The following is a 136,368-nucleotide window of genomic DNA, read 5'->3' on the forward strand; positions in this document are numbered from 1 at the left end:
AGGGCTAAAACCACACGTAACACGTGTCCTGTAGCAAAATTTGCCTATAAGATAGTGTTTGGTTTCAAGTCTTATTAAAGCTCTTCTTTTTAGAAACACAAATACAGAAGCAGACGTTCATAATGTGCGCACACGTATCCCTATGAGCACTTCTGAAAGACGAAGTTTATGAACGTACACACACATTCTACCCCTACGAGGCTATGAATACCTCCGAAAGACGAAGTCTATGAACGTACAGACCCATACCCACGGGCGCCTCACTTAGCACTAGAAGAATAATTAGTCGTAAATACGAGCACATGTGTCAAATCTAGAATTTGAACCCAATGAGTTGGTTCCACCACAATGAACATAACCAATTAAGTTACACTCACTTCGCAAGTCTTATTAAATTTTGGTATAGTTTTGAGATTAAGAGTTTTGGTAAGTTAGAGGTATAAGGTAGTGTTTGGCTTTAAGCCTTATCAAATTTTGGTATGTAAAAAATTTACAAAGTTGCTAACATTTGGTAAGGAAAAGGATGGTTGGTTTATTGTCTTGATTCATGAATTGAGTATGGCAAAACAAAGTGAATCGGCTCTGCAGATGTCCCCGCATATTTTATTTTATATATGCCAATGTTTGGCAACGTTTTGTAGAAATAATAGCTAGATAAATTTGGTTCATGGCTTTTTACTTTTAAGAAAGATGATTCGTAGCTCGTTTGCAGCCCTATCATTTCGCCTATGCTGGTTGTGAGCTTACATTTGAATTTCAAAACATAATTTTAAAGTTAATTTTATGGCTTTCTCATCATAGTTTATTTTACATCATTTATACCTTTTTTAATTGCTAAAATACGTATAAAAACTTTACCATAAATTATTTTTTGTTACTAATAAATCATACGGATCATAAGCATAAGCAAAAACAATGAGGTTGTTGGAATGTAAGAATTTCATATTAATTAGCGCAATTCCCAATAAATTCCGATAAAATTCTTCCATTGCAACAACGCTTCTCTATGTCTTCTATAGGAAAGATAGATAGTAAAGATTTCTCGTTTTTCACACGTATGGTTCCTAAGCTGCTAAATTGTGTACTTTTTAAAAAAATAGGAAAGTTGTTTTAAGAAATCATATTAATCCATTTTTAGTTTCAAATAATTAATACTCAATTAATGATGTATTGATTGCAAATCTCATTTTGTATATCTTTTCAATCTTTTTTTCCCTTTCTCTCAAACTCAATTAGTGCATGAGCAATGAGGCGTGCCTTCAACTAGCACCCCCAAGCTTTACCCACACAAAAGTTGATGAAGGCACATATCTAGCTACTAGTCTTCCAATGTATCTTAAGATGGGGCCGGAAAAATATATAGCAGCCCTTCTTTTTTTTTCAATTCAGCCTATAAAACATTATGATATTGTGGATTTTGCAATAAAGCCATTCGAAGAGATAAATTATTTACAACTTAAGCCGTGACCCACCTATCAACCACCCATCTTATTTTCCAACTCTCTCCCTATCTCTATCCCCAATTTCTCTTCTTTCCCAAAGCCCCATGCCACTGCATGTCCTCTCTTCGCCTATGATGCACTGCCGCTCCCCACAGAGCTCTCATTCCTCTAACCGCCACACCTCCCTTCCTCCTCCTCCAGTCGCTGCATCTTCAACTTCAGCCATTGTGCCTCCCTTCCTCCTCGAATGATGTCTCTTCTCCTCCTTCATCGGCAACCGCAGATTAAGGAGCAGCGGGCCGGTGCAGATCCAAGCGGCGCGACCAGCGAGCTCTAAGGCCGACACAGATAGAGGCAGTGACACTAGATCTGCGTAATAACAGAGATGATGCACCTCTTGTACGCACTCCACCTCCTCTTCACCTGATGCACTGCCGCTCCCGCTGAGCTCTCCTTTCTCTAACCGCCACACCTCCCTTCCTCCTCCTCCTCTGATCGCCGCATCTTTAATCCTCATCGGCCATTGTGCCTCCCTTCCTCCTCCAACGACGCCTCTTCTCCTCCTTCATTGGCAAGCGCACATTAAGGAGCAGCGGTCGGATGTAGATCAAGGCGGCAAGACTGGTAAGTTCTACGGCCGGCGCGGATCGAGGCGGCAATGCAAGATCTGAATTTAGCCACGAGCTCACCGAATCTATGGCGATAGGGAGTAGTTTGTGGTGATGACAACCTCAACTTCAGCCCATCCCTCTCTCGATTTGGCTAGATTTCTCGTTCTGACCAATCACCATCATCGACCTACTTCGTCCACTACCTCTCCAAGCTCGACTTCTTCATCAACAACAGGTAAGACAACCACCAGGCGCAACCCTTGCCCAATGTGATTCCAAAGCCATGCCTCCATCATGCTAAAGCGTGTCTCCTGCAATGCACGTGTGCCTTCTATAGGATACAAACGTCTTAATAGAAAATACTTGCTTGGCAGAACTAGCGGAAATATTCTGATGTGATACAACAAGGGGACTCGTCGTGTCCTGTAACGCCCCGATTTTCGGTCGGGATTAAAAATCATTTAATAATGCATTGTCTAGAAATTAAATAAAAGAAAAATCAATTTAATCAAGTGAAATTATGGAGGAAATTAAAATTTCCTTTAAAAATCATTGGCCGAGAATATTTTGTAATATTCTTTATGCCCTAATATACTCTCCGGAATTTTCCGTGAATTTTCGGAGCTCAAGAAATAATTTTAATGGCACAAAGTTCATTGAATCAATTAAATAAAATGAAAAAAAAATTAAAACCTCCTCTCTCCCTTTTGGGCCGCTCCCGGCCCAATCCCCCTTTCCCTCCCGCGGCCCGCGCCCCTCTCTCCCTTCCTCGGCCGGCCTCCCCTCTCCTCTCTTGGGCCATCGGCCCGTTTTCCCTTCCCCTCGCACAAAGTCTAAATAACCCCCTGGGCTCTCCTCCCTCTCTCCCTCGCCGACAGGTGGGCCCGGTGACCCCACCCGTCAGGCCCTCCTCCTACCTTCGGCTTCCTAGGCCGAAGCCGCCATGGCCGGCGGTTGCCGCCCACGTCCCGCCAAATCCGGCCCTCCCGCTCGCACCCTCGCGCCCAAACCGCATAAAATCGGTCGCCCTCCACGTCCTCCACCTTTTCCCCCACTCTCCCCATGGAAATCGGCGCCGGTTTGCCCCCATCACGTGCCCACGTCGCCACTCCATCTCGCCGGCCGTTGCCGCCCCGTTGCCGCCCATCCGGGCCACGATCTTCCTCCCCCGCGCCCATTTAAATGACCCCGTGCTCCCCTCGTCCATTTCCCCATTTTCAGAAGTGTAGTGCTTCTGAGCTGAAGACGAAGTTAGAGGACCAAGGCTCAGACCCCAGTTGAGTTTTGCCTGTGGAGTGGAGCTGAAGCCCCGCTAGGATCGCCTTTTCCGCTGCCGCCGCTTTTGTTTCGGTGTGAGGACTAAGTGCCTCTCCTGTAAGTATTTTACGCTTTATTTACGTTTGGAACTGTTTATTACTTGTCATTTTGTGTACCCTGGCTGGTCCTGGATAGGGATTTAATACACAAAATAGTCTGGAAATTTGGGCTAAATTTCTGGGCGTGACAAAGTGGTATCAGAGCCAACTCGACTATAGGTTGAGCCCAATGGTCAAACCCTAAGGACAAGTTTTCAAAAAAATCCTATTTGCAAAATGTCTCCTCTCGCCCTTCGGCATTTCTTTGTGAAACAGTTTTTCAAAATTCTCCTCCCAGTCCCTCCAATTCTCATAGTTGTTAAACCTGGAGGACAAACCGCCAGTGTCATGTCTGCTCGGAAGTCAAGTCAAGTCGAGCCTCAAGCTTCGTGCAGCAAAGAGCAAGAAGGTCAGTTCAGAGTCGTCGTTCTGTGAAGATCAAGAAGAGTTTTCCCGGAGATGACCTAAACCCAATCTGTCCCAGAAGAGTAGTTTCGTTAGCTTCTAGATCGTGTGTTGTTTGCTTGTGTGTAGGGGTATGGTTTGTATCATTGGTGGGGATGCGACCATACTAGGTTGTTTGCTTAAGCAACTTGAACCATAAAAATCTACTCACACTAGATCAGTAGGCAAGTGGTTTAGTACCTTACCTTTAGCAACCCCTCTCTTCCACCTCTCTTCCGTTCTGGCAGCGGATGGTCAGTATCAGAGAGAAGAGCAACAACAATGACGGTGTGTTAAAGTCATAGATCAACAGTTCAGTTGAAAGTTACAATGTACTCCCGATGCCAGAAGAACCCCTGCTCGTGATCAACATTTGGTGTCCAGGATCAGAAGATGGGTGTATTGATGCAGGAGATGCAAAACTCGATGCAAGGTCGAATGTAGCGGAAGCAACTCCAGCAGTAGTGTGTTGCAGTCAAAGTCAGTGGATCAGTTCAAGACAACAAGCTACCAGCTGAGTCGGAGCACCTCGCTCTGGTCAGATCCTGGCTAGCCAAGATCTAATGATGGATGTGTCAGATGTTGATACCGCAACCGCAGAGTCCAAAGCAGCAGATGCAACGACAATGTCTCCAACAACAAGTACAAGCTCAGATGCAAGCCGGAATCATGATCAGAGTGAAAGTCAGTTTGTTTTCCAAGAGCAAGCACCTTTGTCACACCCCGATCCGGCACTGCCGTACAATGGCACCTGACAGGAGCGTGTCGTAGGAAAAACGGCGCGAACCGCTTCCTACGAAACCGCGATCTCAGTACCAGTCCCAGGACATAGCGCTGGTACCCACGGTGATAAATATGAATCATTGCAATCCTTAAAATAAATAAAGGACTTATTTACCTTAACTTAGGTTGCAGCTCAGACAGCCCGAGAATGCAACCGACGACACGGACGAGGCAAACACCAACAATAGCAGCAGCAGCGGAACCAACGGTCTAACACCCAACACCACAGGCGACGGCTGGGAATTAGGACAAAACCCTAATCTTCACTTCACTTCATCTTCACTTCACGATGGAGGAACTATATATACATATATAGAGCAAGGGTGAGTACTTTCGTACTCAGCAAGTCACGGGAATTTACGTGTTTAATGCAAGCTTGGAAAAGAGACAAGGTTGTTTTGCAAATCTTTTATTTGAAATCCATTTTGAAACCACTAAGTGATTTATTTCTTTTCAGGTTTGGGTCGAAAAGAGACTTGCGTCTTGATTCAACTTTAAGAGATGCTTTTCAACAACTCAATTGATAATGTACCGACCTCCCGGGTCAGATCATTACTTCTCAGCTCCCAGAGCCATTTCACTTGATTAATCGACTCCCATAGCCTTTTTCATTTTCTCGGACTCCCAGAGTCTAGCTGCCCAACAGCAAAGCAATCCGCTTCCTCTCGGGAAGCTTAGTATATGATGCCCGCAGACATCCCGAATCACACAGATTCGTTTCTGACCACTCAGGTCATCCATCTACCACATAGGCTGATCTGGTTACGATTCCCATCCTACAACAACTTTTCACAAAGCACAGGCAAACAAATCTACGCAACGGGAACCACCTCACATCCGCCCATGACCGTAGGCACGGCTGTTCGAACAGTTAGTTAACCTCTGCAGACGGGTACACTTTACCCACAAGATACGAACTTATTCCGAACACCCGTCGGTATCAGAGGTTCGCAACAAAGCCTTTCCCAAGCCGACCCAGGGTTACCTCATGCCACATAGAAGGATCAAATCCTCACATAAATATAGGCCATTTTAGTTTTCACAAATCAAACTCCAACCACCTCGATCGGTAATCTGGCAAGCTTCGCATTCTTGCCTTACCAGGAACCCGGGTTGGCTCCAATCGACCCCGCCCCGGCGTTCCCCAACTATTGGCATGCGAGGTTTCCCTGAACCGACTAGTTACTTAGCTAGGGTGTCCCATTCCACCTTGTGGTTGCACTTTGTTATGCTTGATGAATTTCCAACAGGAATCGGTCCTTATATGCGAATACGGGACAGTGCCACGCAGGCACAACCCCCGCATCGCGAGTTTTCACAATTCATTTTATTTTTAAACACACCGACACCACATGTCGGGTTTTCAAGGCTTCTCAAACCCATTTCCCAATTTTTCGACAATCAACAGTGTATGTGGGATATTTGGTATATGCGCTCAAAGAGCACGGATACCGAAGTACCAAAAGGGTGGAGCGACAAGGAATCAGGGTAGTACAACCTATAGGAATTAGTGCGACTACTGGGTAGGTCCGTCGGTTTGGCATGCAAATCGAGGCCAAGCAAGTTAAGTGTGTGACTCTAATAATGCAAGTTGCAAACAAAATAATAATGATTTTCCAATTATAGGAGCAACTGGTCAAAGGGTGACTTGCCTTGCTCAAGGTCTTCACGGAGCTTCACGAATCTTCGAGAAAACCCGCGATCGGCGAAAATCCGGTAACCGCAACTATACGCAAACAAACAAAAACCTAAACAAAAGACCAAGAAAAAGACCCTATTTAGACTAAATAATAGTGCCATTAAATAGATCTCAATTTTACGAAATTACTGGAAGTTGAACGGAGTCAATCGGAAGAGCGGTTGGGAAGATATGAATTTTGGAAGTTTAATTGGAATTTCTGGAAGACGAGAAATGGTTTATGGAATTTATAGAAATAATATTCTCAAGAATATTATTGACAGTCACTGACGTGCGGGACCAAAGGAAAATGATTCATGGAATTTTGGAATAAAGAATTTTATTTATGGAACAAAGGAAAAAGATTTGTTAAATCCCTTGGAAAATTAAAGGGATGAGGGATGTGATTTGGACTTATCTCGGGTGGCATTGGTGCGGCCCAAAGGGTTGAAGGAGGCTCGGCCGAGCCATTGGGCCGGGCGCGGCCACGGGGAGGCGGCCCAACAGAGGGGGCGCGGGGGAGAGAGAGACGGCCCGGTGGACCGATTCCACCGTGCGGGGTCCCGGGTGGGGCCCGCTTGTTGGTGATACGGCCCACGGTGGGATGGGTGCATGCGAGAGCGGCGCTAGGGTTCGGGGGGGAAGCGGTCCACGCGCGGCGCGCGGGTGGACGCGGTGTGCGGCGGGCCCACGCGCAGCCTGTCGGCTCTCCGTGGACTGCGTGCGAGGGTGGGGGACGGAGGGAGGCGGCTGACCGAGGTCAGCTTTGACCTGGTCGCGTCGAGGTGGCGCCGACGTGGCGCCTACGTGGCAGCCACGCGGGCCGGGCGAGAGGAGGAAGAAGAACAGGAGCTCCAACCAACAGTGGCCGATGGCGGGGTTTCACCGAAGCACGACGCGGCGATTCGATTGAGAGGGAGTTCACCGGTACAAAGGGGAGCACGAGAGGGGTTGAGCCAACGGCTCGGATCCTTCGAAGAGGGGCCGACGACGACGAATCGCGGCGGCGCACGCCGGCGGCGAGAAAAGGGGGAAACGGCGGAGGGGTGACGAGGATTCAATTCAAGGTGGTGGGAGCGTGTCCGGGGTTAAGAAATCCGTTTCCGGCATCGGATGGGGCGGAGGAGCACCGAGGAGGGCTAGCGACGGCGGCGGCCTCCGGAAGCGGGCGGCAATGGTGGCGAGGCCATGCCGAGCGGCGGCGGAGCTCGGGGCGGCGTCTTCGCGCGTTCGAGGGGCTAGTAGAGCTACCACGCAAGCTAGAGAGGGCGAGGAAGAACGAGGAAGGAGAACGGAGGGAGTCACTACCGAGTCGGGACGGCACGGTGACGAGTGGCCGACGGCGCGGGAGTGAGTTCTCCATTCTCAGGCCGGGGAAGGGGAAGAAGGGGGGTGCTCGGAGTCCCGCGTCACGCGTCCTCGCACGCACCGGCCTCCCCGGTGCTTGGCGACGAACGGCGACGGCGAGAGCGGAGCGAGCAACAACAATAGCGCGGCGGTGATGGAAGTGAAACGAGAGGAGGATTCGATGGGAGGGGCTCGGGTTTTATAGGTGGCCAGGTGAGGAGCTTCGAGGAGAAGGAACCGACTCCCGGGAGAGGCGATCAAGGAGAGGAGCTGGCGGTCACGCCCGTGGTCCAGGCGGCGGCAGGCGGTCACGTGCGGTGTCGGGCAAAATGGAAAAAGGAGGGGGAAAAGGGAGCTCTGTTCTTGCCGAGACGGGGAATGGGAGAGGGAGAGGAGAGCGCGTGAGGCAGAGAGTCGCGCTGCCTCCACGTCTTGGACGCACGCGCGCACAGGGTGGGGGCGAGCGGCAGGGCGGCATGGGCGGCTGCGCGCGCGCAGGCGGCCAGGGCTGACGCGGCGGCGACCGGGCAGTCTGCCACGCGCGGGCGAGCACGTGCGCGACGCGAGGACGCGGCGGAATTCAGAGGCGGCGGCGGGAATCGGCGCCGGGAGGGGAGAGAGCAGAGAGAGAGCAAAGACGGGACAGAGAAAGAACGAGAGAGCGAGAGAGCTCTCTCTCGGCTCGGCTCGGCGCGTGCAACGCACGTGCGAGGCTGAGGGAGGAGAAACGGCTGAGAGAGGGAGGTGGGCTAAGGGGGGAAAACGGCCCACAACACCCGAGGGAGGTAAAATAGACTTTTGCAGGGAAAGCTGATTTGGAGAGAATTGGAGTTTGTATTTGGATTCAAATTCGATATTCGAACTCGAGGGTTCAGGGAGGAATCAAGGAAGACTCAAGGTAGGGTTTGATATTTTTCGGAATTGGGAGCGAGTATTTGCCGAGGATTCAAAGGATGCGATTGAATTTCGGAATTTGATTTGGAGATTTGAATCGAAAGAGGAATTTCGAGGTGGAGAATTTTGATTTCGATGAGAAGGAACAACGGGATTGAATTGAGATCTTGGCACGACTTAGACTCTGACACAAAGAACGAAAATTTTCGCAATTAGGATTTTGCCGAATTAGTTTTTAACGTCTCACGAAAAGCGGAGCGTTACAACCTGCAACCTCAGATAGTACGCCACCAAGTCTTCAGCAGACCAGCACAGCCAAGCCACCACTAATCCCAGGAGCAACAAGTGATACCTACAGAAGGTATGGGTTTCAAGGGTAGTTTCTTGCCAAGTGTTCAATCACCCGTTGGACTTATTTGTCAAAACAACCAACAATATGGCACCGTGCCCAGGAGAGAAGAAAGGTCCAGGCCCGCTTGCTTACAAAAACTATGGTACACCTCAGTCCAGTCTTTGGCAGAGAAAGGACGCACGATTCTTGTGAGAGGGAATATACCATGTGCTCAAGGATAATCAACTGAGTTTGGTACTAGCTAAGGCAATGAGAGACCAAAGGACAACTTTGCAACATGTTCGTCAACTTATGGCAGTTAGTAACAACAGAAGCAATACTTCCGCCCTTCCACCAGCTCCATCTGTCGCGGCAACCCACAATGATAGTAATAACATTGTCACCAAGGTTATGAGTTCTTTGCTCTGGTTTCAGTTGGGAGCATGCACAGCGGGAAGAGTGCACATCAAAGATCCATCAAGTGAGAAGTGTCTCAATCGCCTCGAGCCGGGACACCACCTCAGTAAGGGTCTACTCTCGAGACCAAGAAAGATAGTCCACCATTGTTTCCATCTTGCTGAATTGTCATTAAGGGCACCGATAAAGATTCTATTGTTTCGCTAGCAACCGCTTCAAGACTACAGAATCAGCATTAGAAGGGCAATCAATGTCAGGGAATCGGTGATCTACTTTTACTGCAGAGAGACAGCTCATTTCTTCAGCATCGACTGCAGTCAATGTCTCAAGCATAGACTTCAATGTGGTTATCAACATCAGCCATGCATCTCATGCTACTCCAACTCAGATGTCTGGCAAGTAATTAACAGAAGAGTTGCACCGACAGTGAGAAGGTCTCGTTCCTTTCAGCTACCAAGAGGATTGATGTTTGCCTTAGGAACGTCATCCGTCAAAGTTTTGTTCTTGTGGGAGCTTCAGCTAGTAACCAACAAAAGGACAAGTCAACCATGTCAGAATTACAATGGGTAAATGTGCTACTGATCAGCAGTTCTGTCAGCAAGAGTCAACAATTGTGCACAGGCCTTTGGTGTTGAAATACCTTCCTTGTGCATAGAAGTTCCAATCCAGTGATATAGTTGAAAAGGGAATATTGAATAGAGTAGGAGTCAAGCGGTTCTCTTCTTTTCACCTTTGAGTATGCAAAAGGAAGTTAACATGTGTATCTGCAAGTTACAAGAAACCCAAGAGTTTCCCTTCTAACTCATCGCACTTTTGTTCTGCTCCAAAACCTGTTTGTGAGCCAGTAAAGAAAGGATTAACCAATGAAGTGACAATGGTTGGATCCATGGCGCTCGACACTATGAAATCTCTCCAAAGGCAGTATCAAGGGTATTCAAGTGTAAGGAGTAACGAAAAAAATATTCGGAAGTAACATCATACAAGGAATCTCTACCCTTGGAAACCGTTAGAGAATGGTAAGCGGCAATTACACCCTAGTGGTGTGATTACGAAACAAGAATGGTTTCCATAGTTCAAGGCAACCGCTATAAATTGTAGAAAATCCTCATGAGGTTTCCCAGAAGTTGAAAAAAACAAATTGTTCTAATACATGGGTCAGAAGTATATAGAGTCAAGTTCAAAAATGTGTAGTCAAGCAGGGTATATGGCAGAGAATCCCCTTTCAACGGATCATCTTTACCGAAAATATGAAAGCGAAGTTGTTGTGACCAGAGAACAGAAACTCTCGGCAGCATCAAAGTCAGCTTCTGGCAGTCGCGCAGATTACAATATTTTTGGGAAAGCAGTTGCAGGGTTTACAGTTCATCAATCCAGGAAGAGTCAGCAAAAAAATAATAATAATCGACGTGTGGGGTTATGTCATGAGAAGGACTCTTGAGTTTGATCCATTAAGTGGTCAGTGTGTGCTTCAAAGAATGTCGACTATGCAATCTGTCCAGGCATACGGCACCGAGGTCAGGCTAGAAGCAGGACGGTTATGCCAGCAGTAGAACTGATTGGGAATGTTAGTCATGAGTCAGTATGTTTATGAGCTAAATGAGAGTTCCTCTGTATGGAATTTCCTATCATCAACGAAGTTAAGTTTCAAATCTTGTCAGGAGGAAAGTGCACCGTCATTGTTTCATGTTGATTGATCGACGAAGTTTTCAGTCTTCAAAGCCAGGACTCTTTTTAAAATCAGAGAAGTGTTGGTTTTTTTTCCAAGGCCAGCAGTTCAATTGTTCCTAGTTAGGCGAAAAGTATGACTACTCCTGTAAGGGGGGTAGGTCGTAGAGATGAGCTTTGGCTCACCTCATCGCTGTTTCAGTTGCAGGTTCAACCTAGTGCAACAATTCGGGTAGTACTTGAATAAGTCAGTTGCAAGGTGTCAGCAGAGTTACACCGATCTCAGGGCATCCGATTGAATTCTAAGGTACACCCGTGAGGCCAGTTCAACAACTCCGCTTAGAGAAGCAACATCAGGGACAGTTGCAGTTCAGACGAAAGATTGATCAAGCAGCTTCTTAGAATACTTACCGTTCATGTCAAGAGCAGCCCAAGCGAATTAAGGGTCAATGATTTACGAATGCCAGAGATAAGTTTTAGGAACAACTCCATCCTTCTCTAGCCAGCTTGGTGAACTGTCAGGTTATCAAATTGCTAGTATCAACGGTTCAGCCCAAGACAAGAGAGTTTCACGAGCATCCGCAGCCCTAGTTTGTGTCAGTTCAAGCAGAACCAATCAGTTCAGTTTTGGGAAGCAATGGGACAGCAGGGTTGAATCCAGCCAGATCGCTCGTATAGGTTTGATCAGTTAATTGGTCGTGTTGGGTACCAGAACTCCAGGGATCTAATCCAATGAGGCCAGTCAGTTCAGTTGTTTGAAGCAAAAGAACAGAATGGTCGATGCTGATCAGTTCAGTTATGCAGGTTTGGTCCATCGAGCAATCAGTCAATCAGTCAATCCGAAACAGGAAAAAAAAATAGTGCAGTGTGCAGATCAGTCAGATCGGTCAGACCGCCCGCACAACCAGTTTTCTTTCTAGCCATCCCAGAATCTCGGGACGAGATTCCTGTAAGGGGGGTAGATTTGTAATGCCCCGATTTTCAGTCGGGATTAAAAATCATTTAATAATGCATTGTCTAGAAATTAAATAAAAGATAAATCAATTTAATCAAGTGAAATTATGGAGGAAATTAAAATTTCCTTTAAAAATCATTGGCCGAGAATATTTTGTAATATTCTTTATGCCCTAATATACTCTCCGGAATTTTCCGTGAATTTTCGGAGCTCAAGAAATAATTTTAATGGCACAAAGTTCATTGAATCAATTAAATAAAATGAAAAACAAATTAAAACCTCCTCTCTCCCTTTTGGGTCGCTCCCGGCCCAATCCCCCTTTCCCTCCCGCGGCCCGCGCCCCTCTCTCCCTTCCTCGGCCGGCCTCCCCTCTCCTCTCTTGGGCCGTCGGCCCGTTTCCCCTTCCCCTCGCGCAAAGTCTAAATAACCCCCTGGGTTCTCCTCCCTCTCTCCCTCCCCGACAGGTGGGCCCGGCGACCCCACCCGTCAGGCCCTCCTCCTACCTTCGGCTTCCTAGGCCGAAGCCGCCATGGCCAGCGGTTGCCGCCCACGTCCCACCAAATCCGGCCCTCCCGCTCGCGCCCTCGCGCCCAAACCGCATAAAATCGGTCGCCCTCCACGTCCTCCACCTTTTCCCCCACTCTCCCCATGGAAATCGGCGCCGGTTTGCCCCCGTCACGTGCCCACGTCGCCACTCCATCTCGCCGGCCGTTGCCGCCCCGTTGCCGCCCATCCCGGCCACGATCTCCCTCCCCCGCGCCCATTTAAACGACCCCGTGCTCCCCTCGTCCATTTCTCCATTTTCAGAAGTGTAGTGCTTCTGAGCTGAAGACGAAGTTAGAGGACCAAGGCTCAGACCCTAGTTGAGTTTTGCCTGTGGAGTGGAGCTGAAGCTCCGCTAGGATCGCCTTTTCCGCTGCCGCCGCTTTTATTTCGGTGTGAGGACTAAGTGCCTCTCCTGTAAGTATTTTACGCTTTATTTACGTTTGGAACTGTTTATTACTTGTCGTTTTGTGTACCCTGGCTAGTCCTGGATAGGGATTTAATACACAAAATAGTTTGGAAATTTGGGCTAAATTTCTGGGCGTGACATGTCCCCACATTGGACATGGTCTTATGTTGTACTAATACGTATTTGTAGCTAATTATGGATGAATTGTTAAAATAAATGTAAATGATATGACAATGAGATAGTCACTAGTTGGTTTTATAATTAGCCTTTTTTTAATGAAGTAACGAGGCTTCCCTAATTCCATCTTCTTTTCCAACAAACAAATTAATTAGTGTTAATAAATCTTGAGCTTGGAAGTAAAGAGAACACTGTAAAATAATGCTTCCCTACTTTCATTTATAGATGGCCAACTGGGCCGCCCAGCGCGGCACGGCCCAAACCCGGTCGTGCTTGGGCCGAGGCTAGTCGGGCCAACACGGCCCAGGCATGAACCAATACTACTCGTATCGTGTCGGGCCGGCCCGAAGGCACGATAGCCCATCGTGCTGCTCCACAGAAAAAGTCTATTTTTCATCCCTCAACTATGTGGGCTGTGTGAAATGGCTGGAAAATAAGTCTATTTTGTATTCCTCTTCTCTTTGGGCCTTGCCTTATACGGTTATTTAAGTCTATTTTGCATCCCTATAGTTTTTTATTTGATCGGGCCGGGTCGGGCCGGCCCACCGTACCGAGGGTGCAGCCCAGGCACGGCTCGGTTGTCGGGCCAGGCCAGCATAGGCACGACCCCAGTTAGGCCGAGCCATGTTTGGGCCGGACCAAAATGACGTGCTTCGGGCCGGACCGTAGGCCTCGGGCGATAAGGCCATCTATACTTTCATTTTCTTCTACAACAAACAGTTATTTATCGTGTTAAAAAATGCTTAGCTGGGATGCAAGAGAACACACAGTGACAGTGACCAAGCAAGATACTCCTCCACGATACACAGTGACAGCGAGAAGATTTCTGCAATATATAACATCCAGCCTGGAATAGGGGAACTACTCTCTTCTAGTCATCCTTCTTCCCCAGTCCTCACAGACCGGCTATGCCATCACCGGATAAAAGTATAAAACCATGATCAGATTGGTTGTTGGGAGCCCTCCTGATTTGATTACCCCACATCAACCACTCGATTCCATTAGATTATTCACAAACCCATGTGAACCGTGACTGTCAGTCAGGTGAGGAAACAGATATTCCAAAAATCATATTCTTTCCTTTTGTATCAACCAAATTCACACAAAGGTGATATTTAAAACTGACGAAGATCAAAATTAAGTTGACGCACGTAAAATGAAAAAACTATCGGCACATGATTAATTAAATTTAATTATTACAAACTTGATAAATAAATATATTTGATATTTTAAGGCAACTTCTATATAAAACTTTTTTATATGAAGAGGACTGCTACGAAACAGGATCCCGTTGCAACGGGATAAGGCATATTAACTATGCTCTTGCATGAGTATCACATGTATCATGCCTTAGGTATCATAGGTACCAGGTAACATATATCACAGGTATCGGGTACCATACAGCTGGTACCACAACAGATATTAGATACTATCTCATAAAAGGTATCACGTTCCAACAGGATACCGTTGTCTAGGTTTTCTGTTATATGAAACATATTGTAGTTTGAAAAACGTGCCAACGAAAATGGAGATAAAAATCTGAATCTTGATGAGAAAATCATGCCCAAATTTCACCCTAAAACAGTCAATTTCCCGCGAAAAAAAGCAAAAAAAAAAAAACTCCAGACAGTTGTTAAAAGGGGAAAAAAAAGACAGAATGCTCAGCCGTCGAGACACACACAACGGCAACGTCTTACCAGCTCGGAGCTCTCTCACTTGCTGCCTCTTCTCTTCTTCCTCCCGCCACCGACACCACCTCCACCAGCAGCTTCGCCTTCGCCGCGTCGGCATCTGCAGTTGCCACTTCGCTTTCTTCCACTCCCTCCTCCTCCTCGCTTACCTCACACTCCTCCCCCCCCCCCCCCCCCCCCCCCCCCAATTTCATCCCCCACCCACCACCAGATCCCCCACCACCTGCCGCATTCCCCCCCCCCCCCCCCCCCCCCCCAAGATCCAGATCGCCGGTCACCCCCACGAACTCGCTCGAGATCCAGAGAGAGAGAGGCAGTTTCTTGGTTGATTTTCGAGGATGAAGAGGAAGACTCGGAACAAGATAATCCTGACGACGCTGCTGGTGTCGGCGGCGGCGATCCTGATCGGCGGGACGGTGGCGCTGATCCTGACGGCGGGGACATGGAAGGTGAAGATGAAGGAGTCGCGCGAGAAGATCTGCGACAAGGGGTGGGAGTGCTCGGGTAGCAAGTACTGCTGCAACGACACCATCACCGACTTCTTCAAGGTGTACCAGTTCGAGAACCTCTTCTCCAAGCGCAACAGCCCCGTCGCCCACGCCGTCGGCTTCTGGGACTACCAGTCCTTCATAACCGCCGCCGCCCTCTTCGAGCCCCTCGGCTTCTGCACCACCGGCGGCAAGCAGATGCAGATGATGGAGCTCTGCGCCTTCCTCGGCCATGTCGGCTCCAAGACCTCATGTGTGTAGCTTCTTCGTTTTCGCTATGGTTTGATTTGGATTTGAGGTTTTAAGCTCGCCATTGATGGGGATTTGTGTGTGTGTGCAGGTGGATTTGGTGTGGCGACCGGCGGGCCGACGGCGTGGGGGCTCTGCTACAACCACGAGATGAGCCCTAAGGAAGATTACTGCGACAAGACGAACCTGCAGTATCCCTGCGTCGAGGGCGCCGAGTACTACGGCCGCGGCGCCATCCCCGTCTTCTGGTAAGCTTCGCTTCGTCGCCGCCATCTCGATCGCTTGATTTGATGATTGATTCGGATTCGGATTCGGATTAGGAACTACAACTATGGCGCGGCGGGCGACGGGATACACGAGGACCTGCTCCACCACCCGGAGTACCTGGAGCAGAACGCGACGATGGCGTTCATGGCGGCGATGTGGCGGTGGATGACGCCGATGAAGAAGAAGCAGCCGTCGGCGCACGACGTGTTCGTGGGCAACTGGAAGCCCACCAAGAACGACACGCTCGCCAAGCGCCTCCCCGGGTTCGGCGCCACCATGAACGTGCTCTACGGCGACCAGATCTGCGGCAAGGGCTACATCGACGACATGAACGTCATCATCTCGCACTACCAGTACTACCTCGACCTCATGGGCGTCGGCCGCGAGCACTCCGGCGACAACCGCGACTGCGCCGAGCAGGCCGCCTTCAACCCCTCCTACAAGAAGCCCGACGATCAGCAGCAACAAAGCTAGAACAGATCACCCCTAATTCCCCCCAATTCCACGGTAAAGAATTCACCCAATGTGTTGTTGTATACATCTTCTTGCTACTGCAATCGCCATTGCCAATGCAAACCAACCATTGCCATTGCTGTTGCCTCGTGAGCTATACAGATTAACGGATTCTTCATCAGTGTGAGGAGCTGTGGTTTGCATTGGTGTATTTCTGAGTAGCGGATTTTGAGGGAAGTGTCAACTGTGTGTGTGATGCCTATGGGATTTGGGAAATTTGTTGTAGCCCTTGTTGTACCATAGTGTACATTTTCATTCCATTTGATTTTTGTCACATATACATGTTTAAAGAGGAGGATTCAGGATAAACATACCATGATTTTGATGAGCTTGTTGTGTATCTGTTATTGAGGTGTGTGTAGCTGTTTAGCATGCATGCAATAGTTTTCATGCATCAGTGCGTGATAATGCTGTGTGTCATAATTTGGGCTGGGTAAAAATACTCTCAGTCCTCAGTTACTTCTCGCTATTGATCTTTCAGCTTTGATCATTAACAAACAATTAATTTACGATAAATGAAAGTAGTATGATTGTACTTATGGCACAACACCTTGCCAATATGGTATACCTTGAAGTGTACATAAACTTTGTAGAAGGGACAGGCGGTCGAAATTAAATAAAAGTACATAATATCCAGTGACATACTTCAATCCAGAGGGAGTATTTGTCAAGTGAATAAGAGAACATATGCCAACAAAGGAATGACAAATACTTGAATCCAGAGGGAGTATTTGTCAAGTGAATAAGATAACATATTGCCAACAAAGAACTAGTGAAAAAAGACAAGCTGATGTATTGCTGCAGAGCCAGATTGTTCAACATTGCCAACTTTGAACTTCCAAAAGAAGCTCAGCCAAAAATGCCACAGAAATTATATTACTAGCTACAAGGGCATGGATCATGCTCCAATTTGGCCATGCTTGACTGCCTGACGAGCTCAACCAGAAATTTCACCATCAGAAATGGCATGTCTTAGATAATAAAAGGGATCAAACCCACATACAAGAAAAACATGTCCCTACAACATTTCCTTATCTTACAAAGAGAAAACAAGGAGAGGAGCTAATCTTACACGGCAGGTTTCCTACCTAAGCCCATACTAGAAAAAGCACACTCCTGAAAAGAGTTCCAACATGGCTTTTGGATACAACAATTGTAACGTGTCCGAAAACTTGATTTTGAGTCAGATTCAGCCTCCAACCTGGCACCAACGTGGCATGATACATATAAAGGCCAGTAAGGCCTTGCATTACAGGAAAAACTGGCCCCCAAATTATGAAGCGCAAAAGAGAATCAATAAAACCATGGATGGGGAGCTGAAGGTATCACTGTGTTGCAGTCTTCAAGCTGAAGGGCCTCCATTTTGAGTATCCTCTAACTTGGTTTTTGGTTCATCAGAAACATGGTTAGAATGTGCCTCTTCGAACAGAGGGCTTTCCGCTTTCCTTTTTCGTGTTAGCTCCAGTTCTTCTGCTTCAGGTGGCTCATCAGCATGAGAAGCTCGTTCGCCAGCTTCACCCTCCTGATGTACCGATGGTGCTGCCCAGGCTATGGGGCTCACTAAAGCAAAAAAACATCACATGGAATCAGACAAATGGCAAAAATATCATATAGGATCAGACAAATGGTGAATGCAGTTCGTTTGGCATGCTATAGAGCTAACCTTCACCTTCAGCGGACATACATACAGTAACAAATTAAGGGCAGCTCGAGTAGTTTATAGTATAAATATATCTCTCTAAAAGAGTGAAGAGATTGTTGAATAAGTTTCTACGATCAATTCACTAAAACAGGAAGTACCGATCTCTAGCAAGTTAGTCTTGGAAAGAACCAAAATGACTAATACAATACATCCAAGACAGACTTACGTGTCTGTTATAGAACCTGTTGCGTAAGCTAATTTCATAAAACAAAGCTGGATAAAGATAAATCTAGCAAGTAGTATGATTCTATAACATAAACACGAGCTTGTTACATAGTAACTTTTAGTACACGCCACTAGCCAGCACATGTCAGTTATTATGCAACTCAAGTTTAAGGAAACTAATTTGACTTCTTATGTTTACTTTTAATTATTTATTATTAGATAACTGGACTACATGATCAGAAATCCATATAATGACAAAATACTAACCAATCAATCTCCTGGGGGTCTGTGTGTGTAGATATATTTTAAGCCATAGCAGGTCAACGCGAACCCAGTTCAATCGGTTCAAGGGACGGGGTTGACGGCCACAGGATTTTACTTGCCAAAACATGTGGTACAGAAGGGTATCTTTTCAGCACGATAGTTTGCGATGCAGGACATGAATCCGGTAATATTGGGTCGATGGCTCAGGTCAATTACCCAATCTATAGCTGCCAACTAGTTTCGGGCACATATCTCGAACCCCACCTCTATATCTATTATATCCTTCTGTAGCAACCATAGGGGATGGTGATCCGGTTCATGACCCAACCATTGATCAGGATGATGAACCAGATCAACTGCGTATCACGAATCGGGATAATAATCCAGGGTGGTGGGACGTGGCAGTGAACCACGAAGCTGGTGACTTGCCCATTAATTGTTCAGCATGCAAATGGAAAGTTTTTATTGAGAATTAATACTGATTATGTGCTAACTAGTTATGATGAGTTCATTTATACGCCATTACACACCTTCTTCCGGCTTAACGGACTTGGTCGTTACTACACTTGCTTCATCATTTGGATTCACTATCTTAGGGCGCTTTTTGACATAGTCCTGTCGCAGAGGCCTAGGAATCTGGAATGAAAATTGAGTTAATGTTACACCCTGTGCAACATAATCCGGATTCTCCAAGAGGTACCTGCAAAGCATGGATTGAGTAGTTAGAGCATGGGCATACTGAATTACATTCTATTTATTTACAATATCCACTTGTCCAGCCATAAGAGCTGAAGAGGAAAGCAACATAAAATGTGCAGTGAAAGAATTCAAAGGGGAAATTTGACAAATCGAACATAATAATGTACCTATCAATTTCAACCAGTGACCTCAGTTTCCTTCCAGTAGGAGAAGTGTAATACCTGAAAGAAAGTAAAAGAGTGTCATATAAATACAATAACTTCAGTAAATATATCAAGACAAAAGTTTGTATAAATCATATAAAGGCAGTACTACTATCAAATATAAAATAAAGGGCCAGTTTGGTTTGGTGCCATACCAAAATCTTGGTAGTGCCAAAGTTTGGGCAACTTTTGGCACTACCAAATTCGGATGGCCAAAACTTTTACTATCTAAGAGATGTGTTGTTAAAATTTGGCACCAATCCAAACAACTAGAAACTCTATTGAAAATTGCCAATGAATTGGTAGGGCACAATTTGGAACCAAACCAAACTAGCCCAAAATGTTGAAAGAAACCACCATATTAATTCTACGAGACTAGAAATTCCCACATAAATCAAGAGGAAATAAAAATATCTATAATACAGGCTAGATTGCATAGGCAGGGAACCCTACATGAACCAGATGCTCACTGGTTAAACAAAGGCCAGTAGAAATGTTGGAGTTTATACTTCATACTGCTAACAGTGATGTGAAGTCTTAAACGCCGTATCCTCTTCTACATGATTCAGTACCTTCACTGTCTTGATTCCCAATTGTATTATACTTTAAACACTGGATAACTGTTCAACTGATTGATCTCCATTTGGTTTTGTGAGCCAACTAATGTAGCAACTACCAACAGACAGCAAAATGACCGAGATTCCACCCAATGCTTCTCAGCCTCAAGAACTTGATTCTCGTCATGATGCCAAAACTGCCTCTCATTGGTTTAGACTGATGTACTAAGAACAAATTAAGTATGTTCATCCATACAACTTTCACTTCATTACCAATTAGGATGAGGTTATTGCAATGCTAGGGACTAATTAAACATCTGGTCAGCGATAATCACCTTTTACAGCAAGCAATAGGCACAAATACCATCATATAAAGAGATTACAGCTACAAACACATAGTATAACATTTTCCTAGGTAGCCAATAATAGAAAGGACGATACTGCAGCTTATCAATGGGCATGGATCACTTAATTGGTACGGTTCTTTTGTTATACAAAGTCAACTAAGATGCACTTTTTAATGCATATTTGTGTATTTAGTTCATTTGATTGAACTAGAGTGGATAAGCAAGTACCAAGGAGTGACCTGTGCTCACCACTACTGTAGCTACTACCTTCTACCTAAGTTGAACTAGTCAAAGTTTGTACATAACTAAGGCATAGAGAATTGGCTAACAGTCCAAAGGAAGCCAATGATTGGGGGAAAATAACATAAAAATACAAAACAAATTGAAACAATTAATGGGTAAGAGAATAGTAAAGTTTGCCATGTGAACGCATGGGCTACTTGGATAGTTTCTATTATTTTAGAGCATTAGTTACATACAGAAATGTCAGGAAATAAATAATGAAATCAATGTCCTTGCAGAAACATGGACTAAAAAGGTTAGATCAGTGGCAGAAAAGCATTACTCACACATCAGCAAATTTGGTGCCTCCTTCGCCTCTTATTCTGATCTGTCTTTCCCATCCAGGAGGAGGTAGTGCAATATTGGGTCTGTCAATAGCCCAAAGCCTGCTTCCATCCTGAGATATATCTTCTGGATCATTACATGTTACATCAGGTCTCCACTCACGGGCTCGTTCGCACTCAAAAGGTTCCTGTATAATACACTCACGAATTTCTTCATACTTCTCTTTTGTCGGAATAAGTCTCCATTTGAAACACTTGGCACATTGGACAGTGAATGCCCCAATAGATGGCATTCCTCGGTTCGGATTATTGGCTGATTTCTGCAAAGATGGTGAATGGTTCTCTCCAAGTTCATCTTGCCCTTTAGCTACAGTTTCAGGGTTGAACAGAACCATTTGATTTGATGCACTTTCAGATGAAAACTCATCATTGTCCAGTTGGTGGCCATCAGTATCTGACAACATAATTCGGGACTTCTTTGATGGTTGAGGAGTTTTTGAATTTCCCATAGGCTTTTTACAAGATTTGCCTGCAGTTGATAACCATAAGAAAATGTTGACATAGAACATGATATCTTATACAAAACAAATAAGAGACATAAAACATGCCATCTCATACAAAGCAAATAAGAAGCCCAATCCATTTAGTGCTTATGAATAAAAAACTGTCATTCATAATAAACAATAAAACGCACTTCACTTCACTTCACTTCACTGACAGTGATAAAAAGAAGCAACTGGAGATAAATAAAGATAATCTAGACAGAAGTGGCTATAATTGTTATTGACAAGATGAGCTCCATTTGCTTTCCTGGTAAAGCATATTTTAGTTTTGCCCCTGTGTCGCACTTCACCCAATCACACCACAACATATCAGTAATTCAGCCCCCAAAATACAACCGCGAATATCAGAAGCAAAACGTGGGGTGACACCTCCTTGTTATTCAGAAAAAACGTGGGGTGACACCTCCTTGTTATTCAGAAAATGGGTTCGTATGGATTATCTGTCTAGCACGTGAGTAAATTAGAGTTCTCGAGCTCCAGAATCAGCTCATACAGTTTTTGTTCAGACACATCTAAACTACTACGATAGATTCCAATCAGTATAAATGGCAGCAGTTAATCATCACGATGGGAATAAACACAGACAGTAATAACTTAACGATTTCTAAGCTGATTGAATGGAGAAGAGCATAGGGGCGGATCTAACGCGGGACATGGGTGTTCAATTGAAACCCCCAAACATTTTAGTGGGGGAGGCAGTATTAAGGTTAGGGCAAATTAAGACAAAAAGCTTCCAGATCTAGAAGCGAAGCTAGGGTTAACGCAAATTCGAGAAGAGAAAAAAAAAACGTCGGTAGAGACAGATGAGGAAGAGGGTGTGCGTGACGGATGGGTGCTCACCGGGGATGCGGCGGAAGCAGCAGGACAGACGACGACGACGGCGGCGGCGCCCTCCCCCTGCTCAGCTCGCGGGGATGGAGATCGGCGCAGGCGACGGGGCGAGCGAACTCACTCGCGAGGAGTCGACGCCGAGGGAATCCTCGAGGCACCGACGACGAACGAAGAGAGGGAGAGGCTCCGCGGGTGCGGACGAGGTTTGCGGCGGTGGGTGGGGGGGGGTGCGGGCCGCGAGCCTCGGGCCGCCGCCTCCGGCGACGCCGGCTCGCCGGAGATCGCTTGGCGCGGGGTCGCACCACGACGAGGAGGAGGAGGAGGAGCACGGGGGACGACTCTTACGGTGGTGTGCCTGGCAGCATCGGTAAAGAAGAGGGGCAGAGGGGGGACGGAGTTCGCGACGGGATCGGGCAAAAATGTAATTCACTGGTCCTAATCTGGAGAGATGGGTGGCACGGACAGGGGTAGTTTCGTCAATGCGATCTTTGGCGGTGGGCCCATAGGGACGACTGCGCTCAGCTTACATTTGGCACGGCCAAAGCTCCAACTAAACGATTTTAGCTTCACTAGAAAATAAAGTAAAGTTGTTATTACGAAATGAACTACAAAGATGGAGTTGGATTTGGACGTGGAGTTGGGTTCGCAACTTCACTTCAGACCCAACTCCTAAGTTAAATTTAGAGGTTGGAGTTCTACCAAACAAACCCATAGTTATCAGTTTGTCTTCACTTTCTTAGAGTTGTCACTCGCCATCATATAATTAGAACATAGGAGTATGTTTCACAGACCTTAGGTGTCACCTGTCATTACAAGAACGGGGCATATGCTCTTTGTGATGATATAAATTGTCATGAGCCCATGCCTATGCATTAAACGGTGTAACTGCTATTTTCATCTATGAACCACCCGGCATTATACAAACGGGGCATATGCTCCTTGGGATGATATAAATTGCCATGAGCCCATGACTATGTATTAAACAGTGTAACTATTTATTTTTCATCTATGGACCACCGTTCGAGGGTGTTATGTTGTGACTAGATATTATGTCACCGTACACTAATAACAATAAGGTAATATATGACTAGAGCATTACTACACATGTTTTTAAAACATAGTCATTAAAACTAGGCCTCTAAAGCATGAGCATATGTTACTAGTATCACACTAGATCAATTATAGAGTAAGGAATTGTAGAGATCGTGGAAAAAAAATAGTTCTGATTTTGTTCTTAGTTGGATATGTTTATACGAACTTTCTATACTCTCCATAAAGTTATAGATGGCCATAAGGCCCAAGGTTTGATGCCTTGGCCCACGGCACAACTCAAGCATGGCGCGACATGATAGTTAGGCCATGCCTGGGCCGATGCCTTGGCATGGTGGGCCGGCCCCGCACGGTCTAATGAGCGTGAAGAAAAATAGTTGAGGGAACCAAAATGGACATATTGGGCATTTAAGGCACGGCCAAAGAGATTAGGAATATAAAAGTAGACTTATCCCAACCATATAAGACATGGCCTAAAGAGACGAGGGAGGAAAATAGACTTATTCATAGAGAAGCATAATGGGTTATCATGCCTTAGGCCAGTCCGGCACGCCCCGAGTCTTATTGGGTGTGCCTGGGCAGTTGGTGTAGCCCGTGGGTGGGCACGGCCTGACCCGACTGACCTCAGGTTGGGCCCAGTCCTACTTGGGTCGTGCCAGGCCACGCGGCCCATTTAGCCATCTATACACATGGCACTTTAATTGTAGGATTAAATATGGATCAGGTTGCTTATTGTCAACCATATCCATATACTTTTCTAAGCTTATCTAAGCCTATTTTAATTAAATTTATTATAGTCATGTGGATTTTGTAGAGGCACTGATTTTGTAGAGGCAATTTTATCCCCACACATTAATTTGGTCACATTCTATAAACTTATTCACCGTACTAATAAAATTTACCATACTTCGCATTGCTATCAAACCAAAACCTATTCACCGTACTAATAAAATTTACCATACTTCGCATTGGTATCAAACCAAAACCAAATATGGGCTAGCTAACTTTCCAAAAAAAGAAAGAAGTAGAAGATAGTACTAAAAATTGCTTAGATTTTAGATTTTGATAGAATTGGTAGGTCCAAAAGAAGAAGTAGAAGATAGTACTAAAAATTGCTTATGTTTTGGATTTTGATAGAATTGGTAGGGTAGAGAATCAAATAGTATGCCTCAAGTGTGGTAAAATTCCATTTGTTTCAAGATTAAAAAAATCCATTTGTTTCTACCCACATTACTCATCCATTAATTCAGTCAGACCGAGCCACACATCCAAAACCAGTAGATGGGCGCACAGTGTGAATAGCGGAGAAATTCTTAGCAAGAGCATTGTGAAGTCAACATTCATAATCTTACCACCCATACAGTCTATGTACCCGTATATCAGTTTCAACTTTCACGTTACAAGCTCTGGCAGCAAAAATATCAGCACGTACGATTTTTTTTTAAAAAAACCGACCGTCGAGGCGTCAACCGTACCAGTACCACACTGACCATGTACAAGCAGAACAAAACTCCGCGTAATCACCAGTTCACCACCAATTCACCATTCCCCTCTCCACTGATCGATGAACTGATCAAGGACAATACTACTCCTACAGAAAGAGAAGAACACCACGTACGATCTCATCTCGATTCTCACTCCAACTCCTGCTCAGTCTCCACTGCGCTGCCAAAACGAGGAAAAACTACACGAGCAGGAAGCAAATGAAAGCCAAAGACCGCCATGAAAGCCCACCAGTGTGTCTATGGTACTACAAACTACAAACAGCGTGCGTTGCGTGCGTCACGCGCTTCACCATGACCACGTCACCGGGCTCGGCTGGTAGCTCGCCGCCGGGAGCGGCGGCTGCGGCGGCGGCGCCATGCAGTGCTGCGGCCACTGGTAGTAGGGCGCCTCGCCGGCGGCGGCGAGGTGGGATCCTCCCGATCCCCCGTCCTGCTCGACCTCCATGGACGTGTCCTCGGCGTCCATCATCTCCGTCGTCGTCGTCGCCGTCGCGGCGGCCGACGTGGAGGCTTCCTGGGAGTTTGAGGGCACGGGAACCCATGGTACCATGGCCAGGTTGGAGGTCTCGTCCATGGCTAGCTCCTCGAACAGAGCACGGTGCTCGCTCGCCTCTCGCAGCGCGGTGCCTGCAGGATCAAACCACAGTTAATTTGATCTCAGCAGCTTCAGGTTGAAACAAATTCGACTCAAATTAGGCGTGGATTTGGTGGATTACGTACTCTTGAGGCCGTGGATCCAATCGGGGCTGACGCGGAGAGGGAATTCCGGGCGGAGTGGGCCGAGGAGGAGGTTGCGGGCGGCGTCGTCTGGCTTGTACAGCACGATCGCCCTCTCCTCGTTCGGCGCCGGCACGGCGATCACCGGAACCTCCTCGCCGCGCATCTGCACCTCCGCCACCGGCTGCGGCGGCGGCGGCGGCGCGCACAGCTCGGGCACAACGGGCGGCGGCACCTCCGCGTCCTGCACGACCACGACGCGAGTTAGTTGATGGCATACGCCGCTAGTGTGATTTGGGGGGAGATTTGAGTTAGAGTACGCACGAGACGGCGGATTTTGGTGGCGCGGGAGGAGACCGGGAATCCGGAGGCTGCGCCGCCGTCGTCCAGCCACAGCTCCGGCGCGTCCTCGCCTTTCCTCTTCGCCGCCGCCGCGGGCGCCATGCCCACTGGCACCTGATCGCCGAACACCCGCACGTCGCCCGCCCCCAATCCCGCCACCGGCTGCTGCTGCGTCGGCGGCGCCGGCGGCACGCACACGCCGGGCACAACGGGCGGCACCTCCGCGTCCTGCGCGCACCCAAAACCAAATCAAACAGGTCGTCAAACCCGAGCACATCCCGCTAGTGTGATTCGGGAAGGGAGATGAGGTAGAGACTAGAGAGCACATACGAGGCGGCGGATCTTCGTGGCGCGGGAGGAAACCGGGAACCCGGAAGCGGCGGCGGCGGCGCCGCCGCCCATCCACAGCTCCGGCGGGTCCGCGTCTTTCCTCTTCAGCGCCGGCGCCGCGTCCATCGCCATCTCAACTCCTGCTGCTCAAACTCCCCGTCTCCAAGAGACAGACCCCAACTGATCCAGTAGCGATGTGGTGGTTGATGATTTCGTCGAGAGCTCGTGTGGTTCGCGATGATGGCTGATGCGGCAATGGCGAGAGGGGAGGGGAGGGAAGACGAGGCGGCGAAAATTTAGGAGGAGGGAAAAGGAAAGTTGGAGAAGGTTCGTTTCGCGCTCTCGTGGGCTCTAGAATATTTCCGCGCTTCTCGCTTCAGTTCGATGCATCGCTTCTCGAATCCTACGTGGCGCTTGGACCGTGGACGTGTACCGTGTACGTGGCAACGATACGTGTGGCCCACATGGCGGTGCCCGTAATAGTCTTCAGTGTAATCCCAGCCAATCCACGTCTTCTCCGTCCCAATACCTCGTTTCTAGCCCATCATCCACCGCGCAGCCCATCCAGTTCCAGCCCATCTATCGTGTTCGTGGCAGCACCGTTCCTTCCGGCCCATGTATCCTCCCACTCCCACTCGGCCCGAGAGTTTGGAGGCCGAATCGGGCCGAAACCAGGGTGGAACAGATTTCCTTGTGATTTTACACGACACAGGGCTGATCGCTCCGTGGTGCATGGTCAATAATTAGTCATGGATGCACCGACCGGATTTCGAGGTTCTGTGGCACGAAGTTTCGCCACGTTTTACTGCCGGCTACGCGGTCACTCGTTTGACACTTTTGCCGGTGCGTGTTCTCGCCTTGCTGATAGCCAGATAATCTGTGTCTGCCACTAAAGCTGTGTTATTTAGTCTACTTTTCCAATTTCATTTTCATTATCTTTCACGCGTACATTTTCTAAAATATTAAACGGTGTATTTTCTAAAAAGAATTATATATAAAATTATATTAGTCTATTTTAATTTTTTTAATACTTAACTAACCGTACGCTAACGTGCCTTGAAAATAAAATCATGCGCTAATTAATACTTACTTTGTTTTGCGAGTCGAAGAGAAGGAGTTGGGAATACATTCTAAGATATTTCTCTAATCAAGTTTACTCGACTTGTTTTTTATAATAAACACAGTACACGCTTACCTACAAATGCACAACACACGCACAGACACCATACCCTTACATGCATCTTGGAGATATTCGGATCATGCTCCTGACGTATCTTTAAGAACTATGAAGAAAAAAAAACATGTCAACATTCGTCTACCGTTGAAAAAAAGTACTCAATTTCAAATATAACGAATTAAATGCAAAACTTTAAAATTGACAGAAAAAAATTGAAACACGCCCATGTCCTCTCTGGTCCCCTCCTCCCAACCCGAGAAAATATGTAGTGGAAATTATATATCCTAAAAACTACCGTTGGAGTGAAAAATGAATATATGAGATTTATCCACTTGCTCAAAGTGGACGAATCTCGTACGTTCATTTTCGATCCAATGGTAGTTTCACCACAAATTTTCCTCCCAACATATTGCGCACACAGCTATAGCATAGAGGAAGAAGGAAATAGAAGAGGAGATGCAATGAGAAATACTGAAAGCATTACGTCAAGAGAGAATTAAGCAACGAGTTCCTTTCAAAATAGAAAACAAAATAAACAAAACTGACGAGTGGCAAAAAAAAGAGAGAGCAAGAAATAACAATTACCGACGACTACTCTTGGTCAAGAAATATATTTGGAAATCTGCACAGTACCTAGTGGCGTTTGCAACTGCTGAGTGCTGACTCACTAAAAAGGAGCCTTATCTCCAATTGTTTTCTTCTCAACTCTCCCCTAAAAAAGCAGAAGCACTTGGGCGTTGGCATCTCCTACTAGCTGCTTCTCACACCGAATCAAAGCAGTTGCCTCATTGCCTGCCTACTGGACTCTACACTACACCATTAGGTTGTTGGTGAGAGGCGCAATGCGTGTCCCAGGCATATATATGTGGCCTCTGGCCGGATTGTATCAGGACGCCGTCTCGGCCAGGTTCACTCTCAATCTAGCTCTATATACCCCACGCACTTCTATTTTTTTCCATCGATCATTGCCACTTTTCTCCTGGATTTTGACTCCACATGAGGAGTTTTAGTATGGTAGAATACCAGTGCTTACTTTGTGACCTTCGAATGCAATTGGAGGACAAAGCAATGCAGGCTGTAAAGATACTTGTCTAGCTGCTTGCTTTTCATCAGTAATTTCCTTTTGCTAGGAGACAAATGAACATAGCGATATTTTTTCTTAAAAAAAGAACTACGTACATGCATTGCATCATAAGCTAATGCAGAACTAATATATATGTACCCATACGATCGGTATATACTCAGCATATGGCTTCGATCACTATCATGGAAGAAAAAGGCTGGGATTCCTGTAATGTGTCAGATCCTCTCTTTAACTAATCAACATGTATTGGACTCCACTAATGACTAGAGTCAACTTTAAATTTACTAGCTATAGCTACCTAACCTTTTCATGAATACTACAAATTATTATTTATCAGTACTAGTAATAATTTGGTGAAAATTTCCTGCTTTATTCAATAAAATTGACAGCTTGTCAATTCATTTTAAAAAATAATAATTTGGTGAATTTACAACCAAGTGTATTGGCATTTAGGCCTTGTTTAGTTGGGGATAATTTTTGGGTTTGATTGTCACATCGGATATATGCACGCATTTGAAGTATTAAACGTAGTCTAATAACAAAACAAATTATAGATTCTGCCAGAAAACTGTGAGACGAATTTATTAACCCTAATTAATCTGTCATTAGCAAATGTTTACTGTAGCACCATATTGTCAAATCATGTCGTAATTAGGCTTAAAAGATTCGTCTCGCAATTTACACGCAATCTGTGCAACTGATTTTTTTTTCTATATATAATACTTTATATATGTGTTCAAACATTTAATGTGGCAGCGTGAACTTTTTTGTTTTAGGAATAAAACAGAGCCTTAATTTTGAGGCCACAAAACCTGCCACGCTCTAGCACACGTAGTGCTGTCATACGTAGCATGATACGTAGCTTTCGCGCCCCAGAATTGCATGATAGTTAAGCAGCTAGAGCCCACAGTTGCAAACCAACGCAGACATGCACAACTAATCCTATCGATCGAATCGACAACGATCGCTCGATCGATGCCTCCGCAAGCGATCATCAATCTCACTACTCTCTCTCAGCAGAATGCTTGAGAAAATAGCACACACATGAATGTACAAGCCAATATAATGATTAATTATGGCCTTTTGGAGACATGCATGAAGTTGATCGATCGGGGCCGACAACTGTTGAGTGCCAATAAAGTTGGAGAACCTAATTAATTACTGTAGTTAGGACTTAGATACTGTTGAGGTAATTAGGATGATAATAAATGGTAGATAATGTTAATTGATCACATGTGGGGGTTGTGGTATCGATACGGTTAACCAAAGTAGGAAGGTGATATGGATAATGGTGACTGTATAACTTTAGCTTAATCCTGCACTCAAGTTGACAACTTGTGATTGGTTAATGGTGACTGTAATTCTGTACGTCTATGATGCATGTCTAACACTACTAGAAAATACATTTTTTTTCAACATAGGGGTCTGATTTTCGCGGGCGGACATAACCCTTGAAGTCAAATGACCGCTAAAAAATATAAATCGAGGTGAAGTTCTCTATCCGCCTGCGAAATATTATTTCGCAGACGGACCATTTAAGTGACGCCTGCAAAAATGACTTTCGCAGGCGAACCACTCAAACCGCGCCTGCGAAAATGGTACCTACCCCAAATATTTCTAAGTCTTATCTTCTCCTCCACCCCTCCCCACCACTCATTTCCCTCACTCAGCTTTCTCTCTCCCTCAAACACTTTCCCCTCCCCTCAACGCGCGTCTAGGCGCCCCCTCCCCTCCCCTCCCCTCCCTCTACCAGCGGCGGCGGTGTGGGGCGGCGGCGAGGGCGCGCGCGGGGCGGCGACAACGACGGGGCGGCGACGACGACGGCTCGGCGGCGGCGGCTCACCTCCCGCCTCCCTCCCAGATCCGGCCGGAGGAGGGAGGGGGGAGGCCGGCAAGGGCGGCGGCGACGACGGCTCGGCGGCGACAGCTCCCCTCCCCCTCCCTCCTAGATCCGGCCAGAGGAGGGAGGGGGGAGGCCGGCGGGGGCGGCGGCGGCAACGACGACGACGCTCGGCGTGGCTCCGGCTGGGGGAGGGCGGTGGCGGCTCCCCTCCCCCCTCCCTCCAAGATCTGGCCGGCCGGAGGAGGGAAGGGGGAGGCCAGCGGCGGCGGCGACGACGACAGCGCGGGGCGGCGGCGACGGCGTGGCTCTGGCCCTGCGATTTTTTTTTGCTTTTCAACACATTTTCACAGGCGGGCCATTGCCCCGTCTGCGGAAATCATCGTTTTCGCAGTCGTTGGGATGCAGGCAGTCCTCCCCTCCGCCTGAAAAAATCACTTTTGGCCGCTTGCAAAAATACTTTTTCTAGTAGTGTAATTTTCACAAACTAGCCACCGCTAGCTCAACTGTGCCGTAAGCACTGATGATTGGGACGCGTTTACGGAATGTAACCTTTTATACTGTACTAGTGTAATGGTAGAAATCAAATTTAAACCGTGTTAGCCTGGCAATTTCAAATGCTAGTTAACTTGTATTTAACTATAATATATGTAGTTTTTAAAAATCCAATGGTCGTAAAACGGAGGTCGTGGGACCGAATCCCCTCATCTATGCCCATGCTGTGATTTTTTTTTTCCTTCCTAGTTTGCGCGAATCGTGAAGCAAATCTAACGATTCAAATTTACAAGTTACATTATAATTGTATATAAAGTATAATGTGACTACACGATAATTGTATTATATTTACATTTAATATACTTTTAAGAGAAAATTTATCGATAATTAAACATATAGCAAAAACAATTTGAGATGCCATCATATATACTCCCTCCGTTCCAGGTTACAAGACGTTTTGACTTTAGTAAAAGTCAAATTATTTCAAATTTGACTAAGTTTACAGGTAAATATAGTAATATTTATAATACTAAATTAGTTTCATCGAATCAATAATTGAATATATTTTTTCATAATAAATTTATTTTGGCTTAAAAAGTTACTATATTTTTACAAGCTTAAAACAATTTAGCTTTGACCAAAGTCAAAACGTCTTATAACCTACTACTCCGTCTTAAAAAAATAAATCCTAACTATAAATCTGGACACATATGTTCAGGTTTAGATTCTTTTTAGATTCTTTTGGGATGAAGGGGGCATATGCAACTGTGTCATCTCGATCTGTGACATGTACCTACGTCGTCGCATGGTGGCATCCAAACAAGCGCTCCAATCGCGCATGCATGCGGCCATGCACGGCAAGCGCGCGCGCCGATCGGTTACGACGTGTCACATGTCAGTCGGCGCGGCGCGCGCGCACGCTGCAGGCGTGAGGACGCAAGCAAGCAAGTCGCATGCACACGCCTCCCACGCCACGCGAATCCAGGCAACTCCCGGCGAAAACCGGCGAATTCTGCAACACGTACACCCGGCTCGCGCCGCGCACGCCAAGCACCGGCGCCCGTGCATGCATGCCGAGACAAAAAAAGCGCCCACGAAATCTGGCCGGTCTCCCCGATCTTCAGTTACTCTAACCGCAGCTAGCCAACTATCTGCATCAGCTACTACTACTCCCTCTCCGTCCGGGATTTTTGGATGAATGTAACAGTACTACGAATTTGGACACATATTTCTATGTACGAATTTGGACAAACTCTCTGTCTTGATACCTAAAATACTTATCGTTTTTAGTTTTTTTTAACGTTTGACCATTTATCATATTTGAAAGATTATGAAATTATTATTCATTTTTGTTTGTGACTTATTTTATTATCAAAAGTACTTTGAGTATGATTTTTTTTATATTTACACTAATTTTATAAATAAGATGAATGGACAAACATTGTAAAAAAAAGTTAAAAATAACATCTAATTTAGGATGGAGGGAGTACTAGTTTGTGTCACATCCACTTAAAATCTTTTATATTTTGAGAAGGATGGAGTAGTACACTAGTACTACCTCCGTTTCATATTATAAGACTTTCTAGTTTTGCTCATATTAAATATGTATGTCTAACCCTGAAACTGAGGAAGCATTTAGCAGTACTTACCGGCCGGTCTTCATTTATTCCCATATGCATAATAAGAAATCGGTGGATGCAGTTAAGTGGAAAAGCTAAGATATTCAGGGGAATATAAGGGCGTGTAGCTGAATGGGATGCGGCGAATTAATACTACACGTTGTCGATGCTGCTGGATATCACATTCTATTCTATTGCAATCTGCCTTGCTTTTCCTTGTCGAGATTACTCTAGCAATTTAATTTCCCGACTTTAGAGGTTTACATACCTCTTTTGATTGATTGAAGATTGTGGGTTTTGTGTAAGATGCCACTATGGTGTGATCTCTTGCACCTTTTTGCGCGAGGATGAATTCTAATATCTTGGGTGGACGTCCACCCGTTTATTGCATGCCACCTAAATGATTATGAAATTTTTTTTAAAAAAATCACAAGATAGGTTAATATGTAATATATCACTTCACAAACATGCAAGTTCAAATTCGACTTCTACAAATTGTAACGAAAATAACAAATCAAACTCTAACTGGTATACGTATATTCACAGTTAAATTTATTGTTTTTGTTACAACTTATAGAAGTCGAATTTGGACTTGCATGTTTGTGAAGTAATATATTACATATTAACCTATCATGTCAATTTTTTTAAATTTTTTTCATAACCATTTAAATGACATGAAAGAAACGGGTAGACGTCCACCCGAGTGTTTAAAACAGTTTCCCCTTTTTGCATGTATAGTATCCCCTTCTCCCCTATATATCAACTCCACGCCGCACACAGACATCTCCAAGATCGGAAAGCTAACAATTCTCAATCCTAAGCAGGCACAATATATCATCACAAACTTGACAATATTATCACGTACTATATACTATCGAAGCATATATTTGTTCTGCACATATAGTAGCTAGCAATAGTAATTAGTACGTGATCTAAGAAAAGAGTGATCGATCTTCGATTTGATCGATAGTATCGTCAATCGTGTGTCCGATCCGATCCGCCATGGAGTGGAGGGACAGCTTCTTGGACCTGATCTTGATCCCTCTCAGCCTCCTCGTCCCCATGGCGTACCACGTCTGGCTATGGCGCGCCGTCCGCCTCACCCCGCTCCGCACCGCCGCCGGCATCAACTCCGCCACCCGCCGCCTCTGGGCCATCAGCATGACCAAGGTACGTACGTTTCGCCGCCGGTGATCGATCACCGGAGTAAGTACAGAGAGATGGCTGTACACATCTTGATTAATTCTTGGTGCATGGATGGATGGACGAATATGCGCAGGACAACGAGAAGAAGGCGGTGCTGGTGGTGCAGTCGCTGCGGAACGTGATCATGGGGTCGACGCTGGTGGCGACGACGGCGATCCTCTTCTGCACGGGGATCGCGGCGGTGCTGAGCAGCACGTACACCATCAAGAAGCCGCTCAGCGACGCCGTCTTCGGCGCCCACGGCGAGTACATGATGGCGCTCAAGTACGTGGCGCTGCTGCTCCTCTTCCTCGTCGCCTTCCTCTCCCACTCCCTCGCCATCTGCTTCCTCAACGAGGCCAGTTTCCTCATCAACACCTCCCCCACCCTCCTCGCCGGCGGCGATGGCGCCGGTGACGACGGCGGCCGCCGCCTCCTCGGCCTTCCGTCGACGAGGGACTACATGGAGGAGGCGCTGGAGAAGGGGTTCACGCTCAACTTCGTCGGCAACCGCATCTTCTTCGCCGGCGTCCCGCTCCTCCTCTGGATCTTCGGCCCGCTCCTCGCCTTCCTCTCCTCCCTCGTCATGATCCCCATCCTCTACAACCTCGACGTCGTCAACGTCAAATCACATCGCGGCGGCGACTGCGGCTGCGGCTGCGGCAATGGGAAATCATCGGTGGACAAGAACGGCGCCGCAGCCGCCATGGATTGCACGCTTGTCTGACGAAGAAGCAAGCAAAGCAATCTTGGCTCGATCGATGATCGATCTATCTGCAGCGAGATTTGGTCCGGTCCAATAAAAAATACCTCGAGATACCGGTACCTACGGTACCTGCAGCATGCTTGTTCATGTGTGATATAAGTGTAGTGATGGTACAGTAGACTGCCACATTGGTAGTTAATTTGGCTCTATAGCTAGTGCATATGCATGCGTGGACGAAAAAGCTAGTTTCTTGTGGATCAGCAACACGTACGTCAGTGGACGATATAAGTTGCTTCCTAGATGGTACTAGGAAATCCGTTCTTGAGTTCGTTGCATGCATATGACATGGAATCCAACAGCGCGTCTTGCTGTCATTTTTACCAAAGTTGTTGTCCGTTCAAGTTGTTGCTTATTAGGAGTACTATATGTGTTTATGCATGGGCATATTCCTAGTGAGCTTTTTATATCTCGTGTCTCTGTTTGTCCCTTTTGTCATGAGCAAACGACAGATCAATTAACCGATTGGCAGTTTTGCTTAGGTGGCGTGCATATACATGACACGGTTTCGCTGAAGTGCGGTGCGGGCTGATTTGCTTGGTACCATCACAAAGATCTCTGAGTTGAAAAATACCAGTGCATATGTGTCACTTACATGTAAGTCCAGATTTCACATGTCATCGATCCTTACGCAGGGTTTTCAATTTCGAAATTAGATTTTATGCCCAGGGTTTCCGAAATTTCAAGCCGAAATTATTTGAAAATTTGACTGAATTTGAATAAAATTTTACCAAATTCACAAAAAAAAATGCAAAAAACCAAAAATTTCGGGCGAGATTTGAGCATGCCGGTGGGTGGGGGGCGAAATTTCGGAAATTTCGAACCGACATTTCAAACCCTGTCCTTACGTACAATAGTATTTTTTGCACCTCACATATCGTTACGATGGTTTTCTCAAAAATTTTCTCTTTATGGTATTACGGTCGATAGAAAATGGAGAAAAATCGTACCTTGCATTTTTGACCGTTAGATGCACTTTGAGATTCATACATGCTGTAAAGGAGGAAAAGAAATTGATACACGCATGAGGGACTGAACCATCAACGTTTGGCCCAAGCCCACGAAAGTAGCCATCTGCATGTTGAAATATATAGTGCAGTGGTAAGGGATGTGTGATTTCAAACTTGAGGTCCTGTACGTGTTCAATCCTCAAAACGTTCACAATTTCTTCTTTAAAAATGCTTGGAGAGACATCTCTCCCTCTAAATCTCTCTTTTTTTTAACTGCTGTTGCCAGTGGTCACGATCATGCTAGTACTCTCTCCATGCGTTGATCAACACATATTATGTTTGTTTGTTTCTTCTTGCTGAGTTCATTGGTGCTGTCATGTTAAAATTATTGCTGGTGTAAGCGGAAGCAAGATTCCTTAATCGTTGAAGAAATTCTGCTGGTGACTTACTGTTCACTTAGTTTATGTATGCATGTGTCGAGATAAATTTGCACTTCAGTTCTAGCTTATTTACGTTGTACTGAAATTGCGATATAATGTGCATTCACAAATTGTTCTGTTTTTTTGTGGTTGCTATTAGTGGTACTTACTACATTACGACGCTAATGATCTACACTGCTGAATTTAGTGTGTAAGCAATATTTGGTCCTAGATCATGTTTACACGTGGAAGAGGGTGTTTGACAGAGCTCAATATGTAGTATCTTGGCCTTATTCCACTTCATGGTTCCTGAGTTAGATGATATATTGTACTGCTGTTGAGAGAATTTTAGGTTTGCAGCGAAGCCTGGCCTTCTAATTAAACTGGCCTTTATTACTGAACAATCTCTTCATCTCTTGGGCTCTTGGCATTTCTTGTTTTCTTTTGGTGTTACAGCTCGAATATATCTTGGCATTTCTCGCTCTTCTGATGATTGATGTGCTGAACATTGCCTTTGGATTACTACCTCTCTTCCAGCTCCCATAGAATTCAGAGATCATACAACTTGTATGTTTGGCTATGTATATCCGGTTGAATGTAGAGGCTGGATTTATTCTAATTTTCTAAAAATTGAACTTGGTGTGTGCCTGTATTTGTTATCGTGCAGAGGCTGTAGCATATTTGACAGACTTGCTAAACTCGGCTGTTTCTCTGTTAAGATTCTCACCCAGGCAACTTGTCATGCGACAATTAGGGCACCAAAAACCTTGTTCCGATTTCCCAATGTGATGGCGACGATAAAATTGTCGACGAGAGTCCACGGCCTCTGAATGCGATGCGGCAGCTTCTCCTCGTTGTCTCACGGCATGATGTCACTTAGATGAGCTTCGTCCTCCCAGCATGCTGCGACCAGAGTTTGCACTTTCGATTTCGATCAAAATTTACGAAATTTCAGGATTTTCAGCATTTCTAGACTGAAATTATTTGAATATTTAAATAAATTTTGACTGAATTTAAATAAACTTTAACCAAATTCATTAAAAAAGAGAAAAATCTAAAAATTCCGAGCGCGAACATGTGGGGGGGGGGGTTTCCAAAATTACCAAAATCTTGACTCGGAATCTATACTTTCTATAAAGTTATAACCCACTAACTCTAAAGTTTAACATGCAACCATGCCACATCATCACCCACTAACAATAATTACATATTCAATCTCATGCAAGCATGCAAGAGCATCTACAATCTATTTAATTCTACAATTAAATTAGGGGCAATTGCAAATTTACCACTACTTTGAATCGCTATTGTAAAATTGCCACTAGAAAATTGCAAAAATACCACTAGAACTGTCATTCGAGTGGCATCCTTGCAATATTGAAAAAACCGATGGCAAATTTGCAAATGCCCCAAATTAGATTAACATGCAAGTATATTCAATCATTACTTCTCACATTATTTCCACAATAGTTTTACAAATCTCTCTATCATTTTTATAATATTTAATATGTACATATCAATATGTTTTACATTAAAGTGTGGATTTGATAAATATTGATAAGCCCTGAGATTTGATTATTTTTTTCTTTTTACTCCTAGCTGAATTATAAAAAAAATAGCATTAAAAAATTACTTAGTAATTCTCGCAGTAAATCGCAGGAAATCCCCTAGTTATAATAATTGGCTGTGACACGTAGAGCAGCAGAGGTGCTCGGGGGTAAAGATGGGTTCATGCACAAAGACATGGAGGTGCGGCTGCAGGCCTCCAGATCGGCTGTGGCAGCCACAGGCGTGAGGGACCCGGGGAATGGCAACAATGACAAGTGGGGCCTAGGTGGAGCCGCCGAGTCGCGGAACGGTGGTCGGTGGGAGAAAGCAGCTCTCGCCGCTCGAATAGTCAGAGGACAATGAGAAAAGTGGGGAAACAAGGGGCATGTGCATTTCTGTCTTTCTCTCTACGGTTAGTTTAACAACATACTAATGATAGATTGACGGGGATGTCCTCGAGTGAAGAAAAATTATGGTCCAATGGCATATATATAACGGAACACAATTGATAATCTTCACTCAGAAAAAAAGAGGGGAAACTTCTTGTGAATCTCGAACCATTGGATTACATCAAGATTTGTGTGTATGTGAATTTTTGGGGGCTCTTTCTCCTCTAGCTTCGATGAACTCCTCGCCTAACTCCTGGAATAAACCTACATATTTGCCTTTGGAGTTGGGATAAGGGGTAGGAGGATGGGTTGGGGAACGGAAAGAGAGGCCAGATGGTGGGTAGCGGATACAGGTGAACGGTAAGGTATTGCTGGTATAGTTGAAGCTGCAGGGTTGGAGGAGGGCAGGGCCAATGGCAGGCTGCTAGATCCGAATATGTCATGAGGTGGGGGCATCTCGCCGTTGCCATGCTTGGGGAGAAGGAGATGTAGGGAGAGGGGAGAACGGCCAACGGGACCTCGCTAGCGCTGTTGGCACCTTCCAACGCTGGCGAGGCCAAGAGGCAGGGAGGAAGAATGGGAAGAGGAAGGCTAAGGTTACTAGCACGAATCTTGATGTAGTCCTAGCCATTGGACTAAGATTAAGGGGTTTTCTATCAAATGTTTAATAGATAATCCCATAGAGAAATTGCCAATTTCCAGTGGTATATATATAAGGGAACTGGATAATTTGACACTACTACATAATGGATTTTTGCGTGCAACGATTTTCACGTGTGGATCTTTCAACCATCTGTAAAGAAGTGTCTGCAAAAATCACTATTTTTCCGTGCGGGATGATTATGTCGCCCGCATGCAAAAATGGAAAACCAAAAAAAATAAAATCCAAAAAAACAAAACCCTAATCCTAAAGCTGCCGCCGCCGTCCTCCCCGCCGTCACCATCGCGGTCGCCGTCGTCGTCGTCGCCGACACCGTAGCCGGATCCGTAGCCGCCCTACTGTCCGCCCGCCGCCGTATCCGGGCGGGGGGCGGTCGCCCACCGCCGCGCGCACGCCGCTCCCGGTCGCCGAGCCCGCCGCCGAGAGCCCGCCGCCGCCAAGCCCGCCACGGGAGGAGAAGGAGGCGGCACCGGAGGAGGAGGGGAAGGAGGCGCGCGGCGCCACAGAAGGAGAAGGTGAGAGAGAGGAAAGTGAGAAGAGGAGACGAAAGTGAGGAGAAGATATTGGGGAGAGAGAGAGGAGATAAGGGGGCCGAGGGGAGAGAGAAGGAAATTTAAAATGTTTGGAATAGGATGAGAGGGAACAAGTATTTTCCTGTGTGGGTAGATTAGGAGGCCCGCACGCGAAAATCGGCTTAGTTTTGCATGCGGGCGACGGTCCGGCTCCGGTCCACCTATTTTTCTGTGCGGTTTCACTTACGGCCCGCCTGGAAATTAAACGGTCCGGCGTCCAGGAAAATATTTGCTGTAGTAGTGTGAGTAGCATAGAAATTATTTTCTCTACAAATATATAGTTTTAGAAAAGAATGAAACTTTAAAAACTTTCAACATTAGTATCATTTTAAAATTCTAGATTCATTGCATAGAAATCATATTTGTAGATTTTTTTTATATGTTAATTTTTAAGTATTACAGCTTTTTATACTTTAACAATTTTCGCTACATCAATGAGTATATACGAGTATTCGAGAAGAAAACTGTTATAGTACTTTAAACATAATTGACTAAAAAACGCTACTAATTAGCTTTCAATAAAATTAAGCTTGGTGAACTTATTATGCATAAAGAAAACCTTCGGATGGCACTCAAACACATACCTCTAACAAGTTAATCAAGAATAATTATATATATGACTACGAGATCTGCTTTAAGCCAGACAAATCGATTAACCGTTTCTTGATTGAATCATGCAACAAGAATTATTCATCTGGTTAAGAGGATGTCGACTAGTAGCTCGCGTCTGCCCTCCTTGATTTGAAGCAGCTCAAACAATCTAGACAAAAGATATCTTGCGTCTTTCTTTAGGCCATGCACTTCGACGAGTAATGTTAGGAGGTAGAAGAAAAAAACTGGCACCCTGTGTAACACAATTACCACGGCAGAAGTAACTTGTTAGTAACATATACTCACTCCCTACATTTTGTAAGGCATATTTTAGTTTTACATGGTCGTTTAATTGAATTTTGAATGTCAGAAAGTATTTTCTACACCTAGGTGCCATGGTGTATGCATGTAATTTAAACAATTATATAAAAAATACATAAAATTTAATAAGATAGTCCATGATAATATAAGACACTATGCAAATATGTAAGTCTAAATTCGATCGATATATGAAGAAACAAAAATAACAAATTTTATCTGCACTATACGGGTACTATTGACTGTCTGATTTTATTATTTTTGTTTCTCTAGTTGTAGATTAAATTTAGTCATGCATGTTTGTATATAGACTTGTATCATCACAAACGATGTTACTAATTTTTTTCAATTTTTTCTATAACTATTTGAGTTGCATGTAAATGATAGGTGCCGTGGCACCTAGGTGTAGAAAATCCTTGTCCTTTTGAATGTAAATCTATCTTATACTAGTAAATTATCTGTAGTTTTTAAAAAGAAAGTCGCTTTTTATAGCTGTACGCCTGTACATTTAAACAGACTCAAACTATATTATACAACTGTATATTGGTAGAATCCTCATATGCCTGTAGGTTATCTGAATCTGAACAGTTTAGTTTTAAAACGTGCAAAGTTTGAGCCTAGCTTGGAATATATATATGAGCGCTAGCTACTCGTAAATTTGGATGAAGTGAGCATAATATCATTCAAGGAATTAGCAAGCAAAGGGTTCTTACTTGATGTAATCCAAGGGCACGAAGTTCTTATGGAAATCCTTGGCGATAAAAATTAAGGCAATAACTGCAAAAGAAAAAAAAAATCATTACTCTCGTGGATCACTTCAATTATTATTATTCAGGTCCATGCATGTATATACGCAAGGTAAATTCTCTATATATATATGAGATGACGAACTGACTGGTTTTGATCCGGGTGATGTACTCGTTGGGGAATCCCTGCTTCCGGACCTGCGACGACAAGACGCTGAGCTTGTAGAACGCGTACCCCAGCACAGCATCGACGAACAACGAAGGATTCATCTTCAGCAGTTGATAGCATCCAACACACGCGATGAGTGCACCTAATTTCAGACTTTCAGTAATCAAATTAACCACGCAAATTGTACATGTGTTCATCAATAAGTATAGTATGTAGTCACAGATTAATGTCTGACACTGAGTAATTTTAACGATAAATATAGTCAATTATCCGTCGATCGAGCGTCGACGTTTCCGAAGAAATGCTTCTGATTCCAATTGTTTTCACCCCCTTATAGTACGTACTCTAGGTACTTACCGGTGGGCATGCCGATATTGTAATCCTCAATATCGAAGGCGGTCTTGAGCGAGAAGAGACGGTTGAAGTTGTCCACCAGCGGGCGGAGCACGTAGGCGGCGGCGTCCCTCACCGCCTCCCGCGCTGGCCGGTCCAAGTCCACGATGGGGCCGCAGGTGCACAAGCTCGCACCGGCCGCACGAGCGCGGCGCCGTGCCCGCGCCGCGGCGGCGGCGGCGGCTGGCAGTGGCACCACCACCGATGGCGCCGTGCGGGCGGCGGCGGCAGCGGCGAGGCGCACGCGCGTGGGGTAGCGATGCCCGCGGGTGGAGGACGAGGTGGCCGCCGCCGCCGCCGCAGGAGCGCGCCGCGGCGTGACGCCGACGCCGACGCCGACGCGCAGAGCAAGATGCGGACCGAGAAGCATGGGCGGCGCCGACGACGACGCCATGACGTACGGCGTGTGAGCCCACAACGATCGAACCTGTACTGTGACACGGCGGATGGTGTACTCCCTAGTCCATCCTTCCCCTAAAAAGTCAAGCTAGGATAAGATGAGATGTTTCCTAACACAATAAACCCGGACAAAAACTCGTACTCCCAGATTCATCTCATATTATTAACCGGAAGGAGTATATCTATTTTTTTTTCCTTTCACGCGTGATGGCGTCGCAGGTCTTGTCCTCTTTGCCGTACTCCCTCGCCGTCACGCGCTTTGGCACTGCGCCGCCGCCACGGCGAGCCGCCGCGCGGGTCAGCCTCCGCCGCCAGCAAACGTCCCGCGACGGCGCCCTCCTCCTTCGCTCCCTGACGACGACGCGCTCGGTACGTAAAGCTCGTGCCGCCGCTATCGATCTCTCTCTTAAATTCTCCTCTCCTCTGATGATCAGAGATCTCTCTTGATCGGTGGAAAATTGCAGCGGTGCGCTCCGGCGGCAGAAGGCGGCGGCGGCGCCAAGGAGGCGGCGGAGGCAGCTGGCGACCCCGACGACGAGCTGTGGCCGTGGGACGAGTTCCCCGAGGACGCCGTGTTCGTGAAGGACGACTTCGCCACCGTCCAATCCAAGTTCTCGTGCGAGTCGGGGGAGGCCGCGGCCGCGCTCAAGGACGCCGGCGCCGACGTGCTCCGCCCGTTGCTGGACAACTTCAACCATCTCCGCTCCCTCAACACCGTCTTCGACACCGAGGATTACCATGTCGGCATGCCCACCATGTCGGCATGCCCTTTGGTAAGTAATTAACGTGAGTGATGCAATTTCGTACTACCTAGCAATCGCATTACAACTACAACTAGCCCAATTTAATTTTACGAGAAACAATTTTTTTTCCTCATTACATAGATTATAAGATAGACGCACACAATCGCACACACCACACTAAACTCGCTCCTAAATACATGGCTGTGTTAGCATGTAGGGGATGGGAACACATTCCCTCCGCACGGAAAACGGAGCGGTTCATTAGCGCGTGATTAATTAAGTATTAGCTATTTTTTTTAAAAAAATAGATTAATTTGATTTTTTAAGCAACCTTCGAATATAAACTTTTTTTTAAAAAAACACATCGTTTAGCAGTTTGAAAAATGTGCGCGCGGAAGACGAGGGAGAGTTGTTGGGAACATGGGTTTCCAAACACAGCATTCAAAGAAATGGAGTTCTTCACTTAAATCTTTCGCAGCGCGTGGTCTGCCTCTTTAGCATGGCGTCTAAGTGTTGACGAGTAACGTGATGTGATTTGATGAGCACGTAAGTAACTATGTTTTATTTTGCTGTTGAAATATTAGGTATGCTCATTGCATGCATTGGGTGTTATAACCTCTTCAAGATGAATCCAACCACGTTCATAGACGCGGCCCTCGGTTACACGTTCTACAGGCTCTGCATCGTGTCGTCGCAGCTCCGGAGAAGAGGCTTTTCCAACGACCTCATCATCCGGGTTAAATTTGGTCAGTTACTGCATCCGCAATCTGATTCAGCTGTTTCCTATTTCTTAAAAGCAAATTCTTTTGGTATCGCTATGCCTCTCGATGATTTTTCCTTTGCAGTCGTCATGGTGGTTATGGCTATCAATGATATCAACAACCGCATTTATTGGCTTGATGCTATCAGGTATGAATGTATGATCCACACACTCACAATGTGTTATGGTTTTTTTTTTTTAATTTTAACCATATCGATCCAAACTAAAAATTAGACATACCGTCTAATCGAGAGGGGTTGATCGATCCCAAAGACTATTTGGTTGTGTTTTTTGTTTTGAGAGGTTGGGAACCCCTCTCCTTCGCACATAAAACAAAATGATAGATTAACGCATGATCAGACATGTAAAACGTCTCTGATATGTAAAACAAAAAGATCATGGACGTCCCTTTAAGGGGCAAAATGACTAGGCGAGATTAGATAAAATTTGAAGGAAAAAAATAATTAGGTGATTGAAAATAGTAGATCAAACTATTGTTTCATGCATGGTTGCATATTCCTTTACATATTGACTTGCTCCTTTACATTGTATTGACTTGCGTTGACATGCTGTAATTAACTACGTGACATGCATGCATGTACAGGGCACCTGTCTATTTCCTCTAGAGCTTAACGTTTGCTTTTGAGTTGGCTGGTATTAGGGCAGTCCCAACCCATACCACTAGACATGGTTTTCATAAACTCTACATCATCAAGAAACTAGTATTAGACACTATTCTTCCAATGCAAATATCATTATTCCATAGTTCAATTTAATGCTACTTATCTCATATGATGTTTTGGATGTTATGTAGAAACCATGTCTCATGCAATACATGGTTTTCTTCTCTTTTCTCATTTATTCACTTGTCACATCAATTTTTTTTTATCCTAGGTGACAACTTATTTAATACTATGGACACTATTCTAGTCATTGGGTTGGAAATGCCCTTAAGAAGTGTGTGAAGTATCTTTTGGCCTCAGTTGCCCTCTTGGGTAAGTCATGAAAAAGGAAGACGCGAGCTGCGCAAGCTGCTGCCCAAGTTTGAACTTGCACCTGTGTCTGAGAGGCTATCAAAATGGTAATAATTAATACTTCATCCGTTTCATATTATAAGACTTTCTAGCATTGTCCACATTTATTATATGTATGTTAATGAATCTAGACATATATATGTGCATATATTTATTAACATTTATATGAATATAGGTAATGCTAGAAAGTCTTATAATCTGAAATGAAGGTGGTAGATCAATGTGTATTCATGGATGGCCAGGCTATACTACATAATTAGCTGAGGAAATTTTGTTCTGCCCTACTTGGCACACTTTGAGAGATGGTTATTTGGTTAATCAATTACTTTGCGTTTCAGAAGATATGTGATTCAGGCTCCAATGAAGTGCAGTTGCTTCTGTAATTTCGTCCAGTTTATTATGCGTTTGGATCAAACAAGGGGGGTTAACAAGTTAATTCTCACTGTAAATAGACAAAAGCATTGCTGTCTGATTGAGATCGAGACCATGTTTTACAATGGTGCTGCTACGTGTTTGGCCAGTTTTTGAACCTATGACCGATGACAGTCAAATGAACAAAAAAAAATCAGTAAGTTGGTAAAAACAATACTCCATCACGAAATTATACAACTACTGCTTTCTAAAGACACCAGGGGTGGATCTACCCATTAGATAGGGTGGGTCGATCGACTCAGCTACGACTCGTGTCACCCCAAAGTCCAAATTGAAAATTAAAAATATAGCGAAGGGTGATCCAAAGTAAATTCCTTAGCAATAGAAGGTGCTCCAAATTGTAAATTTACTGTATGGAGATATATAGTTAGGACAAAACATTCTTCTGAAATTCACCCTTGGTTTTCAGAAGATTAATTGTGAGGATCAGATAATTCCTTGCATATTTTTTTCACAAAAATATATAAAATAAACAAATGTAGAAAGATACTATAGAGTAAATACTGGCATCCTGCGTCAAGAAACAAATAGTCAGTAACCAAGTCAAATGATGCACAGTGACATATATAAGAACATAAGCAAAAGTATATAAAAACATCAATGATAATATCCCAAATGGGAAAAATAAGGATATCGGTACGAGAACAGAAGTGAGGCACATAAAGAAAAGGATTGCACAATACTGTTTTAATCAAACGACGAATTTAGAAGGCTGCTGTGCCAAACAATGGTCCAAACATTTAACACAGTCGTAAGGAATACGTAATGCTAGAAAGGTCAGCTTGAAAGGTGACATGGAGATATATATAAAACAGACACACAAAACAACCATTTCATTTCTGAAATATACCAAATGTGCAAAATATAAATCTTCATTGGCCAATTACACAAGTATTTCAATCAAAAGACTAGAACGGGGAAAAAAATTACAAAAGTATTACAGCCTACAAACCCCATACCCCCACCCAAAAAGGAAAAAAAAGGAATAAGTTCACTGGAGGTCCCTTAACCACAAAACCAGAAATCTTCACCCCTAAACTATACAAAACCGTCTAATTTAGGTCCCAAGGCAGTATAGTTGTCTGGTTTTGCTGACGTGGCATCCTAGTCAGCAAAATTAATAAAATAAATATGTGAGGTCCTACATGTCAGTGAGAGAAAATGATGTGGGCCCTATATCTATTTTTTCTTTTATTTTTCTCTTCTCTTCTCAACTTCTCACAGGTGGGCGGGCAGATGCGAGTGTGCGGCCGATGGCGGAGCCGGCGCGGTGGCCGACGCAGCAGGGAGAGATGCAGCAGTCGCCGCGGTAGCGAGCGGCTGAAGCGGCGGCGGCGGAGGGCGAAGTCAGTGGAGGGCGAGTGCGGCTGCGAAGCAGGCAGGACGGGCGGCTGTCTCCCGGTCATCGGCGCCGCCCAAGAAGTACAACGCCACCCGCTGCAGCGTGCTGTTCGACGCCGTCGCGCACACCGACCCCGCCGCCAGGCCGTGGTCGATCAGGATGCCCACCGAGCACAGCGCGTATTGCATCGCCGACCGGTTGATGGCGCAGATTGCGTTGTTGGCCGTGCTCCGGGCGCCGTCCAACGACTTGTGGAAGGGGAGCAGGATGAGGTTGGCCTTGCAGCTGTGCGTCAGGAGGCACACGTCGTGGTGCATGCTGCTGTACAGCGACACAACCATGTACGGGCTCAACGTCACCGCGCCCAGCGGCGCTTGCTGCTCGAAGTAGCGGAACGTGTTGACGATGTGGTCGGACGGCGTCGGGTTGCCGTTGCAGGCTCAGCTCTCCGTCGCTCCGCCTGCCTGCTCGCCCACCGTCGCCGCTGGTAGCCGCGCTCCCCAATTGCCGCCTGCCGCCTGCTCCGCTCTCCACCGCTCCGCCTGCCTGCATGCCCACCGCCAGCACTAGCAGCCACGCTCGCCCGCCGCCGCCCGTCCTGCCTGCTTCGCAGCCGCACTATCCCGCCGCCGCCGTGGCGACTGTTGCATCTCTCTCCGCTGCGCGCGACCGCCACGCCCGCTCCGCCGTCGGCCGCACACACGCATATGCCCACCTGCGCGTGAGAAGTTAAGAAGAGAAGAGAAAATAAAAGAAAAAATAGATGTGGGCCCACATCATTTTCTCTCACTGACATATGGGCCCTATATATTTATTTTATTATTTTTGCTGACTAGGATGCTACGTCAGCAAAATCAGGCATCTATACTGTCTTGGGACCTAAATTAGACAGTTTTTGTATAGTTTAGGGGTGAAGATTTCCGGTTTTATGGTTAGGGGACTTTAAAAATTCTCGCTGTTAAGTTGAGGTATCTCCGGTGAACTTATTCCAAAAAAAAGGTGGTGATCACCTTGGGCCAAGTGGGCTTTGCTCATTGGGCCTCCAAGGTGCAAACCAAGCTGTGCCTATTCCCCTCCTCCGGTCGTCGGTGTGTCGCCGCCGCCAACCCATCGCCTCGCCGCAACCGCGACCGCGCCGGCGAGCTGCACCGCCCCCGTCGAAGTTTCCCGCGGAGCTCGTCGTTCTCGAGCCTCCTCCGATGCTTTCTGCACGGCGAGCCGGCGCCGGCGGCGCCGCCGGGAAGACGTCGCCGGCTCGCACCTGCAACCCTGGTTACCCGCGGCGCTCGTCGGTCCCGATGACCGGCTGCGACGCGACTAGACCAGCCGTGGCGAGGGCGCTTCGCCTTCCGGGTAGTGGGGGAGGGGCGGGTTTCCAGCGGCGGGAGCCCCACCGATGGCTCCGTCCCTGCTCCTCCTCCCGGAGTGGAGATGGCGCCGCCGCCGTTCTCGCCTCGCGATCCGGGAGCAGCGACATGGGCCTCGGGGTTTCTTCTTTCTCGCCGTGCTCGCTTCCCCGCCGCGTCGACGCTCCTCGCCGGCGGCCAGTGGTAGGTGAAAGTTTCTCTCGGATTTCTCTCCCGATGCAGAAATGCTGAGTTGCTGCCTCTGCAGTGGTGTTCGCCGGCTGCTCCTCCTCCTCCTCCTCCTCCTCGTGTGGAGGTGCAGAGCGTCCGGAAGAGGCGAATGAGCGAGGAATGGGAGGCGTTGAAGGCAGCCATCGCCGACATGTTCCGGCCCTTGCTGCGAAACCTAGCTGACATTTGCTCTCTCCGCAGCGCCTACGACTTCGAGGACTATCAAATCGGCATGCTCTTTGGTGTGTTTGGGTTGAGTTCTTACCGCAATTAACAATGCCGTCGATTGTATATCCTTCTGATCACCAGACCACTTATGTTATTCGGTGAATGTGTATCAACATTTGCAGGTGCGTTTCTCGGATATGTCGGGTGCTACCAGCTGTGGAAGGCGGCTCCTTCGGTCTTCGTTGATGCTGCCCTTGCCTTTGTGTTTTACAAGCTCAGCGTTGTGTCCTCAGAGCTGCACCGGCAGCGCAAGACAAACAGCTTGATCACGCGGCTTAAATTCGGTATTCATTGTCTTCGTATTTGATCAGCAGTTTAAGTCATATGTAGAATTGCATCTCCAAAAAAAATAGCGACATAACATTAATAACCTCAAGTAAGAAGCTGGCCTTTTTCCAAGGTTTGATCACTCATTTTGAGTATTGATGAATCACTGATGGAATATTTACCCTGTTTGGATGGGAGGATTTCCGTAGCTCAACAGTGCTATAGTATCAAGTTGATACATCATGTAGTTGGCAAAATCAAATAAAAGAAATGGTATAAACTTACAGTCCCTTTTCTTAGTTAGAAGGTGGATATGTTTTGAAGCTTGGGTGCAAGTAGTTCTCAGTTTAGTTTGTTCTATGCCTAGAAATTATAACCTCAGGCTATCTTAGTTATTGACTACTATTCAATGCAGGGACCATACTTATCATGGTTATGAAAGACATCAAGAAGAACTATGTACTCCTGGACATTATTAGGTCAGTATCTATTTTAAAACTTTTTCTTTGTGAGAGAGAGGTAGGAATTCTATCGAACTTATTAACAGATGAAAAGGAGGTTCAAAGTTGCAGGACAAAATCACTGCTACAACTGACAGGTCAAACTAAAATGAAAGCAATTGACAGGCCTACCATCAGGACTGCCAGGAGATGGTTCCTTGTTGCCTGATACTAATGTTGGAAAGCCCTTTGTTCTTGTTATACTACAAGAATACTTGGTGGCAGTCGCTAGTTATAGACTGATAGGAGAATGCTGGCGCTGATAGTAGCGTAGTGCTGTAGTTTCATGGTGGTTTTGATATGCTTCCTGCTTTTGTTGGTTTTTGTTTAGGCAGTGAAGCCAGAGCTGGAGATTGAGAATCTGAGATAATATTATGCCCCTGTGTTTAGAAATGAACTTCTTCTCCTACCATTTGGAGCTCCTTGCCCCTGGGATCTGAATTCCGAGAGCCCTCTTAAACGATACTTTCTAGGACTAAATATTTTTCAAAATTTCCAGATATCCTCTAACTATGAATTTCAAATGTTAATACGAAATTACTTATTCTCTAGTGCACATCAATCTAAATTCCATGTGTGATGCTGTGGATAATAGAGGTTATGTTATGCCATACACACAGTGGTTGCTAGCTCTTTCTGGCATCAGTAAAATCCTTATTTGCGAAGATTATCACCATCCTAGAAGCAATGATGGAAAATTATGTTTGCAAAGAGCAGACCAGAACAACACAATTTTTTATTGAACATTTTGTATAATTCAAAGAGGAACTTACATAAAAGAGCACCATATGCTGTAGAAAGTGTTGCATGTTTCTTAGGGCCAAAAAAGTGTTGCATATTGAGGTCATGTTACTTTTATACTAAGAATATGGGTGACAAAAGAAGTTACTGAGAGGACTTACAGCATACTCCCTCCACCCTGAAAAAAACGAATCTAGGACTGGATGTGACGTATTCTACCTCTATCCAGATTCGTAGTACTAGGATGTGTCATATTCAGTACTAGGTTGGTTTTTTATGGGACGGAGGGAGTATGGTAGTAGGCAAAAAAGAAAAAAAGGGATGGGAAAAAGATTAAAGAATCACAGGGCCATAGGGAAGTAGCTGGAGTGTTAGAATTTTGCCAATTAACTTGTGAATTTCAAAGAGACAATGCTTCTTCTACAGTTCTACTGCAATAATACTGGGGCTGTTTTCTCATAGTTATTTTATTTCTCTTGTTGATATTTCATTCGCTGCTAACTAAACTTTGTTTCATGATACAGAATGCCGGTTTTCTTCCTCTACATTTGTGCGTTCGTATTCGATGTTGCTGGTATGAAGAAGTATGCCAGGCGCTCACTTATTTCATTGTTTAATCTGCTGAAATCTAGAGGTGGCATACAAGAAATATATAGGATTATGTGGTATCCTGGTTATATATCTCCATATGATGATTCTGCTGACTGGTGATGCATTTGTGTGAGTGGTTCCCACTTAGGAGCTTGTTCTAGGAAGGATGGAGCTTGTTCTAGGAAGGATGCCCTCCCCTTCACAAAGTTTTGTAAAGTATAATAACGAATTAATAGCTATGAACGTATGGTGAGTCTCTACAAAAAAAACATTCTTCACTGTTTAAACATCGACCTCTCGTTGATTAGTACTGCATCTGTTTCCCTGTGGAGTTTCCTTCTTGAAAAGCCTTTTTAGCTGAATATGTTGTGCTTAAGCTTGGAATAAAATTAGCTCAGAATTTGTGTGACCATGTGCGTATATATATATGCAATGTTAAAAGGAAAAATAATAACTAGTGAGAATTCTGAATAAATTGTATTGAGTCATTTGAAGATCCTTAAGCTTGATACTCTCTTTTGATAGACCGCGAATTAGATTTTCAAGTAAATTAATTGCACATTACACTATCTATTACTCTATAGCTAGTACCAAGTATCGAAGAACCTTAGGATAGGACAGTTTCACATGACTCCGTCTACACTAGTTTTGGAGCAATTTGGTGCAGAGAACATCTCTCCCAATAGGCGTCGAGGGAAATATCCAGCGAAAACCCCTAAAAGTTCTCTAAATAAATGAAAATATTACAAGATATAGATATAGGCAGGAAATCCATTACCATCAAATCTCCAAATCTTAAGTACAAATTTGATTTGGGAGTAAGAAAAGGATAAATTCAAGGTGAATAAATCAAGATGAATACAAATAGAAAGATATATTAAAAGTAACTCGTGCATCTTCCTTCTCATGTTTCAGTCTTCACTACATATCGATATATATAAGTCAGTTTCAGAAACACGCTGGTAGATCCTCCATCAAAGCTGGAAGAGCATATTTTGCGTATTTCTTCATCCCGGACAAGTCCCACATGAACGAAAGATAATATATGTAAAACATAGGAAGCCTGATTGCACAAAGAAAGCATGGTCAAAGCTTGTATAATACATAGTGCATGCTTAAGCAAATACGGCATAAAAAATGCAAATCCCTCAAGAACCCCCAAATGCCGAGATAGAGTTTGAGTGGATGATTTTTTTAAACACAAACCTGATAAAATCAAGAGGGGATATCATATTGCGGAAGTCCCTGAAGGTTATGAAAAAGAGGATAACTGCATAAAAGAACACATTAGATCACTCGTGCAATTTGAACATCATCTGAGCACTTACGTAGTTTCTTTATATCACAATAACATGAGCAATTGTATGTTGATTGTTGCCTTTGTAATATTTCCCTTTTACATTTTTCACTTCCTCCAGTTATAAATAATATTGACTAAATTATACTTTGCACTAGGTTTAGCGCATATTTCTACTTTACACCAGAGTGTTCCCTCGCATGCTTCCAGGAACCTTTGGCGTAGGGGGCTGTGAATCGATGAATTGGAGGACAGACCGCTTAAAATATATTCCCACGATATATATGCCTTATAGGTACACTTTGATGATATAAAGTGTGATTATTCTAAATATTTTGTGTTTAGGACAAGATTATTTGATCAAACTCCTGAAACTTTAACGAGCAATAATTTCTTAAATGCATGGTTAAAAAATGATATGCATAGATTTGCCTTGAAGGGCACCATTATAATGTTATAAGCATATTAGATTAATATAAAAGCAATTACCAATATCAATTCCAAAATATTCAATATTATGACTAGATGGAAGATCTTGTAACCCAAATAAGCACTACCTCATTTTTTTAATATATGAAGCTGTCTTATTAAAAAATTACAAATCAATAAAATTATAAGTCATATGCTTAAAGAACATTTAGTAACAAATTAAATTATAATAAAATAAGTGATATTTTTTTAGTAAGATGAATGGTGGAACGTATCTTTAAAAAATCAATGGCATCATATATTAAAAAAAGAGAGAGAAGGGGTACCAAATTTAATGCGTATGATCAAATCGGCAGAAAAGCCCCGCCTCCGCACGTCTGCCGCGATGACGCTGAGCTGGTAGAAGGCGAACGCCAGCGCGGCGTCGAGGCACAGCCACGGCGCGGCCTTCCACAGCTGGTACACGGCGATGCACGTCATGAGGGCGCCGAACGGCATGCCCAGGTGGTACTCCTCGGTGTCGTGCGCATACTCGAACCCCCGCATGTCGCCGAAGTTGTCGGCGAGCGGCCGGAACACGCCGGCGGCGGCGCTGAGGGGCGCCGCCGCCGCCTCCCTCGACTCGCGGGCGAACCTCTCGCGGACGGCGGCCTTGCTGAAGTCCGTCGCGTAGAACTCGTCCACCACCTCCTGGCTCGGCCCCCACGGGGGCATGACCTCGTCGGCGGCGGGGCGCCGTGGCACCGCCGCCGTCGCCGTCCGGGCTGCGACGGAGGCGGTGCCCGGGAGACGGAGAGGACGATGCGTCCGGGCGGAGTGCGGCGGATGGATGAGACGCGCGTGCGCCGGCGGCGTGGAGACCCGCGGCCGCGGCGCCGCGCAGAGCAGCGCGGCGGCGGCGGCGGCCACGCCAGGAGACGAGATGCCAACCTGCGACGCCGCCATTGCGCCGGCGAGAGGTATTAGCTAGTTGGTCGCGTCAGCCCGTATCATGTTAGGTCATACAACTATAATTACTCCGTATTATATACAGAGAATACTTAGCAAACGTGAAACAGGCCAAAATGTACGTGTTCGTCGAGGAGTGAAACTCAACCATGCTATAATTAATTAGGTTCAAAGCGATTCGTAGAGAACCATATTTGTTCCGTGTTATCCCGGACGTAGTCAATCATGTTATCATCAGGTTCAATAATAAAACGACTACTATAGTAGCGAATTTTCCTTTTTTCTCCGTATTACATACATGCCTCAAGTAGTCAAGTGCACCATCATATCGTATGTCACTCAAACTTTTCTAAACTGCCGATCGCGCGACAGCGACGACATCAGCGGGCGCAGGCCAATCGAGTTAGCAACAAGTTCGCAGAAAAAAACCAAAGCACATATATTTCAGATATAAAATGGGCCAGCTTAAAATGTGCCAACATGTGTCGATATGACGATATCCCTTCGAGCATCACGGTGCTACCCATCAAAAACAAACTGGATATATGTGTGACATAGGGCAGCAAATCAAATCCTGAATATATCTAGCTAATAAATCCAAACAAACTGGATTATATGTGTGACATAGGGCAGCAAATCAAATCCTGAATATATCTAGCTAATAAATCCACTGAACCTATCTAGGTAAACTTCCTATTGCCTGCATAGTATCAACCTCAACCTCCTATTATCTGCATAATGTCGACTCCTGGGCCAAAGTACTCTTCACATCTTCGATGGCAGTTAGCTACCGTCTGTATAAAGAGAATTCCATTAGAAACTATACAGGAAATAGGGAAGGAAATGTTTAAGTAAATGGAAGCATCCAGAAACTGTGCATGAAACAAATGCAGTGCAGTACTTGTGAAAGGTTAGTGTCAGATATTCACATCTAGTTGTGCTACACAAAACTGTTATAGAACTTGGGCTGTAGTTGCATGTGGTATTCATGTCATGGACTGAACAATCATGGTATTTTCAGAAAGACATTATACATTCACTTCATTTCATCAGAGACTACACATGAGAAGATAAGGCATTTCAGTACTTCACCTCATTCAATCAGAGACTATACATAAAATTCATGTCATTTTTTAATGCTCACAGCAACAAATTATGGTCAGGAATTCATCTGATGCCATGTATTACCTATGTTACAGAATGTAAGACATTTTATCCCTCTGCTACAGAGGCTTACATTGTTTAACAGAGGGAATAGTATTTATCAAATTATTTTAACTTGAGCTCTGTGCCGTCTTCAGACATAGGGAGTAATTACTAGACTTTCGTTTAAGATACTACAGCCTTCTCTTTCATTGAAGAAGATACCCTAAATCCCAGACAGGAAATGGTACTGATCCATTAAACACTAGCAGGATAAAACCAGTCAGAACATCTGAATTCTTTCTTAAAGAAACCTGAATAGTAGTATGTAGTGACACAAGAACAATGCAAGAGTGAACTTCCACTAATGTTCAGAATATAGTTTTCAAAACTACAAAATATTCAAGATACCATTCCTAGAACAGCATTCCGCAGTGCAGATAACATTGCAAACTATCATATACTATAAATTGCAGATAACATTGCATTCAGCAGTGCAGATAACATTCCAAGAATTTACAGAAGCACAAATCACCCTAGGTATTTCACAAATCACAACTATACAAGAGTTGCACTGCTTGCGAAGAACAGATCATGCATACACAAAGGACAAATCAGCCAAGACCAGCATATATTAGTCATAAAGCTTGGAGAGGATGTTGTATATCTTGTTAGCCTTGTCGCACACTTTCACCGCGATAATCGCCTTCTCCTCGTCAGTCACCGCAACGATCACCTTCTCCTCTCCCTTGAAAGCGAGCGCACCCACGAAGAGGCACAGGGCAAGGATCAGTAGATTGAGCGAGTGTTTCTTCAGAAACTCCAGAATCGCCGCCATCTTGCCGCCATGCTCTTGGGGAGGTGGAGGGGCACGCAGCACAGCATCCACCGCCACCACCGCATCCTGGAGAGACGGCGCCGGGTCCGCCTCCGCCTTCTTGCAGGACGGCGGCGCGGCTCTGAGACGGGGGCAGAACCCGATGGTGGTCGCCATCCGCCCTGTGGGAACCCTCGATTGATTTAGCATTTCGCCTACCCACTACCCTCGTCGGCGGTGGACGCGAGGGAGGAGAGGAACTGAGGAAGGATCCACTTACCCGTGCCGTCGCCGGCGAGGTGGACGCGCGGGAGGAGAGGAGTGGGGCGCGCCGCGGCGGCGGCGGCGAGACCGTCCACGCCCGCCACCGATCTGAGGACGCCGGAGCGGATGCCGGCGAACGCCATGGATCGCGCGGTGGGGAGGAGGTGGACGGGGAACCAGAAGTACGGTCGGTCGTTCTGCTCGGGTTCGAGTTGGTCCGGTCGGCTTGGGCTCCTTCTTAAACCCTGAAATCTTTGCATTTTAACCCTTTAAGAAAACTTACTTTACAAATAGATCCTAAAATACTTATTACACAAATCATGGAGCCATCTCGGCATATTTGCAAACGAAAACTAATTTGTGAATAAAATTTTATATACATGTTCTTAGCTATCTAAAAGCAAATGCTGAAAATAAACTTCGATAAAAAACCTCAAAATCAGCTTTAAATTTAAGGTTGAAAATTCAAATTTTGACTGATAAGTATAAGCATAAGTGAAAAGATGAGGCCCTCAATCTTTTCGGGATTGTTCGGCTGTGATTTTTATGGTAGCACCACATCTGCATCCACAAAAATAGCAGCCGACCAAGACCAACTTGGCGCCAAACAATAGCACCGAAACCCCCCCCCCCCCACCCCTCTCTCCCGTGGCATCATCAGCTCGGTGCAACGACATGGTTCTAGGGTCGGCACCAACGAGGTTAGCGCTGGGGTGAGTTATCTCAACGCCTAGGTATGGCCTTGGCATGCTCACACTCATCTTAAATACTTACTATTGTTTAATGGTATGGCTCTAATTTCGCAAGTTGTAATGATAATTTTTAAAACGGATAAATTTATATTGCCATGGATCCAATTGACCCTTATTAATTTGGTAAAAAAAATTTGAGAAATGCATCGAAGGGGTAAGCAGTAGTATATCTCAAATACCCATAAAATTTTAATGACACAACTTGAATATCGCGAATTGTAATGACATATTTTAAGATCGGATAAATTATAGTGCTATAATCCAATTAACCGGCAAGTGCCGGTAAAATTTATAATATAAACATATAAATAGTTTCAATGTAATTAAGGGACTAAATATTAGTTAATGATAATATGTTGTACTAACGAGATAAACGAGCAGCTGTCTCGTTAAGCTCACGAGCTAGAATCCTAGTTTGGTTCAACTCATTGAAACTACGAGTTCGAGTCGAACCAAGCCGATCCAAGCAACTATCTTCAATTCAAGCTCTCTTTTCTTTTCTTTCCACGTATAGATGGCCAAATGGGCCGCCCCGCCCGGCATGGCCCAGGCACGGCCGTGTCTGGGCTGAGGTCAGTTGGGCCGGTACGGCCTGACCTATACGTTGGGCCGTACTGTGCCAGCCCACGGGCTGCACACATGGCCCAGGCATGGCCCAATAAGACTTGGTCGTGCCGAAGACACGACAGCCTATCATGCTTCTCGACATAATAAGTCTAATTTTCCTCCCTCTACTCATTGGACTGTGTCTATATGGCTGAAAAATAAATCTATTTTGTATTCCTTCTCTCTTTGGGTCTTACCCTATATGATTCATTAAGTCTATTTACGGTCCCTCTACTATTTTTCTTCCATCGTGCCGGGTCGTGCTGGCCCACCGTGCCGAGGGAGCAGCCCAGGCACAGCACGACTGTCGGGCCGTGCCGTGCTTAGGCCGGGCCAAATTGCCGTGTCTTGGGCCAGGCTGTCGGGCCTCGGACCATATGGCCATCTATACTTCCAGGTACCCCCGATCGACTCCAGCAACTCTTATTTAGTACTTTTTGGAGGGTCCGAGTCCTGCCTAAATACACACGTTTAGACAAGGAATTCTGAACGCTGCATGCACTATATATATAGGCGAGTCCATCGATCAGAACGAATCCAATCTACGCACGGCCCGGCCGGAACAAATCTCCTCAAGCCGTACGACCACACGCACGTCGTCGTCGATCATCCATGGCGTCGTCGACGGCGGCAGCCGCTGCAGGCTTGTCTCTTGCGCCGGCCGCGCGCGTCTGGTCCTCCTCGCGCGCCACCCCCTCCGGCCGTCCGCCGTGCGGCGCCGGCTGTGTCGCCGTCCTCGCCACCGGCCGCACGGCGGCGCCGCGTCGTCGTCTCCTGCTACCACGATCATCGTCGTCGGCCATGCCAACGCGCGCGCACGCGCGCGCGCCATCCTGCGTCGCTAGCAGCAACGACCACAACCAGCACTCCAGCTCCTCCAGCGTGGAAGCCGACGAGAGGTTGGTGTCGTGGGCGGGGATGAGCGTCGACGAGCTCGCCGAGGTCAGGAAGCTGATGCCGCCGTGGCTCCCGAGCATTGAGGAGGTCATGGAGTTCGACACCACGGACTTCAGCCCCGCCGCGATGCGGGCGAGGTTCCGGCGCGAGTCGGCGGAGGCGGCGGCCGCGCTGAGGGCCGCCGCCGCCGCCGCCGTCCGCCCGCTCCTGGAGCTCGCCCGCGACGTGCGCGGCCTGGCGAGCGTCTTCCACGTCGAGGAGTTCCACGTCGGGATGCCGTTCGGCGCGGCCATGACGTGCCTCGCGCTGTGGCAGCTGTGGCGCGCCGCGCCGTCCGTGTGCCTCGACGCCGCGCTCGCCTACACCTTCTACAAGCTCAGCGTCATGGCGGCCGATCTCCGGCGGCAGGGCTTCTGCCCCGACCTACTCATCCGGCTCAAGTTGGGTAAGTTCCTCGGCCATAGTGCATCCCTCTATTGGTATTTGGAATCTAATGACATATTTCTATAAAATTCTTGAGGTTTTAGATAAGTTTAGAGTTAAACTGATATAACTTTGATTATTATAAAGCTTAAAAGCACTGGAACAATAATTCTCGATGTTTTAGATTAGTTTAAAATTAAACTCTTATAACTTTGATTATTAATAACTTTAGCTTAAAAGCACTAAGAACAAATACTATAATAAAAAATATATCATTTATCATATATATTATAATTAAAAAATATAGTCAAAAGATAAATTTTGAAAATTATGTCATTCTTCGAACGTCAAGAATTATAAAACCGGTAGGAGTAATATCTCAAAGTCAGTGATGTTCATATATTTAACTAGAGTCAAACATTCCGTTGATTACTTTTTCTTAACAACGTATCACTCTTTCTGTCTCAAAATATAACTTTTGGTCTCCAAAATTTACCTCAAAATATAACAATTTCTTCACCTATATTATTTTCTCAACCAATCACAAATTTTCGCTATTCAAATTCTCTATCGAACTTCTTTTCTCAACCAACCATAACCTTTCCTCATTTAATTTCATCAATTTTCTTAATATCCATATGCAATTCTAAAACTTTTTTATATTTTGAGACAGATATAGTAGTATTTGAAATCTTTCTTGTTTATCTTGCAATCAAACATGTCATTTGATGTTTGAATTTATTGTCTAAGATCTCTAACAGTATGTGTGTGTTCCAATTGCAGTTATCATGGTAGTTATGTACTTCAAGGACATCAACAAAAATATTATCCCCCTTGATTATATCAGGTCAGTATAAGTCACCTTTGTTGGCCGAGCAAAGTCAACTATATTATTTTAGATAGACAGGGACTTTAAGACAATTAATGCGCATAGGATTCACACGTCACACTCACACCATTGCGACCATCTGTGTGTGCATTCCAAACCCTACAAACGTTGAAATATACTCCTCCCGTCTCAAAATAAACGAAACTAGGATAAGATGTGATATTTTCTAGTACAATAAATCTTAACAGAGACTTATCCAGATTTATGGTGCTAGAAAATGTTACATCCCATCCTAGCCTGATTTTTTCTTGGGTATCAAATTGCTATCGTTCTCTTCGGTCTGGTTAGAGTTCATAGCACACACCTCATTTTATAATCTATTTTATCATGTGCTAAAATATATATAACCACCAAGTGCCTTATGCATTAATTCTTACTTGTCAAAATTATAAACTTTTTACCATTGTGTGTATACACAATTTATTAGAGTTCTTCTTCCAATTCGATTCATTACAAGAAAATGCTATTGGTATATATCTGTACTTTTTATATAAGTGTAACCTTACAAGCAGGCATCACGTTTAGCCACATCATCAAAATAGTTTCAACCGTTGGATCGGTGAGTCTTGGTAGTATTAGCCATTAGAGATGTTCGTCCATTACACTTACACACCAATTAAATAGCACCATTAATCCCTGCTCCACCCATCTAAAGACTCTATTTAATCTAGCAGTCAATTAGACAACAATGCCATCAAAATTTCATATTATCTTACCATTCTAGCCATCTTCTGATCAATTTTATTTGATATGTTTGGTTTTCCTGACAAAGCATGTATTCAAATTATGCATCACCAACTCTGTCACAGTTTATCACCATTATTATTGCATATTTTACTTCGATTCATACATACATCTTCTAAATCTATCATACCACTCGAATTTCAACCGAAAGTTAGTTTCTATATTCCCGAATCAAAGCGTGGGATATTATCTAGTTATCATCAAAGAAGTACCCAAAAGTGCCCCCCCCCCCCCCCCTTGATTTTTTCAGTAATTTCAAAACACAAATTATTAAGTACATGGTTAGCAAGAGTGGTGGCCAAAAACTTTGTAATATATATCAATTACGCTTCACATACATCCTCCTTCCTTTTTTTTTTTGAATAACATGTACGTTCTTGTTGTCGGACATTTGATCCATGCAGTTGAAGTAACTTACATTAACTGCTTACTTATATTCTCGATGCAGGCTAGCCGTTTTCTTCGTTTATTTTTCTTCAGTCTATTCGGAAATCAAAGGCGCGAAGAAATATATGAAATATTTTATTCCCATGATGTTCAAGGGCATCCCAGAAGAGCTTGATAATCTCCCATGTTTTCGTGGCAAGACCAACTGAATTGGCAGTTTTTGTAACTCTTTCCTCTCCTCTGGTTTTATGGCAAGTTTTGTAAAGTAGTGTAGAAATAATGAAAACATGAGGCATGAAGTGCGTGCAGTATCAAGCTTTTACTAGCTCTACGACTATGTCTGTCAAGGAATTTTCTGTTTTTCAAATATAGGATTTCCAATGAGATGCCCCTACCTGACATCATTGTTCTTAGATTTAGGGTGTCAAAAGAGATGTTGCAACCCTATGTCAGTGAAATATTTTTTTTCTTAAAACGAACAACATCAAACAGTGCACGATGTTTCATATTGATATGGAAAAAAAAAAGACTATAACTTTGAAAGACTATAATCAGAAAAAAAAAAACACACCACTGTCAATGATTGCATTTTCAGTTCGAAACTTTGGAACCCCCCACCCCAAGTTATTATCTCGTCTGAAATTTTCGGTTTTTCTCCATTTTTTGTGAGTTTGGTCAACATTTAGTCAAATTCAATTAAAGTATGTTAATTATTTTTTAAAAAGATGGTCCAAAAAAGCGTCAAAATTTTGGGTCTACCAAAATGGCCAAAATTTTTAGCGAAATCAAAAGTGAAAAAACATACCACCACACACCAAAGGGCTAGAACTGCACTGATTGCCGCTATGTGTCACTAAACGTGACCAAACCAACAATGTTGCCACTCGCCAACGCCTTCAAAAAAGCTGAAAACACCATGGTATTGTGGACACCACCAGCGAGAGGAGGGTTGCATAGCGAGTAGACAAGAGGGATCGAGTGTCAGTGAAATATACTAAGGGTGCGTTGGTTCACAGGCAAGGTTGGATAGGATATGAACATCCATAGTTCTCATGTCTGATGCTGATTTGCCTTCATGATGTATCACCCCTTATTACTGTATATTTTTGGCTAAAAGAATACGACTGCTTATATGCAATTATACATTATGTTGCCCGAAAGACGGCTTAAAATGGCCTGGTAGAAATTCAGACTGTTTTTAGGAAGCTAGATGATAACCTATCAGCGTTTGGAGAACAAAGCCAAAGAAGAGGAGATGGATCCTAATCTCTCGGGTGGATGTACACCCGTTTTCTTGCGCAATATGTATAAGCATTAGGATTTGAACACCCACAACTTCAAAGAAGAGGAGATGGATCCTAATATCTCGGGTGGACGTCCACCCGTTTTCTTGCGCAATATGTATAAGCATTAGGATTTGAACACCCACGACCCCATATGATGTTTCATAAAGTTGTAGTTGCCAAACAACTCTAATAATTATGAAGTTACTTCTGCTCGGGGTCCATTTGATACACGGTTAGATAATGGAATCCTGAACGCTGCATCTTGATATATATATATACGGTGTCAGGTGAATTCATCGGTCAGAACGAATCCGATCCATCGGTCAACCACGCACACGCGTTGATCGATCGATCATGGCAGCGGCGGCGGTGACATCTCTTGCGACAGCCGCCGCACGCCGCGTTCCTCCTCCGGCCGGCCGCCACCGCCGCCGCCGCCGTGCGCCCGTGTCCTCGCCACCCGCACGCCGCCGCCGCCGCGTCCTCATCCTCCCCTACTGCGTTCGTCCCGCGCGCGCGTGGAGCGCAGCTGCTCCGGCGTGGGAGCGGATCAGAGGTCGGCGTCGTGGGCGGGGATGAGCGACGAGGAGACCGCGGAGCTCAGGGGCGAGATGCCGACGTGGTTCCCGAGCCTTGAGGAGCTCCTCGAGTACGAGGCCACGGACTTCAGCCCCGCCGCGCAGCGCGAGAGGTTCCGGCGCGAGTCCGGGGATGCGGCGGCCACGCTGAGGGGCGCCGGCGCCGGCGCCGTCCGCCCGCTCCGGGAGCTCGCCCGCGACGTGCGTGGCCTGGAGAGCGCCCTCCACGTCGAGGAGTTCCACGTCGGGATGCCGTTCCACTATGCCGGCCCATGCTAGCTGTGACGGGTCTAAACCATCACCTCTGACGGATTTGGCCCCTCGTTAGAGATCAGTGGTCAGTGATAACTCTCTTCACCTGAGATCAGTGGTCAGTGATAACTCTCTTCACCTTTGATGGGTGAAAGGCCGTCAGTGGTTACCAGCCCCTATGACGGGCCACGTATAGAACCCTGTCACAGGTAACTATTATCTCAAACGGCCCATTAATTTGTGAGCCGTCAGTGATGTCTACAATCCAGAAAAAAAAAGAAAAATAGATTGCAACCCGTCACAAGTGTGAAAAAACCCTACAATGGTGGTGCTTGCTGTCATCAAACTGACAGCATCACAAAAACTTCAAACTGACCACATCACAAAAACTTCAAACTGACCAACAGTTCATTATCCTCCATCACCGCATCACCATCTCATATAGCAATCATTCACAAAAGGGGATGGCAAGAATTTATCATACAACAATATCATATCATTCACAAAAGGGGCACACTGGCTGACAGTTCGTCGTCCTCCATGATGAACCCTACAGGAGATGCAGGTGGAGGCGCCGCGCTCGCAGCCACCGGGGAGGCAGCGGAGGGTCTCGAAGAGGCACTCCACTGCTGCTGCACCAACAAACAAAAATCAAGAAACAAGAAACCACCATTAGAGCCCACATTCTCAAACCAAACACCTCAAATCAACAACAACAACAACAACAACAACAACAACAACAACAACAACAACAACAACAACAACAACAACAACAAGAAGAAGAAGAAGAAGATTTAAGTTAAAAACCGAGGTGGCCGGTGGGTGGGGATGGAGGAGGCGGTATCTGCGCATCCCTGGCCTCGTGGAGGTCGGATCCGGCGGCTAGCGCGGTCGGTGGTGGAGGTGAGGGAGGCATCGGTGGCGTTGCCGGCCGGGAGGCGGGGGGAGGCGCCGGCGGAGGTAGAGGCATAGGTGGCGGCTGGCTAGCGCGGGCGGAGGCGGAGGCGCGGCTGGAGGCATCGCCGGCAGAGGCGGCGGAGGTGGAGACCGCTACCGCAGTCGGGCCTCGGCCGCCTCCACTCCCACCGTCGGCCGCCACCGCGCTAGGCTCCAGATCCGTCGTCCGCCACCGCGCCTCATCTCGACCCTGCCGAATCTGGCGGCCGGGCCGGCGCCGCCGCCCCCGCCGGCTCGGTGCCGCCGCGCCTCCCCTCCCGCCCCTGCCGGATCTGGTGGCCAGGCCACCACTGCCGCGCCTCCCCTCCCGCCCCTGCTGGATCTGGCGGCCGGGCCGCCGCTGCCGCCCCCTCCAGCCCGGCGCCGCCGCACCTTCCCTCCCGCCCTTGCCGGATCTGGCGGCCGGCCCGGCGCCACCACGCCTCCACTGCTGCCCCTGCACAGAGAAAGAAAGGAGAAGTGGAAGAGATAGAGGAGAAGTGGAGAAGTGGGAGCCGGCTGGCCTTATCTCCTCATGTGGGCCCCGCTGGGAGAGTAGATATATATAGTGGCAGAAGTCATCCCAAACGGGCTAGGACTTAAAGCCGTTTGAGGTGAGTAACCTCACCTCTGACGGGCCGTCCGGCTGCGACCCATCACAGGTAACTAGTCACCTGTGACGGGTTAGGACTTAAACCCGTTTGAGGTAAGGTAACCTCACCTGTGACGGGTTCTATTTTCAACCCGTCACAGGTGACTAGTTACCTGTGACGGGTCGCAGCCGGATGCCTCACCGATGACGGCATCCCGTATGACCCGTCAAAGGTGATGGTCATCAGTGACCATTTCGTTTGCCCGTCACAGGTATCCCGTCAGAGATGTGAGGATCTGGTGTAGTGTTCGGCGCGGCCATGGCGTGCCTCGTGCTGTGGCAGCTGTGGCGTGCCGCGCCGGTCGTGTGCCTCGACGCCGCGATGGCGTACGCGTTCTACAAGCTCAGCGTCATGGCGGCGGATCTCCGGCGATGGGGCTTCTCCCCCGACCTGCTCATCCGGCTCAAGTTCAGTGAGTTCATGATCGCTATTGATTTCGAAGTACTACATGATCCAATGCCTCAATGGACAATGGCGATATTAGAATTTTTTTTTTTACTCGCTCCGCTTCATATTTTATTAATACTATAAATTTAATTAAAGTTTGACAAGTAAAAAAATTAAACTTATAATATGAAACGGGGGAGTAGCTTTGTAATCAAGCCTAGCGGACTACCACATCTCTCTTTCACATTATAAAATGTATGATTTTTTTAATACATTAATAATACATAGATTTATATATGTATTTATATGTATATATGCTTTATGTATGTGTGTTTAAATATATATGAATGTTAGTGAATCTTAGAAGAGTAAAGAGTACGTTAAAACTATAATGTAGAACGGAGTGAACACATGCGTGTCATTTGGTATTTTAACTTTTTTTTTGTTAAGATCTCTGACGGCATGCGCGTGCTCCAATTGCAGTAATCACTATCATTATGCTCATCAAGGACTTCCACAAAAAGATTATTCCCCTTGATTATATCAGGTCAGTACAACTTTATAAGTCAACTCCATTTTTCCGTCAGGAAAAAGAATAACTCATTTTTGTTGGGATTGGGAGAGGGAGTAAGACAATGCATGCATGCATGACACGCAACACTCACACCAATGTAACCACACGTGTGTACGACCCCTACTACATACAGTATATTGCGGTACATAAAAAAAATGTGCACAAATTATATATCCCAAACCAACCAGACAACCATATGATATCTATCTTCGTTATAGTTAAAGTTCGTGATAAAACTCATTTTGTAGTATATTTTCTCGTCAGTTAAACTATAATCCATTTGCCTCATATGCATCCTTATTTTAAGAAAATCAACCTTTCTAACTTTTGGCTAATAATTAAACTATGCATGCCACGTCATATTTTAAAGTGTTTTTATGTTACAGTAAATTGCATTGACGATACACGAACTTGTGAGGTGAGTGCAATCTAGTGCACGGAATTGTAAAAGTCCGTTTTGGTGCACGAACTCATCTAGTGTGTGTGAACTAGGGCCAAAATAACATTAATCGCTAATCTTATTTAGGTGTTGCTTAGGATACTATATAAATATATAGGTTGCAATTTAGATATATATTTGTTCAATAAAAAGATAGGCATTGTGATTACAGAGGAAGATATGAAAACAGAACTATGATACATGGGATAGAAAAATATGAAATTCAGCATTTCAAATGACGAAGGAAAGTAGAGACCAAGTATAAGTATAGCATGTCTTATGCATACTCATTACTAATCAAGATTAACTTGGTAATATTAACCTTGATAAGCTATGTTTGTCCTAGTTCACACGAATTAGATAGGTTTGTGTCTCAAAATGAGCTTTTTACAAGTTCGTATATTAAATTGCACACATCTAATAAGTTTGTATATCACTAATGCAATTACTTTTTATATTGGTGATATATTATGAAAGAAATCAATAATTAAAATTTTAAGTTAGAGACCACGTAAAAAAGCTTATGCGCCTTACATTTTTGGAGGGAGGAAGGTTGTGTTCTTATTGACTTATTGTGATGTTGTTGGACATGTCAAGCATGCAGTTGAAGTGATGGCGCGTTCGCGAAATGCAGTTGAAGTTATTTCATGCCTAATTGCTTACGCAGTTCCTGTTAACCATGCGACGCAGGCTGGCAATTTTCTTCATGTATTTATCTTCAGTCTGGTGGGAAATGAAAGGTTTGAAGAAATATGCAAAATATTGTATCCCTATGCTCTTCAAGGGCTTCGACTTTGAGACCTCAGAAGAATATACGGCGTGAGATGGTGAGATGCTTCGGCTGTGTTTAGTTGCTGAAAAATGTTGGAAGTTTGAAAGAAAAAGTTAGTAGTTTACGTGTGTAGAGAAGTTTTGGATGTGATGTGATGTGATGGAAAATTGGAAGTTAGGGGTAGTTGGGGGTGAACTAAACACGGCCTTCGAAACAACCGAACTGGTCTTTCCCCTCTTATATAAGTTTATGACATTGTAAAGTAGTAGAGAAAAAACAAAGAGACGGAAAGTGCATGACAGTCTCAAGCTTTTTTACTCGTCCTATTATGTCTATCAAGGAATTCTCTATTTTTCAAAATTAGGATGTACAATCAGATACCCCTGTCTGGATCATATTTTCATTCATATTTAGGGTGTACGTACAATGAGGTGTCCCTACGTCAGTGATATACTTAAGCACCAAGTTTCTTCCCAGATATTGGATAATGCACCTGTCTCATGTGCTGACTGCATGCCTGATCATGTCCCACGCAGTTAACCTGATGGCCCATGGGCCGCTTTGGGACTGAGCTGACGGTCTGATGACCCATGGGCCGTTTTGGGACTGAGATGAAGATCGTACCCTGTCTGGGAAAATGTTGACACTGATTATCCTGTGCGTATTCTGTACTGCTTTACCATGTTAAGGAACGCAATCATTTTAAAGTTTGTAAAGTACTACAAGTACTGATGAATTTGGAGTCCAAACAAGAGGAGCTACATTGCATCAAGCTTTCACCCTGGTCGGAAGATGAGCCACGTCCTTTTTTTTTCATTTTGGACATGGACAAGCATGTGTATGGTTCCGTCATGTTCATGCTATATGGGCACTATGTACAGGTAATTTACAGCGCAAAATTGGCTTGCATATCTATAAGCATCATCTCTGAACTAGGCAAAAGACACAAGCAGCATCCAAAAATGACCTTCTATGTTGTCTAAATGGGTTGTTTTGTTTGGTTTTGTCACATCCAGATTGGGCGGTGGTCGGCAGGGAGAAAAGCTCCGAAGAACAATCTATCAATGTCAGAAGAATTCCTGCTCTCTGAAAATCACTTGCTATGTTAGCTTATGAGTCTCAAAATCCAAGTGCCTCCATGGCGTCGGTGGAGAAATCACATTACAGCAACCGCAGAACTCATTAGATGAACTCGTCGGCATGTCAAAAAAGCTACAAGGGTCCATGAGCAGATAAATGATCTGCTGCCACCTGAGTTTGAAGATAAGAGTATTAGCTTCAGATAATTGAATCGATAGCATGTCAAAATATCCAGCACACAGCAATTAAGTGAACCACCAATAGGTGGAACGCAGATGCGTTCCAAAAAAAGTGGAAATTGTATCACAAGCTGAGGTTCCAGGATCACTGATTTACATGTCTAACTGAGCATATAAAGCTTAGTGGATCCAAAGTACAAACGCGTATCCAACTGTATGGGGGCTGGTCAAATTAGTAGGAATAGCTGATTAACAGTTATAGGGTAAGTAGAGCCTCCATACGAGTATTTAGAGGGGGATACATGTAGAAGAAAATAATAGCAAATCCAAATAGATCAGGAACATGATTGGTACTAACTATTACTCCCTCCGTTTCAGGTTATAAGACTTTCTAGCATTGCCCACATTCATTAATAAATCTAGACACACATATATGTCTAGATTTCATTAACATATATGTGAATGTGGATAATGCTAGAAAGTATTATAATATGAAACGGAGGAAGTAGCTCATAACAGACAGGCTACTACCACTACTAGCTAAGCTTCGGTGATTTCTTCCAATTCTATTTTATAGTCCTTAAATGTACTGCAACCACAGGTATGGAATTTTGTGTATAGAGTGCAAGAAACGTTTGCATAAAAGAATATAAACTTCTAAAGTCAACAATACTGACTTCCAAATGGAAGGATTCCCCCTCCGTATCAGGTTAAAAAAAAGAGCAAACACTAACTTCAGAACAGATTAACTTTGTTATAATACAGCAAATTGAAGGTAGCATGAAAAACTTACCTTTGCTGCAGGATCTCATTTTTGTTTCTTGGAAGGACACTTTGAAGAAGGCTTCTTTGATGATATAAGAGCTGATGAAAGTAATGACTCAATATCCTCCCGTTGTCGCTTCCTAGATGCAGTCAGATGATTTTGACGAGTTGCAGTTAAGTTGTTTTCTTTTAGTTCTGGCATTTGGCTACTTTCTTCATCAAAAGACGGAAGTGAATGGTCCACTTTATTTGAGTTCCCAGATCTTGGGTGCTCAGAGAACCTCCTAGCCTTTTTGGCCTTACCGGCCATTTTCTTCATTTCTGAGTTTGTTGGTGTACAAGCACCACCATTCTTATTGGCTGATTCCAGAGTTGCCTCATGTTTAACTGAGGAATCAACTTGACTCGAATTACCAAATCTTGGTTTTTCAGAGAACTTCCTTGCTCCTTTAGCCTTTTGTATTAACTTCTGCATGTCTTGTGCTGGTGGAGAAGCATCAATTTTCATGACTGTTGCTTTTGTATCATGATTTTGTGAGCCCTTCACATTTCCATTATCATATTTTTTGTTGACATCCTTTCTAACCTCAGAATTCTGAAGAGAATCTTGGTTACATAAGGTCTTACCAGCATCTGTATGAATATTCGGTTTGACAGGTTTATTCAGTTCCCTCTGCCTTATAACATTAGCAAGCTCCAGGCTATTATCATTATGGATAGTCAGCCCTTCTCCTTCCTTTTCCTTTCTCACCACATTGTCCTGGTCAGTATCCTGAATTACTGGTTCCTTTTCCTTGCTAGATTTTCTATGGAAGGGTTCATGAGCTTTTGGACTCTTCCGATCCCAGCGTGATGCTCTTTTTGCTTGGTCATTTGGTAAACGTTCATTTGCTGTTTCCACAGTCCTGACAGTATGTCTTGCATGTTCTTTGTGGGGTCGTGCATCAATTTTCTGTGAGTTGGTCATACTGTTTTTTCCACTTTCCTTCTTCTTACAATGACTTGTATAGTAGGTATGCCTAGAACCATGAATATCTTCTGAATGTGAACGAACTTTCTCAAACAACGAACGGTATGGCCTATTAACTGAGATGAACAGATTCCGTTCTTTAGCATTCTGTAATAAAGAAGCCCAATGTGAATTGGTCTGCAATGTCTTTGCATTTCCAACTATCCATAGAGAAAACCTGGCACGAGTTAAGGCAACATTCATACGTCTCACGTCTGCAACAAACCCAATGCTGCGCGCTTCACCAGTGTGATGTCTGCTGTCTGATGAATTAGAGGCTCTAACAGTCGACAACACCAAGATGTCAACTTCACGACCTTGAAATCCATCCACGGTATTTATTTCCATCTCTGCAACAATTTCAGGCCCAAAAAAGGAATTGAACCTTGAACGCAGTAAAGAGAGTTGACTCCTATATGGAGTTATGATCCCTATTTTCCTACAGGAGAACTCTGATGGATATCTGTTCATGAAGCAAGTATAAAGTCTCACTTAGCTACAGAATGAAAATCCTTAAGCATGTAGTTGAAGAAGAAAATATTGTTACCTGTTCTTTAAAAATCCCAGTATTTCAAGTGCAGCTTCTGCTTCGAATTGATTACAGAGCGATTGTGTAGCAGCATTTTTCCCACACTGCTCACGGCCGTCAGCTACGTCAAAGAACATGTATGGACCAAGACAGTCATGACCATGGAATGGAGCTGACTTGTCAGCAGCCTGAGCACCATCCAGCAATTTATTTTCATAGAAATGCAACGATGGGAATCTGCTGATTTCAGGATGCATTCGGTACTGCAGTCAAAAATAATAATTGGCCTAAATCAGCAGATGGTTTACACTGACTGCTCTTCTCACATACAGATGTACGTAGCTGCATACTAAAAGACATTGGAACTCTGTATGAACTATGAAGTATGGATATATTTTTAACATACGAAAAAAAACAAAATCATGTTGGTTCCTTTTAATCATGTTAACAACTGAGTCTGTTTTGTAAAAATGGTATGCTAAGGTTTGCTCATATATAGGAATGAGTCCATGCACAAAATTAGCGCATAGAACTAAATCTCAGGAACCAGTCTAACAAGGGCATGGGACCATGCAATCTGACACAAGTAACCAAGCATCACTGAGCTACGATATAGTATTTTACCAAATCAAAAATAACCTGCAAAATTTCCTGTTTACTTCACTAATCTTTACTTCCACACTGCAAAATTTACAGATAAAAAATCTATACTATAGAAATCACGGAGCATATCACGGAAAATAACCTGTTTGGTGAGCATAATCACTGGATAACCAGCTCGTTGTAGGCGTTCAAACATACTACACTCATAAAGAAATTTACTAGCCAATCCAGACATCACCGTAGCAGGTAGCTGCTTTGGATCTCCAACCTTCAAGCAAGACATCAGTAAGCAAAAGCAAGTGCCATACAATTGCATGAAGGTGTAGGAAAAGAAGTAACAGAAATTACCATTATACATTTAGTTCCTTTCGACTTGAGTAGCTGAAGTGGAATCAAAGTTGCAGGCTCAAGAGCCTACAGAATAAGCCCAAACAAACTTAGTTTTAATTCAATAAAACATAGTGCGATCATCATTTAGAAGAAAAAAGTTAGTATTGCGATAATACCTGTGCAGCTTCATCAATGACAACAACATCAAACAAAGCATGCTCAGAAAAATTCACAAATTTATTAGCTGAAGCGGTTTCCGAGCAAACACTATAAATGTCACCTCCACACCCACTGAGTGTTGTCACAACAATTTCTGCTTCTCCAAGAATTGACTTTCGCACTTTGTGCTTAAGAAATCTGTTTTCATCAGCTATTTTCTTTTCACGTGCATGAGCAGTGGCAAGTTCGGCAGAAACTTTCCTTTTCTGTGCATACAGAAAGTTGAGCTTTGCACCAATTGCATCATCAGAAACTTCATCTGTCTCGTATTCACTGGGAACAAGTGAGTCATTTTCTGTTTTATCAGCCTCCGATAATTTTCGCCTCAACTCATAGTATCTAATTCTGTCTACAATCTTTTCCAAATTAGCCCTAAGTGAGCTAGAGGATTCAGTATCAGATAAACTTTTGCTATCATTATTCTTCTTTAACTCATCTGCCAATCTTTGCTCAACAAGTGTGTCAATAAAGAAAGGAACTGAATTAGAATGAACTGTCTTCGCATTGCCAACCCGTACTATATAAGGCTTGTACAGCTTTCCATCAGTGTCATACAATCCTTCGCTAAGTCTTGACACAAGTTCATCAACTGCAGCATTTGACTGCGCGCATACTAAAACCCTTCCTTTTGAAAGCCGATCTGTTGGGACTTCTCTCTGAGAATCGTTTATAAGTTGTTTTGCAAGGGCTGCATCCTGCCAAGCTCTAGTTACTGCAACAGATTGGCTTAGCCTTGGTCTTGGCTTGTTAAATTCAGCACTAGCGAAGGATTCATTTCTTTGTGAGGAGTTGGCTGCATGTAAAGAAAGCAAGGCACTCACAATTGCAACAATAGTCCTGGTTTTACCAGTACCTGCAGAAAACACAAGTGTAAAGTTTCCTTTGTTTATGCCTGGAATTGTGACAAATTGCTGGTAAACGTAACTAAAGGACAAACCTGGAGGGCCCTGAATAAGAGAGAGATCGAATTTTGCTTTCAAGCTTGTTGATCTGATAGCAATACTAACAGCTTCAAGCTGGCTGTCATTGTATGATGACTTCAAAACTTTTCGCATAGGGTGTGAAAGTTTATCAAGATGCACTTTTCCAGATCCATGGTGGATTGACTTACAAGAAACAGGATTTAAGATTACTGGAAGCACTGGTATATCATTCAATGATGAAAGCGCACTGAATTCTCGAACTTGAGGAGTCATGCTCATAATCCTATTCAGGAACCACTTACTTCTTTCAACGAGAAGACGTTTCACTTTATTTAGACGTGCATTCTCATTAGAGAGAAAGAACTTTATTACAAGAATTAACGCCTTGGTTTTATCACTCTCACGCCGGTCCACCTGAAAATATAGTAAATGTGTTACGCAATAGCAAAAATACTTTGTTGGGGCAACAAATATTCATGGGCAACAAAAATACCTTTCCAAGCACATGAACTTGCTGTCCAGAGCTATTCAGTGGATCCTTGCTGAGCAATATTAAATCATTCTCCATACAGTTTTTGGATTTCAGACAGTCGTTTTTATCTGGGCGGCCACGTACAACAAGAAACTCATCAACCCTTTCAACTGAGAGGATAGATATGGAGCCGCAATTCATGTCTTCAGCAGGGGTTTCTACATAAGCATTCTGCAACTGAGCTTTGAACTCTTCTAGAACGAGTGGCTGGAAAATCTCAACATACTGAGCTTGTGAATCAAAGCATACCGGAATTTCTTTCAAAGCAAGTTTCTTTATTATCTCAGAAGAAGGTAGACCAACAACAGCAAAATAATCCATTTCCAAGATGTTCTTAAACCAGCTGTCCAGTTTAGGAGGTTTCAGTCTTCGAGAATTAGCATCTGGTCTTCCAGAAGTATGTCTCTTTTCAGCAGACAAAGGAAGCTGGACTACTTGTCTTTTAGGAACCAATAAGCATGACTTTGTTAAACGAATTTGTGGCTTTCGGCAGCTATCAAGTGCATGTTCTAAAGGATCATCTTCGTCATCAGATAAATCTCTGAAGATTGATTTAAATTTTTCAGCACCAGATGACAAATTAGAACGCGATGGCTGAGAAATGGTGCTAGCGGGTGGTTTAATCTTCTTTGGTAAAAGGGAAGTATCATTTGTATTCACTGGAACAGTTGGAATTTTTGCTCTACCCAATCCTTCTTTGGCAGCAATTATACTTCTATCTTTTGATACAGGTTTAGAAGATGCTACAATATCACTGGCCGGGCTGCAAATCTGTTGTTTTAGTGACACGTGTCTATCTTCAGTAGGCATCCTTGGTTCAGAATGCTCGACTTCTTTCTGCATATCTGAAGTACCAGATCCATCACTATCTTTAACTGATGACAAAACATCCTCACCAGACACATCAGCTGTCAATGAATTTTCTTCACTATCTGACAGAAGAATTATATGTTCAGTACATGTCGATCGAGAAGACTTCATGGTTTCAACATTGTCCCTGCCAGTATTTCTCTCCTGTGCCGTCTGAGTAGCTGGAGAAGGAATACCAGCAATTGGTTCTGTGAACATTGATACACCAGCTACCACTCTCCTTTCCGATTTTGCAGAAGCCTCCTTGGACAATGCAAGTTTGAGATCTGAAATTTTCTCGCTGAGTTCATCGATATTGACTGCATCTGAAAGAATGGTATATAAGTTGCTACCAAACATTTCTTGAAACATCTAAACAACATACAGAACTGAAAATATTAGAGGTCTAACCATGTGAAATGATACTACCAAGATCTTCAATGTAGTGTTGAACAGTACCACCAAGTGAACCTTTTAATATTTTAATTAGAGATAGCATGCACTGCTTCCAATGTCTAATGATTACAAGGAGTGATGATTTGCCCCAATTAATCAAGTGAAAAAGCCACGTAATATCAGTAGGGTCCAGAACCATTGTTGGCACACCACATGACTTGGCAGAAGAATATGAAGAAACCCTTTCATACACAAGGGGAACCAACTCAAGCAATCGAACACATGATATCTGAAATAAAATTGAGATCATGATGAAACAAAGAAATGAAGATGTGCACAGCAATAATACAGTAAGTCAAAGCAATACAGATGTACCTGACACTGTTTGGTATTGATTAGATCATCTCCCTTTCGCAGGCATGTGAAAATAAAAGGCCAGAGAGCTCCTGAAAGCAAGGTGCTGAACTTCTCCCAAGAAATAATGTCAACTGAATGTTGTGGTAGGTTGACTGATACATTTGAAAAGGACTGGCGCAGGAAACCCCCTTCAAAAGGTTTTGCTTGCAGTGCAACTGAAGGTTGTTGAACAACAACATCCTTTAATAGTTTGCATATGACAAAAAACAAGTGATGAAGACTAGGAAAATCTGCCAAAACTGATTTTGTTTCCACCTGAACATTTCAAATAAGGTAGAACATGATTATTTCCAGTTTAAAGAAAATTCTCAAAAAAAATTCCAGTTTAAAGGAAAAAATGTTTGGACTGAACAGCTACAGAGATTGAAATAATATTTTTTTAGACCCTCTCAGAGAACCATGCTTATATTGGAACCAAAGAGATTGATAATCCTCACTCCTTAAAATGAGCAATGCTATTTTCCTTCAGAAACCCAGGTAAATAAATGAAGCTTTGAATATCAAATAAATGTTTCTGTGTTATTCATGCAAAGGATCAGTTTCCTGGCATAGTGATAACCAGAACAAACTGGATTTCCTGGGCTAGATTTGGAATGCTTACACGGCAGTCTATTTAAAGTTTAAGTCTGAATCTTTTTATTTTAGAATACAAAGTCTGCAGTCCATGTCCACCCACTTCTTCAATTTGTGGAACATATACTTGATATAACAACAATTAGTTCAACCATTAGGAAATGATCGCCAAGTTTTGCCTGCAAATCACGCTTAGCAAATTACTTGAGTGCATGTTTAGCAAATGGATTTTGGAGGCATTAAGTTCCATAATGCACAATATGTATTATAACAGTTGTGACTAGAAATACTTTGCTCAACCCAGACAATTTGGACGTGAGCGTTGGAAACTGTTTCTTGTTTTGAGTTTTGACAGCCATAACAAGGAGGTCTGCAACAAGTTAGTTGCCAATTTGCAATTTTCAGAAAGATTTGTGACTAATATTTGGAAATGCAAGACATAGGCGACGATCACGTGTGTGGAGACATCTGGCAGGCTACTTTACATCTGAAAGTTAAGCACTTCCTTTGGCTGGCCATCAGAGATAGAATTCAGTCCACTTCGCAATTAACTAAGAAAAAATGGGGGGGAGAGGATAGCTGCACCCTGTGCCACAGCTCAGAGGATGCTGATCACATTGTTTTCACTTGCCCTTTGGCCACTTTCCTGTGGTGTATTCTAAGAGATGCACTAGATTGGGAGCCCCTCCCTCTTCTTTTCAACAGTTTTTTGAAGAGTTTGTTGGCTTACCAGGACATAAATCTAATAACCTGTTACTAATGTTGTTGGGGGCGTCAGCCTGGGCACTTTGGCTAACCAGGAATGACATGATTTTCAATAAGATCCCTTCTACGCCTCTCACGCTGATCTTTCGAGTGATTTTCTTTTTGAGACAGTGGCGTAGACTAAGGAAGGTGCCAAGGAACCAGTTGGAGCAGTTGGAAGAGAAGATGATGGCTGCCGTGCAGTTGCTAAGATTGATTGTGGGATGACATGTTATCACGGTTCTTAGGGCTTTGTTTTTTTGTGTTTTGGCCTGCGTGCAATCTTTTTTCTCAGCTATAAAGCTGATGTAAGGATCACTACCCCTCCTGTTTTTGTGTTGCTGTTGAACTGGGTAACCCCCAGCGATGTAAAACCTCTAGCTTTCAATATAAGCTGGGCCGTTGGCCTTCTGTCTAAAAAAAACATGCTAAAAAAATTGGTGCCAAAGCAAACAATATGAGACACTAATATGACATCTATTGCGGAACTATTATTGAATGAACCATTAGAAACTAGCAAAGATGAATCATCAAATGAACTGCAATGTGAAATCTGTTTGCAAATCTCTGTGCTCTGATCTTTCATGGTATTCATTGGTTTGTAGTTGATAACTGGACAGTCTCATCAGGCAATTGTTTCTTATTCAAATTTGAGCCTAAAACTTTTAACTATTATTCCTGGTGGGGTTCCTCCTGCCAGCGCCAGAAACCTGTACCCACCAGCCAGCAACCAGGAAATTCCCAACATCAATAAAAATAAATTTAAAAAAATCAAAATCTTACCGATTGAACTGCATATCTTAGACCCAAAAATGTGGCAGTCAGGGAAGATGCCCTCGAGCACAGAAATTGAAGCCCAGATGTCAAACCCCGTCCTTGTGACGCAAGCTCCAAGACAGCTCGCCCAACTTGCCGCAGATTCTACAGTGGGTATAGCAAGAAGAAGAAATACTAAGTGCTCAGATGCGCAAGGGGTAGAATGGAAGACAAGAGCAATACCCTTACATCATTATGATCAACTAGTGTCAAAATCAAGCTTTCCGCCATCATTGATTCCCAAGCCCATTGCTTTAGAAGCCCACGTTGCTCAATTTGCATGATGACATGAATGGCAAATCTAGAAAGAATTCAAGTGCAATATACTGGAGAAATTCAGGATTTATGGATTACAATAAGTACGAGATATGGCATGGAAAGATTTTAAGATGAATAGGAACTGGTAAAATAGAGTCAACCTTTTAAATATTTTTAATAGCAGGGTACAAGATTGTGACACCTTGAGAGTATTGATACACTCCTTCCCAACTCCACCATCATCTGCACCATTTGGGACTTGCCATGAAAATGTTGGCAATACTTCTCCAGCATGTGATGACAACCAATCATTCACAGGCACTGAAGACTCTGTAGATACTCCAGGCTCCAACACAGAAATATGAGATAGAGCCCAAAACACTGCTTTTGAAAAGGCCATGGGCAGTTCAGAAGGTTCCAACTGAACCATTATGAGGTACCATAACAAAGGGACACATCTCCAATCCTTGCATTCCCGACATGTCAACTTGTACAGAACATTGAAATCATTCCAACAGCCGTAATCCATCTCTTCAGCATCACAGAAGACAGGCAATTCATCGTCATCATCAACAAATATGACAGAATTGATTACATCGCCCTTTGTGAAAGACTCATACTTCATTTTAAAAGAGATCAAAGCAGAAGCATCAGAAATTATGAGGATATTGATGAGATCGAGTGCAGGTTGACGCAAAGAATTATGTAATGATTTGTCCTTTAATGAGCCAATCAAAGATGGTCCCCTGTACAGAATCCAGGTCAGGGGATGATATGCAACAGTAGAGAAATAAATGTAACCTCATAATAGAAATTAAATAGGGAAATCCAGCAGCAAATAAAAACGGAGGTTAGCTAGAAACAAGAATACAAGATATCGAATATGTGGACAATGATATCTAGAAGTGGGCCAACTTCCAACAATGGTTTTCATACATGATAAGTTTTAATAAAATATAGAAGCAGTTTTGACTTCAGCGGTTCAGCCACCATAGTAAAACTTGTTTATTGTCATCCAACGAGTAGGATATTTGCCACGTTGTGAAGAGAAGTATGTTTGGTCCTTACCACATATGGGCACATTCAGATGCTGGGCAAGGAGGGTTCATTGTGTACCCTCTTTGTACAATAAGAAGAGCAATCTGGAAGGAAACACGGAAAAACATCAGGGCATTAAATGGCAAGTGTGCATAATAAATATTCCAGTGAACCAAGACTGCGGGGAGGTTGATGATTGGTACAGTATAAAGTATGTAGAAAAAGGCTATTTTCTTTTGTTGTACATAGCTTGGTCAGAATTTCATATTTAGTTAGTTATAAATAAGTATGAAAATATTAATGTGAAAGGAAATCTGTAGTTTTTATAATATTCCTAGAAACAGTGATAGAATGCATTCTAACACTGTGGACTTACATGATATTTTCAATGTAACCTACCAAAAGGTTGAAAGTTCAAACCACAGGCTTAAAGCACAGCATCAACTTAGGAGAAACAATTATAACTGTCAACTACCATGTCGCACTACAAAACTACTCAAAATGATTTGTTGCATTTTCTCCTTGCAATACAAATGTAGTACTTAGATAATCATGAGCGCAGGGAGGCACTGCAACACTGCCCGGGCATCTAGGCGATTTAGAAGCCATCTTAATCGACACCATGTAAGCATATAAACAGCCTGAATCAGCAACTACAGCAGGAAAAAAATCAGCCTGCAGCAGCAATTACAGAGGGAAATGCAATCTCTCCTTCCCTCCCTCCCCCTTGCGTGTCCTCTGCTGTTGTAACCCATGGAGCTGCCAACGACAACTGTTACCAGTGATTGTGATGGAGAGCAGCAAGCACACCAATCATGGTGAGTGAAAAAATCAACAACAAAGATGACCACAAGTACAACAGTAGTACTGACAGCAATATTTAACTTATGTGGAATAATCCTTTCAGCACTGAAGGAATAACAGACCACAAAACCTAGAAGGCTCTAATGGCTTTCCATGAATACTTCTACTCACCCACCTCATCACCAACTGTAGCAAAGTCGATGACTAATATATGTAATCAACTAATGAAGTGGGTATAGGTCTTGTACTGTTTTATACAGCTAGCATCTTTAAGATTTGAAGTATGATATCAAACAATGTGCGATATTACAAATGGTTAAAAGTCCCAAATATGCTGTACTTAATAGTAAAAATAAGGGAATACAATCAAGTTATTTTTAGTAAGCATTTACATGGGAAGTCAAATAACTAAAGTGAATATCCAGTTAGCAACAAAAGAAGCTAACCTTAGTAGCGGTTTTTCTCATCAGAGAACTGAAGTTACTACTCCGAGTTACTTGATAAAGAAGAAAATACAGTATGTTCCTCCTTTGCTTTTCATGATCACCGTCTTGCAGTGCTTCAAGTGACTGCATACAAGATTGAGCACATCATAATGCACTAATGATCAGTATATGCGAATATCATTGGATTCAAAGGAACAACAAACATGCCTGGAGAAATGGGAGGAAAAGGTCAAAAATTTCTTTGTGGCTTTTCTCATCTCTAGTATGAAAACAATGGCCCAACAATGTGTTCCGCATGACATTAGGTGATAGGGTTGTTCTCAACCAAAGTTTGCAACCTAAAACAAGAAAATGTGTAAGTTTGCAACAGGAAAAGTTCATCATAGCCTCATAGGACAGCAAAAACTCATAGTAGTTACACTTACCAAGCATTTCAAATGATGCTTTCAGGCAACTAACAGCACATGATAAATCAGATCTATCATCACTGACATGGTTAAGTACAATATTCAGGAATATAGGGTATCTCTCCAAGATTCCATCTTCGAAAGCAGGTGCATCAAGAAATCCAAGGCTGCAAAAACAAAGTCAATACATTGACAGGTAAAAAATTGGAAGAAGCAACATGGTAAGTCATATGTAATACATGTGTTAAACTTACATACAGTGATTTAAATCCAAGCCATATATCGGCTCTTTTGAGCTGCACCCTAGGCCTTGGAGATTCTGAAGTAGATGGAAGAACTTCGGCTTCCAAAAAAATAATATATTTTTGCAGTAAGGGTTGCAAAGGGTCCAAGTCAACTGCTTTCCTGCATATTACTGTTAATGTTAATACAGTTATAAGAAATTAAAGCAGACAAATCAGACCAAATGTGTTAAAGCCATACAAGGCTAAACCAATCTCAACATGCCTCCTGGCATGATATTAGAGCACTTGATCGAACACAACTTGTACATTGAGTTGAATTATAGAGGTCAGATCCTACTACAGATTTCAACATACTTAATATTCTTACTAAACAAAAAAAATATAAGTGATACTAATGGAACATTGAAGATTGAATCAAATGTAAAAGGAATGGCAGGGAGAACTTTCCAGTGTTAAATATGGAAAGAGGCATTATATTATCCAATATGAGAACAAAGCATTTGATTCTTCTTGTAGATTAAAAGGGTGCAAAATCTGAAAATCTTATGAGTAATCAGCTAAGGTATTACACATAACACCACCTTGTGGCGTGAAACAGTTTTTGGTCCATAAAATTAATAGTTGCCAACCACTATCTAAGTCAAAGCCAGAAGCAAGTCCATTAATGGTACAAGTTGGATATAATCGTGGTTTCCATCCTGAAGCTTTTTCACGGCATTATGTATTATACCCACAGTTTCAGACTTCCGTTTCTGTTTCCTAAAACCATCATATCTTTCTAAGAAAAAATAACCACAATCTTTCAAACAAATGTCCTTAATTGCAACGTTTTTGCATGTAATCACTGTTTTGGATCTTGCTAAGATATCTTAAATAAGGCTCTAGGCCTGTAGTTAGTAATTAGGGGTGGGCAAGAAATTACCGAAAACCGGACACCGAGCCGAACCGCACCAAAGTGGCGGGTTTTGCGGTCTACGGTTTTTCCATCGGTTTTTATTTTAACGTAGCTCGGTGTTCGGTCATCGCGTCGGTTTCTTCAAAAGAATAAATCGGTCCACCGAGAAAACCGAGGAAGGGACAGCCCAAGGTAATACAACTATACAAGGCCCAACTCATCCCCTTCCATCCAGCCCAAGAGATAGCGCAACTTTATCCAACCCTAGCGCCGCCCAACGAGCTCGTCCTTGGCTCCTCGGCCCTCGCAGACGACCGGCCAGACGGCTCAGCCAACCATAGCGGTGGCAGTCAGATATCGATCAATTCCTCCTTCATAGGCCAGCAGGTGCTAATCTTGGACTCCTGGCTTTTCGATTCTCTGACATCTTGCTGCCATCTTGCTGTTGTTCTGGTTCTATGGCCAATGGTATATACTAATACTCTTAATTTCCCCTAAGATGGATGATGGAACTTCTTTTTTTATATGTTGTTGATTCCTGATTATTGTTGGCAGCGTGATGAACTGATGGAGTGGTCAAAATCAAGTTCGGTATAAACCTAACCCGAAAGAACCGCACCGAATTAATTCAGTTTAAAAAGGTTCGGTTTTAATTTTTCTAGGAGGAATTTCAGCTAGCAATTATGTGAAACCGATCTTCTACTAAACCGAACAAACCGAACCGATAAAACCGGAAAAACCGAACGCCCACCCCTATTAGCAATTCTATCTCTTATCTTACTTATTTTGCTAAGAGCTAAAGAGTTACGTGTCTATGAAACAAGGTGACTGGCTTTCCAAAGCTTAATTTTGCTGTTGCACAAACACTATGTAGGAGTTAAAGCAGAAAAAGAAGAAAAGATTGGCATTTTGATAATTTTGGCATGTTTTCATGACCATATAGGGCATGCATGGTTTAATGCAAATTTTGGCCACGGAAAACATCAGTAGTCAGATTGGCAAGTATTTTTGTTCAAACATTGTAATGATCTGGGGAAAACAAGGGAAATGGGATCCTGCTTAAATATGGTAGCAAATTAAATGTTCGGTGTATAGGTTTAAAAGCTGTAAATGTAATATGCTATTAACAAATATCAGACTATGACAAAGTCAAACAGCATCATCAAACACATGGTTGGAAGCTTCCACCTTCAGGCACAGTTCTATGACATTGCCTAACTATTCCTACATGGTACACTATGTAGATGCATTTCCGTGTATGGATCTAATTGGTAACTTTATTGATTCAAAATGAACAGGAAAGTGGCAAGCACATTACCTCAATTTCCCCATAGACCGGGCTAAGCGAAGCCCAATTGCTCGAGCTTTACAACTTTTGAAGAAAAGTAATGCATAAACACCCTACAATTGTAAGTTCGGAGATACTGTGAGACAGGTGAACTTGATAGATGAGGAGGAAAGAAACTTAATATATACTATTTTGAGCAACAGCCCAAAAACCAAACGGTGAGAAGTAAATAGAGTATCCTGGTTTAATAAAAAATAGTATCCTGGATTACTTGATTATTTAAAAAACTAAGTTTATCTTCAAGGAAAGAAGTGACTTACAGGGTATTGCTGATTAGTAGAAAGGCTCACTTCAAATATTTCATCAATTCTTTCAATGAATGTCTGGAACTGATTAGCCAGTGACAGGTCATCTAACAAAATGGGATACATCAAAACCTGCAAATATAGAAGAGCAATGGTTTATCATGGCTGCATGAAACTTAGGGTTCTGGTTCCTAGGTGATGGTATATATAACAAATGTGACTCATTAAGATATTGAAATTGCTTGATAACAGAAAGTATCAAAGGAAAAAGAAAGAAAGAAAATAAGCTGCACCATTACTGATCAGAAACACAGGGGCAGACTAATTATGTGCTGCTTGTATTCTCAGTATTAGCAAAGTGATTCTGAGAATTCAGAGAACAGGAATGCACATGATTCAATGGATACCAACATCCTGCTAATCAAAATAAGCCCAACTAACTCAACTGGACAAATGCCATTATATTATATTGATAGATAAAAAGAGCACTCTATTCAGTTCACTCTAAGAGCAATTCTGTAAGCCACTACATGTCTACAAAAGCAATTACGGTGAAAAGGGTCAAATAAATACTAGTGCCGAGAGATTTTGTACAACGTTGGTAGCCGTAGTGTGCTGTTATAAATATATATGCATGCAAAAGGAACATAAACAGAAAAGGAAGAAATTAAAATGTTTTAGAAGGAATTTAGTATCTTTATTTGAGGTATATGTGGAAAACTAAAAAGTATCACATAAACGATACATACTTCAAACATTATGCTAACTTCTGCATCATGGCATGAAGGTTTGTACTCCTTTAGTTGTGCTTTTGCATTCATCTGCCTAAGATGTTCTGTAACCCTCTCTTCATCGAGAAGCCGTAACACTTTCAGGAGGGCGTCAACGCCAGACCGATATTCAGAATCAAAATCCTTCTGTGCCTGGTGGTGTTCGCAAACACATTGTGCGCAAACATTCAGCTCTTCAGAAATCCGTTTCCATATTGTCCTAGGAGGTGAGTTTTCCTCTTGGTCATCAAAGTAACCAAGGAAGGTCTCCAGAAATGGTCCCATAATATCAGCATATCCACACCAAATATGCTCTTCTTTTGGCAAACTTCCCAGAAAATTAAAACAATGTGAAAACCTGCAGGTGGTTACACAAACATCAAATCTCATTAGGACTGTCAAGCGAAATTTTAGGGCATGTCTTTGACTCTTGACTCTAGAAACAAGGCATGTTGCAAGAAGAGCAACTGTCCATTTACATAAATTTTGATGTTCCAACACAGCTAAATTCCAAATAAACTAAATGTCTTTTAGACACAAACATATACATTATATCACATTTCATGTGGTGTAAAAACTTCAAGCAAAATAATACTCTGTGACTTTCTATATGCCTTACATTTGAAAACTCACATCATTGTTAACTAAAAGTTACTTCAACCAAATGACTACAAAGTACAATACAGCGTTGGAGGCGTACAGCAACAAGCCAGTAATCTACACTCTTTAAAAAAAAAAACTCTAATGGTGGTGGTGAGCGGTGAATCTACCACCACCCACCGACATGTGGGGACTTGAAATTGGTGAATCTGCCACCACCAACTCCCACTATAAACTGACATGTGGGTTCCATTGAACAGTGAAGCATGTAGATTATTCATTCCCAGGCTATGGAAAGAGAGAAGAAAAAAGAACATATTCAACGTCCTTGCAACACATGGGTACTTCGCTAGTGTAAGAAATAGTGGCAAATGGGATGACCATAAGGGAGTAGTGATATATATTTGGTCCATGATAAGTCGGACTTCACACAGCTATGTACATTTCTAATCAACATTACTCCAAGAAATGCTGTTGACATCCCAATAAGTCTACATTGTAATCAAATGATTGCTCAGTTCTGCATATCGATAGCACATACCCCTAACAAGACGGAGTGACAAAACTACCAATAGCATAAGTGCATAACAGTGCTCACGCTCAAAATGATAATGAGCCCTGCAGAGGTTTCCACCCAATATATCAATCCACTCTGTTGTCTGAAACGAAGGTGAGAGTCTATCGGCCCATAGCAACCTACATTCGCATTATCTAATCAAACAACCACGCAAACAAAACAAGCGTGCTAACATGCAGCTACCCTGCCCGATTCGGCGATTCCCCGTCAGCACAGGCGTTACTCGTCGTCTCGCTCCGATCAGCGGAAAGTCCTAAACCCACACACCAAACACTAACTAAACCCGCGCTAATCCGCGTAGAGTACGTTACGCCCCCCATCGCCGCGAAGTGATGTGTAGCGGAGAGCGATGCGTGGCGTGGCCGTACCATTCCTCCTTGGCCTGGTTGAGGCGGCGCTGCCTGGCCGCGGACGGCTCGCCGCCGCCGCCGTCGTCATCGGCCTCCTCGGCCTCCTGGATCCCGCGCCACCGGTCGGCGAGCTGACCCCGCCGCGCCGCCATCGCCATCGCCGCGCCACCGATCGGGTGGGCCTAGGGTTCCGACGAGGCGGCGGCGCGCGAGTGGGGGAGGGGGGGGGGGGGATTCGAAGCGGGGGAAGGGGAGGGGGAAAGGGAAGCGGCGGCCGCGCGAAGTCATGGGAGGGGGAGAGGGGGTTAGTGGGGGTGGGGTGCGCGTAGCAGATTTCCGGGGATTTTCGGCGCTGCAATTTTTGGGGGGAAATCCGCGAGAGCCCGCGGGCGTTCTCGCGCGCGCCAGGAGCGGGCGGAGGAGACGAATTGGGTATGGCCGTATGCCCGTATGATCGTATCGTACGCCGGGGTTCCGTATATACTTTGGCTGCGTTCGTTCTTTTAGTTGGGATCTAATCTCCTGCGCACAACAAAAAGAACGACTTATTAGCGTATTTTTTAAATGAAAATACGTTTTTTCAACAGCTTTCATATATAAACCTTTTAAAAAACATATCAATTAACTAATTAAAAGGTGTGTATGGAAAAACGAGAGAGATAAGTTAAGAAACTCAGCTGCCAAACAACCTAATATGACCGTATCTCAGCCAGCACCAAGTGGGGAAAAAAAACTTTGGCAAGATAATACTACCTCCGTCCCATAAAAATTGCATTTCTAGCTAATTTAGGATAAAATAGTAGGATTAGAAAATAACCACAATAACCTTATTTAATGAACCCACTGCATGCACACATACAAATGATTAAAAAGAAGTTTGAGAGAATTAACCCATATAATTAGCATACTTAATAAAATTACAAGCATTAGCAGCCCAAATTACGTGGGATGGAAGGAAACTTATATAGATGAATCAATTGGTTGGCCCCACATGGCTAGAAATACAATTTTTGTGGGACAAAGACTTGGAGCTAGAAATACAATTTTTATGGGACGGAGGGAGTATATTTATAGGATGGGTTCAGTTTGATGGCAAAATTGACCCTACCCAAAACTTAGCAAAGTTTGATGATGAAAAAAATTAGTAAGGTTAGAAGGTATGTTGTGCGTGGTGTGATGTTCGGTTTGATGTCTTACCAATTCTTTTGTGGGAGATTTTAGGAAATTATCAAAATTTGGTATGGAATGGTATGATAAGGTATTTGAATATGATTCAATTGTTTCATTATCATTTTTTGGCGTCACGGTAGTGTCGCGTACTAAATGTTGGTTGGGTTGAAAAATAATACTAGTGGCAAACTGAACAAGTCCTTGAACCATGGTATACTTATATGCTCTTGATTGGATTTTTCGATCGTTGTTACTAGTATTTACTACATTACATTACATGACGGCGCAATAATGAAAACTTATTGATTCACAATCTTTATATTTGGAGATATTACAATTAGTTTTTTTTAAGGATAATGATGATTTTGCGGATAATTCGGCAAGAGATTTTGCTAATCCCCAGCTCTATAAATATGTGCTAGAGCATCTCAAAAGATGTCTAAAATTAGGCACCTAAAAGACATGTGTTAGGACTAACCAAAAATATTAGGCTCAAAAATCACCCTCATCTCCAACAGTATCCCATTACTTGATTCCAAGAGAACTTTAAAATCTACCATGTCATCACTGGTGGGTCATCTTAAACTGATTTTTCTCCAGTTGAGAGTGCATGGAGGTGCCCAAAATTAGCTCATATTTGGATAGATTTTGGATGCACCTAACTATTGGACCTCCTTTGGGAGCCTGTTGGAGGGGGTGTGGCTAACGGGCGATCGATCGCTTGGAGCGATCACCCCCTATCCCCTCCTATACGCTCCTCTCCCCCTTTCTCCTCATTTTCTTCTCTTCCTACTACACTATAAATTTTTAAAAAAATAAAAAACAAAGTTGGAAAAAATTATGTATAGAAATACTATATATAAAAAAGTATTTGAATTCAAATTCAAATTTAAAATGGGTATGTAAACTTTTGACTTATAAACTTTGGGTCTATAAACTAATATTTGAATTCAAATTTAAATTTGAATCGGGTATGTAAACTTTTGACTTGTAAACTTTGGGTCTATAAACTTTAGATATATAGAAATACTATATATATAAAATATTTGAATTTAAACTCAAATTTGAATCGAATATATAAACTTTTGACTTATAAACTTTAGGTCTCTAAACTTTAGATGTGTAAACTTGAGGTGTACAAACTTTAGGTGCGTAAAGTAGAAAAGCAATGCGGTGCTAAAAAAGGAAACCACATGGAGGAGGGCTTAGCCTTTTCGCGTTGGAGGGTTGGTTTTACCATTAATTCCCGAAATTTAACTTTTAGAAACAGGATTAGGCCTCTCTTGGAGATGATCTTAGAAAGTACATTCACATATGTGTGAGTATGACACATGTATAGTAGTACAAAGTGCATGCATCTTTCGTGTAATAGAAATAAAATAGAGTTTACGATCCATGTTAGTAAACCACGAGATTTTGTCACATGGCATAACTCCGCTATTATGGTTTTGCATACCACATCGCAAATCAAATTTTAGCACAATAAAACATGCTTACGTTATGGCTAAATTTATTATCCAATAGATTGAAGAAATAAGTCTACACAACTCGCAAAAGATATCAAATGCTGAAGTGGCGCCACTTACGCCCGATGACTACGTGCAGCTCTCCGAGCTCGTTAACGGATAATCCATTAAGTTTCTAGAGAAAAAAATATAACTTTTATAGCAAATACTATTTATAGCCAAGTTCAGTCTCAATTTAAACTAGTTAACCACCAAGATGATTTTGCTACGGTGGCACACTGAGCTGGATTGTTAAAGCGGGCTGACAGATGGGACCGGCCCATAAACAAAAATACATCTGCTAGATACAGTAAGTATATATTTTTTAAAAAAACAACCTATAAAAGGATATGACATCTTCTAATACAATGAATCTGGACATATGGTCTATTCAGAATCAATTTATTCAAATTCATTGCATCAGGAGAGATAATTGATTTTTTTTCAACGGAGGGAGTATATATAGATGTAAAACCGGTAAATACACCGCCCGTCGGCCCCACCCACTGTACTGTACGTATACGCTTTCGTCCAGAGTTCCCGTTCCCACAAAACCGTAGCCCTGGATCCCTTTTACATTCTCACCCCTCCACTCTCTACACTCTCACATGTCACTCCCCCCACCCAGCCTGATCCTTCCGCGACCGTAGGTCGCGGAGCCCGCGCCGCGCGCCGCCGAGCCAAAAAAGTTGAGTCAGCGACAGCGTTTTGCGCCTCGCCCCCTCGGGATCCTCCTATTAATAACCCCGCCCCTCCCTCCCAAATCCAAAGGGCAAGCCCCGCGAGGCAAGCGGATTCACGCACGCGCGCCGCCATCCGCCATGGGTCTCCACGACGCGCCGAGCCGCGGCGGCGCCGGGGGCGGGAAGCTGTCGCTGCTCGCCAGCGTCGGCCTCGCCGGCGCCGGGGGCGGGGGGAGCGGCGGCGTGGGAGGAGGAGGAGGAGGAGGAGGGGGTTACAAGGAGCTGCTCGTGATGCTCCCCAAGGACGACGACCTCGACGCCGGCAAGGTCGCCGACGTCCTCGGCTTCCGGCTGCCCGACGTGGAAGGGGCCGTGAGGGTAAGGAGCCCTCGCCCATCCCTGCCTGCGTTTCTTGGTTGCTCGTGCGGCGAAAGGTGGGAAATCTTGGCAGTTTTGCTCGGTTTGATTATTTTTTTATCTCCAATCCGATTGAGAGGGCGAATGGCGCTGTTCCCCCCCATGCGACGCGTTTGCTTCGTTTTTAGGATTTTTGTTACGACGATTCGAAACATTGCTTGGGATTCACAGGTTTCGTGGCATGAACGAGCTGTTTTGCTGCAGAACATGTGAAAGATTTCGACCGGGATCCGTGGTTGATTATCTGTTCTTACCAGAGATTACTCTCGAACAAGCAAGCATCTCTAATCTCGTCAACGGCAGTGGTCTCATGTTGCGTAGTTCATTTTCTCTCTCTATTATGCTTATATAGGCGTTCATATCAGTCTAGCTTCATAAAGAAAAGCAAGTTCTATCCTGTTCTTTTGGTTGAGAGACCCAACATCATCTGCCGACTTAATGTTGACACGTAAGAGATGCAGATGAGACTTTACTACTTGTTAGGACCATATTGATGTGTACAACCAACACGCATGTGTCATGTACTCCTGTGGCCATATTCCTTCCCAATTCTTTTTGTTAACTTACGTTGCTGGTTAGGTGAAAATCGGATCTGATTTCAGAATTTTAGATAGCGATGTGTCGTCGTAGTGTTTGCTACAAGCGGGAGTGATACTGAACAATTAACGGCAGAGGAATCCCGAATCCCCCCTTTATACCCTGGTTTATGGAGACAGAAAATGTTAGGAAAGATTAAGGGGCTTCAAAGAGTCAAATGGAAAAAAACAAGCTTCAATATTGATTTTGTTTTATTATACTTGATTCAGTCAACTAATTTTATACGCTTAGCCAACATATATAAAGAACTTTGACTATGTTTGGGGTTATTCTCCACGACGACAGGTTTGGACAAAGCTGTTCCTTTCACAGATGGAACAATATTTCTTCTTCGGTGCTAAAGTTCTGTGTCATTTTCATCCAAAGTATCTTGAATGCGTCCAAACATGTGGAAAATCAATTGTCTTTTAGTCCTTTTTACAATTACTTATTCCAACTACAAAATTGAGTTGCATACTTGTGTTATAATATATGTGACTATGAATTTACTAAAGATACCTTTATTGTGATCTAGCTCTTGTTTCAGCATTCCATTTTTTCACTCTTAACCACTGACCAACCAAACCTTTGGTAGAGATTTTGCTGTAATATTGATGATTGATGATGGGCTTAGATAACGTAGTAAATGTTCTTATTCTGAACCCGCCTGTCTATATAAAACAAATTTGACCAAGTACTTAACTGAATGGCTCTGAATCTGTCCTTATCACACAGATATGCATGGTTTAATAATATCCATGGGTGATTTTGATGCCTATACAATATACACTGTTTTTTGAGATGTTCCCTTTCATTTTCATTGCAGGCCTTTTTTAGGAGTCGAGAGGTTAGAGAATTTGCCAGTGGAGCATTAGCTGGTGCTATGTCTAAAGCTGTTCTTGCTCCTCTCGAGACTATCAGGTATCTATCGAACTCTCTCTCTCTCTCTCTAATAAAGCATTTGAGCATGGTCTTACAACTTAGATGTAAATCTTAAAAACCAAAAGATATAACGTGCTACAACCTTTGCAAACACCATCGCAATGATATGCTCCAAAATTCATCATCTGTAAATTAACTCCTTGAGGCATATAGTTTAATGTTGTAACCAACTTTCACCATTTAATAGTTAAACAGGAAATATTTCTAGTCTCAAAGTTCAATAGTCACATTTTCACGTGTAAACATATTCTTTGTTTAGTGCATAACATAACCAGTATTTGTAGGATTGTTTGCTTTCCTATGAGCAGTGGAGATTGTAGTCTCTGTATGCATACATCATTTTAGATATATGATTCCCAACTGTGTTGTTGAAGCATGCAGTTTGTTGCATATCAAAGACTAATTTGTACCTGTGTCGTAATATGTTGGTATGTTATTAATTTCAGGACAAGAATGGTTGTAGGAGTAGGATCTAGGCATATCGGGGGTAGCTTTGTAGAAATCATCGAACAAAATGGATGGCAAGGGCTTTGGGCAGGTAACACAATCAACATGATCCGTATTATTCCAACTCAAGCAATTGAGCTCGGAACATTCGAGTGTGTCAAAAGGACAATGGCGGAAGCGCAAGAGAAATGGAAAGAAGATGGATGCCCAAAGATACAAATTGGTAAAGTGAAAATTGAATTTCCACTTCAATTTTTATCTCCTGTTGCTGTAGCTGGTGCAGCTGCTGGAATAGCTGGCACATTGGTGTGTCATCCTCTTGAAGTCATTAAGGTGATTGCTGAACTGACCTGTTGAAAATAAAAACTATTTGTCATTCCATATATTCATTTTCTTTGGAACAGTATAACTTCGCCTGATATCTTCCATATTTTATGACAGGATCGCTTAACTATTAACCGAGAAGTCTATCCTAGTATTAGCGTCGCCTTCAGCAAGATATACCGAACTGATGGAATTCGTGGTCTCTATGCTGGCCTCTGTCCAACACTAATTGGGATGCTTCCTTATAGCACATGCTATTACTTTATGTACGACACAATCAAGACTTCTTACTGCCGCTTACATAAGAAGACGTCTTTGACTCGGCCTGAGCTTCTAGTTATTGGAGCTCTGTCAGGTAAATGATTCTGCTTCATCTACATCTATATAATTTCACCATCTTCATTAGCCGGTTCAGCACTGTCTTAAAATCTGTGTACCAGGTTATCCCCTGTTTTGACTTGTGCAATTCTCTACTATCTACATACAATGAAGATGCAAAACTACTGCTCCTTCAAACAAAATGTTAGCTTGAAATTTGACCAAACAGCTGGTTGCATTGCTCATATCTGGCTGTTGAATCTGCAGGCCTGACCGCAAGCACAATCAGCTTCCCGCTGGAGGTGGCGCGGAAGCGGCTCATGGTGGGTGCCCTGCAAGGGAAGTGCCCACCCCACATGATCGCGGCCCTGGCAGAAGTGATCCAGGAGGAGGGCCTCCCGGGGCTCTACCGCGGGTGGGGGGCCAGCTGCCTGAAGGTGATGCCCAATTCCGGCATCACCTGGATGTTCTACGAGGCCTGTAAGGACATCCTTTTGGCGGACAAGGACAAGCGCAAAGCTTAAGGGGAATGTGGCATCGAGCAACTGCAACCTGACGCATTGCATATTTGCAACGTAGAAAACAATAATGAGTTACAAGATTCTTGTATCGGTGGGATTCCTGATCTTTTCCCAGTTTTCGAGTCCCACCCTGGATGACGCCGAAAAAGTGGCTAGATAGGGGACGCTGTTCTTTTTTTTGGCTGGTGGATGGGAGAGCATGTGTTGTTTCTCGCTAATTTGGAATGCCTGATTAATTACATGTTGTCTAAGTGTTAACCGTGGGGTTTACACACGAGAATGGCTGAAAATGTTGGCATGTACCTCTACCTGATCTTCAGGTGAATACTATCAAATCCTGTGAAATTTCTCTCAAATCTCCGTTCCAAGCTTGTGGCTGCGTGGGCGCCTGCTGCCTTGGCATCTACTCTCTCTGTTTTATATTATTAGAATGTTCTGAATTTTTTAAAGTCAAACTTCTTTAATTTCAATAAAAATTTATAGAATAATGTAGCAACACTTTCAATACAATATCAAAACACATTTAGTGTTCAAAAAAAACACACATTTAGTGTTAGATTAAATAAAACTAATTTAGTATTATAGATGTTCTATAATATTTTATAAATATGGTCAGATTTAAGAAAATTTGACTTACAAAAGTCAAAGCATTTTGTATTATGAAATGGATCGAGTACTCCCTCTACAAATCTAGATATACATATGTCCAGATTTATTGTACTAGAATATATCACATCCGGTCATAGATTCGTTTTTTTATAGGACGGAGGGAGTAGGAGAGATTGGCTGGCACCTAGTACCGGATGTGACATATATAGTACTAGAATCTGGATATACATATGTCCAGATTCATTGTACTATAATATATTACATCCGGTTCTAGACTCGTTTTTTATAGGACGGAGGGAGTAGGAGAGATCGTCCTGCCGGTCGGGATTGTCTACAGTACCACTGATGCACTAGATATTATGGCGAGGTGGTAGGCGCAATCACGCGCACCAGTGAGCAAGCACGGAAGCACACAGAAGCAAGTGACCAAGCAAGCTGGATGCGGCGATAACTACACATCACCAAGCAGGGGTACAAGACTCAAGACTACGGGATATGTACTGTACGGCAACGCACCACCACACTCAAGACTCTCTTCTGTGAGACGCAGCATCCACAGCCACAGCCCACACAGATGATTATTACCATTCCTATAGTATGACACTATCATTTCCTAGCTTAAATACACGGACAAACCGCTTGGAACGACTATATCTGTATGATGATGATCTATGGTGACAGGTTGACAGTTTTTTTTTTTTTGGGTTGCTTTGTTAGCCACTTTTGCGACTGATAGGCCTTCTACGCTGAACTTGACAGGGTTGGCAGAAAAGAGTCGGCTTTCCTGTGGCGAATTCAGCAGCCCTTGGTTACAGTTTTTTTGGATTCGGACTGCACAGCTCCTGAAAAATGGCATATATGGGAGCAGTAAATTTTGGGGCCAATTGAAGTAGAGGATCAGGAGGAGAAATTTAGCAGGGCTGGAGGAGTGGCACGCGGAGGACTCACCGTCACCGCAGAGGCGCTCGACTAGGCTGACGATGTGCTTGGCATAGGTGTATTTCTTCAATAATGGCAAATGGATTTTCACACGACTGAGAAGGATCTCCTTATGTTGTTCATTGCATGTTGTAAGCATCTTCTGTACCACATAATTAGCATACTGGTCCTTCATTATCACCTGTATAGCAGTGCAGGTAATTCGTAAATCGCTTACTTGAGTAAAGATTTAGACTAATAACACAAATAACGAAACAAAAATAGCTGGAAACACCGTTATTTGTATTGCACCAAGTAGCCTTAGAAACAGTAGCCGCGCCAGAATTTTATGAGGATTACTTCTGTTATCCAAAAAAAATGACGGGCTTCTGTTATATGTTTCAATTTAAGTAAAACTCCTACTCAATTATTTGGATCATGAAGGTACCTACCATATCTTTTAATTGAGTTTAACATTAGTCAAATTTTGAACAAACAAGAGCTTTTAGCTATTTGGCTCAAAAGAGCATGGAATGGCAAAGGAAAAAAACAAAATGTGAGTTACAGTAATAATGTATACCAGCAAATAGTTATTGCCCTCAGTTTGCTTCAGAATCTCCTTGACCAAAAGTTCCCGCTCTGCACTGCCCCCATGTTCAAAACACCTCTCTATGACATTAGACGCAAATTTGTTTTGGCTCATGGGCACCACCTGCCCAGCCAATTTAGTGATGATTTGGCCCCTTTCATGTTCATTCCCTTTCTCCAAAACATGCTACAAAATACACATGGTTATAATAAAGGCAAAGATGCTGCAGGTTGCCAAATTCAACATCAGCTACTTAAGTTACACTTGCTCTAACTCAAAATAGCTATCCGTATTACAGCAACAAGATGCTGATGGTTTATATTAATGAAAATTTAGTCAAATCAGCCACTAAGTTTTGGAGAATAAGAAGAAAATCACCTGCACAACATAGTTCCCATACTGATCTTGTGCGAGGATGCAAGCAGACTGCAAGATTTCATCAATTATGCAAAGGCATTCAGAATTATTGCTGCAACGCTCGAGGATTCTCTGCCAAGCAGAATGTGAATATGATCAACACCACAAGAAAATGACAAGAAATTAACAAAAATACAACATCGTTACCAATTCACCTGAATAACACGACATCCATATGTATGCATTGACAGTTTGGCAACCTGGAACTGAAAAGATGACACCAGAAAACCAATATGTTCCAATGGAATACATTCAATGCACTTTTGTATAACATGATTCCCATTTTGGTCATGAACACATCGCAGCACATGTCCATCGAGTTCACCAACAAGAACAATTTTCTGTTCAAGATCAATTACTTCAAGGGCCTGCAATTGTAGCAGTGAAGTAGGCAGTGAAATTGGCATTTGAGTTCAAATAGCGATAACGTCCAGAAAAGACAGTGTAGCAGTGTCAACAAACAATTCACAAGACTGTCTAAATAGCATAATTGCTAATAAAAACTTACGACGAATGATGAAAATGCGAACACACATAACCTGACATTGACTACTTGTCTTGTCTGGTGTGTGTTCCTCATCTTTTTAGTTGTGGTTCAGTTTAATTACATTAATGTGCAACCACTTAGTCTGTGTGTGGTAGTAAGAGAGCATTTCTATGTATCCATTATATATGAGAATAACACAAAACTCATCTGAAAATGAGTTCTCCAGGAATATAGCAAGTAAAATGTGTGAATAACGGGATATAATGGGATTGCAACTTATAAGTCACATTATTTTTCATTTCCAACACATGCTAATCCATGAATAGCTGGCTACAGTGGGATTGCAACTTATTAAAAGAATGTATGCTGATTACCATGCATAATATGAGAAATGATGTCCAACAGGCTAACCACTTTAAAACTTACCAACTGATGTTCAGAATAAACAATTCTATGGATAGAATAACAGTCTGAAGAAAATTTACTCAGATAATACTTTGCCAACTGATATTGAGAATAAATAAGTCTATGGATAGCATAACAGTCTGAAGAAAATTTTCTCAGACCGCCTCAGACAATACATGCTATAGTGTGCCACTGAAAAGGTTTTCATGATATGGTATCCAAAACATTAAGCAGAAATAAAGTTATACTTCCCATAAAGAAGTCAAGACTACCTTCTGAATTACTCTGCATCCATACATCTGAAGGCTCAAAGAAAACACATGACCGGCAAGCTTATTAGCTATTTCTCTCTTTTGCTGTGGGCTCCCCTTTTCGAAGAACTGCATGTACTACATGTTATTTTCATTTCATACAAATATAAATTATTTTTCATAATTGCTGCTATGATACTGTAATATCTTAAAAGGGGGTACAATTGTTCAAGTTCAATAGGTGTACTATTCATAAAAAAATTACCATAAAATGAATCATATAAGAAAAGGAAATACTATACCTTCTGAATAACATAATTTCCGAATACATCAGTCATCAATTCCAAAGCATGAGGAAGGACCTCGGCAAAAAGTAAATCCTTTTCTTCAATGGTGCAATTCTCCAGTTTCTGCTGAATGAACCGGCTACCATTTTGGTCCGAGCTGAGGACAAGAACATAATAACAATTAATATCTCAAGCTTTTCATTGGGTTATGTGCATCTAGATAGTGAATGAAACAACCAAAATCAAAACTAACCTGTATTTCACTATCTGTCCTTTGATGTCAGACAGCTCAACCCTATGAGTTCTGCTGGATATTAGTTCTTCAACAGAAAAGTGTGCCTTGGGATCATCAAACTTCTCCCTCCCTTTCTGACCTTGTATCTCAGAACTAACAGGCATATTTTTTCGAGGGGGTTGGAATCCCTTGACATCGTTCCTTTTGTCACGAGGAGATGTTCCAGAAGCAGGTTGCCCATGTAATGTTGGACCTGCTGGATAAGGCATCGGTACGCCAAAGTAAGGTGAGGCAGTCTCATAATTCCCAATGGGCTTTCCACCTTTGATGGGAGTAGAGGCATTAGCAGCTACAGTAGTAACCGGTATCTGAAACTTCTGCTCTGATGGGTCAATGATTGGTGAACCAAAAACGCCAGCAGGATTCCCTACAAAATTATTACTTGAAACCATTGTATCATATGGATTTCCAACACCATACGGATGGATAGGGGGCTGTTGAAAATAATGCGTAAGGCTCTGATCAGGAACAGGGGATGGCATAGGTACCCCAAGATGCTCATACATCTTATATGGGTGAAATAAGTCAGTTGCTGCAGCAAGATTTACTGCTGAAGGAAAACCAGGAAGTTGAGGAGTGAAGTTAGTTATAACAGGTGGGACAAATGGACCAGGCAAACCATAGCCGCCGATTCCGAATGGAGGAACCCAAACACTAGGCGACTGCAAATTAGGATAACATGGTATCCCAAAAGAATTTGGTGTACAAAAAGGTGTTGCCATCCCGATCTGGGACATCAGTTGAACATCACCAGGGAACTTCATATGACCAAAACCGGAATTGTCCACAAATGGAACTTGAGGAAGATTAATTCCTGGAGGAATCATTGGCACATGATCGCCATGGACTACATTTGATAGGCCATTCCACACTGGGGCATTTTTCTGCCACTGTTGCATGACATATGAACTACTTAGGATATCCGGACTAATATTCAAATTCTTCAGACTGAAGTCTGAACTAGCAAGCATGGTACCAACTGGTTCACCAGGTTTAACGGCCATGCTTGGATTTCTTTGCTGACAAGCTTCAGTAATAGTACTGTAGTCAGAACAGGATGAAGTGGGAGGAGATGAAGCTGGCAGACTGTCGCTAGTAAGTTTTGTACTGACTGGAGTCCTAATAGGTCTAGGGGAACGTTGATGAACATCTGGTGGAAATCCATTCAAGTCTGATGACTGGACAACATAAAGTGAGGAATTCTTCGATGAACTAATGCCAGAATAAATCGACCCTCCATCACCAGAGTTTGCATTTAAAAGATCGGAAGAATTATCATACAAACCATTGCTCCGATGAAAGTTTTCCTAAACAAAAAGAAATCATTATCAGTAAGTATCTGCAGACTGCAGCAACAAACTCTGTAGCAAAACAGAACATGATTATAAGATATTAGGGAGTTCATCTGCATGCATGAGAGTTGGTAAATAACAATGTTTATGGAGGAGTACAATCAATACTTCTTTTCTTGTCGTACTTGTATTAAGGAATTGCAAGGTTTAGTGCGATTCCCATCACATTTCCTTGAAACAAAAACATGTTTTGATTTTATTTAGCAGATACTACATAATAAAAATCAATTAGTTTAAATCAGAATTTCCAGTTACTATTTCAAATAAGTGAGTTTTTGGAAAACGTCTTAGCCACTGAATATTGGAAATGTTTGTTTGTATATCACAGGGGGCATTAATCATATGTTGTACTGTATTATTTCACCTTACTAAGTCTTAGCTGACTGCCATTCTTGTGGTCTGTGAAGCCGACTGCTACTGTATAGCCGTGCATAAAGATTTCATGACTTTAATATTTGAGGATACAAAAATGAAGTTATGTCACGGATGAAAACATTAGCCTTCTCTGGCTGCCATTTTTTTGGCTGCGGCTGCAGCTGCTACTAGTAGCCACAGCTGTGCACCACAGCCGCAGAAACCAGGTGCAGCTGCTGCAAAACCCACAACCGAACAGCGCCACGAAGTTTGTTTGAGTGCATGTGGAAAAAACAATCAGAGCTAGTTCTTGAATTAATACGGGAATTACCTTAATTGAATCTACAAGATTTGGACTGTGGCCCCCTAAGTTAGATGTGCTTTGGGCAGAATCACATTGAGCATCGTCTGCTGAACTTGAATCCAAACTTGGTGACTTTTCGTCCTCAGGTTCTTCCTTGTGTGTTGGCAGAGTAGGATGACCAAGAAGTAAGGACCTGCTGCTGCTGTCATCAAGGGAGAACGGCTTTCGTTCTTCAGACTTGCCAAACTGGTTCCTTGAAACGAGTGGTGGAGGAAACCTTGGGTTCAAATTCACCTTGGACATATAGTATTTGACGCATGCCGAATCATAATATATATTCTCCTTAGACTCTGAATTGTTAGCTTCAGTGCCCAAGTTTGGCAGTATGGCCCCAAGGTTGCCACTCGGTTGACCTGTGAGGTGACCAAGTGCAACTAAAGAACCTTCCATGGTAGGAGGAGCGCTTCCACTGCGTTCCAGGACAGAACCCCTCCACTTCCCAAAAATGCCGCCACTATTTGGCATGAAGGCCAACTCCGCTAACTCATCTTCTGAAAGGCTAGCTGGAATAGAATCATAGGAACCCGTGTCCTTGCTTGGTGGCCACTTCCCTGCTCCAGTTCCTCCACTCAACGGCCGAGCACTCTCTGTAGCCATTTTTCTGGACAACAAAAGGTGATCGTTTTTAGTGATAATTTCTCAACTGAATTCTGTAAGTTCAGTTCAATTTTAGAACCTATACGAGTACAGACTAACTACACATGTAATGCTACAAAGCAAGCAAATATGCAAGCTCCATTACCCAAAAAGAAAAAAAAAACTCAAGAACTTTAACCATCGAAATCATCATAGCAAAATGCCAAATAAATGCGACTTTTTAGTTTTTACCCATGGTTTTTGTGATCCAGCACAGCAGATAAAATCCACCGCCTAGAGAAATCTGCCCCATGAGGCCATGGAGGACACCACGTGAAGCACACCAAAGGCGGGGACTTGCTGGTGAGATCACGCACACATTCGCCCATCGAAAACAGAAATTACATCTTCCAAAAAAGAAAAGTTTACTGCCCCAAATACTTATTACTGAACAGAAACAAGTCTCCAACTAGCCCAAAAATCACGAAATTGGTTAAAAAGAAAACATCTTGCATACAATCTCATGCCTAAACCAAGCTAGAGGGTGCAGACCGCAGAGCAACATCAAACGAAGCCCGAAAAAGGATAAATTTAAAACATACCGAAGTGAGGAACTCGCCACCTGATCAAGCATTGCACAGAATCACACACACACACACACACACACACACACACACACACACACACACACACACACACACACACACACACACACACACATCCATAACCACAAACCCACCCGTGTGCTCGCAACACATACCACTCCACGAACGCTCAAACCGCAGCGAGTAAAAAAAATAAATTAAATTAAATTAAACTTAAACATCATCTTCTCCTGTACAGCAAAAGCAACCCCCTCAAGAAAAAAAAACTCAAAGCCTCAATAAACACACACACACACACACATAAACAGAGCACAAACGGAGAAGCACTGTTCACACATAATTGAGTTAGGGGTAACCAAAGGCCCTCACCTTCGCTGACCCTTCCCGCGAGCAACGACAGGAACCCTAGGACAACCAACCTTTGCCGCCGGCGTCGGCGCCACCCCGCCTCCTCTCTCCTCTCCCCCCTTCGGCCGCGCGCGTGCCCCGCTCCAACCGCCTCACGCCGCCAATGCTTCTCCTCTCTCTTTCTCGCTCGCTTTCCCTTTTATCTCCGAGTCGAGCTTTTCGCGGCCGCTTCGCTGCCTTTTGTGTTTTTTCTCCTTTCTCTGCTTTGAGTCCGAGGAGAGGTTGGGGGAGAAGGCTTCTTAAACCCTCGAACCGCTTCCTCCTCCCTCCTCGCCTCTCGGCCGCCTCCTCCGCCTTTCCGCCCCGGGAATGGGGCGCGGCAAAATCCCGGGTTTGCCCCCGCTTTGAGATTCGTGCGGGTGGGATGGGATGGGCCTGTGGGGGTGCGAGGGGCCTCGTCGTTAATGTACGGTGTGATCCCTGGCCGTTCCTAGGCCGGCCTGGGCGACGGCAGGGGGAATTCTGCCTGGGTCCCAGGGGAGTTGCTACGCATACCCCAGTGTAGGGTATTGACATTTCTTTCTTTGTTTTTTTTTAGACACACAAGTTTCTCTTGGGTTGTTTTTCTGATCTGAGTGCACCACCACGTAGGTTTTAGCCATTTTGATCATCTCCGTGCTATAACCTTCTTTTTTTTTTTGTCAAGAACATCTTCGTATTACTATGAAATTTTCATGTTATCATTATATATGATGGAATGATATAGAGTGGTATAGGATGCAGAATGCGTGTGTTAATGGTTTGGTACGTGTACTTTTTTTTTGTGTAGCGATCTTGGAGCTTTTTCTTTCCGTTAGGAAAGTTGGCGCACGCTTATTTTTTTTCTCTTTTTATTGCACTTATCTCTTGCTTGCGCGTATTTAGAACTTTCCACGTCAAGCACCTTTTGGAACTGACGATAACACTAACCGCTATTGCTAGCATCTGAGGCTACTAATACTTTGTTCTTTTGTCGGTCTTGCGCCATCTGTTATGTTAGCGGGCGGCAAGGTTAGATGCATGTTTTGTGGGTGGATTGCTACATTCAGTATATATATATTACACGCGATGTGTTATTTAACAATTTGGAAAGCATGCTCGCAGTAAGCGAGGTTTTAGCCCAACCCAAACTCGCATTCGAACCCCATGGTAGGGTAGGCAGTGTAGTGCTATATTTCACTTTTTTTCTAAAAAAAATAATTTCTCTTCGGTTGTTTTCAATCTCAATGCACCAAGTATGTTTTAGCCATTTTTATCCTCTCCATGCTTTCAACTTTTTCAAGAGTATCTCCGTATTACCATAAAAACTCTCGTACTATTATATGCACAATGGAACGACACAAGGCTATTAGAGAATGTACGATGTATATATTGGTAATTTGATATGTATATTGATTTTTCATAGAGAAGAGCTATACCATATAGCATTTGGTTTTCTGTTAGGAAAGTTGGCGCTCTCACATTTCTCTCGTATTGATGTGTTTATCGCTTGCTTGCGTGTACTTAAATCTTTCCAAGTCAGGCACCTTTTGGAACTGACAATAACATTGCTGCTAGCATCTGAGGCTGCTAGTGCTTTGTATTTTTGTCTATCTTGCGCCATCTGTTATGTTGGCGGGCGGCAAGGTTAGTTGCTTGTTTTGTAGGTGGGTGCTATGTATAATTACCTTTTGTCAGGCGTTCCTTGCTTTTAGGTTTTACTCGTCATTCGTATGTGATTATCCGTATTACCATAAAACTCCCATACTATTATTTGCACGATGGAACAACATAAATTTACTAGATAATGTACGATGTATATATCAGTAATTTGGTACACATATTGATTTTTCATCGAGAAGAGCTATACCCTAGAGCATTTGTTTTTATGTTAGGAAAGTTGGCGCTCTCACATTACTCTCGTTTTGATGTTCTTATCTCTTGCTTGCGTGTACTTACATCTTTCCACGACAAGCGCCTCTTGGAACTGACGATAAGACTAACCGTTGCTGGTAGCAACCGAGGCTGCTGGTGATTTGCGTTTTGTCGGTCTCGCGCCATTTGTTTTGTTGCGGGTGGCAATGCTAGCTGCCTATTTTGCAAGTGAACTGCTACATGCATAATTATCTTTTGTTTGATGTTTCTTACCTTTAAGCTTTCATTGTCATTTCTATGTCGGTACCTACATACTTTATCTAGTTCATAGTTGAAGTGATTATCACCGGACTTGCTTTACTTTGATATGGCACTAGAACAAAAACCTCATGTAGAGGCACTTTTATAGAGGCGTTTTGCTAATTGCCTCTAAAACCATGAGTTTTATAGTGTAGAGACACTTTTTAGAGGCACATGAAAAATGTCTAAAAATATTTCACTCTAGAGGCACTTTAGAGACATTTTTTCAGCACATTTTTTTAGAGACATTTTGTAGAGGCATTTTTTTAGTACTTTGAAATGTGTCTAATATGTAAAGGTATTTTCTTGAGATATTTTAAACTCTTTAGAGACACTTCTTAGAATGATAATGTACACTAAGGGACTAAATATAAGTAACACAATGCACAAACATATAAGTAATGATATGGGATTGAGTTGGTTAGCGTATTGAACATAAAATGATTTGCCAATGGTCTTGAGTTCAAGGATTGGTAATAGAAAAGGAAAATATTTTATTATATTTTTCACATTGGTTTGGTATGATTGTGGTATAATTTAATGCCTCCAAAAAATGTCTCTACCATCTTATAGGCATAAAAATGCACCGTTCACATAAAATGGACATAAAAATGCAATGTTCACATAATTGAGTTAAAATGCAGTGTTCACGTAATTGAGTTAGGGAACCAAGGCCTTACCCTCACCTTTGCTGACCCCACCCCTTTCACATTGGTTCGATATGGGTGCAATATAATTTAATGCCTACCTCTACCGTCTTATAGACATAAAAAATGTGTTGTTCACATAATTGAGTTAGAGGAAACAAGGCCTCACCTTCGTTGACCCTTGCGATGACAGGACGGCACACTGCCACCGTAGGACGACCAACCACCAAGCCTTTGCCGCTAGCTCCACCCTTCTCTCTCTCTCCTCTCCCCCCTGCGATGACAGGACGGCGCACTGCCACCCTAGGATGACCAACCACCAAGCCTTCACCGCTAGTTCCATCCTTCTCTCTCTCCCTCCTCTCCCATGTGTTGCGTGCGTGCCCCACTCCAACCACCTCACACCGCCAAGCTCTCCACCCCCCCCCCCCCTCTCTCTCTCTCTCCCCTTTCCCTTTTTATCTCTTAGTCACTAAGCTTTTCTCGGCTCCTTTGTTACCTTTGTTTTTCTCCTCCCTCTACTTTGTCCGTGGTGTGGAGATGAGTGGGGGAGAAGGCGTTGCATGCATCCCCCTTTTTAAACCCCCTAACCGCTTCCTCCCTCCTCCGCCTTTCCGCCCCGAGAATGGTATGGCAAAATCCCGGGTTTGTTTCCCTCGTTTTGAGATATGTGCGGGGAGGGATGGGCGGGTGGAAGGATTGGGGAGGGGGAAATGACCGGAATGGGCTTGTGGTGCGTAGCCTCGTCGTTGGCCTAGGTGACAGCAACTTCTAGGGTCCTAGGAGAATTGCTATGCGTACCCTAGGGTAAGGTAGTTTTTTCCTTTTCTTACAAGTTTCTTTTGGGTTGTTTTTCCTACCTGAATGCACTACATAGGTTTTAGCCATTTTGATCATCTCCATTTTATAAATTTTTTCCAAGAACATCTCCATATTACTATGAAATTTCCATGTTATTATATATATGATGGAATGATGTAGAACAATACAGGATGTAGGATGTACATTGATAGTTTGGTATGTATACTGATATTTGTGTAGCAAAAGGTATATCTTGGAGCATTTTGTTTTCTGATAGGAAAGTTGGTGCGCGCACACATTACTCTTATTGTGTTGTGATTATCTCTTGCTTGCGTGTACTTAAAACTTTACTTTCTACGTCAATCGCCTTTTGGAATTGCTGACAATAACACTAACCGTTGTTGCTAGCATCTGAGGCTACTGGCGCTTTGCATTTTGTCGGTCTCGCACCATCTATTTTGTTGGTGGGTGGCTAGGTTAGTTGCATGTATTGTAGGTGGGATGCTACACATATAGTTACCTTTTTGTTTGGCGTTTATTATTTTTAGGCTTTACTCGTATGTCATTACCTACATAGTTTATCTAGCTCACACTCAAAGTGATTATGCCCAGACTTATTTTATGTTGATATTTAGGTTGCATTTGGGAAAGAAGAATAGGCTGAATACTGGCACGAAAAAGAGGAGAGTCATTAGAGCATGATTAATTATGTATTGATTATTCTAAATTAAAAAGGGTTTATCTGTTTTTAATATAACTGTTATATAATTTTTTTACACGCGACATATTGTTTATAGTTTGGGAAGCGTGCTCACGGTAAGTGCATATTAGCCCAGCCCAAACTCACATTCTAACACACTCTTAGTTAATTGGGAACATATACTGTACACACGAGCTTCCCGTGCACACTAACTATCAAATATCATGACTTTTTTTTCAAAAAGATGGACATGTATTCTAATAGTATTAGGCATATATGCAAAGTCTCGTATTCAAATTCATTATATTTTAGTCGTAACAAAAAAAAGTGAAAAATATAATAGTTTTAAGATAAGATTTCACACATAGGTGTAATATTATTGAAAGTATGTGTCCAACCTTTTATATATTTTTTTAATGACATTTAGTAGTTGGTGCGTACGGAAAACTTGTGTACATAGGATACGTTTCTAAATTAATTATAATTGAATAAAGTAGACCGTATAAATAATTTCTAGCCACTTCCCACTAGCAAAAAGATCAAATGCCATTTACTCTTTAGCTAGAGGTTTCTATGGCTAAAGTGTTCATGCAAACACTTAACTCTATATAGTTCATTCCAAATCATAGTTGACTACATCTACATGTCTAGCATTGCATCTGTCAACAAAATGGGTAGCTAGGCAATGCATTTGTGTGTTGAATTAGCTGTCTCCCTATAGCAATTCAACCATTTAAATGCGTTAACTAACTCAGACAAATTATGTAGTTCCCTTGCAAAGGGGGTAAAAATAAAAAAACTCGCACATGTACTTGACCAGTCAACCTCAGTGTGTAGTAAGTTGCTACGCTAGACAGTACAAAAGACTCGGTATTTTTGGAAAGAAACACGAACCTAATGCCGGATTCTTGCACAGAAATTGCCTACATGGGCTCCATTCTATACTCCAATTATAAACTTCAACTTTCTCGTTAGCACATTTCCAAAAGAGTGTGTGTCTATATATATATATATATATATATATATATATATATATATATATATATATATATATATATATATATATATATATATATATATATATATATATATATATATATAAGTTGTTAAAAAATTAAATAAATCTCTTTTTTAAGTTTACAATAATTAATATTTAATTAATCATGTGTTAATGAGTTTTCTCGTTTCGCAAATATTCTTCTCTGGCATGAAATGAACAAAGCCTTGGTACGGTGAGAGGACTACAGTACTTTATATCGTCACAGATGTCCTCAACTGTTCATCATGCCCATGTCATCACCAACATAAGATACTTGCCACCGTACACGTATGTTCATGCACACGACTATCCGCTTGACTGCTTGTCTAACGATTGCCAAGTACCGAGCTCGAAGAATTCGGCCTCAAAATCCTGTAAATTTCACTTTCTGTGTCATTGTAACTGAAGTCCTAGACAGCAACGGGTTGTTTGAATATCTGGTTTGACCAAAACTCATTTTTTTTTTAAAAAAAAAACAGATAGAAGTCTACCAACCTAGAATTTGTTTTGTTTGTTAGGATCTCGTGACCTAAGAAAGTGGGGATAATCTGGTGAAGAAAAAAAAACTAAAGAAAAAAAATACTAGTGTGCGTATTGCGCAACATGGGCCTCGTTTTTCTTTGAGAAGAATATGGGCCATATTTTGGGCAAAAAGAAAAAAGAAATAAGTTCACCGGAGGTCCCTCAACTTAACAGCAAGATTTTTTAAGGTCCCTTAACCACAAAACTAGAAATGTGTACCCCTAAACTCACTCAAACCATTCACCGAAGGTCCTTTGGTAGTATTTTTGCCCGGTTTTGCTGACGTGCCATCCTAGTCAGCAAAAAAAAAATTAAAAAAACACATGGGGCCCACATGTCAGCTTCACATCTTTTTTCTCCTATTTTCTTCTCCTTCTCTCCTCTTCTCTTTTCTTTACTCTCTCTTCTCTTCTCCTTCAGGCTACAGGCGGAGCAGCCGCGTGCCGTGGCCGCCGTCGTCGTCGCCGTGGGTGAGGCTATGCGGCGCGGCCGTCTAGCGGCGGAGCGGAGGCAGCGGAGTGCGGCGGCGGAGCGGAGCAGCGGGCGGAGCGGCGAGCATGGATGCGGGCGGCGCAGCGGAGGGCGAGCGCGGCAACGGAGCAGCGGAACGCGCGAGCACGGCGGTGGGCCGAGCAGTGGAGCGCGAGCAGGCCGCGGACAGAGTAGCGGAGCGCGAGCGCGGCGGCGGAGCGGCGGCGAGCGAGTTTGGGAGAGAGGGGGAGGCGGCCGGCGACCAAGAAACAATCTCTTCCTCTGCCTCTTCCCCTTCTCCCGCTGGTGGTGCCTCTCCTAGCATCGTCGGCCACCCGCGGGGGCACGACGGTGGTGGCGGCCGATCACGGGGAGCTCCTCGTCCCATCCACTGTCTTCCGCTTCACCTAGCTCGCCTTCCGCTGCTTTGCCCACCGCCGCACTCGTCCCGCCGCCGCTCCTCCACCGCACTCGCCTTCCGCTGCACCCCCCGCATCCGCGCTCCTCCGCTGCACGTAATGGCATATATACATGTGAGTGTGCTTAGCCATATACACATGCTTGGCTAATATATACGTCTGCATGTTACCGGGCGGCAAACCAACAAGAAGCTAGCTAGGCTATAGCTGGTCGTCTCCATGCATGCATATATATGCTCGTATGAAGACGCATGTACTACATGCGGCCGTCTGTACCCGGCGTATATGCGTATGAGCTACGACGTCAAGTGCTACCGCGACGTCAGCGAAGACGACGAGGGTCACCGCGCCTGCGCCGACCACCATCCACGACGCCGATGGCACGCCGAGCGTGGACACGCTCCTGCTGCAGCTGCGCGAGCTGGGCGTTCGGGAGGACCATGGGATCAGGCCGGCGACGCTGCCGCCGCCACCACTACCGCTGCCGCGGCATAGGAGGAGCGCGAGCGACTGGGGTGCATCGTCAGCCAACACTTCGAGCCACCTATGCACGGGCACCGCGACCTGGCCGATGCCGCCGAACAGCCGCGCCGTGTAGCTTTGCCCACGGGGACAACGACGGTGGAGAGCCGACGACGACGGCGGCCACGGCGCGCGGCTGCTCCGCTCGTAGCCTCCGCTCCGCCGCCGCGCTTCGCTGCCTTCGCTCCGCCGCCGGGCTCGCCCGCCGTCCGCTCTGCTGCCGCGCTCGGCCATCGCGGCTGCGCCCGCCGCCAGCCTGAAGGAGAAGAGAGAGAGGAGAGAAGAGAAAAGAGAAGAGAAGGAGAAGAAAAGAGAAGAAAAAATATGTGCAGCTGACATGTGGGCCCTATGTACTTTTTTATTTTTTTTTCTGACTAGGATGCCACGGCAGCAAAACCGGGCAAAAATACTGTCGGGGACCTCCGGTGAATGGTTTGAGTAAGTTTAGGGGTAGACGTTTCTAGTTTTGTGGTTAAGGGACCTCAAAAAAATCTCTCTGTTAAGTTGAGAGACCTCCGGGGAACTTATTCCAAGAAAAAAATCCAACTCGGCCCAACATCCAAACCCAATGGGCCTCCTCCTCCAGCGGAGCCCAAAAGGTGAGAAGAACCCGGCCCGACCCGACCCATTACCCAATAACCAGGCGGGTTGGCTAGGAATATCCTCGCGTCGCGTCCTCTTCCGCATCGGCCCAATCCACCCGCGGCGGCGATCTCTCTCTTCCCCGATCTCCTCTCGCCGTCGGCGTCGCCCGGGTCGCCGCCGCCCTCCGCCGCGCAGTCCGCAGCTAGTAGGTGGGGGGGTTAGCCTTAGCGTGAGAGGCCTTTGCCGCCGGCTGCGATGGCGGAGGAGCTGGTGCTGGACACGGCGATCCGGGACTGGGTCCTCGTCCCGCTCTCCGTGGTGATGGTGCTCATCGGCGTGCTCCGCTACTTCGTCGCCAAGCTGATGCGCTCCCCGTCGGCGTCGCCCTCCCCCGACCCCAAGCTCGTCAAGGAGGGGTTCGTTGCTTTTCCAACTCGCGATCCTGCCGCGATCTGTTTTTGCTCGCCGATTTCGCTCGATCTGACGCCGCGAGACCTAGATCCGGAGGCCTCACCGTTGCTGGATTTTCCTAGAATTTTAGCCTCTACGAGCGTGTCGCGTGCTGTATTGCGTCTCTTTTTTTTCATGTTCAGATGTTGTTCATGTTTGGATGTTGATGCGAGGGTTTTTGCTTGTTCACAGGCAAGTGGTAATTAGGGCGAGGAACCTGAGGATCAATTCGCAGTACATCCCGGCCAAGGCCTTCAAATCACGCAAGGTTTATTACACTAACGAGGTAATTCAACTTGAAGCATCTGAGTGTACTGTCCCAATTAAGTAAGGATTTGTAAAGGCTAGCCTTTTTGTAGTTATTAGAGACTGTACATCATCAGTATATGTTGTAATCTGCATTGAAGAAATCTCAGGATGGACTTCGTGCCTGCTGAATGTTTTGATTTGATACTAACATGCATTACTCCACTAACGAATCGAGTATTATCTTTTGGGTGTTATTTTGACCTTTCTTGAGTACGCTGTAGGAAAACGGATTGCTTCATGTCCCGAAAGAGGAAGCACAGAAAGCTCAGGCTGCCATGTTTTCAGATCCAAACATGGCCATGGACATGATGAAGAAGAACCTCTCTATGATAGTTCCTCAGGTTCAGTAGCTTACATTTCAATTTTCTTCCATCTTAGCTACCATGGCTCTGTTTACTAAACATGTTGCTTCAATATTTTGCAGACACTTACATTTGCATGGGTGAACTTCTTCTTTTCGGGTTTTGTTGCAGGTATGCACTTTATAGTGTATGCTACTGTGGTACCTGTTCTTCTGATATGCCGATTCCATGTTTATATATTTATTTAATGCTGCTCCAAAATCGTCAGTGTTAAGTATTAACTAGTATAAAAATACATCACCATTCAAGCCTTGGCAAACTGATATGATGTGTACTACGTTGTTCTCATGTGAGATCTGTCTTTTTTTATTTGAGGCACAAGTGCATTGAAATGGTTGTCATGTAATGCACTGGTGGATCCCCTGCCTGGTGGCCCCAGGCAGCCGCCCGGGTTCGTCATGATTGCGCAGTGAAATTTTAGTGTTAACTTAGAGATTTAAAATAATATTTTCATAGCAGACACTTAGTTGAGATGTACTTGCCCAGGCTCTAGAATTGCTATTGGGCATTGAAGCTTCAGTCATGCTACTTATGTTAAGAAAAGTATATCCATGACTGCCTGGAAAAAAGTAGATATCATATTTCCACGTCGATGTTTAACCTGTTTACTCATCAAGGATTAATTCTCCATGGAAATTATGAAGTATATTTTTTTTCAGTTAATCAGATTGCCTGGCATGAAATAACCTTATGACAGTATGATCATTTTAGCCTGGATATATACTGAAGTTATCCCATCTCCTATAGCTGCATTTGGAAAATTTTAGTTTAAAATATTGAGGTACATCATCCTTATAACCATTATCTTCCCTGAGACGAGAAGTTTGACAACAACTAAAATTCTACAAGAGTGAAATGTGTTATCCATGATTTTGAATTTTCAGATATGATTGAATGGTTGATGGGTTTGGTATACTGTTTACCGATAATATAGCCATACGTGTCATCCACTTATTTTGTTTTTGTAATCATATGTACAATTCAATGGCATGTACTTGTGTCCCTGGACTCACATATTTCCTGCTCTCTTTTCAGCTAAGATTCCCTTTCCATTGACTCCGCGATTCAGGGGAATGCTGCAAAACGGGATAGACCTGAGTACTGTTGATGTGAGCTATGTTAGCAGCCGTTCATGGTGCGTATATTTATTTTTAATTTTTTTGTCAAAATGCCAGGTAAGGAATGATCTAGGTTATATATGAATCACAACTTCTGAAGTGCTCTAATGGTTTCTTGTTATTATCAGGTACTTTCTCAATTTGTTTGGTTTGAGGGGTCTCTTCAGTCTGATCCTCGGTGAAGAAAATGGTTAGATAACAAAGTCACTCCTATGTGGAACTTTGTCATATTTATGGATTCTCTTGATTGTGCTTTGTTGTCTTGGAGTTTTATGATTTTTTTTTCATGACCTGCAGCTAATGATGATGCACAAAAGATGATGCAGATGGGTGGGGGATTTGGCGGTAATCCCACAATGGTATGGTGCTCCCCATCTTTTAATGGATTCCTGATGCTTATCTTGAACTGATGCATATAAACATGCATCACATAGCACAGGTTCCTGAATACAAAAGAAAAAAAAACTCCAGTTAGCATTTTTATTTTCATAGACCCTGCATGTTGGACCTTCACATAAATTAGATTAAATTACTTTAAGCATAGGATGTATAGCTTGAATGAGTCTGTATGAAAAAAAATACTTTGGGCATTTTGAATTATAATGATGTATCCACTTGATTGGAGCGTTGGCCATTTTTAGTGCTTAAATGCTACTTGAGGGTTTCAGTTGTTCCATTATTTTGTTGCGCAATGCAAATTGTACCTTCTTGCTCCAAAACCAGACATAATAAATACTGCAGGGGAGTGGTGCAGCTCATATCTTGTCATATTATCCCTTTGATAGATATATTCAGCAATATGCATAGCTATTTTAATTCCTCATTGAATAGTTAGGTATTTTGTTGTCCAAAAATTCATCTGAAATCTGCTTGATGTTTTACACTCCTTTGGTTGTCCTTTTCCACTATTGATTTCACTAACTTTCTGTATGCATGCATGTTATAATGGTTCTTTGAACGAACTAGATTAACACAGAATCATCTCACATTTTTGAACTGGCTGTTTCCAGGGTTTGGCCGCAGAGAAAGACAACCTGGATATAATCCAGCATGACTGGGCTTTACCAAAGATGGAGCATCATGCTGAGGAAGTGCTGAGAAAGCTTCTGAAGAAATGATAGGAAATTAGGCTGCTCCAATGCATTACTACATCTTGCAAAATTTTTGTTTTAACCTGTTTATTGACCAGACAGTTAAAACTTTGTATCTGTATAACTTATGGCCAAGAATTTCCTTCAGAAAGTTTATGTATCATTTTTCTGTTATACGGACCACAGCCAGGCTCAATGCAGAATGAACAAAAATCTTTTTTCTTGGCAAAGAGGTACTGACTCAGTAAATTTGATTGCAGGCTTAGCATTAGTAATTCCTATGAGCTCTCGTTAGTTGCACAATACAATATTATGTTGTGGCGATGTAGTTTTACACTGGAGAATGCCCATGCTTCCCGAGCTTATAAATGGTGCAAATTTTATAACAACTCTTCATATGAATTTTTCAAGTACTGTTTTAAATCCACTTTTCAACTTTATTTAATTCATTCATTTGTAGTCTCGAATAATTATCAGAAATCTAAATCATTACGCTATTCATCATAAAATAAAAGCTATTCAGCACAGATGAACGTGGTATAATGCCCATAGGATAGAAATGCACAATCTGAACAAACAAGTTTATCATTTAATGGCAAAATTAGTCAGATAACACCGAAAGTTTTCGTTTTGGTTTTATAGCACCAAAATATTCTTGTTCACTTTAATGAACCGGAAGTAACTTTCAAGTTATTAAAGTGAATCGGAACCTTTCGGTGCTATAAGACCAAAACGAAAACTTTCAATGCTCTGTAACCCATTTAACCTAATTTAATTCGTCAATATATCAGAGATGTTCTGAACAAACAAGTTCATAATTTGTCAGTATATCAGAGTTGTCCTGAACAAACAAGTTCACACTTTAATTCGTCAGTATATCAGAGATGTTCGTGCTTTCTTTATAACTTTATACAGTGACACAATGGTTTTCCGTTTATACATACATACATAATTACATCACTAAGTAGACTATAAACAATCCCAATTCAAGCCACACACACACAACACAAATTCTTCAGTCTTCACACGCACCGTGTGATCGGGCCACGAGGCTCACATGACGGGGTAGCTCGGCAGCAGCGCGATGCCGCACAGCCCGGACGCCAAGCCGGCGACGTCGCGCTGCATGAGGATGTAGCCGGCGTCGCCCCACTCCGCCCCCCACGAGTTCTTCACGATCCAGTACTTCTCGCCGCCTTTCGCCGCGCCGCCGCCGTCCGTCTTCGGCTCGGACTCGCCGTAGCCCACCACGGTGACGCCGTGGTTGACGTCGGCGGTGCACGGCCCCGTGTAGACCCCGCTGCCGTAGAGCTGGAACATGAAGCTGCCGCCGTCGACGGCGACGGACACCGGCTGCGCCGCGGCGGCCCTCGCCAGGTCGGGCTCGCTGCTGGGCGTCACGTTCCGGTAGCCCGCGATGGCGACCGCGCTCTGGTTCAGCTTCGCCGCCTGGCACGCGCCGTTCGCGGCGTGGTACGGGTAGCTCGCCTCCGTGGTCAGGCCGTGGTTGCCGACGACGAACTCGAACGCCCAGCTCATGTACCCGCCGCTGCACCCCACCGCCTCGTCGTCGCAGTCCACGAGCTCCTGCTCCGACAGCGACACCAGCTCACCGTTCTTGATCTGGTTGATCCCCTCTATCGCCGCCACCGCGGAGAACGCCCAGCAAGAACCTGCATCCACGCAGATTTTCCATCGGTTAATCTCCAACATTTTTTACAGGGTTGAATCTTTCTTTACCATTGCTATTGCTCACACACCACAATCTCCTTGGTTCTTCACTTCCACCACTGCCCCTTTCTTCCTCCAATCTACGCTCTTCGGCAGAATATCATCACTGCTCTCTCCAGGCATTGCTATGTCAGCCTGTTAAAACACAAATTTGTTGTTCATAATTCACTGTTATTATGAAAAACAAAGTATAATTTGAGTGAGTGAATATCATACGGAGCAGGTATTTGAAATCTGAGGAATCGTGACATGAGGTCTGAACCCCAGCATCTTGGCTCTGAACTCCTCGTTCGTCAGGTCGGCGAACTTGTTGTCAGCCAGCTTGTAGCCATTGCTCATGGAGTTGAACGTCTCAACGAGCTCGACGTTCCTCCTGTACACCTCGAACCTCCTCTGCTTCTCGCCGGCGTCGGTGTAGGCGCGGCCATGCCTGATCATCCACTGCTCGAACCTGTCCAGCATGAGATCGGCGCGGGCGAGAGCCGCGCCGATGGAGAAGATGAGCAGAGGAAGAAGAAGGAGGAGCAAGGATGGTTTAGCCATTGTTGGAGCTTGGATTGGAGAGGGAGGGTCAGCAATGGTGAACACTGAGTGGTATGAGGCGCAGCAATGATTGCAAGAACATATGGTTTATATAATTTGTAGGAGGGAGTATCAGTGATAAATCCTATGGCCTGTTCATCATGCAGAGAGTGTGCTTGGAGATGATCTGTTGTGCAAGCATATAACATTGCATATGCATGTGAATTGTGCTGGAAAGAGCAATGGTTGCACAAGTTTTCCAAAGTCTCAGCAAATTGGTTAACCTCCAGCACACCGATTTATCATTTTACTAGAGGACTGAATTCTGTATAGAAACTAGCACACATTGTATTCAAGTAAAATTTTTGTACCAACACCCCACATCTGACTTGATATAGGTAAGAGTTCATATAATAAGTTCCATCATAAGCCGAAAATGGAGAAGTCGGGTAATTCTGAATGTTTAGAATTTACAAGAGAATATATTTTTCGATCAGACAACAGTTTGGTGTTTCTGAAGTTGCTAAGACACTAAAAGATATACAAATCATCCATTGGAATGGAAGTACCATCCTTCGGTCCAGTTTTGCATTTCAGAAAGTATAGCTGCTACATCTAAAAGGCAATGTGCAGTGCACAACAAGAGCAGCAACTGCTCGTCAGTGGCCAAGCCATGCAGATGGTACTGGCTGAAACCTAGACTTGGCACCCGCTAGTGCATCATGGTAATCCACTCGGCTGAAGCAGTCACGGAAGTCGGTGAACAGCTTGTCGAACACCCTCCACAAGACTTTATATGATCTGGAGTATGGGAATGGAAGGAAAAACTGCAAGCAGAAAGCGAAATATAACGGTTTTCAGCAAGTTGTTGCACTTTGCACAGTTGCATATCAAATATGACATTCATTTTATTTACTTTTATTCTAGTAACGAAATAACAGCAGAATGCACCATAGTAGCTATAGCTATTTTATGAAGATGTACCTAGCCAGGCCCTAAGAAGTATGAAATGCATCATTTCACGCAAGAGATCTTTTTGATAACTTACGGAAAAGGGAGGGATGACACGTCCATTGTATTGACATGTCAAATGTGAGTACACAGGTCATAAATAAAATTGGGACGCTGAACTTACTTCTCCTTCTTGAGAAAGGTGTTTTAACAGCAAGAAAGTTTGCTGGTTTTCTTCCAAGTTGTCAATAACTGCAAGCCATATCTTTGAAGCAAGTTCATGTGCCTTTTCTCCTGTCCTACCACAAGCAATGAACTGATCTGTACATAGAAGGGTGAGGCAATGTTAAATTCAGTGTGAGCAACCAATAACGTCAGTATAAGCAATACTCAGTGATGAAGCTCTACTCTTGACGCTGAAAATGAGTCTCATTGTACCACAAAATTCAATCCATGGTTATCAGTTTTAGATCGGAAGCAGCTTTAAAGGCCTCTTTGAGACGCGAATCCACTTAGGAAAAATAGGAACTTCATTTGTTTGAGAATCTGCCCAGGTTTCATTTTATTGGAGAACAAAATTTTCTCAAAAAAGTAAGAACATACATAAATCTTGCAGTAACTCAGCATGCCATGCAATTGAATCACGAGTTCATACTATTGTTACCAATCCTACAAGATCAACCATTTCTTCCTGTAATGTCAGACACAAAACATGTGCTATCGAAATTTCCTGTACCTGACATGGTTTAATCGTATCCTTCCCATGTGTTTTATCTTTGAGAAAAGATTTTCATCATGATCACTCAACACAAAAAGCACGCCAACACATGAACTACAATAAACTCTATATTTGGACTAGTTGGAACTTGGAACAGAAAACCTCACCGATGATGGTGCCATGGAGTATGCTGGAAGGAGCAACAACTGGGCGCTCAAGCTGTTCTTTCAAATAGAGATAAGTGTGGCCAACAAGTTCATCAATATCCCCACCAGATGAGACAAGGTTCTGGCTGACGTATAATGCTTGGAATCTCCTATAAATGTCCGAGAGATACTTTTTTTTTATTGAATGTTCAGATGGAAGATCGTATCCAAAGAGAGAAGCTATTCTTAAGATTTTGGGATAGTGAGCATGCATAGCGGAACACAGCTCTTTATGCCGCTTCAAACTCAGCTGCTTAAAGTAGATCTAGGCATCTAGTAAAGCATGTTACTAAAGGAACGTAAGGTAATAAACTTGATGCAAACCATTTGATATCTGAGATTTTTTCATCTTGTTTCAGATTTGTGTATTTGTTTTAAAGTGGATACTCAAATACAGCAGCAAGCAATCATGCGTCAGACAGACTCTGGCAAAACTTTAAAATTTCCAACACCATCAAATGATGGAGAAGATATGCAACATCAGATTACAAAACTAACCTTCTAGCAGAACCTCTGGGAATTGGCCCAGGCCAGCGTTTCCGTAAACCAGCTGATGGCCAGTTCCTTGCAATAGCAGTTTGCCACATACATTCTCCTTGAAATATGCTTGCCCAGTGCTTGCTGACACATGATATTTGAACCCATTCGCATGTTGGTAACCGGATAAATATTTCTACAAGGAGATGTTCAGGGAGCCTACCAAATGGTCCATTCCTGTCTGTCATAAGGCTAACAAACAAAGAATAAAGGTTAGAAATTAGAAATTACATTTTGTTGATCAACAATAAGAAATAGATTGACAAATATTCTTTTAGGAAACTAGATTGCCAAATAATATCAATGACATAAATAGATACAAAAATATGATATAGGCAGAGGTTAACAGATCCTTCACAGTGCCCAACAAGCTGACCACTTCTGTACTCTATGATTCAAGAAATGGTATTTATTGTCAAACATCTTTGCAAAAGCAAGCCTGAATGAAAGGGGTGTTTCATAATTATAGTTGCTAAAACTTTTACTCACATACAGAAAAGCTCTCTACATTCCATCTGAGAGAAAAGATGATCTTAGATTTTTTTTTCCCTAAGAAATCCGACATCCTGAAACCATAGATATTTTTTAAGAAATCCTGAAATCTAGTGACCCAGAACAATTGTCCAATACAAGGTGTGTTAACTGTTTATGCATTACTATGAACACTGTTACACTGACCAACCACACGAACAAATCGGAGCAAGAACAATATATTTCCTTGTTAAACACAGCATAGAATAGGCCGAATCAGGCAGAAATTGGACTTTTGGGCACTTTAGTACTTACACAGAGCAACAATAGAAGACTCACATCATGGACATGTAAGAAAAATCATCTCTGTGACTCTGCCTTAAGATGAAACAACGCACTACGCACTATAAGATGAGAAACGGGGGATTTGCAATTATGACACTGCAAACATTAGCTTGATCAACAATTATCCCCATGACAAACAAACATAATGTAGTGTGGAACCGACTAGGCCGGCCAACCAGGCAACCAATCAACCAACCAACCAAGAACAGTAAACAGAATTCGACACCAAGCAACCACACCAAACGCAACCCGTTCCTACCAAGATTCTCTCCCAGAATCCTCTGCACGGGAACGCAGAGATCACACAGCGATTGAGAAGGGGAAGGGCACACCGCCACACCCAAACCGCACCCGTCTAGACGGATAAAGCAAAGAATCAAAGACGAACAACACGCCCACGCCAAAACCACAAGAAATCTGGGCACGGCGGCACGAAGCAGGTACCTGCGGCCGGCGGCGCGGCTCAGCTCCCTGGACTGTGGAGGACCAGGAACCCCCACCCCACCCCACCCCACCCACCCTCGTCGGGAGAGGAACGAGCGGAGGAGCAGAGGCCGCCGAGTCGGGTGGTGGCGGAGGAAGAAGAAGAAAAAAGAGGAGCAAAGACACTGACGGCCTGACGGCTCCTCCTCCTCCTCTTTCGCCGTGGGCCCGGCCTAAATGGGCCAAATCTCCCTTACCCGTGGGCCCGGCCCACCTAACATAGGCGCGTGGGGTGTATCTTTGATGGGCTTTAAATGGGCCCTCGGCCGAGGTCTCTCCCAGCGCCGGTGCGGTGCCGCGCGTCGCCCACCTAAGACAGGCGAGTGGGGTGTGGCTTTGATGGGCTCTAAATGGGCCGCGGCCGAGGTCTCTCCCAACGCCGGTGCCGCTCGCCGCTGGCCGGGTTGGGTGGGGCCCACCGGGCAGTGACCCCATGCCTCACGCCGGCCACCGCCACTTGCCGCGCCGCACTGCGCCAGTGCCAGTGCCAGCCATGCCCACGTGCTCCCCTCTCCCCTCGTGAGCTCCATATAAAACGAGTCGTTGGATTGGCCACCCGAGAGAGAGAGAGGAAGCGACAGCGAGCGAGGCGAGGCGAAGGCGAGCGCTCCCATCTCCTCTCCACTTTTCCGCGCCGCGTGCGCCGAGGCGGGGAGGGAGGCAGGTTCGCGCGGATCTCGCGATGCGGATCGCGAGGCTGCTGCTGCTGCTGGCGCTCGTCGCCGGGGCGGCGGTGGCGCAGGACGCGGGGCTCGGGGACGTGGCGGCGGAGGAGACGACCGCGGCGAGGGCCAAGGAGGAGGCGGCGCTCGCGGCCGAGCTGGGCCAGCTCAGGGCGAAGATCTCCGCCTTAGGTGCGTGCGTGTAATTCGTGACGCTTATGCGCCCCCCGCTTTTGCTGCTTCATTTGGGGTTCGATGGGTTTTAGTTGACCTGTTAGGGTTTTGGAGGCGTTTAGATGCGGGCGGCTAGGGGGAGCTTACGCGATTGAATGGGCAATGTGGGGAGCGATTCGGTGATTTGGTGATTTGGAATGGGGGCTTAGGTGTTTTCAGTGGTTTAGAGTGAGGGGGTTGATGCTGATTTGGAATTGTTGGAGGAATGCTAGGTTGTTCTGGGAGTATCTCCTTAAATGGTTTCAATTCTGAGCAAAAGCCTTGTGGTCGTTACCTGCATTTGCTGATTTGGCCTGTAACGGGTCATGAATTTCCCGTGAGATGTACCGGAATTTTCAGTCTAGAAAAGGATGCACGTGAAATGAGTGACCCTTGCTTGGAACTAGGTTATAATGCTCGAGGAAGCTTCTGCTATTAGGGAATCCAGTAAGTCTGAAGAAGTTAGCTACCAGCATGTCCCTAGCAGATGCATATTTAGTTACCGAGTCTCGATAAGTTGTGACTTGAGAGTGGATTGTATCAATTTCTGGTAATTCTATATGGACCTCCTTTCGGGCTTTCTTATAAAGCCTGAATCATATGATCTTTCGACTAGGTCATTTAAAGCATGCATGCCGCATGATTCTTCCAAAAGACATCAGTTTAGTGTAGAAGAGCTTGATTATTTTCATCCTGCAGAGTCGAGCATAACAAAACAGACCCAGGAGTTGAAGAGCAAGGATGACGGCATCCAGAAGCTGGAAAAGCTTATTGAGGAGAAGTCAAAGAAAATTGCTACCCTGCAGAGTGAGATAACTTCACTTGAGGTATCTATTGACAAAAGATAATACTTTTGAAGCATTTTTTTTACACTCTTGAAGTGATTATAGTCCTTTTCCATGTCATATACAGACAAAGAGATCTTTAGCTGCAGAGGAGCAGGCAGGCAAGGCCAATGCCCGGGCTATTGAGCTTGAGAAGCAGGTAGCGGAAGCATGATTTGTCCAGATTTCTAGTGTGACAATTAGGATACTGTGTTTTCTGATTCAACCTCTTCCAGATTGAAAAACTGAAGAAGGATATTGAAGCACAAAATAGCAAGAAATCAACTGTGGAGGCTAGGGCTGGTGATGCAGATAAGAAGGTGCAAGAGCTGAATGCTAAGCTGGAGAAAGTAAGTATGCAGCTGCCCTGATTTTTTATTCCTACTGCAATGGTTTTAAATTTCTTTATTTCCGCAAAGAAAATTTGCACACGTGCATTTGCTGAATATCTTGAATCGCAATGCATTCCTGTGAAAACTTAAGGTGATATTTCTCTAGCACGGTATTGCCAAAAGTTGATGGAGTACTTCATGAAGTAACTTCAAATACAGGCTAGATGAGCCTGTATGTTTTCATTTCTTTCGCTCTCCTGTTAAAAAGTTTTGGTGGAAACATGGGTATATCCCTTCATGATCTTTTAATTATCTGTTGAATAACGTTATTATATTTTTATTGTTCTTAATATATTTACAGCACCTCTCTTTTTTGGTTACAGTTCTCCTTATCTTTATATTATACTGTTCTTAATAGCTCCAAAAGACAAGTGATGAGCAAAAGCGTAGGATTCAGAAGACTGAACATGCTCTTAAAGTTGCAGAGGTTTGTATCGATGCGATTACTCTGATATAGTTTCTTGGTGCCATTCTCTTCAGTCTTTGCTTCTCATGTTCTTAGGAGGAGCTTATGAGGGTGCAGTTAGAAACAACAACACAATTAAATCAGCTGAAAGAGGTAAATATTCTTCTTCTGCATCTGCTATCTGTTTTGATTTAGATTTGTTCTATGCCAGTAAGATAACATTACTCAGACTTTAGGCTGCCCTAGCTATTTACTCCGCAAACTTGACATGCCATCCAAACCAATGTTAAACTGGACTTGAGGGGTACCGGTGACTTTTGAACAATATGTTCAAAATGCAGCCTAGTTGGTCATCTCAGCTGTTAAATTCTGACGGAATTGTGCGTCGCAATACTCTTCTAACCACTGAACCTTATTATGAATGTATCATGTATGATTTGGTACCTGAGAATTAGGAACTCCTGACTGTTAGATGATGATTGAGCACATAATGAGTGTAATATTTCTATTGTTTTCCTTAGATTAACAGGGTAGAGCCCCTATTACATCTGTAGAATAAATGAGACAAAAGTAATCTTCCCATTGTTACATGGAAGTCACCTACTACTTTCAGTCTGATCACTGCAATAAGTGTCGTACTGAACTACCAGTTAATACTTATGCAGGTTCATGGAGCTTGGTTGCCACCTTGGTTAGTGACACACACAGCTCGTGCTAAGGTATAACTGATGATAAAGTATAAATATCTCTTCTTAGTTTGCTTGTTCTCATCAGTCATTGACTTGTGCAGGAAATGATGTTAAGTCACTGGAATGAACATGGGAAACCTGCTGTTAACTGTTTATTGCAGAAGGTGCTACCGAGCATATTACTTTAGTTAAACATTGAAAATGTCAATTATGTCATTTATGCAGTCGTTTATATTCTGTGAACTAAATCACTGCAGGCATCAGAGAAATCAGTTCAGGCAAAGAAATGGGCCAAGCCACATGTAGAAGCTGCCAAGACGGTAATATTATTACCTGTTCCTGATACTGCAGTTCAAGAAATTGGTTGCAGAGTAAAACTGAGATATTTTAAAAATTTCATTAATCACACGTATTTATGGACAACTCTTGATGTTATCACGTGATATAGCATCACAAGTCTGTTAAGTTTTTGACTCTTTGATCATCTTTCACTAACAATGGCATTTACCTTTTGAAGAAATGGATACCTGTTATCAAGGAAAAATGGGTTACCATGAAGACAAACGCAGAGCCTTATGTGCAAAAGGTCTCAGCAAAATCTATAGAGCTCTATCAAGCATCTAAGGATGTTGTCTTACCTCATGTTGTGAAAGCACATAAGATTGCTGATCCCTACTTCCAGGTACATCTAAGGTCCTGCCGTTTCAAGAATTCACAGTTGTACATGCCAGGAGGCAGTTTGATTATGATAGGATAGGAGGCAGCTTCTTTTTTAGAGTATATATAATCATTGATTTATAATCAGATGATTGCGTCTTTTTTCAGGAAGCCAAGAAAGTATCCAAACCTTACATTGATCAAGTTGCTAAGGCCACTAAGCCACATGTCGAGAAAATTAGAATTTATTTGAAGCCTTATACAAAAAGAGCAGTCCATATATATGGAAATTTTCTTGAGAAGGCTACAGCTTATCATCAACAGGTGATTGTTATTTCTTTTTTCCCTTCCATTTTTTCCTATGCATTGCAGCTTATTGGTTTACATACTTTATGCTTCTGCCATACTTCCCCCATTGCTTTTGAATTCAGAAACTCTTTGCTTCTTAGGGTAGCTGTGATTGATCTTAATTAGTAGCATGTCAAGTAACTTCCATAGTTCCATATGTTTTTTTTTATCCTACTGGAGAATAAGACTGTATGGAACACACCTTTTGTATTGTTGTAATAATAGTGATTCCGTGCATTTTCCCTAGTGACTGCTGAGGTCTTACCTCTTGAGAGTTCTTCATTTTAATGCTTATAAATGCTCCAAATTCTATTATTTCTGGTGGTTGATGCTTGGTGTTGGCCATGCTATGGATGTAACACAAGTACTTGGATAAAATCACCTCCATAGTGTGATGTTCCTTTGTGCAAGTTCTTCCAAAATTTCCTTAGCTAATTGATTGGACAAAACAGTGTCGTGATACTCAAACCTCATTCTGTCTGTTCTCTTTGCATACAGTATATATCTTAAACTACTGCAATTGTCTTATTGTGTACTGTTTGGTAGATGCATGGAATACCATTTCTTCTGTGTGGTACACTACATATCGGTTTCAAGATATATTCCGGAATCTCAGATATGTTCTTTTTCCAGGCTCAAGCAACTGTCTTGGACTACCTGCACCAACATGAATTGACAAAAGAATTTGCGACTGAAGAGTTGGCCTGGTACCTGGTAGGGCACTAATAGAACTGTGCTTCAAGTGGTTTTAAGTATGAAAGGCCATAATATAATGTCTTAACTACCTTTGCAGGCTTCTGCTTTGCTGATTATGCCCATTTATGTTTTTTACAATGTCCTGGTTGAAACATTCTGGTTGGTATTTCTGTTTTCTATTTGCTTATCAGCTAGTATATCTGTTTTTTATTTGTTATTTAAGCTTAATATTTTCATTTCCTTGTAGCTCCAAGAAGAAGAAGAAAGCTACACGGAATGTTAATGCTAACCATGGCCATCGGAAACACAAACGCCGGCATGCTGACAAATAGACCATATATGTTGGATTTTGGTCATGTCTGGTCTGCCACATTGTAGTTGGAGAAGGTACTGCACCCTTTGTTCCTATTTAAGTGGTAAAATCCGATTCATGTAATGTGCTCTAGCTCGCGATATACTGCTTGTGGCATGGAATCTTGGATCAATCGAACCATATGCTTGCCCGTTTTCTCTGAAGTTACAGAGTCTCTTCTCAATTCATACAGTATAAAAAGAAAGTATGCTTGAACGGATTTTTGTTACAAATGTCAGTATGACTTCGAACTAAAAGCTAGACCAGAGTGAGGTTTATAAAGGCCTAAACAGATTATTATAGGCTTCTGCTATTGGCTTGACATTGATTTGTACTGTGCATTTGTGCAGATCTCGGATGGCATACAGAGTAGGATATCCCGGGCCATCGCTAAGCATTGGTTTGTATTATTAACGAGTTACACTAGATCACACAAGAACTATGTATTTTTGCCCCCCATGTATGGACCTAGTTGTAATTGCGGTTCTGTAACTGTCGATCTGCCCTTCGCTGAGTAGGATTTAGTGGATATGGAGGCTGTATGTGCTTATTCATTTTATTGGTCATGTCTTCTAGTTTTTGTTCATGCGTTTTCCTTAGAGCTTGTGTGTGGTTGTGTAATCCCTGCCTCGTTTTCTGGGCTCTCACTTACTGAAACTGTAGTATTGTACTTCTTCATGTTTAACAGACAGAATTCAGCGTCGAGGCTGTGATTGATTTCTTTCTGATATGCATGGGATGCACGGATGTGGAGCTTGCTAGTTGCTACTACTTTTGTTGGTTCTTCATGCATGTAAGCTCTGGAGACATGATGATTAATCTGGCTGTCAGATCTAATCTACTTCTCACGTCGATCCTCTTTTTTTTTTTTTCTGCCAAAGAGTAATAGTAGGAATAAGTTCACCGGCCGTCCTTCAACTTTACACAGGTTCCTTAACCACAAAACCAGAAATGTGTACCCCTGAACTATGTAAAACCGTGCATAAAAGGTCCCAAGGCAGTATAGAGGCCTGGTTTCGCTGACGTGGCATCTTAGTCAGCAAAAATAATTAAAATTAATATGTGGGGCTCACATCTAAATGAGAAAATGGTGTGGGTATCACATTTCTCTCTTTTTTTTTTCTTTTGTCTTCTCCTCTCCAGGTTCTCTCGAGCAGGCGCGGCAACAGAAGGGGAGAGGTGTCCGGCGGCGGAGCGGGGACGGCAGCGGCGGGAGAGGGAGAGAGGCGGCCAATGTGACAGCAGCAGCGGGAGAGGATAGGTGGCGTCCGGCGCCACGGCAAGCTCAGCGGCGGAGATATTCGAACGCGCCGGGTGCTCGACCTCGGGCCCTGTCGCCGGCAAGTGACACGCTCTTCCCGTGGACCCTCTCTCCCTCCCTCGCCTACTCGTCCTACACTGCCACCCTCTCCACGCTCTCCCGCCACGGCCGCCCCCGGGAGGCCCTCTCCCTCTTCTCCACCTCCGCGGTCGTTCGCCCCGACGCCGAGCTCCTCTCCTGTGTCATTTCCTGCTGCCGCCGCGCATCCGCCTTCCTCCCCGCTCGCGCCGCGCACGCCTACGGGATAAAGACCGCTCCGCTGCTGGCCTTCTACGCCTCGGCCAGTCTGGCGCTCGTGGCGCTGTATGCGATGTGTTGGAAGGTGAGCTCGCCGCCACCGAGCTCGCCGTCGCCGGCTGCCTCCTCTCCCTCCGCCGCTGCTGTATGCACTGACGATTTGTTCACCACTAGGAGCGTCGGTGTTTGCTCGCCGGAGAAGAAGCTGGTGGTGCCGGAGAGCGTGTGCGGGCGGCCGACCGGCCGCTGGGGCTGTAGTTCCACCACGCCTCCGGCGACCTGTACGTGGCTGACGCGTACCTGGGCCTCCTGAGGGCGCCGGCGCGCGGCGGGCTAGCCGATGTGGTGACGACGGAGGCCGCCGGCGTGCCGTTCTAACTTCCACAACGGCCTCGACGTCGACCAAAGGACCGGCGACGTCTGCTTCACCGATAGCAACAGCACGTACCGAGGAGGTACCCCAAATTAAATCAATCGGTCATGTTCATACTGCACAGTGTGCATGCATCATGCAGTTAATCGTGTGCCATGCTCGCCCTCCACCGCTCCGCCGCCGCGCTCGCCCTCCGCTTCTTTGCCAGCGACCGCGCTCGCCCGCCGCCACGCTCGCGCTCCACTGCTCGGGCCGCCGCCGCGCTCGCCCTCCACTGCGCCACCCGCATCCGCGCGCACCGCTCCGCCTGCCGCCGGCCTCTCTCACTGAAGAAGAGAGAGGAGAGAAAAGAGAAGAAAAAAATATACAGCTGACATGTGGGCCCCACGTACTTTTAAAAAAAATTGCTGACTAGGATGCCACGTCAGCGAAACCACCCATATATACTGCCATAGGATCTTGAGTGAACGGTTTTAGTAAGTCTAGAGGTAAACATTTCTGGTTTTGTGGTTAAGGGATTTTAAAAAATCTCGCTGTTAAGTTGGGGGACCTTCGGTGAACTTATTCCGTAATAGTACCACTGAATGATCCAGTTGGCCCATCCCAGTTTGGCTCTCCAGAGTTTTGAGGCTTTGAGCCCACCCGAATATGGATCCACTACCAGCGGTGGAGATCCAAAATTGGGCCAACATATTTCGGCCCAAGTAGGATGCGTCACACTAAACGGCCCCTAACAAGCCGTTCGCCTGGTTTGGTGAACCGCACCATCCGTCTCTCTCTCCAAGCACGTCGCCGCCGCTCCCCGCCGTCGTGACCCCCTTCAACGCCGGCGCCCCCCGCCGCCGGCAAGGTCTTCCGTACGCCGGTGCCCGGCGAGAAATTTAAGTCAGTCAGGAACTGCAGGCACACCGGGCGAACAGAACTCCACCGCTCAGTCTGGAATCTTTTGCTCCCTTGTTAATAAGTTTCAACTGCTGTGCTACCTTGCTAGTTCTTTGTTGCCGCCATTGCCACTCGAGATCTCAGATTTGTTTCTGCACTGAAGTTTGTACAGCTTTGTTTTACTCCAGGTTTTTTTTTTTTTGTTTCTGTTCTTCTTAATTTTCTCTTCCTCCTTGCTACATGAAGACGCAATTCATGAATGAATCCGTGTCAGCTCTCTGATAGTTTTATGTCATGTCATGGCATGCCCTGATTTAGTGCTGTATACTGCTACTTCTTCTTCTGAGACTAGTTCCTCATGCACGTACGTACATACGTGAGCTTCTCAGACGTTTGATGGTTGAAATTGGTTGCGCTAACTTATTATGCCCATTCTGTACAAATCTATCTTGCACGTCCATCCTGGCATCATCTTGATTAATTTACTGCCAAAGAGTACGTAAACTCTCGAGTAACAATAATGCAATCAGCTAGCGTGCGCATACTGGTCGAATAATCCTCTTCCATCCTTGCATCATCTTGATTAATCCCGGAACGTAGGAATTTTATAGGATTTTCACAGAAAACAGGTCGATTTCTCCAAAATTCCCGTGAAATTCCTCCAAATCGAACTAGCCTTAAACTTTGGTTGTCTATGTGCCTATACCCCTCACAATCTCACAGCGGAGCACTATCCATGATCTGATCACTAATATATAAGGTGTATGTACAAGCAATCGGGTCAAACAAACAGTCCTCTAGTTTCTACAATCTGACAAGTTACAACCAAAACAAAATCTAGAGGTACAAGAGAACTGAGAAACTAAAAAGCAAAGGGTACAACATTAGCTAAGTAATCATACAATATCCATAGACTAAATTAAGGTAGCTCAAATAATTATGTCTTCCTACATAATAGACCAACAATTGCTTGGCAGTACCCCAAGCATTTCCTTCAGGACTACATTTGGTAACTACCAGGCCAGTACCTCTCCACCAGCTGCTCTACATCCAAATTCTGGTATCTGATGCCAGTGCCTCCAACAACAACATCCGTGGTAAAACCTCCATCTGTTCCCTGTGGGATGACACCATTGGCTAGTCCTGGAATCATTTGCTCTGTTACCATAACCTGGTTTGTAGTACTTGGTTGGTTCATCGGCATCGACATCGCTTGGAGGATGGATTGTGGTGGCGGTGGTGGTGGTGGAGGCATGGCTGGCGAGGATCCAAGGTTGAGGTTAAGGCCTGATAGTGTAAAAGGCGCAGCCGGGTTGATGTAACCGGGGTGTGGTTGGATGTGTGGGTGCAACCCCGGCGTACCTCTAGCAAAGCGGGAGAGTTCTGCCATGTCAACGGGGTTTATGTAAGGGTGGTGTCCACGACCAAATGGGTCTTGTTGCAATAGAGCTGGGAGGAGAGGTGGGACCATGTCTAGTGTGTATGGGTGGTGGGATCGGGAATGAGCATTGTTGGAGGGGTATTTCTTGACGCCGGCAGTCTTGGCAAATATGCGACAGACGACCCACTCATCCTGTCATATAATGAGTATAAACAAAATGATGCATCACAAAAACATTTCAATTAATACAAGTAAATTTAATGAAGCATGTGTATAGTAGTGAGTTTGAAAATACTATCAATTGAATTGTTTACCTTGTTTGATTTGGGGATTGATTTGGAGTGGAGTCGGTACTCATGCATGACCCAATTGGTTTTCTCACCTCTTGGAGCCCTTCCTTTGTAGAACACTAGGGTTTTCTTCATTCCAACTAACTCCGGTGTTGCTGGTGGTTGTCCAGTGAAGATTTCCTTATCCTTTCCCGTTGTTTTCCAGTAACCAGCATTAGTTGCTCGGTTTGTGCGCACGCCAGTTGGGTACTTTCGATCCCTTAGGCTAAAGAAGTACCATTCCTTCTCTCCCATTTTTGCCTTCTCTGGAGCACATTTATTAGAGAAAATTAATACATAGAACATATAGATTGTGAATGTGTAAGTGTGAAAAAATATGACCACATATTTGAACATTCAGAACCTCATAAACATCTCCTACATATATATATATATGAGAGTAAGGACGATGCATATGCACATACAGTGCTGAAGCTAGAGCTTTGGTTTGTAATTTCTGTTGATATTTTACTTTTTTTTTATAAAGAACATAGAATTAAGATAGCTTCTAATATAAGACCCCTAGAAATAACAATAAGAAGTTTATGTGTTCCAAATTAACCACCAACTCTTGCAGGAAAGTTTTTTTTTTTAAAAAAAGAAGAGAACAAAGACGATGCAAATATAGATTATAGATATACGTACTCACACTAATAGAAGGGAAGGGAGAGAAGGGGGATTGAATATGTTATATATGCATGTGTACCACCAAGATATTATATCACCAATGATATCATATTCACATGTTTTAAGCAAGCAAGACTCAGTAAGGAAAAAAAAAGGGAATACCATAGAAAACTTGAAATCCATCCCATAGTTTTCTTTTAGGATCACACATGTAGTAGTTTTAAGAGCTTAGACTTTTGGATTAGCTATTGAAAAACTTGCACCATATATGCATGTTTGAAATCTAGACGCGACTAATTACCTCTGGCAGGGCAAGGATAGGTAAGAAATATATGCTCAAAATCATGAAAAAAGGACTAGGCATGCATATACATGCATAGCCAACAACAAACATGCACTTCTGAATATATGTAGTACAAACTATTCATATATTGCAGGAAAAAAAATGAATTATTCAATATGATCATATGAACACAAAAGCTAATCCACAGCGAAAGCAAGCTAAGTGAGTAAGATCGAGGAGAGAGAGCCAGAGAAGGGGAGATATTAAGTAGGAGCATATAAAATTTCACAAGATCATGCATGCAAACACATGTTTGTTTAATTAATTAATTAATTACCTGGGAGATCCCATGGCTCGCACTTGTTGAGATCGACCTCGGCGATGGCCCTCGCCGTGAAGCCGCCGTCGGCGATCTTCTGCCGCAGGTAGTAGGTGATGAGCTCCTCGTCCGTCGGGTGGAACCTGAACCCCGGCGGCAAGCTCTCCTCTTTCTTCTTCGCCGACCCTCCTCCTCCCGATCCTTCCATTCCCATAGCCATCGTCGAACACACAGCAAAAACCCTAACCCTACGAACACCGCGCAAAGCTATAGCTAGCAGCGGCTGAACCAAATTCAACACCAAGGAAGAAGAAGAAGAAGCAGCAGCTAGGTATCTAGCTAGGACAAGATCGAATCTATATATGGAATGGAGTAGCTAACGAATTCAAGAACGAATTGGCCGCAGCATGCATGACCACCCAAAAAAAGAAGATAAAAAGTTTATCAGAGACGAGACAGATTATGCGACGAAGAAATTAAAGAAGAACACGCAAACGGCAGCTAGCTACCTAGCAAGCTGGATATTGTCTCTCACTCTCTCCTGATGAGCTAGCTAGCTATCTCAACTTTTGGGCTTTAATTTTGATCGGATTAATTGTTTTTTTTCCATGGAAGTGAGGGCGAAGGAGAAGGATGATGATATAAGAGGGAGACAAAGGAGGGGAGGCTCGGAAATGTGTTGGTGACGCTCGTACCAACCGGGCGTCGTCAGCTACAAGCGATCGGCCTTTTGTCAGCTTGTAATTTCCACGTACGCGCGCTCGCTCGCCTCGCCTCGCCGGCCGTTTGCTAGCCTAGCTAGCTAGCCCGGCGGCGTGGTCGTCGTCGTCGTCGCCGCATGCAACAGTAGTTGACGGTATGGTCTCTCCAGCTATGTGGACAAAATTAAGCTATCGCCTATCACGGCAACACGACCGAGTTGCTATTCGACTATGAGAATAGGAGAATAGAAATATAATGAAGAAATGATCAATGTGTGAATGATCAGTACTCTAAATGTCCAGGAAAGTAGGTTTTACTGTGCCTCTTCAGCTCTTCTTTCAACTTACTCCTCTTTCAACTTACTCCTTTTACACTCTTATAATATAAGTAATCTATGAGTATCGTGTGTGACACATTCTATTATAATGAATTTGGACACTTTTCATATTCAGGTTTGTAGCACACATATACATATGATACTTATAGATTACTATATTATAAAATCATAAAAGGAGTAAGTTTCTATATTTGAGACGAAAGGTAGTAATTGTTATATATCATATGGGGCTTAGTTGTTATCTTCGGTGTTGAACTAGTGTTTTTGCATAATTTCATTGTATTTGTATGTAGTACAGGCACGTACGGCAGCAACCTGCCTGCGTTAAGTTCTCTCTGAAGATTTCTGAAGTCAAACGATAGAAACCATCAAACTGATCGACTATATATTACCATTAAACCGCGTTAATTACCACTCAAGAGACAGATAATTAATCCGCTGCTTCTGATTCCGTGGGCGATCGCTGATCGCACGCAGCAAAACTATCGATCGATCGAGCTAATTTACATAGTATATATGACACACAATTAATCAGCTGATGTGGAGTTAACACCGACGAGTAATCGTCGTGGCAATGAACAGCATGAACACAGTAGACAGTAGTAGCGTGCGTGACTCAGCAAAACAGGACACGTGCGGGCGGGGCCCGGGGGCCCGTGTGGGTCCCACGTCAGATGGGCCCACCGCGCCCCTTTGACCCGGGGGCTAGGCAAGAAGGCAGGCAGTCGGTCAGGCAGGCCGGGGTGCCGGGGCTGGGTCTCCTCTAATCCCAACCAACTCGTAGAATAATTTTGGGGGGCAAACAGTGTTTATGCCAGTGTGTAATCTAGCTGTTCAGAGCCATGGATCATACAGAGATGATGCATCAAATGATCCTTAATTTGTGTCTGGTTTTGTAACTTCTGTTGTTATTCTTGTTGTCTTTTTAATTTAATTAATGCTTGTATTGATATATGCAGAACCAATTAACTGTATTTTCGCGTGCTTCATCGTCTAGAGCTAAGGTTTGATCGGAATATCCACAATTTTAGCTATATATTTTGATTTTTGGGCGTGATAAACGAACAATGATCATACACTCCTAGAGGCCAGATTGTGAGAAATTGGAGTGGTTTGATTTTTGATGTAATTAACAAGATGGCCGAATGGTTTGTTTCCCTTTGATTACCTGATGTAATACCCCGGCCGGTGACCTTTTCAAAAACTTAATGTAATACATGTATCACATCAGTTTGCAAATTCAAAGATCCCATTTTTATCAATACAGGGAATCAGCAGTGCTTCTTAATTAGTTTTGTGTGATTCGCAAGCATGATGTGAACATATATATAACCATATAAATTTCCCCTGAAGACTGTTACAGGTTGCTTAGAGAAAGGATTAGCTAGCAAATTTATTTTGAAAAGTGAGATATTTTAAATCAACAGATTTTTGTAATCTCATCCTTCAATTCCAAAACGAAAGGTGCACCAGTGCGTGCTCACTGGTGCAAACAGTGACAGGCAAGTAGGCAATTGTTGGCAGCAGAAAACAATGGTGTGTACTGTCCATTTTGCAGGAACTTTGCCTTGTCCTGTAATCCATATTGAGCCAGGTCTTGTGGATATCACGACAATGACAGTAGGATCATGCAATCTTGACTAAAAGGACTACAGCAATTTAATCACTTGTGGCCGAGGCAGAGGTTCAGATAAATAATCTGATTCTTGGTCATCACTCACCAGGTCACAGTACCCAAATTATTCCCTAAAAACAGTTTGTTCTTTAATATTATTTCCTAAATCTAGGGTTCTTGTTCATGTTGACCGTTCAAATTGCCCTCTTGGGCTGGCTCCTGCTACTGACCAGTTTTGTCATGTTTCATCCTTTCATTTTCTATGTACTCCACTTTATTTGGGAGACACTGATACATATGTGAATATCTGATGACTGTTTCAGTGACAGAGTATGTTTACTGAATGGTAAAGATTTTGATTGTGTCTTATGTTTCTTGAGCTTGTTCTGACAAGATTATTTTGTAGAATTTATAGGTCATCATTTTTTTTCACAAACAGACTATAGATTATCACGGGCCGGCACACTATCCAATCTCTTAAACAGTGTGAATTTTATAAAAACTTTCTATTAATAAATTGCTTCAAATACTTTTTAAAGATAACTTTAAACTTTGCACTAGTTAATTTTATTCATTCGTACCCTTAAAATTCATCACACAATTAGAAAATCTGTCATTTATTCATCTATTCAGAACAATCAAACTGGGCCACTGAGAAAGAGAGATGATAGCTGAAATAGTGGGATGAAGAAGTCAAGAACTGCTCAAGTGATTTGAGATTTTTGAAAAGTGTATTTCTTCAGGGTAAGGTTTACACGGCTGATTTGTGAAAAGCAAGTTCAGGAATTGACAGTTCGCTCGAGAGAGGCTTAATTAGCTGCAGATGCAGTGACTCTGATAGAGATCATATCGTGGTTGTTGTTGGAAGCCTGACTGACAGCAATGTTTTCTTCAGAGCTTATGTTTATTTTTGCTTAATCTCACAAGTTTATGTCAGGTTTCTTGTGGGTTAATCTTCTTTTTGCCTCTCCTAATTAAGGATGTGTCATGCATGTGCTGTAACCTCACTGTCAATCGTACAAACACGTGACAACTTGCTTGCGGTTTGCATTAATCTGCTCCTAATGATAGAAATGTTTGGAAGTAGAATATACATGGGAGATAGCTTGCATGCACCATATGACAAAAATGATAACTGTTTCAGAGAGAAATGGACTACAGATGTATGCAAGAACTAGTGTAGGTCAAGTGTCACAACAAACTACTTGATGAGTTATGCTGTTGTACTAGTGACCATTTTGGAAGATATCACTGATTCACTGTGCTCTTGTCAGATTTCATTCTGTCCGTCAGTTTTTTTTATGGTTAATTCAAAGGTTAATGTTAAAGCGTCATAAATACTAGCAGAACATTTCATTTCATCTGATTTCTAAACTGCAGTGGTGTGCTTATTTCCCTTCCATTGCGTCATGAAAGCTCTATGCTAACTTTGCATGAAGGAGTCAAGGATCTTGCGTTGAACAATCATGCAAGGTTGGCTGGATGAAAATGATACTCCCTCCATTTTAAATTACTTGTTTTACTTCTCTCCTAAATTAAATATATATAATCTTTAATCATCAATTTACTTATGACAAAGCTAAAACGACGAGTAATTTATTTGTACATTTATTTTAGTTTACCCGAATCCGAGCAATCTTTATCCGTTAACAAAAAATTAGATGCATTTTTCTTAAAATTTCACATTTATTTGGAAAAACTTTCCTTTTTCCAAAAAAGTTCAAATTTAGATGCATTTTTTCTGTCCATGATCAAAATTGAATCAGTTAGACGAGCGGCCCCGTTGTTTGGCTTACTGGAGAATAAACCAAATAGCATATTTGCAAAGGAAAAATAATTTGTGAATAAAACTTTTATATACGTGTTCTTAACGATCTAAAAGCAAAGATTGAAAAATAAAATATGATAAAAAAACCCCTAAAATCAACTTTAAATCTAAGATTAAAAATTCAAATTTTAGCTAATAAGTAAAAGCATAAGCCAAGCAAAAAATATGACACTACAGATCGTTTGCGGACCGTCGGCTGGACCAACCTACGACGCAGCCCCCTGTCGATCTCATCTATTGCTGCTGTGTGGTGACATTTGTAGAGTTATTTTCCTAGTTCAGCTACCCTTTCTTTCTGAAAGGATGGTCCTGGTTTGTATTATCATTATCTTTTATCTCAGGCGATGTACTGGAGACTTCATGTGTCCTAAACTGTCTTTGATATAATAAACTTGCTTTGTTTTCAAAAAAAAAAAAAAAAACCCTACGACGCAGAGCAAATCACTGGTAATAGCAAACAGTACCCCTGACTCATTTAATTATGCGCAATTTCCTTTTCCTTTAAAAAAACTCAGCGTAAAGAAAAAAAAGAAAAGAAGAAAAAACTCCCGTCTCGTCTCCGCTCCAGCGAGTTCGCCCACCGCCTGCGCCGATTTCCATCTCCCGAGCGAGCAGAGCAGGAGCAGGAGCAGGGGCGCCGTCGTCCTGCTGCTTCAGCCACATCCCGGTGAGCATCTGCATCTCTCTCTCTTGTATCGGATATGCTTGCGTTAAACCCTAGCTTCTCTACTACTACAAGTAACAGTTTGTTTGTTCCCCAAAAGAATTTGGGGGTTTTCCAACTGAACCACCATGGCCCAAGTTAGATCCGTCCCTGCTTACGATGGACTACATTTCAGGTTGTTGTGTCTCGGTATCAGTAGTGATGGGGAAGAATGTGAAGGTGAAGGCCAAGAACCTTGGGATTCAACTTTCCGAATGGGCGGTTTAATGGCTCTCAAATCACATAATTATTTTTAGTTCAGAAACAGAAATGTTTGAAGTACAGGTATTAGCCTAGTTGAGCAATTATTTTGAACAACATCCTATGATATTGATGCTGTTGCTAACAAAATTGTCGTTAGTGAAAGTTCATATCTGGCAAACCAACCATTTGACATTAGTTAGTTTGGCTTCAGTGAATCATTCATAACTTGTGAAGCACTTCATTTGCTGGAGGAAAGTACACTGGAGCTTTCTACCACCCTCTGTTTTTCTCCACAGCCAAAAAAATTACAATTCTTTTAATGCATGGATATCTTTCTTTGAAACCGCACACCTAAAAGGCGGTCAGGATGTTACATTTCCAGCTGACCTCTTTGGATGATAGGAATGCTTGCAAAGTTGATTCAAACTGACATAGACGATAACATGACCAGGAATGGATTTTATGAGCATTTCACTTAAATGTTTTGAAAATGTGTCTGATGGCATTAATCTGCAGATTATTTCCTTTCATTCAACATCATGAACTGTTTTTCCCAGCCATCTGAAATTTTAGAACACAGGAAGCTACTATAATTTTGTGTTTTCCCTGAACGTGAGAAGTTAATGGTGGTTGAGTACAAGAAATAAGTTTTAACTAACACAGTAAAGATGTAGTGTTATAAAACTGGAAAAACTATTTGTTACTATAGTTTTGAAAGGTAGCTTCTACCTCCCTCATCTAATTTATGTTTTATTAATCTGAAAAGATTAACAGGCTGCAAACTTCAAAGATCATGTTCACATTTCTGTATCCATCGTAATCAGTAGTGTCTCTGTAGAAGCGTAGAGTTACGGATGATCGCAGACGTTGAACTATATTATAGATGGAGGCTTAACGTATAATCCTTTTACTTAATCCAACATGATGCTGCCATGAAGATGGAAAATTTTATTTGTAGATGACAAGCAGGAAGATATCATGATAGGTAACTGATCGTAATATTTTTTCTTTTGGTGACAGGTGGAGTTGTAGAGTGTAATTTCCGTGTATATTAAAGAAACATATCACTGTAACAAAGTGCTAGCTTGCTTGTCTCCGATGCTTCTAGGCCTCTAGCAACAGATGGCATTTTACAAAGATATGCCTAGATCTCATTACTAAGCACATACTCCCTCCGTCCCAAAATATAGTTGCCTTTGTAGTTCAAACAAAGGTACAAAGGTAGCTATATTTCGGGACAGAAGGAGTAGTACAGTAAGGACAAGGAAACCGGTTTCCTTTCCTACCAATACCCAATTTTGGCATTCTGAACTATTTTCAGCTAATCAAATGGTTCTTTCTTCTGTTCAAACAAGAAGAAACAGGTACGCCTGCTACTGACTGGGATAAAATTTGAAGCCTTAATGGTAATCGCTATGAAGTTCTAAGTTATTAATTCTAATATCTGGGAAAGTATTCAAGTAAAGAGCCTACTTTTTACTGCTGCAGATTATCATGATGCCGCAGCATTGATATCATGATTGTTACCTACATCTTTCTACTGTTATGTATAGAGGTTGTAAATTCTTTCTGTATGTAATTTGCTAAATCAACACTGTACTTATGAGTTAGTCAGAAGGAAAAAAAATGGATTTAATACACCAACAAAAAGTAGCCTGCAAATGAATACTAATTTGAGGTGCCATGTACTCATGTTAGTGGTCTAATGATTGAGTTGCCAACTAAATCTCTATTCTGTCTTCAGCTTCATGATCATTTCTTGCTAGCTAGCTGTGTACTGCACTGCTGTGCTGGGTAATCTGGAGACAGCATTTTGGTTTGTCTAGAGGGTGAGGTGCAGATTTACAGCAAAGACTCACTTCCTAATAAGGTAATATGTTCATGTTTACTTCTGTTGGTGGAACCAGTTTGTTATGCACAACTGATTTATGCTTTGTCAATGAAGTAGCAACCTGTATTCTTTCCCTAACAATGCACTGCAAGAAAACACCTGTGTTAATGTAGGTTGTTGAATTGACGTTATAACTAAAGCTGGATATGGAGTTATGATTGTTGCTGCAGCCCAGAGTTTGTTCTTCTATGTTTGATGTTCTAGTATACTAGTTGGTCAAGTAATTTATTTTTCTACTTTTGCTCCAAGATAGGTAATCAAATTTCTTTGATTAAGTGCTAGGTCCCTGGTTCCAGACAAGAAAATGCATATAATGTGATAATTCACCTGTTCTGGGATTACTACCAGATTTAAACTTTTTGACAAGTGAACTAGAATGTCGCCTTGATTAGATGTGATCTGATTCTGCAGTGGTTTAAAATAGACAGACTATTCCATTTTGTTCTGATGTTTTCTGGGCTCAGAAAATATGATCTTGTTTTCACAATTTGCATGCTCTTAAAAAAAACTTGCGCTGAAGAAGGATTTTGTGAATGCCTTTTATGTCACATCCATGTTTCTTAATATTCCTGGTTTTACAAATAAAGCAATACAAAACTAGGAGCATTATATTTCTAAAAGAAACAAAAGTATTATGAAGCTACAGCTAGAAAAAATGGAATGCTATTTCAAACTAATGCAAAACAAAGATTGGTGTTAAAGTTCCTTTTCTAATTAAGAGAAGAGGGTTGGTGTCTACTTGTTCAGAAATTATAATTAAGTTTGTACTTTCTTTTCTAGAGCTTGAGTGTTTTTTTCTCTTTTGAACTATAAATGTTATGGACTAAAGCATCTCCTGCACGTGTCCCATGTGAAGCACTGCAGTTGAGAATGTGATGAAAAATCTAATAAATTAGAAGCAAACTTTATTTCTTTGCTGACACGCATATTGTTCAATGGTATTATCCAAGGGAGAGAAGTGCAAAGCACAACCCAAATGACTCATCTATTCTGATAATGAAGGTTTGTCCCTTTTATGCTCCCTGGTTTACTGCAATAATGTAGATTTATCCCTTATATGCTCCCCAATTTAATCCAAATGACTCATATATTCTGGTAGTGAAGGTTGTGGTCCCTTTTGTGCTCCCTGTTTTACTGCCATAATGCAGGTTTGTCTTTCTTATGCTCCCCGATTCACTGCAAAATGCACAGCATAAGTTCAAATGTATATCATCAAAGAACCTTTTGTGATGAAAATGATATTTACTTGTCAAGCACTTCATTATATGAAATTGCATGGCAGTCATGTTTGTGACCACATCGTTATTAAACTCCGTGCACAAGCCGTCCATGGAGTAAAACACAAAGTAGGAACGGGCTTCATTTGTGCTCTTTGAAGTTGAACAGATCAATCGCACATCACTGATACGTGAGAGAGATTGACCCGTAACTACTGTGGGTGACTGATTGATAGAATCGCGTCAATTTGGGTTACTGATAAACTTGCAAAATTATTAACGTCAGCGTCCAAACAACGACCAGATCAGAGTAACCATTGCCATCAAAGTTGTTTGTAAGAAGCTTAGGCACGCAATCGCTTGTTGTCGACATCCTTACTCCACTGCCAAGATTTGTTAGCTAAGCATTCATATATGCACACAGAAACTAACAGAGATATAAAATTACGAAATTCACATTGGCTAGCCATTTGGAAGTTTCAATGTGGAGTATCTAGTTTTCTTCTGGATGAATGCATCACAGGGGTAGCTTTCATGATTTATTGATTTTACAGGATCATTACTGAAGTTCCAGAGAACATATATTTTTTATGGCATCTCTTTCTATTCGTATTCCTGGTGTATTATTTGTGTACTCTCTCTTTGCATTTTAAGACATTCAAGGAAAACGTGTGAGTATATATATTTTTTCATATCTAGCAGTAGCATAGTAGAGAGTACTCAATATGGACATTGTTGGCAGCACAAGTAACCTGTCTAGCAATAATTCAATTCAGTACTGCTGGGTTCAGCAATCAATTATTTTTCTTACCAAATGGGACATAAAATTATGGGTGGCAATAGATGCCTGTGGAATAATGTGAGATAGACTATCTTAGTTAAACATTGGGAGTTGGAGAAAAGAAAGGGAGAAGGGTAAATAAACTACCTAGACATACCAATACATCTTCCTCATTCAGAGTTTCTCTCAACCTGACATGCATATAAAATTTTGGTTCTTTATCATTTTTATTTTTAGGCATCATCTACTAATTTATTTATATCATTTTTAGAATCTCTGTTACTTTCTTGACGTTCGCAGCAATTGTTTGTTCATGCTAATGCTAGGAAAAGTATGTGATGGAAAAGATTTTGCCTTCTTTTACATGTATGAATGCATTTGGATGACTAAATCACAGTTTTATTCTTCTAACATGGAGCAGCCTGATCTGAAGGGTCCTACTTCTACAGGTACAAGGTCCTTGACGCATCCGTTCATTGAATGTAAGACATCATTTTATTCTCTCATGATTTCAGTGAAGCTAATCCCTAAAGGAGTAATCAGTTTTTTGTTTTGACACAGATTCCTTAGCTGTTTGTCATAGCAAGAAAATGACTTTACATGCAGGTTGTTTCACTTTTAGGTGTTCTTAGGTGAGAAAAAGCAAGCCATATGCCAGTACTGATCTTTTTGTGTCTGTTAGACAACAAAATACCATTGCCAATTCGGTTTTGTTAGAGAGCGATGCCAATACAAACAAGTAAGCCTTTTGCTTGTTCAGTTTTTGTGCCTCTTCCTTTTCTTCCAATTCCATTCTTACTGCACTCGTTCTTGGGCAAAGTTCAGCATGTGTGCTTCCATCTTTTGTGCAGGAAAAAAGCATTCGTCTGTACCAACCATTGCAATGATCAATTGGGTGTGACTGAGTGAGCAACAAGCTATATTCTCCAGGCCTCCAGACTTCAGCAAAACACAGACCAGGGCTTCCTGATTTCCATTAGTTAGGTTGTCAAATGTGTTCAAGAGCAGAGAACTACAAATGAATTCTGACCCTGTCAGTTCCCTTCTTTTGGGCCGATTCTTGTGCAATTTCAGTACTCCTGCACATTGTCCA

General features: G+C 43.4%; 20 protein-coding genes across 27 annotated transcripts in view; 10 read left to right on the forward strand and 10 right to left on the reverse strand.

The window, feature by feature from the left end:
* The first annotated feature begins 14,991 nt into the window (after positions 1 to 14,991).
* Positions 14,992 to 16,590, forward strand: LOC127784378 (chitinase-like protein 1). The gene is made up of 3 exons (XM_052311668.1): positions 14,992 to 15,483; positions 15,571 to 15,727; positions 15,800 to 16,590. The coding sequence occupies exons 1-3, from the start codon at positions 15,081 to 15,083 to the stop codon at positions 16,218 to 16,220; spliced, it is 981 nt and encodes a 326-aa protein (XP_052167628.1). The 5' UTR covers positions 14,992 to 15,080; the 3' UTR covers positions 16,221 to 16,590.
* Positions 16,591 to 17,207: 617 nt separating this feature from the next.
* Positions 17,208 to 22,538, reverse strand: LOC127784379 (methyl-CpG-binding domain-containing protein 2-like). Its single transcript, XM_052311669.1, has 5 exons — positions 22,166 to 22,538; positions 20,766 to 21,291; positions 19,257 to 19,310; positions 18,921 to 19,090; positions 17,208 to 17,819 (listed from the first exon to the last, which is right to left on the reverse strand). The coding sequence occupies exons 2-5, from the start codon at positions 21,269 to 21,271 to the stop codon at positions 17,602 to 17,604; spliced, it is 948 nt and encodes a 315-aa protein (XP_052167629.1). The 5' UTR covers positions 21,272 to 21,291; positions 22,166 to 22,538; the 3' UTR covers positions 17,208 to 17,601.
* A 1,924-nt stretch (positions 22,539 to 24,462) lies between these two features.
* Positions 24,463 to 28,083, reverse strand: LOC127784984 (uncharacterized). The gene is made up of 5 exons (XM_052312414.1): positions 27,911 to 28,083; positions 26,101 to 27,383; positions 25,753 to 25,998; positions 25,432 to 25,672; positions 24,463 to 25,338 (listed from the first exon to the last, which is right to left on the reverse strand). The coding sequence occupies exons 2-5, from the start codon at positions 26,230 to 26,232 to the stop codon at positions 24,998 to 25,000; spliced, it is 960 nt and encodes a 319-aa protein (XP_052168374.1). The 5' UTR covers positions 26,233 to 27,383; positions 27,911 to 28,083; the 3' UTR covers positions 24,463 to 24,997.
* Positions 28,084 to 33,098: 5,015 nt separating this feature from the next.
* On the forward strand, positions 33,099 to 34,702 carry LOC127784097 (uncharacterized). The gene is made up of 2 exons (XM_052311286.1): positions 33,099 to 33,485; positions 33,595 to 34,702. Exons 1-2 carry the CDS (start codon positions 33,318 to 33,320, stop codon positions 34,225 to 34,227), a joined length of 801 nt encoding a protein of 266 aa, XP_052167246.1. The 5' UTR covers positions 33,099 to 33,317; the 3' UTR covers positions 34,228 to 34,702.
* A 4,677-nt stretch (positions 34,703 to 39,379) lies between these two features.
* Positions 39,380 to 41,189, reverse strand: LOC127785435 (uncharacterized). Its single transcript, XM_052312886.1, has 4 exons — positions 40,984 to 41,189; positions 40,607 to 40,768; positions 40,425 to 40,488; positions 39,380 to 39,646 (listed from the first exon to the last, which is right to left on the reverse strand). The coding sequence occupies exons 1-4, from the start codon at positions 40,991 to 40,993 to the stop codon at positions 39,493 to 39,495; spliced, it is 390 nt and encodes a 129-aa protein (XP_052168846.1). The 5' UTR covers positions 40,994 to 41,189; the 3' UTR covers positions 39,380 to 39,492.
* A 436-nt stretch (positions 41,190 to 41,625) lies between these two features.
* Positions 41,626 to 44,371, forward strand: LOC127785397 (uncharacterized). Its single transcript, XM_052312834.1, has 5 exons — positions 41,626 to 41,787; positions 41,883 to 42,169; positions 42,741 to 42,907; positions 43,007 to 43,070; positions 43,816 to 44,371. Exons 1-5 carry the CDS (start codon positions 41,626 to 41,628, stop codon positions 43,817 to 43,819), a joined length of 684 nt encoding a protein of 227 aa, XP_052168794.1. The 3' UTR covers positions 43,820 to 44,371.
* A 2,434-nt stretch (positions 44,372 to 46,805) lies between these two features.
* LOC127784028 (uncharacterized) lies at positions 46,806 to 49,920 on the forward strand. Its single transcript, XM_052311205.1, has 5 exons — positions 46,806 to 47,279; positions 47,344 to 47,548; positions 47,657 to 47,818; positions 48,217 to 48,280; positions 49,567 to 49,920. The coding sequence occupies exons 1-5, from the start codon at positions 46,929 to 46,931 to the stop codon at positions 49,751 to 49,753; spliced, it is 969 nt and encodes a 322-aa protein (XP_052167165.1). The 5' UTR covers positions 46,806 to 46,928; the 3' UTR covers positions 49,754 to 49,920.
* A 624-nt stretch (positions 49,921 to 50,544) lies between these two features.
* Positions 50,545 to 52,073, reverse strand: LOC127783814 (uncharacterized). The gene is made up of 3 exons (XM_052310968.1): positions 51,686 to 52,073; positions 50,840 to 50,903; positions 50,545 to 50,554 (listed from the first exon to the last, which is right to left on the reverse strand). Exons 1-3 carry the CDS (start codon positions 52,071 to 52,073, stop codon positions 50,545 to 50,547), a joined length of 462 nt encoding a protein of 153 aa, XP_052166928.1.
* A 1,723-nt stretch (positions 52,074 to 53,796) lies between these two features.
* On the reverse strand, positions 53,797 to 54,730 carry LOC127784986 (uncharacterized). The gene is made up of 2 exons (XM_052312416.1): positions 54,548 to 54,730; positions 53,797 to 54,449 (listed from the first exon to the last, which is right to left on the reverse strand). Exons 1-2 carry the CDS (start codon positions 54,672 to 54,674, stop codon positions 54,085 to 54,087), a joined length of 492 nt encoding a protein of 163 aa, XP_052168376.1. The 5' UTR covers positions 54,675 to 54,730; the 3' UTR covers positions 53,797 to 54,084.
* A 2,113-nt stretch (positions 54,731 to 56,843) lies between these two features.
* Positions 56,844 to 57,296, forward strand: LOC127783815 (uncharacterized). Its single transcript, XM_052310970.1, has one exon. It carries the CDS (start codon positions 56,844 to 56,846, stop codon positions 57,294 to 57,296), a length of 453 nt encoding a protein of 150 aa, XP_052166930.1.
* A 3,830-nt stretch (positions 57,297 to 61,126) lies between these two features.
* Positions 61,127 to 65,157, forward strand: LOC127783816 (uncharacterized). The gene is made up of 3 exons (XM_052310971.1): positions 61,127 to 61,347; positions 63,180 to 63,375; positions 65,002 to 65,157. Exons 1-3 carry the CDS (start codon positions 61,127 to 61,129, stop codon positions 65,155 to 65,157), a joined length of 573 nt encoding a protein of 190 aa, XP_052166931.1.
* Positions 65,158 to 65,735: 578 nt separating this feature from the next.
* LOC127783869 (uncharacterized) lies at positions 65,736 to 83,240 on the reverse strand. Of its 2 annotated transcripts, none has more exons than XM_052311013.1 (22): positions 83,072 to 83,240; positions 81,506 to 81,884; positions 80,772 to 80,888; positions 80,482 to 80,564; positions 78,282 to 78,428; positions 78,042 to 78,190; positions 77,824 to 77,954; positions 77,617 to 77,739; positions 76,397 to 76,470; positions 75,490 to 76,074; positions 75,254 to 75,371; positions 75,038 to 75,175; positions 72,896 to 73,192; positions 72,536 to 72,809; positions 71,237 to 72,450; positions 70,758 to 71,157; positions 69,778 to 70,673; positions 69,620 to 69,685; positions 69,414 to 69,539; positions 68,687 to 68,931; positions 67,159 to 68,602; positions 65,736 to 66,357 (listed from the first exon to the last, which is right to left on the reverse strand). In XM_052311013.1, exons 1-21 carry the CDS (start codon positions 83,209 to 83,211, stop codon positions 67,174 to 67,176), a joined length of 7,131 nt encoding a protein of 2,376 aa, XP_052166973.1. In that variant the 5' UTR covers positions 83,212 to 83,240; the 3' UTR covers positions 65,736 to 66,357; positions 67,159 to 67,173. The 2 variants fall into 2 exon arrangements, with proteins under 2 accessions (XP_052166973.1, XP_052166974.1); XM_052311014.1 differs by having other exon boundaries at positions 65,739 to 66,357; positions 75,260 to 75,371.
* A 3,257-nt stretch (positions 83,241 to 86,497) lies between these two features.
* Positions 86,498 to 90,223, forward strand: LOC127784576 (probable mitochondrial adenine nucleotide transporter BTL1). Its single transcript, XM_052311909.1, has 5 exons — positions 86,498 to 86,789; positions 88,231 to 88,325; positions 88,793 to 89,126; positions 89,235 to 89,472; positions 89,703 to 90,223. Exons 1-5 carry the CDS (start codon positions 86,550 to 86,552, stop codon positions 89,957 to 89,959), a joined length of 1,164 nt encoding a protein of 387 aa, XP_052167869.1. The 5' UTR covers positions 86,498 to 86,549; the 3' UTR covers positions 89,960 to 90,223.
* A 393-nt stretch (positions 90,224 to 90,616) lies between these two features.
* LOC127784575 (pumilio homolog 5-like) lies at positions 90,617 to 98,093 on the reverse strand. Of its 2 annotated transcripts, none has more exons than XM_052311908.1 (10): positions 97,885 to 98,093; positions 96,252 to 96,885; positions 94,173 to 95,521; positions 93,935 to 94,076; positions 93,654 to 93,761; positions 92,645 to 92,857; positions 92,451 to 92,561; positions 92,064 to 92,258; positions 91,514 to 91,685; positions 90,617 to 91,407 (listed from the first exon to the last, which is right to left on the reverse strand). In XM_052311908.1, exons 2-10 carry the CDS (start codon positions 96,879 to 96,881, stop codon positions 91,361 to 91,363), a joined length of 2,967 nt encoding a protein of 988 aa, XP_052167868.1. In that variant the 5' UTR covers positions 96,882 to 96,885; positions 97,885 to 98,093; the 3' UTR covers positions 90,617 to 91,360. The 2 variants fall into 2 exon arrangements, with proteins under 2 accessions (XP_052167868.1, XP_052167867.1); XM_052311907.1 differs by having other exon boundaries at positions 97,835 to 98,092.
* A 7,702-nt stretch (positions 98,094 to 105,795) lies between these two features.
* Positions 105,796 to 109,272, forward strand: LOC127785450 (uncharacterized). The gene is made up of 8 exons (XM_052312901.1): positions 105,796 to 106,128; positions 106,355 to 106,448; positions 106,693 to 106,812; positions 106,896 to 106,944; positions 107,869 to 107,968; positions 108,080 to 108,141; positions 108,249 to 108,310; positions 108,962 to 109,272. The coding sequence occupies exons 1-8, from the start codon at positions 105,968 to 105,970 to the stop codon at positions 109,067 to 109,069; spliced, it is 756 nt and encodes a 251-aa protein (XP_052168861.1). The 5' UTR covers positions 105,796 to 105,967; the 3' UTR covers positions 109,070 to 109,272.
* Positions 109,273 to 109,836: 564 nt separating this feature from the next.
* Positions 109,837 to 111,396, reverse strand: LOC127785128 (ervatamin-B-like). The gene is made up of 3 exons (XM_052312549.1): positions 110,990 to 111,396; positions 110,803 to 110,908; positions 109,837 to 110,715 (listed from the first exon to the last, which is right to left on the reverse strand). The coding sequence occupies exons 1-3, from the start codon at positions 111,314 to 111,316 to the stop codon at positions 110,096 to 110,098; spliced, it is 1,053 nt and encodes a 350-aa protein (XP_052168509.1). The 5' UTR covers positions 111,317 to 111,396; the 3' UTR covers positions 109,837 to 110,095.
* A 327-nt stretch (positions 111,397 to 111,723) lies between these two features.
* LOC127785129 (uncharacterized) lies at positions 111,724 to 115,083 on the reverse strand. The gene is made up of 5 exons (XM_052312550.1): positions 114,968 to 115,083; positions 113,669 to 113,899; positions 113,132 to 113,280; positions 112,431 to 112,567; positions 111,724 to 112,122 (listed from the first exon to the last, which is right to left on the reverse strand). Exons 2-5 carry the CDS (start codon positions 113,893 to 113,895, stop codon positions 111,955 to 111,957), a joined length of 681 nt encoding a protein of 226 aa, XP_052168510.1. The 5' UTR covers positions 113,896 to 113,899; positions 114,968 to 115,083; the 3' UTR covers positions 111,724 to 111,954.
* A 438-nt stretch (positions 115,084 to 115,521) lies between these two features.
* On the forward strand, positions 115,522 to 120,992 carry LOC127784445 (uncharacterized). The gene is made up of 15 exons (XM_052311754.1): positions 115,522 to 115,860; positions 116,581 to 116,708; positions 116,794 to 116,865; positions 116,942 to 117,055; positions 117,456 to 117,524; positions 117,600 to 117,656; positions 118,169 to 118,222; positions 118,294 to 118,356; positions 118,450 to 118,512; positions 118,710 to 118,874; positions 119,018 to 119,173; positions 119,831 to 119,911; positions 119,991 to 120,052; positions 120,141 to 120,280; positions 120,596 to 120,992. Exons 1-14 carry the CDS (start codon positions 115,689 to 115,691, stop codon positions 120,223 to 120,225), a joined length of 1,341 nt encoding a protein of 446 aa, XP_052167714.1. The 5' UTR covers positions 115,522 to 115,688; the 3' UTR covers positions 120,226 to 120,280; positions 120,596 to 120,992.
* A 2,714-nt stretch (positions 120,993 to 123,706) lies between these two features.
* Positions 123,707 to 126,593, reverse strand: LOC127784447 (NAC domain-containing protein 92-like). Its single transcript, XM_052311756.1, has 4 exons — positions 126,507 to 126,593; positions 126,016 to 126,373; positions 124,754 to 125,034; positions 123,707 to 124,631 (listed from the first exon to the last, which is right to left on the reverse strand). Exons 2-4 carry the CDS (start codon positions 126,215 to 126,217, stop codon positions 124,059 to 124,061), a joined length of 1,056 nt encoding a protein of 351 aa, XP_052167716.1. The 5' UTR covers positions 126,218 to 126,373; positions 126,507 to 126,593; the 3' UTR covers positions 123,707 to 124,058.
* Positions 126,594 to 135,257: 8,664 nt separating this feature from the next.
* Positions 135,258 to 136,368, forward strand: part of LOC127784451 (30S ribosomal protein S16-2, chloroplastic/mitochondrial-like) — a 3,230-nt gene continuing 2,119 nt past the window's right edge. For 2 of the 6 annotated variants that reach the window (XM_052311758.1, XM_052311759.1), the window contains exons 1-3: positions 135,697 to 135,757; positions 135,882 to 136,014; positions 136,127 to 136,308. The gene's annotated coding sequence lies outside the window, so the exon portion shown is untranslated. Of the gene's footprint in view, positions 135,758 to 135,836; positions 136,015 to 136,126 lie in introns of all 6 variants that reach the window. The other 4 variants (XM_052311761.1, XM_052311760.1, XM_052311763.1 and 1 more) reach the window with 4 other exon arrangements.

The sequence above is a fragment of the Oryza glaberrima genome, chromosome 9 (assembly GCF_000147395.1).
Source record: "Oryza glaberrima chromosome 9, OglaRS2, whole genome shotgun sequence".
Classification (NCBI taxonomy): Eukaryota; Viridiplantae; Streptophyta; class Magnoliopsida; order Poales; family Poaceae; genus Oryza; species Oryza glaberrima.

Bases quoted from the DNA above. Each gene is read 5' to 3' on its own strand.
- LOC127783815 (XM_052310970.1), top strand. From the start codon at position 56,844: ATGCCGCCGTGGCTCCCGAGCATTGAGGAGGTCATGGAGTTCGACACC.
- LOC127785129 (XM_052312550.1), bottom strand. From the start codon at position 113,895: ATGACAGACAGGAATGGACCATTTGGTAGGCTCCCTGAACATCTCCTT. The intron at 113,281-113,668 runs GTTAGTTTTGTA...GGACATTTATAG, and splicing joins CCCAGAGGTTCTGCTAGAAG to GAGATTCCAAGCATTATACG. The intron at 112,568-113,131 runs GTGAGGTTTTCT...TTCTATGTACAG, and splicing joins ACTCCATGGCACCATCATCG to ATCAGTTCATTGCTTGTGGT.
- LOC127784445 (XM_052311754.1), top strand. From the start codon at position 115,689: ATGCGGATCGCGAGGCTGCTGCTGCTGCTGGCGCTCGTCGCCGGGGCG. The intron at 116,866-116,941 runs GTAGCGGAAGCA...AACCTCTTCCAG, and splicing joins CTATTGAGCTTGAGAAGCAG to ATTGAAAAACTGAAGAAGGA. The intron at 117,525-117,599 runs GTTTGTATCGAT...TCATGTTCTTAG, and splicing joins ATGCTCTTAAAGTTGCAGAG to GAGGAGCTTATGAGGGTGCA.
- LOC127783814 (XM_052310968.1), bottom strand. From the start codon at position 52,073: ATGCCCCCGTGGGGGCCGAGCCAGGAGGTGGTGGACGAGTTCTACGCG. The intron at 50,904-51,685 runs GTACCCCTTCTC...TCTTTTATGCAG, and splicing joins GATCATACGCATTAAATTTG to TTATCCTCTTTTTCATAACC.
- LOC127784378 (XM_052311668.1), top strand. From the start codon at position 15,081: ATGAAGAGGAAGACTCGGAACAAGATAATCCTGACGACGCTGCTGGTG. The intron at 15,484-15,570 runs GTGTGTAGCTTC...GTGTGTGTGCAG, and splicing joins TGTCGGCTCCAAGACCTCAT to GTGGATTTGGTGTGGCGACC. The intron at 15,728-15,799 runs GTAAGCTTCGCT...GATTCGGATTAG, and splicing joins GGCGCCATCCCCGTCTTCTG to GAACTACAACTATGGCGCGG.
- LOC127784028 (XM_052311205.1), top strand. From the start codon at position 46,929: ATGCTTTCTGCACGGCGAGCCGGCGCCGGCGGCGCCGCCGGGAAGACG. The intron at 47,549-47,656 runs GTGTGTTTGGGT...CAACATTTGCAG, and splicing joins TCAAATCGGCATGCTCTTTG to GTGCGTTTCTCGGATATGTC. The intron at 48,281-49,566 runs GTCAGTATCTAT...TTCATGATACAG, and splicing joins GTACTCCTGGACATTATTAG to AATGCCGGTTTTCTTCCTCT.
- LOC127783869 (XM_052311013.1), bottom strand. From the start codon at position 83,211: ATGGCGATGGCGGCGCGGCGGGGTCAGCTCGCCGACCGGTGGCGCGGG. The intron at 81,885-83,071 runs GTACGGCCACGC...AACCACCTGCAG, and splicing joins AACCAGGCCAAGGAGGAATG to GTTTTCACATTGTTTTAATT. The intron at 69,686-69,777 runs GTATTATCGCAA...CTTATTCTGTAG, and splicing joins TCATTGATGAAGCTGCACAG to GCTCTTGAGCCTGCAACTTT.
- LOC127785450 (XM_052312901.1), top strand. From the start codon at position 105,968: ATGGCGGAGGAGCTGGTGCTGGACACGGCGATCCGGGACTGGGTCCTC. The intron at 108,142-108,248 runs GTTAGATAACAA...CATGACCTGCAG, and splicing joins GATCCTCGGTGAAGAAAATG to CTAATGATGATGCACAAAAG. The intron at 108,311-108,961 runs GTATGGTGCTCC...GGCTGTTTCCAG, and splicing joins TTGGCGGTAATCCCACAATG to GGTTTGGCCGCAGAGAAAGA.
- LOC127785435 (XM_052312886.1), bottom strand. The intron at 40,489-40,606 runs GTCAGTTCGTCA...TTTCTTTTGCAG, and splicing joins CATCACCCGGATCAAAACCA to TTATTGCCTTAATTTTTATC. The intron at 39,647-40,424 runs GTAAGAACCCTT...TGTGTTACACAG, and splicing joins GTGCCCTTGGATTACATCAA to GGTGCCAGTTTTTTTCTTCT.
- LOC127785128 (XM_052312549.1), bottom strand. From the start codon at position 111,316: ATGGCTAAACCATCCTTGCTCCTCCTTCTTCTTCCTCTGCTCATCTTC. The intron at 110,909-110,989 runs GTATGATATTCA...GTGTTTTAACAG, and splicing joins AGATTTCAAATACCTGCTCC to GCTGACATAGCAATGCCTGG. The intron at 110,716-110,802 runs GTGTGTGAGCAA...GCGTGGATGCAG, and splicing joins GAAGAACCAAGGAGATTGTG to GTTCTTGCTGGGCGTTCTCC.
- LOC127784984 (XM_052312414.1), bottom strand. From the start codon at position 26,232: ATGGCGATGGACGCGGCGCCGGCGCTGAAGAGGAAAGACGCGGACCCG. The intron at 25,673-25,752 runs GTGCGTACTCTA...GTGGTCGTGCAG, and splicing joins CCACCAAAATCCGCCGTCTC to GACGCGGAGGTGCCGCCGCC. The intron at 25,339-25,431 runs GTACGTAATCCA...TTGATCCTGCAG, and splicing joins TTGGATCCACGGCCTCAAGA to GCACCGCGCTGCGAGAGGCG.
- LOC127785397 (XM_052312834.1), top strand. From the start codon at position 41,626: ATGGCGTCGCAGGTCTTGTCCTCTTTGCCGTACTCCCTCGCCGTCACG. The intron at 41,788-41,882 runs GTACGTAAAGCT...GGAAAATTGCAG, and splicing joins CCCTGACGACGACGCGCTCG to CGGTGCGCTCCGGCGGCAGA. The intron at 42,908-43,006 runs GTCAGTTACTGC...TTTCCTTTGCAG, and splicing joins CATCATCCGGGTTAAATTTG to TCGTCATGGTGGTTATGGCT.
- LOC127784986 (XM_052312416.1), bottom strand. From the start codon at position 54,674: ATGGCGTTCGCCGGCATCCGCTCCGGCGTCCTCAGATCGGTGGCGGGC. The intron at 54,450-54,547 runs GTAAGTGGATCC...GGGTTCCCACAG, and splicing joins CCTCGCCGGCGACGGCACGG to GGCGGATGGCGACCACCATC.
- LOC127784576 (XM_052311909.1), top strand. From the start codon at position 86,550: ATGGGTCTCCACGACGCGCCGAGCCGCGGCGGCGCCGGGGGCGGGAAG. The intron at 89,127-89,234 runs GTGATTGCTGAA...ATTTTATGACAG, and splicing joins ATCCTCTTGAAGTCATTAAG to GATCGCTTAACTATTAACCG. The intron at 89,473-89,702 runs GTAAATGATTCT...TTGAATCTGCAG, and splicing joins AGTTATTGGAGCTCTGTCAG to GCCTGACCGCAAGCACAATC.
- LOC127783816 (XM_052310971.1), top strand. From the start codon at position 61,127: ATGCCGACGTGGTTCCCGAGCCTTGAGGAGCTCCTCGAGTACGAGGCC. The intron at 61,348-63,179 runs GTTCCACTATGC...ATCTGGTGTAGT, and splicing joins GAGTTCCACGTCGGGATGCC to GTTCGGCGCGGCCATGGCGT. The intron at 63,376-65,001 runs GTACTACATGAT...TTGCTTACGCAG, and splicing joins TGATCGCTATTGATTTCGAA to TTCCTGTTAACCATGCGACG.
- LOC127784575 (XM_052311908.1), bottom strand. From the start codon at position 96,881: ATGGCTACAGAGAGTGCTCGGCCGTTGAGTGGAGGAACTGGAGCAGGG. The intron at 95,522-96,251 runs GTAATTCCCGTA...CTTTTTGTTTAG, and splicing joins ATCTTGTAGATTCAATTAAG to GAAAACTTTCATCGGAGCAA. The intron at 94,077-94,172 runs GTTAGTTTTGAT...TCTTGTCCTCAG, and splicing joins GGACAGATAGTGAAATACAG to CTCGGACCAAAATGGTAGCC.
- LOC127784447 (XM_052311756.1), bottom strand. From the start codon at position 126,217: ATGGCTATGGGAATGGAAGGATCGGGAGGAGGAGGGTCGGCGAAGAAG. The intron at 125,035-126,015 runs GTAATTAATTAA...AATGTGCTCCAG, and splicing joins CGAGCCATGGGATCTCCCAG to AGAAGGCAAAAATGGGAGAG. The intron at 124,632-124,753 runs GTAAACAATTCA...ATTATATGACAG, and splicing joins CAATCCCCAAATCAAACAAG to GATGAGTGGGTCGTCTGTCG.
- LOC127784379 (XM_052311669.1), bottom strand. From the start codon at position 21,271: ATGGGAAATTCAAAAACTCCTCAACCATCAAAGAAGTCCCGAATTATG. The intron at 19,091-19,256 runs GTACATTATTAT...CATGCTTTGCAG, and splicing joins TCACTGGTTGAAATTGATAG to GTACCTCTTGGAGAATCCGG. The intron at 17,820-18,920 runs GTGTGTAATGGC...TTTTTGCTTTAG, and splicing joins GTCCGTTAAGCCGGAAGAAG to TGAGCCCCATAGCCTGGGCA.
- LOC127784097 (XM_052311286.1), top strand. From the start codon at position 33,318: ATGGAGTGGAGGGACAGCTTCTTGGACCTGATCTTGATCCCTCTCAGC. The intron at 33,486-33,594 runs GTACGTACGTTT...GAATATGCGCAG, and splicing joins GGGCCATCAGCATGACCAAG to GACAACGAGAAGAAGGCGGT.